General features: G+C 42.3%; 1 protein-coding gene and 1 long non-coding RNA gene across 2 annotated transcripts; one reads left to right on the forward strand and one right to left on the reverse strand.

Moving 5' to 3' along the window:
* Positions 1-51,731: 51,731 nt before the first annotated feature.
* Positions 51,732-120,164, reverse strand: LOC138106726 (solute carrier family 12 member 7-like). Its single transcript, XM_069007867.1, has 26 exons — positions 119,807-120,164; positions 107,098-107,192; positions 104,526-104,648; positions 101,573-101,719; positions 100,783-100,837; positions 97,714-97,844; positions 95,749-95,990; positions 92,909-93,120; positions 88,593-88,760; positions 87,109-87,207; positions 86,398-86,455; positions 82,967-83,141; positions 81,026-81,144; positions 80,261-80,359; positions 78,272-78,391; positions 76,505-76,609; positions 74,218-74,386; positions 71,534-71,729; positions 67,132-67,301; positions 66,850-66,981; positions 64,562-64,669; positions 58,940-59,056; positions 56,551-56,732; positions 55,300-55,314; positions 53,158-53,291; positions 51,732-52,705 (listed from the first exon to the last, which is right to left on the reverse strand). Exons 1-26 carry the CDS (start codon positions 119,910-119,912, stop codon positions 52,614-52,616), a joined length of 3,369 nt encoding a protein of 1,122 aa, XP_068863968.1. The 5' UTR covers positions 119,913-120,164; the 3' UTR covers positions 51,732-52,613.
* LOC138106727 (uncharacterized) lies at positions 119,910-121,557 on the forward strand. Its single transcript, XR_011149084.1, has 2 exons — positions 119,910-119,992; positions 120,156-121,557. It is a non-coding gene; the product is annotated as an uncharacterized lncRNA (long non-coding RNA).
* The last annotated feature ends 339 nt before the right edge of the window (positions 121,558-121,896 follow it).

Genomic DNA, 121,896 nt, shown 5'->3' on the forward strand with positions numbered 1-121,896 from the left:
GCTGTCGGTGGGAATGCAAAGGCCAAGCTCGTGAGCCTTTTGTCCTGGTGCCTTCAGTGTGTGAGCAGTCCCTGGTGCCGGTGTCTTTGGATCCTGACTCTGGGAGAGGGAAGGCTTAGGATGGTACCTAGAGCTGAGAAGGAAAGTGCTGAGAACAGCGTGTGTGCTGCTAGTTTGAGGGGTGCAGGTGAAGTTGTAGGCAGCAAGAGCTTCCTCAAGCTGGCACTGTTTTGAGCTCTGTTTTTGCCAGATGGTTTCAAGTTGGTGGGCAGAATCTGCGAGAGGGAAAAGATTTGTTTAGGCCAAAGAGGTTTGTCTGCCTCTTGGAGTGTGGTGTAAAGAAGAGTGTGCTCTTGGAAGGGGAAGATGAGGGCAATCTTTTTGTCCTGACACCGTTGATTTGTGTGCAGGGCCGTTTGCAAGTTGCCTCTGCCCTTGGGGTGGTTTCGAGCTGCGCCAGGTGCTTGGCCTTCTTTTGCAAGTCGTCAGCGCCATCGTGTGGTTGTTTCGATGAGCGCTGACAGTGCCCGGCAAAAAGCCAAGCGCTTGGCTGGCGCGGCCCCAGTCGTGTGGGAGCAGTTGGTGGAAGAGCTTCGCTGTGCATCCTGCCTCTTGGAGACATAAAAGAATGTGATCCCGGGCGTAGCGGGGAAGCAAGAGGAATCTTTTCACTGTTGGCCGTGCAGTTTCTAAGCGGCAAAAGTAAAGGCAGTTCCAGCACGGCCTCTTTCTTTCAGAACCTTTTCTGGGCCATCATGAACATGCCCAACATGTAACTCGCACCCACTGAACTGCATCAAAGGCCCTGGAGATAGGCACTTTCCTTCAAGCTCTATGTAGCATCCTACCCTCCACCTCTCGCGGATCCCAAAGCCCTTCCAAACATTCAGCAGCAGCACACAAAGAACAAGTGCTAGAACAAGGTGTTGGCATTCATACTCCTTTTAAAGTCCGTAAACTAGGCGAAACATTCCAGTGACCAGCACTTTCCTTCGCAACTATATATAGAGCATCATCACAATCTCTCCAAGTGGGTAAGTCCACCCTTGCAGCACAGAGTTTCCAGCCAAAGTTCGGACTGAGAGATGGGCCAGGTGACAAAGCATTTGTTGACTATCTCTCTTCTCCGGAACACTTGATACTCACAGCGCAATCAAGTCCACACACCTTCAGTGTGGCCAAGTTCAAGCAGCTAGAGCTCACAGAGATGGGAGAGTGAGGACAGAACACGTTCCAAAAGTACCGTGTACTTACAGAAGCATTAAAACTGTGCACAGCAGTCTGCAGCACTGTAGCTTCCTTCTCCGACAGATGTGCCATCCCATTGTTGGCTCTCGCATCCCAGTTGCTAGCTGCTCTCCTGAAGAAAAGAACTAGAAGAAAAAGCCAATCCTGGGCTGCGTCTTCCCCTTGCCTCACGTAATGCCACCTAAACAAACCGTGGCACGCTCGACTTCCCCACTCCTTGGCATAGACTCCTTCGCATGTGTTCTGTGCATCTCGGAACCTAAATGAAAGCGCCAGTGCTTCCAGGGATGGTTGGAAGAAGAGAAAGCAGAAGCACAAGTAAGTAGCAGTCGTTGAACTCCCTCCTTCTCAATGCTATGGTGAATTTGGCAGAGAGGTGAGTGCCACCTACTCTCCTTTCTCAGTTTGTATGCTGCGGACAAGAGCCCAGCGCTCTGCTCCTTCGTTCGGCCTCTTAAGTAACCATGTGGCACATTCATTCTGCCGGAGTCGAGCCGTCGTCCACGACTTCCACAGAGCACATTGCCGGCAGCGAAATGCTCCAGCCGACTGCTTCTGCCGTAACACGCCTGGCCTATGCACTTTCCCTCGCAGCGACGTGCACCAGCACATGGGGTCTTTCCTGTCGTCCAAATGTAAAGGGTCTCAGCTGCGTCTGGCACAGAGAACAGCTTTAGGTCAACAAGCTCAGCCGGAGCTTGCCCTGGACGCGTGGAAAGCTGTAGATTTGCACCACCTTCCGGCGGCAGCCCTCTCTCTTTTACAGCCCGCACAGCGCCGTCAGATCGCGGTGCTCTCTGCACCTTCCTTCTCGGGTCCAAGTAGCACGGCGAACCTTACAGCCTTGCAGGGAGGGAAGACGCGGATAGGCGTCTCGCAAAGAAGAAGGTGCCAGGACGCAAAGATGTTCTGCCTTTCTCCTCCTCCTTGCCCGAATTGCCGTGCTGCGTGGAAAGTCTCGGCCAGCGAAAAGCTAATCCAGCAAGTGTTTCTCTCCTGACGCATTTCGCTGAGCGAGAGCTCCACGGACACTTTCGACGCTGGGAAACGGCAAGACAACGACTGTACGTCGAGCTGAGGGAAATCCGTGCACAGCACACTGTGGCTGCGTTGCAGTGTTCACGCTGAAGAGCGGCAAAGCTCCAAGCCATCGCGGCGCTTCAGTTCTGTCCGGACCACAGAAGGCGAAGAACGAAGCAGCTGGGCACCGGGCTAATGTACTCAGTGGAGCGAATTTCAAATGTCCAGCCAAGAGCTGCTTCACAAGCCGATTCAGCTGAGAATGCTCTGCCTGCTTCACAAAGTAAGGCGCAGCCCTTGCACTCCAGCACACAACCTGGCCAGAAACAGGTTCTTCAGCCTTCAGGGCTGCAACGTCCGTGCAGCTTGAGCACGCCCAGAAGGACGCGTCCAGAAAGAAGGCTTTCTTCTGGGACCCCCCTCCTCCAAGCAGCCTCGAAACTGAGCACAACACACTGCGGCTCGCCGGCTTCCTTCTCAGATAGACGTACCGTCACGCTATGTACACTCTCGCAGCTCCGTCGCCCACTTGCAGCAGCTGCTGCTACCAAAGCAAAAGGCTTCAGAAGTAACAGCCACTGCTGGGCTGCACTTTCGCCTTGCCTCACGTGAAGCAGCAGAAACTGTCCGCTGCACTCGGTATTTCCAGTCTCTGCCGCATCTACCACTTCGTCACCTCTGCATCTCCAAGCACGAAGCTGGGCACGACTCTTTCCAGGGAAAGCTGGAAGAGAAATGGGTAGCAGCACCAGTAGCTGCAAGTTGAACTTTCTGTTTCCAGCTGCTAACGTGAATCCGCAAAGAAGCGAGTGCCAGCCACGCTTCCTCTGGCAGCCTGTGCGATGCGCACAGCAGCTCGGTGCCCTGCCGTCATTCTTATGCTCTTCGTACCACGATGTCGCGCTTTCCTTTCTGCCGGAGTCGAGCCGTCGTCTCACTTGTCGCACAGAGCACTGCGCCGGCAGCCAAACGCTGCAGCCGACTGCTTCTGCCGTAACACGCCTGGCCTATGCACTTTCCCTCGCAGCGACGTACACCAGCACATGGGGTCTTTCCTGTCGTCCAAATGTAAAGGGTCTCAGCTGCGTCTGGCACAGAGAACAGCTTTAGGTCAACAAGCTCAGCCGGAGCTTGCCCTGGACGCGTGGAAAGCTGTAGATTTGCACCACCTTCCGGCGGCAGCCCTCTCTCTTTTACAGCCCGCACAGCGCCGTCAGATCGCGGTGCTCTCTGCACCTTCCTTCTCGGGTCCAAGTAGCACGGCGAACCTTACAGCCTTGCAGGGAGGGAAGACGCGGATAGGCGTCTCGCAAAGAAGAAGGTGCCAGGACGCAAAGATGTTCTGCCTTTCTCCTCCTCCTTGCCCGAATTGCCGTGCTGCGTGGAAAGTCTCGGCCAGCGAAAAGCTAATCCAGCAAGTGTTTCTCTCCTGACGCATTTCGCTGAGCGAGAGCTCCACGGACACTTTCGACGCTGGGAAACGGCAAGACAACGACTGTACGTCGAGCTGAGGGAAATCCGTGCACAGCACACTGTGGCTGCGTTGCAGTGTTCACGCTGAAGAGCGGCAAAGCTCCAAGCCATCGCGGCGCTTCAGTTCTGTCCGGACCACAGAAGGCGAAGAACGAAGCAGCTGGGCACCGGGCTAATGTACTCAGTGGAGCGAATTTCAAATGTCCAGCCAAGAGCTGCTTCACAAGCCGATTCAGCTGAGAATGCTCTGCCTGCTTCACAAAGTAAGGCGCAGCCCTTGCACTCCAGCACACAACCTGGCCAGAAACAGGTTCTTCAGCCTTCAGGGCTGCAACGTCCGTGCAGCTTGAGCACGCCCAGAAGGACGCGTCCAGAAAGAAGGCTTTCTTCTGGGACCCCCCTCCTCCAAGCAGCCTCGAAACTGAGCACAACACACTGCGGCTCGCCGGCTTCCTTCTCAGATAGACGTACCGTCACGCTATGTACACTCTCGCAGCTCCGTCGCCCACTTGCAGCAGCTGCTGCTACCAAAGCAAAAGGCTTCAGAAGTAACAGCCACTGCTGGGCTGCACTTTCGCCTTGCCTCACGTGAAGCAGCAGAAACTGTCCGCTGCACTCGGTATTTCCAGTCTCTGCCGCATCTACCACTCGTCACCTCTGCATCTCCAAGCACGAAGCTGGGCACGACTCTTTCCAGGGAAAGCTGGAAGAGAAATGGGTAGCAGCACCAGTAGCTGCAAGTTGAACTTTCTGTTTCCAGCTGCTAACGTGAATCCGCAAAGAAGCGAGTGCCAGCCACGCTTCCTCTGGCAGCCTGTGCGATGCGCACAGCAGCTCGGTGCCCTGCCGTCATTCTTATGCTCTTCGTACCACGATGTCGCGCTTTCCTTTCTGCCGGAGTCGAGCCGTCGTCTCACTTGTCGCACAGAGCACTGCGCCGGCAGCCAAACGCTGCAGCCGACTGCTTCTGCCGTAACACGCCTGGCCTATGCACTTTCCCTCGCAGCGACGTACACCAGCACATGGGGTCTTTCCTGTCGTCCAAATGTAAAGGGTCTCAGCTGCGTCTGGCACAGAGAACAGCTTTAGGTCAACAAGCTCAGCCGGAGCTTGCCCTGGACGCGTGGAAAGCTGTAGATTTGCACCACCTTCCGGCGGCAGCCCTCTCTCTTTTACAGCCCGCACAGCGCCGTCAGATCGCGGTGCTCTCTGCACCTTCCTTCTCGGGTCCAAGTAGCACGGCGAACCTTACAGCCTTGCAGGGAGGGAAGACGCGGATAGGCGTCTCGCAAAGAAGAAGGTGCCAGGACGCAAAGATGTTCTGCCTTTCTCCTCCTCCTTGCCCGAATTGCCGTGCTGCGTGGAAAGTCTCGGCCAGCGAAAAGCTAATCCAGCAAGTGTTTCTCTCCTGACGCATTTCGCTGAGCGAGAGCTCCACGGACACTTTCGACGCTGGGAAACGGCAAGACAACGACTGTACGTCGAGCTGAGGGAAATCCGTGCACAGCACACTGTGGCTGCGTTGCAGTGTTCACGCTGAAGAGCAGCAAAGCTCCAAGCCATCGCGGCGCTTCAGTTCTGTCCGGACCACAGAAGGCGAAGAACGAAGCAGCTGGGCACCGGGCTAATGTACTCAGTGGAGCGAATTTCAAATGTCCAGCCAAGAGCTGCTTCACAAGCCGATTCAGCTGAGAATGCTCTGCCTGCTTCACAAAGTAAGGCGCAGCCCTTGCACTCCAGCACACAACCTGGCCAGAAACAGGTTCTTCAACCTTCAGGGCTGCAACGTCCGTGCAGCTTGAGCACGCCCAGAAGGACGCGTCCAGAAAGAAGGCTTTCTTCTGGGACCCCCCTCCTCCAAGCAGCCTCGAAACTGAGCACAACACACTGCGGCTCGCCGGCTTCCTTCTCAGATAGACGTACCGTCACGCTATGTACACTCTCGCAGCTCCGTCGCCCACTTGCAGCAGCTGCTGCTACCAAAGCAAAAGGCTTCAGAAGTAACAGCCACTGCTGGGCTGCACTTTCGCCTTGCCTCACGTGAAGCAGCAGAAACTGTCCGTTGCACTCGGTATTTCCAGTCTCTGCCGCATCTACCACTCGTCACCTCTGCATCTCCAAGCACGAAGCTGGGCACGACTCTTTCCAGGGAAAGCTGGAAGAGAAATGGGTAGCAGCACCAGTAGCTGCAAGTTGAACTTTCTGTTTCCAGCTGCTAACGTGAATCCGCAAAGAAGCGAGTGCCAGCCACGCTTCCTCTGGCAGCCTGTGCGATGCGCACAGCAGCTCGGTGCCCTGCCGTCATTCTTATGCTCTTCGTACCACGATGTCGCGCTTTCCTTTCTGCCGGAGTCGAGCCGTCGTCTCACTTGTCGCACAGAGCACTGCGCCGGCAGCCAAACGCTGCAGCCGACTGCTTCTGCCGTAACACGCCTGGCCTATGCACTTTCCCTCGCAGCGACGTACACCAGCACATGGGGTCTTTCCTGTCGTCCAAATGTAAAGGGTCTCAGCTGCGTCTGGCACAGAGAACAGCTTTAGGTCAACAAGCTCAGCCGGAGCTTGCCCTGGACGCGTGGAAAGCTGTAGATTTGCACCACCTTCCGGCGGCAGCCCTCTCTCTTTTACAGCCCGCACAGCGCCGTCAGATCGCGGTGCTCTCTGCACCTTCCTTCTCGGGTCCAAGTAGCACGGCGAACCTTACAGCCTTGCAGGGAGGGAAGACGCGGATAGGCGTCTCGCAAAGAAGAAGGTGCCAGGACGCAAAGATGTTCTGCCTTTCTCCTCCTCCTTGCCCGAATTGCCGTGCTGCGTGGAAAGTCTCGGCCAGCGAAAAGCTAATCCAGCAAGTGTTTCTCTCCTGACGCATTTCGCTGAGCGAGAGCTCCACGGACACTTTCGACGCTGGGAAACGGCAAGACAACGACTGTACGTCGAGCTGAGGGAAATCCGTGCACAGCACACTGTGGCTGCGTTGCAGTGTTCACGCTGAAGAGCAGCAAAGCTCCAAGCCATCGCGGCGCTTCAGTTCTGTCCGGACCACAGAAGGCGAAGAACGAAGCAGCTGGGCACCGGGCTAATGTACTCAGTGGAGCGAATTTCAAATGTCCAGCCAAGAGCTGCTTCACAAGCCGATTCAGCTGAGAATGCTCTGCCTGCTTCACAAAGTAAGGCGCAGCCCTTGCACTCCAGCACACAACCTGGCCAGAAACAGGTTCTTCAACCTTCAGGGCTGCAACGTCCGTGCAGCTTGAGCACGCCCAGAAGGACGCGTCCAGAAAGAAGGCTTTCTTCTGGGACCCCCCTCCTCCAAGCAGCCTCGAAACTGAGCACAACACACTGCGGCTCGCCGGCTTCCTTCTCAGATAGACGTACCGTCACGCTATGTACACTCTCGCAGCTCCGTCGCCCACTTGCAGCAGCTGCTGCTACCAAAGCAAAAGGCTTCAGAAGTAACAGCCACTGCTGGGCTGCACTTTCGCCTTGCCTCACGTGAAGCAGCAGAAACTGTCCGCTGCACTCGGTATTTCCAGTCTCTGCCGCATCTACCACTCGTCACCTCTGCATCTCCAAGCACGAAGCTGGGCACGACTCTTTCCAGGGAAAGCTGGAAGAGAAATGGGTAGCAGCACCAGTAGCTGCAAGTTGAACTTTCTGTTTCCAGCTGCTAACGTGAATCCGCAAAGAAGCGAGTGCCAGCCACGCTTCCTCTGGCAGCCTGTGCGATGCGCACAGCAGCTCGCTGCCCTGCTCAAGCTTGGAGCTTTGCCGCTCTTCAGCGTGAACACTGCAACGCAGCCACAGTGTGCTGTGCACGGATTTCCCTCAGCTCGACGTACAGTCGTTGTCTTGCCGTTTCCCAGCGTCGAAAGTGTCCGTGGAGCTCTCGCTCAGCGAAATGCGTCAGGAGAGAAACACTTGCTGGATTAGCTTTTCGCTGGCCGAGACTTTCCACGCAGCACGGCAATTCGGGCAAGGAGGAGGAGAAAGGCAGAACATCTTTGCGTCCTGGCACCTTCTTCTTTGCGAGACGCCTATCCGCGTCTTCCCTCCCTGCAAGGCTGTAAGGTTCGCCGTGCTACTTGGACCCGAGAAGGAAGGTGCAGAGAGCACCGCGATCTGACGGCGCTGTGCGGGCTGTAAAAGAGAGAGGGCTGCCGCCGGAAGGTGGTGCAAATCTACAGCTTTCCACGCGTCCAGGGCAAGCTCCGGCTGAGCTTGTTGACCTAAAGCTGTTCTCTGTGCCAGACGCAGCTGAGACCCTTTACATTTGGACGACAGGAAAGACCCCATGTGCTGGTGTACGTCGCTGCGAGGGAAAGTGCATAGGCCAGGCGTGTTACGGCAGAAGCAGTCGGCTGCAGCGTTTGGCTGCCGGCGCAGTGCTCTGTGCGACAAGTGAGACGACGGCTCGACTCCGGCAGAAAGGAAAGCGCGACATCGTGGTACGAAGAGCATAAGAATGACGGCAGGGCACCGAGCTGCTGTGCGCATCGCACAGGCTGCCAGAGGAAGCGTGGCTGGCACTCGCTTCTTTGCGGATTCACGTTAGCAGCTGGAAACAGAAAGTTCAACTTGCAGCTACTGGTGCTGCTACCCATTTCTCTTCCAGCTTTCCCTGGAAAGAGTCGTGCCCAGCTTCGTGCTTGGAGATGCAGAGGTGACGAAGTGGTAGATGCGGCAGAGACTGGAAATACCGAGTGCAGCGGACAGTTTCTGCTGCTTCACGTGAGGCAAGGCGAAAGTGCAGCCCAGCAGTGGCTGTTACTTCTGAAGCCTTTTGCTTTGGTAGCAGCAGCTGCTGCAAGTGGGCGACGGAGCTGCGAGAGTGTACATAGCGTGACGGTACGTCTATCTGAGAAGGAAGCCGGCGAGCCGCAGTGTGTTGTGCTCAGTTTCGAGGCTGCTTGGAGGAGGGGGGTCCCAGAAGAAAGCCTTCTTTCTGGACGCGTCCTTCTGGGCGTGCTCAAGCTGCACGGACGTTGCAGCCCTGAAGGCTGAAGAACCTGTTTCTGGCCAGGTTGTGTGCTGGAGTGCAAGGGCTGCGCCTTACTTTGTGAAGCAGGCAGAGCATTCTCAGCTGAATCGGCTTGTGAAGCAGCTCTTGGCTGGACATTTGAAATTCGCTCCACTGAGTACATTAGCCCGGTGCCCAGCTGCTTCGTTCTTCGCCTTCTGTGGTCCGGACAGAACTGAAGCGCCGCGATGGCTTGGAGCTTTGCCGCTCTTCAGCGTGAACACTGCAACGCAGCCACAGTGTGCTGTGCACGGATTTCCCTCAGCTCCACGTACAGTCGTTGTCTTGCCGTTTCCCAGCGTCGAAAGTGTCCGTGGAGCTCTCGCTCAGCGAAATGCGTCAGGAGAGAAACACTTGCTGGATTAGCTTTTCGCTGGCCGAGACTTTCCACGCAGCACGGCAATTCGGGCAAGGAGGAGGAGAAAGGCAGAACATCTTTGCGTCCTGGCACCTTCTTCTTTGCGAGACGCCTATCCGCGTCTTCCCTCCCTGCAAGGCTGTAAGGTTCGCCGTGCTACTTGGACCCGAGAAGGAAGGTGCAGAGAGCACCGCGATCTGACGGCGCTGTGCGGGCTGTAAAAGAGAGAGGGCTGCCGCCGGAAGGTGGTGCAAATCTACAGCTTTCCACGCGTCCAGGGCAAGCTCCGGCTGAGCTTGTTGACCTAAAGCTGTTCTCTGTGCCAGACGCAGCTGAGACCCTTTACATTTGGACGACAGGAAAGACCCCATGTGCTGGTGTACGTCGCTGCGAGGGAAAGTGCATAGGCCAGGCGTGTTACGGCAGAAGCAGTCGGCTGCAGCGTTTGGCTGCCGGCGCAGTGCTCTGTGCGACAAGTGAGACGACGGCTCGACTCCGGCAGAAAGGAAAGCGCGACATCGTGGTACGAAGAGCATAAGAATGACGGCAGGGCACCGAGCTGCTGTGCGCATCGCACAGGCTGCCAGAGGAAGCGTGGCTGGCACTCGCTTCTTTGCGGATTCACGTTAGCAGCTGGAAACAGAAAGTTCAACTTGCAGCTACTGGTGCTGCTACCCATTTCTCTTCCAGCTTTCCCTGGAAAGAGTCGTGCCCAGCTTCGTGCTTGGAGATGCAGAGGTGACGAGTGGTAGATGCGGCAGAGACTGGAAATACCGAGTGCAGCGGACAGTTTCTGCTGCTTCACGTGAGGCAAGGCGAAAGTGCAGCCCAGCAGTGGCTGTTACTTCTGAAGCCTTTTGCTTTGGTAGCAGCAGCTGCTGCAAGTGGGCGACGGAGCTGCGAGAGTGTACATAGCGTGACGGTACGTCTATCTGAGAAGGAAGCCGGCGAGCCGCAGTGTGTTGTGCTCAGTTTCGAGGCTGCTTGGAGGAGGGGGGTCCCAGAAGAAAGCCTTCTTTCTGGACGCGTCCTTCTGGGCGTGCTCAAGCTGCACGGACGTTGCAGCCCTGAAGGCTGAAGAACCTGTTTCTGGCCAGGTTGTGTGCTGGAGTGCAAGGGCTGCGCCTTACTTTGTGAAGCAGGCAGAGCATTCTCAGCTGAATCGGCTTGTGAAGCAGCTCTTGGCTGGACATTTGAAATTCGCTCCACTGAGTACATTAGCCCGGTGCCCAGCTGCTTCGTTCTTCGCCTTCTGTGGTCCGGACAGAACTGAAGCGCCGCGATGGCTTGGAGCTTTGCCGCTCTTCAGCGTGAACACTGCAACGCAGCCACAGTGTGCTGTGCACGGATTTCCCTCAGCTCGACGTACAGTCGTTGTCTTGCCGTTTCCCAGCGTCGAAAGTGTCCGTGGAGCTCTCGCTCAGCGAAATGCGTCAGGAGAGAAACACTTGCTGGATTAGCTTTTCGCTGGCCGAGACTTTCCACGCAGCACGGCAATTCGGGCAAGGAGGAGGAGAAAGGCAGAACATCTTTGCGTCCTGGCACCTTCTTCTTTGCGAGACGCCTATCCGCGTCTTCCCTCCCTGCAAGGCTGTAAGGTTCGCCGTGCTACTTGGACCCGAGAAGGAAGGTGCAGAGAGCACCGCGATCTGACGGCGCTGTGCGGGCTGTAAAAGAGAGAGGGCTGCCGCCGGAAGGTGGTGCAAATCTACAGCTTTCCACGCGTCCAGGGCAAGCTCCGGCTGAGCTTGTTGACCTAAAGCTGTTCTCTGTGCCAGACGCAGCTGAGACCCTTTACATTTGGACGACAGGAAAGACCCCATGTGCTGGTGTACGTCGCTGCGAGGGAAAGTGCATAGGCCAGGCGTGTTACGGCAGAAGCAGTCGGCTGCAGCGTTTGGCTGCCGGCGCAGTGCTCTGTGCGACAAGTGAGACGACGGCTCGACTCCGGCAGAAAGGAAAGCGCGACATCGTGGTACGAAGAGCATAAGAATGACGGCAGGGCACCGAGCTGCTGTGCGCATCGCACAGGCTGCCAGAGGAAGCGTGGCTGGCACTCGCTTCTTTGCGGATTCACGTTAGCAGCTGGAAACAGAAAGTTCAACTTGCAGCTACTGGTGCTGCTACCCATTTCTCTTCCAGCTTTCCCTGGAAAGAGTCGTGCCCAGCTTCGTGCTTGGAGATGCAGAGGTGACGAGTGGTAGATGCGGCAGAGACTGGAAATACCGAGTGCAGCGGACAGTTTCTGCTGCTTCACGTGAGGCAAGGCGAAAGTGCAGCCCAGCAGTGGCTGTTACTTCTGAAGCCTTTTGCTTTGGTAGCAGCAGCTGCTGCAAGTGGGCGACGGAGCTGCGAGAGTGTACATAGCGTGACGGTACGTCTATCTGAGAAGGAAGCCGGCGAGCCGCAGTGTGTTGTGCTCAGTTTCGAGGCTGCTTGGAGGAGGGGGGTCCCAGAAGAAAGCCTTCTTTCTGGACGCGTCCTTCTGGGCGTGCTCAAGCTGCACGGACGTTGCAGCCCTGAAGGCTGAAGAACCTGTTTCTGGCCAGGTTGTGTGCTGGAGTGCAAGGGCTGCGCCTTACTTTGTGAAGCAGGCAGAGCATTCTCAGCTGAATCGGCTTGTGAAGCAGCTCTTGGCTGGACATTTGAAATTCGCTCCACTGAGTACATTAGCCCGGTGCCCAGCTGCTTCGTTCTTCGCCTTCTGTGGTCCGGACAGAACTGAAGCGCCGCGATGGCTTGGAGCTTTGCCGCTCTTCAGCGTGAACACTGCAACGCAGCCACAGTGTGCTGTGCACGGATTTCCCTCAGCTCCACGTACAGTCGTTGTCTTGCCGTTTCCCAGCGTCGAAAGTGTCCGTGGAGCTCTCGCTCAGCGAAATGCGTCAGGAGAGAAACACTTGCTGGATTAGCTTTTCGCTGGCCGAGACTTTCCACGCAGCACGGCAATTCGGGCAAGGAGGAGGAGAAAGGCAGAACATCTTTGCGTCCTGGCACCTTCTTCTTTGCGAGACGCCTATCCGCGTCTTCCCTCCCTGCAAGGCTGTAAGGTTCGCCGTGCTACTTGGACCCGAGAAGGAAGGTGCAGAGAGCACCGCGATCTGACGGCGCTGTGCGGGCTGTAAAAGAGAGAGGGCTGCCGCCGGAAGGTGGTGCAAATCTACAGCTTTCCACGCGTCCAGGGCAAGCTCCGGCTGAGCTTGTTGACCTAAAGCTGTTCTCTGTGCCAGACGCAGCTGAGACCCTTTACATTTGGACGACAGGAAAGACCCCATGTGCTGGTGTACGTCGCTGCGAGGGAAAGTGCATAGGCCAGGCGTGTTACGGCAGAAGCAGTCGGCTGCAGCGTTTGGCTGCCGGCGCAGTGCTCTGTGCGACAAGTGAGACGACGGCTCGACTCCGGCAGAAAGGAAAGCGCGACATCGTGGTACGAAGAGCATAAGAATGACGGCAGGGCACCGAGCTGCTGTGCGCATCGCACAGGCTGCCAGAGGAAGCGTGGCTGGCACTCGCTTCTTTGCGGATTCACGTTAGCAGCTGGAAACAGAAAGTTCAACTTGCAGCTACTGGTGCTGCTACCCATTTCTCTTCCAGCTTTCCCTGGAAAGAGTCGTGCCCAGCTTCGTGCTTGGAGATGCAGAGGTGACGAGTGGTAGATGCGGCAGAGACTGGAAATACCGAGTGCAGCGGACAGTTTCTGCTGCTTCACGTGAGGCAAGGCGAAAGTGCAGCCCAGCAGTGGCTGTTACTTCTGAAGCCTTTTGCTTTGGTAGCAGCAGCTGCTGCAAGTGGGCGACGGAGCTGCGAGAGTGTACATAGCGTGACGGTACGTCTATCTGAGAAGGAAGCCGGCGAGCCGCAGTGTGTTGTGCTCAGTTTCGAGGCTGCTTGGAGGAGGGGGGTCCCAGAAGAAAGCCTTCTTTCTGGACGCGTCCTTCTGGGCGTGCTCAAGCTGCACGGACGTTGCAGCCCTGAAGGCTGAAGAACCTGTTTCTGGCCAGGTTGTGTGCTGGAGTGCAAGGGCTGCGCCTTACTTTGTGAAGCAGGCAGAGCATTCTCAGCTGAATCGGCTTGTGAAGCAGCTCTTGGCTGGACATTTGAAATTCGCTCCACTGAGTACATTAGCCCGGTGCCCAGCTGCTTCGTTCTTCGCCTTCTGTGGTCCGGACAGAACTGAAGCGCCGCGATGGCTTGGAGCTTTGCCGCTCTTCAGCGTGAACACTGCAACGCAGCCACAGTGTGCTGTGCACGGATTTCCCTCAGCTCGACGTACAGTCGTTGTCTTGCCGTTTCCCAGCGTCGAAAGTGTCCGTGGAGCTCTCGCTCAGCGAAATGCGTCAGGAGAGAAACACTTGCTGGATTAGCTTTTCGCTGGCCGAGACTTTCCACGCAGCACGGCAATTCGGGCAAGGAGGAGGAGAAAGGCAGAACATCTTTGCGTCCTGGCACCTTCTTCTTTGCGAGACGCCTATCCGCGTCTTCCCTCCCTGCAAGGCTGTAAGGTTCGCCGTGCTACTTGGACCCGAGAAGGAAGGTGCAGAGAGCACCGCGATCTGACGGCGCTGTGCGGGCTGTAAAAGAGAGAGGGCTGCCGCCGGAAGGTGGTGCAAATCTACAGCTTTCCACGCGTCCAGGGCAAGCTCCGGCTGAGCTTGTTGACCTAAAGCTGTTCTCTGTGCCAGACGCAGCTGAGACCCTTTACATTTGGACGACAGGAAAGACCCCATGTGCTGGTGTACGTCGCTGCGAGGGAAAGTGCATAGGCCAGGCGTGTTACGGCAGAAGCAGTCGGCTGCAGCGTTTGGCTGCCGGCGCAGTGCTCTGTGCGACAAGTGAGACGACGGCTCGACTCCGGCAGAAAGGAAAGCGCGACATCGTGGTACGAAGAGCATAAGAATGACGGCAGGGCACCGAGCTGCTGTGCGCATCGCACAGGCTGCCAGAGGAAGCGTGGCTGGCACTCGCTTCTTTGCGGATTCACGTTAGCAGCTGGAAACAGAAAGTTCAACTTGCAGCTACTGGTGCTGCTACCCATTTCTCTTCCAGCTTTCCCTGGAAAGAGTCGTGCCCAGCTTCGTGCTTGGAGATGCAGAGGTGACGAGTGGTAGATGCGGCAGAGACTGGAAATACCGAGTGCAGCGGACAGTTTCTGCTGCTTCACGTGAGGCAAGGCGAAAGTGCAGCCCAGCAGTGGCTGTTACTTCTGAAGCCTTTTGCTTTGGTAGCAGCAGCTGCTGCAAGTGGGCGACGGAGCTGCGAGAGTGTACATAGCGTGACGGTACGTCTATCTGAGAAGGAAGCCGGCGAGCCGCAGTGTGTTGTGCTCAGTTTCGAGGCTGCTTGGAGGAGGGGGGTCCCAGAAGAAAGCCTTCTTTCTGGACGCGTCCTTCTGGGCGTGCTCAAGCTGCACGGACGTTGCAGCCCTGAAGGCTGAAGAACCTGTTTCTGGCCAGGTTGTGTGCTGGAGTGCAAGGGCTGCGCCTTACTTTGTGAAGCAGGCAGAGCATTCTCAGCTGAATCGGCTTGTGAAGCAGCTCTTGGCTGGACATTTGAAATTCGCTCCACTGAGTACATTAGCCCGGTGCCCAGCTGCTTCGTTCTTCGCCTTCTGTGGTCCGGACAGAACTGAAGCGCCGCGATGGCTTGGAGCTTTGCCGCTCTTCAGCGTGAACACTGCAACGCAGCCACAGTGTGCTGTGCACGGATTTCCCTCAGCTCGACGTACAGTCGTTGTCTTGCCGTTTCCCAGCGTCGAAAGTGTCCGTGGAGCTCTCGCTCAGCGAAATGCGTCAGGAGAGAAACACTTGCTGGATTAGCTTTTCGCTGGCCGAGACTTTCCACGCAGCACGGCAATTCGGGCAAGGAGGAGGAGAAAGGCAGAACATCTTTGCGTCCTGGCACCTTCTTCTTTGCGAGACGCCTATCCGCGTCTTCCCTCCCTGCAAGGCTGTAAGGTTCGCCGTGCTACTTGGACCCGAGAAGGAAGGTGCAGAGAGCACCGCGATCTGACGGCGCTGTGCGGGCTGTAAAAGAGAGAGGGCTGCCGCCGGAAGGTGGTGCAAATCTACAGCTTTCCACGCGTCCAGGGCAAGCTCCGGCTGAGCTTGTTGACCTAAAGCTGTTCTCTGTGCCAGACGCAGCTGAGACCCTTTACATTTGGACGACAGGAAAGACCCCATGTGCTGGTGTACGTCGCTGCGAGGGAAAGTGCATAGGCCAGGCGTGTTACGGCAGAAGCAGTCGGCTGCAGCGTTTGGCTGCCGGCGCAGTGCTCTGTGCGACAAGTGAGACGACGGCTCGACTCCGGCAGAAAGGAAAGCGCGACATCGTGGTACGAAGAGCATAAGAATGACGGCAGGGCACCGAGCTGCTGTGCGCATCGCACAGGCTGCCAGAGGAAGCGTGGCTGGCACTCGCTTCTTTGCGGATTCACGTTAGCAGCTGGAAACAGAAAGTTCAACTTGCAGCTACTGGTGCTGCTACCCATTTCTCTTCCAGCTTTCCCTGGAAAGAGTCGTGCCCAGCTTCGTGCTTGGAGATGCAGAGGTGACGAGTGGTAGATGCGGCAGAGACTGGAAATACCGAGTGCAGCGGACAGTTTCTGCTGCTTCACGTGAGGCAAGGCGAAAGTGCAGCCCAGCAGTGGCTGTTACTTCTGAAGCCTTTTGCTTTGGTAGCAGCAGCTGCTGCAAGTGGGCGACGGAGCTGCGAGAGTGTACATAGCGTGACGGTACGTCTATCTGAGAAGGAAGCCGGCGAGCCGCAGTGTGTTGTGCTCAGTTTCGAGGCTGCTTGGAGGAGGGGGGTCCCAGAAGAAAGCCTTCTTTCTGGACGCGTCCTTCTGGGCGTGCTCAAGCTGCACGGACGTTGCAGCCCTGAAGGCTGAAGAACCTGTTTCTGGCCAGGTTGTGTGCTGGAGTGCAAGGGCTGCGCCTTACTTTGTGAAGCAGGCAGAGCATTCTCAGCTGAATCGGCTTGTGAAGCAGCTCTTGGCTGGACATTTGAAATTCGCTCCACTGAGTACATTAGCCCGGTGCCCAGCTGCTTCGTTCTTCGCCTTCTGTGGTCCGGACAGAACTGAAGCGCCGCGATGGCTTGGAGCTTTGCCGCTCTTCAGCGTGAACACTGCAACGCAGCCACAGTGTGCTGTGCACGGATTTCCCTCAGCTCGACGTACAGTCGTTGTCTTGCCGTTTCCCAGCGTCGAAAGTGTCCGTGGAGCTCTCGCTCAGCGAAATGCGTCAGGAGAGAAACACTTGCTGGATTAGCTTTTCGCTGGCCGAGACTTTCCACGCAGCACGGCAATTCGGGCAAGGAGGAGGAGAAAGGCAGAACATCTTTGCGTCCTGGCACCTTCTTCTTTGCGAGACGCCTATCCGCGTCTTCCCTCCCTGCAAGGCTGTAAGGTTCGCCGTGCTACTTGGACCCGAGAAGGAAGGTGCAGAGAGCACCGCGATCTGACGGCGCTGTGCGGGCTGTAAAAGAGAGAGGGCTGCCGCCGGAAGGTGGTGCAAATCTACAGCTTTCCACGCGTCCAGGGCAAGCTCCGGCTGAGCTAGTTGACCTAAAGCTGTTCTCTGTGCCAGACGCAGCTGAGACCCTTTACATTTGGACGACAGGAAAGACCCCATGTGCTGGTGTACGTCGCTGCGAGGGAAAGTGCATAGGCCAGGCGTGTTACGGCAGAAGCAGTCGGCTGCAGCGTTTGGCTGCCGGCGCAGTGCTCTGTGCGACAAGTGAGACGACGGCTCGACTCCGGCAGAAAGGAAAGCGCGACATCGTGGTACGAAGAGCATAAGAATGACGGCAGGGCACCGAGCTGCTGTGCGCATCGCACAGGCTGCCAGAGGAAGCGTGGCTGGCACTCGCTTCTTTGCGGATTCACGTTAGCAGCTGGAAACAGAAAGTTCAACTTGCAGCTACTGGTGCTGCTACCCATTTCTCTTCCAGCTTTCCCTGGAAAGAGTCGTGCCCAGCTTCGTGCTTGGAGATGCAGAGGTGACGAAGTGGTAGATGCGGCAGAGACTGGAAATACCGAGTGCAGCGGACAGTTTCTGCTGCTTCACGTGAGGCAAGGCGAAAGTGCAGCCCAGCAGTGGCTGTTACTTCTGAAGCCTTTTGCTTTGGTAGCAGCAGCTGCTGCAAGTGGGCGACGGAGCTGCGAGAGTGTACATAGCGTGACGGTACGTCTATCTGAGAAGGAAGCCGGCGAGCCGCAGTGTGTTGTGCTCAGTTTCGAGGCTGCTTGGAGGAGGGGGGTCCCAGAAGAAAGCCTTCTTTCTGGACGCGTCCTTCTGGGCGTGCTCAAGCTGCACGGACGTTGCAGCCCTGAAGGCTGAAGAACCTGTTTCTGGCCAGGTTGTGTGCTGGAGTGCAAGGGCTGCGCCTTACTTTGTGAAGCAGGCAGAGCATTCTCAGCTGAATCGGCTTGTGAAGCAGCTCTTGGCTGGACATTTGAAATTCGCTCCACTGAGTACATTAGCCCGGTGCCCAGCTGCTTCGTTCTTCGCCTTCTGTGGTCCGGACAGAACTGAAGCGCCGCGATGGCTTGGAGCTTTGCCGCTCTTCAGCGTGAACACTGCAACGCAGCCACAGTGTGCTGTGCACGGATTTCCCTCAGCTCGACGTACAGTCGTTGTCTTGCCGTTTCCCAGCGTCGAAAGTGTCCGTGGAGCTCTCGCTCAGCGAAATGCGTCAGGAGAGAAACACTTGCTGGATTAGCTTTTCGCTGGCCGAGACTTTCCACGCAGCACGGCAATTCGGGCAAGGAGGAGGAGAAAGGCAGAACATCTTTGCGTCCTGGCACCTTCTTCTTTGCGAGACGCCTATCCGCGTCTTCCCTCCCTGCAAGGCTGTAAGGTTCGCCGTGCTACTTGGACCCGAGAAGGAAGGTGCAGAGAGCACCGCGATCTGACGGCGCTGTGCGGGCTGTAAAAGAGAGAGGGCTGCCGCCGGAAGGTGGTGCAAATCTACAGCTTTCCACGCGTCCAGGGCAAGCTCCGGCTGAGCTTGTTGACCTAAAGCTGTTCTCTGTGCCAGACGCAGCTGAGACCCTTTACATTTGGACGACAGGAAAGACCCCATGTGCTGGTGTACGTCGCTGCGAGGGAAAGTGCATAGGCCAGGCGTGTTACGGCAGAAGCAGTCGGCTGCAGCGTTTGGCTGCCGGCGCAGTGCTCTGTGCGACAAGTGAGACGACGGCTCGACTCCGGCAGAAAGGAAAGCGCGACATCGTGGTACGAAGAGCATAAGAATGACGGCAGGGCACCGAGCTGCTGTGCGCATCGCACAGGCTGCCAGAGGAAGCGTGGCTGGCACTCGCTTCTTTGCGGATTCACGTTAGCAGCTGGAAACAGAAAGTTCAACTTGCAGCTACTGGTGCTGCTACCCATTTCTCTTCCAGCTTTCCCTGGAAAGAGTCGTGCCCAGCTTCGTGCTTGGAGATGCAGAGGTGACGAGTGGTAGATGCGGCAGAGACTGGAAATACCGAGTGCAGCGGACAGTTTCTGCTGCTTCACGTGAGGCAAGGCGAAAGTGCAGCCCAGCAGTGGCTGTTACTTCTGAAGCCTTTTGCTTTGGTAGCAGCAGCTGCTGCAAGTGGGCGACGGAGCTGCGAGAGTGTACATAGCGTGACGGTACGTCTATCTGAGAAGGAAGCCGGCGAGCCGCAGTGTGTTGTGCTCAGTTTCGAGGCTGCTTGGAGGAGGGGGGTCCCAGAAGAAAGCCTTCTTTCTGGACGCGTCCTTCTGGGCGTGCTCAAGCTGCACGGACGTTGCAGCCCTGAAGGCTGAAGAACCTGTTTCTGGCCAGGTTGTGTGCTGGAGTGCAAGGGCTGCGCCTTACTTTGTGAAGCAGGCAGAGCATTCTCAGCTGAATCGGCTTGTGAAGCAGCTCTTGGCTGGACATTTGAAATTCGCTCCACTGAGTACATTAGCCCGGTGCCCAGCTGCTTCGTTCTTCGCCTTCTGTGGTCCGGACAGAACTGAAGCGCCGCGATGGCTTGGAGCTTTGCCGCTCTTCAGCGTGAACACTGCAACGCAGCCACAGTGTGCTGTGCACGGATTTCCCTCAGCTCGACGTACAGTCGTTGTCTTGCCGTTTCCCAGCGTCGAAAGCGTCCGTGGAGCTCTCGCTCAGCGAAATGCGTCAGGAGAGAAACACTTGCTGGATTAGCTTTTCGCTGGCCGAGACTTTCCACGCAGCACGGCAATTCGGGCAAGGAGGAGGAGAAAGGCAGAACATCTTTGCGTCCTGGCACCTTCTTCTTTGCGAGACGCCTATCCGCGTCTTCCCTCCCTGCAAGGCTGTAAGGTTCGCCGTGCTACTTGGACCCGAGAAGGAAGGTGCAGAGAGCACCGCGATCTGACGGCGCTGTGCGGGCTGTAAAAGAGAGAGGGCTGCCGCCGGAAGGTGGTGCAAATCTACAGCTTTCCACGCGTCCAGGGCAAGCTCCGGCTGAGCTTGTTGACCTAAAGCTGTTCTCTGTGCCAGACGCAGCTGAGACCCTTTACATTTGGACGACAGGAAAGACCCCATGTGCTGGTGTACGTCGCTGCGAGGGAAAGTGCATAGGCCAGGCGTGTTACGGCAGAAGCAGTCGGCTGCAGCGTTTGGCTGCCGGCGCAGTGCTCTGTGCGACAAGTGAGACGACGGCTCGACTCCGGCAGAAAGGAAAGCGCGACATCGTGGTACGAAGAGCATAAGAATGACGGCAGGGCACCGAGCTGCTGTGCGCATCGCACAGGCTGCCAGAGGAAGCGTGGCTGGCACTCGCTTCTTTGCGGATTCACGTTAGCAGCTGGAAACAGAAAGTTCAACTTGCAGCTACTGGTGCTGCTACCCATTTCTCTTCCAGCTTTCCCTGGAAAGAGTCGTGCCCAGCTTCGTGCTTGGAGATGCAGAGGTGACGAGTGGTAGATGCGGCAGAGACTGGAAATACCGAGTGCAGCGGACAGTTTCTGCTGCTTCACGTGAGGCAAGGCGAAAGTGCAGCCCAGCAGTGGCTGTTACTTCTGAAGCCTTTTGCTTTGGTAGCAGCAGCTGCTGCAAGTGGGCGACGGAGCTGCGAGAGTGTACATAGCGTGACGGTACGTCTATCTGAGAAGGAAGCCGGCGAGCCGCAGTGTGTTGTGCTCAGTTTCGAGGCTGCTTGGAGGAGGGGGGTCCCAGAAGAAAGCCTTCTTTCTGGACGCGTCCTTCTGGGCGTGCTCAAGCTGCACGGACGTTGCAGCCCTGAAGGCTGAAGAACCTGTTTCTGGCCAGGTTGTGTGCTGGAGTGCAAGGGCTGCGCCTTACTTTGTGAAGCAGGCAGAGCATTCTCAGCTGAATCGGCTTGTGAAGCAGCTCTTGGCTGGACATTTGAAATTCGCTCCACTGAGTACATTAGCCCGGTGCCCAGCTGCTTCGTTCTTCGCCTTCTGTGGTCCGGACAGAACTGAAGCGCCGCGATGGCTTGGAGCTTTGCCGCTCTTCAGCGTGAACACTGCAACGCAGCCACAGTGTGCTGTGCACGGATTTCCCTCAGCTCCACGTACAGTCGTTGTCTTGCCGTTTCCCAGCGTCGAAAGTGTCCGTGGAGCTCTCGCTCAGCGAAATGCGTCAGGAGAGAAACACTTGCTGGATTAGCTTTTCGCTGGCCGAGACTTTCCACGCAGCACGGCAATTCGGGCAAGGAGGAGGAGAAAGGCAGAACATCTTTGCGTCCTGGCACCTTCTTCTTTGCGAGACGCCTATCCGCGTCTTCCCTCCCTGCAAGGCTGTAAGGTTCGCCGTGCTACTTGGACCCGAGAAGGAAGGTGCAGAGAGCACCGCGATCTGACGGCGCTGTGCGGGCTGTAAAAGAGAGAGGGCTGCCGCCGGAAGGTGGTGCAAATCTACAGCTTTCCACGCGTCCAGGGCAAGCTCCGGCTGAGCTTGTTGACCTAAAGCTGTTCTCTGTGCCAGACGCAGCTGAGACCCTTTACATTTGGACGACAGGAAAGACCCCATGTGCTGGTGTACGTCGCTGCGAGGGAAAGTGCATAGGCCAGGCGTGTTACGGCAGAAGCAGTAGGCTGCAGCATTTCGCTGCCGGCAATGTGCTCTGTGGAAGTCGTGGACGACGGCTCGACTCCGGCAGAATGAATGTGCCACATGGTTACTTAAGAGGCCGAACGAAGGAGCAGAGCGCTGGGCTCTTGTCCGCAGCATACAAACTGAGAAAGGAGAGTAGGTGGCACTCACCTCTGCCAAATTCACCATAGCATTGAGAAGGAGGGAGTTCAACGACTGCTACTTACTTGTGCTTCTGCTTTCTCTTCTTCCAACCACCCCTGGAAGCACTGGCGCTTTCATTTAGGTTCCGAGATGCACAGAACACATGCGAAGGAGTCTATGCCAAGGAGTGGGGAAGTCGAGCGTGCCACGGTTTGTTTAGGTGGCATTACGTGAGGCAAGGGGAAGACGCAGCCCAGGATTGGCTTTTTCTTCTAGTTCTTTTCTTCAGGAGAGCAGCTAGCAACTGGGATGCGAGAGCCAACAATGGGATGGCACATCTGTCGGAGAAGGAAGCTACAGTGCTGCAGACTGCTGTGCACAGTTTTAATGCTTCTGTAAGTACACGGTACTTTTGGAACGTGTTCTGTCCTCACTCTCCCATCTCTGTGAGCTCTAGCTGCTTGAACTTGGCCACACTGAAGGTGTGTGGACTTGATTGCGCTGTGAGTATCAAGTGTTCCGGAGAAGAGAGATAGTCAACAAATGCTTTGTCACCTGGCCCATCTCTCAGTCCGAACTTTGGCTGGAAACTCTGTGCTGCAAGGGTGGACTTACCCACTTGGAGAGATTGTGATGATGCTCTATATATAGTTGCGAAGGAAAGTGCTGGTCACTGGAATGTTTCGCCTAGTTTACGGACTTTAAAAGGAGTATGAATGCCAACACCTTGTTCTAGCACTTGTTCTTTGTGTGCTGCTGCTGAATGTTTGGAAGGGCTTTGGGATCCGCGAGAGGTGGAGGGTAGGATGCTACATAGAGCTTGAAGGAAAGTGCCTATCTCCAGGGCCTTTGATGCAGTTCAGTGGGTGCGAGTTACATGTTGGGCATGTTCATGATGGCCCAGAAAAGGTTCTGAAAGAAAGAGGCCGTGCTGGAACTGCCTTTACTTTTGCCGCTTAGAAACTGCACGGCCAACAGTGAAAAGATTCCTCTTGCTTCCCCGCTACGCCCGGGATCACATTCTTTTATGTCTCCAAGAGGCAGGATGCACAGCGAAGCTCTTCCACCAACTGCTCCCACACGACTGGGGCCGCGCCAGCCAAGCGCTTGGCTTTTTGCCGGGCACTGTCAGCGCTCATCGAAACAACCACACGATGGCGCTGACGACTTGCAAAAGAAGGCCAAGCACCTGGCGCAGCTCGAAACCACCCCAAGGGCAGAGGCAACTTGCAAACGGCCCTGCACACAAATCAACGGTGTCAGGACAAAAAGATTGCCCTCATCTTCCCCTTCCAAGAGCACACTCTTCTTTACACCACACTCCAAGAGGCAGACAAACCTCTTTGGCCTAAACAAATCTTTTCCCTCTCGCAGATTCTGCCCACCAACTTGAAACCATCTGGCAAAAACAGAGCTCAAAACAGTGCCAGCTTGAGGAAGCTCTTGCTGCCTACAACTTCACCTGCACCCCTCAAACTAGCAGCACACACGCTGTTCTCAGCACTTTCCTTCTCAGCTCTAGGTACCATCCTAAGCCTTCCCTCTCCCAGAGTCAGGATCCAAAGACACCGGCACCAGGGACTGCTCACACACTGAAGGCACCAGGACAAAAGGCTCACGAGCTTGGCCTTTGCATTCCCACCGACAGCTCAACAGCTCTAACCCAGAGAGAGCTCTGCCTGTTGGGAAAAGCCTTTAAAATCCCTAAGAGCACCTGATGTGCACATGCAAACCTGCTTTCCTTGCCAAAGAGAGCAACTAAAAGCCCATCTCCAAAGAAACGGCATCCCCTCCTCCAAAATACAACACATCCAGCGACTGATCCACCTCCAGTATTGAGTATGTCCAACAATTGCCCCTACACGCACAGGGGCCAGAAGAGAAATGTCTTGCTGGACTGTTCCTCCCCATGGTACCTTAACATCTGCTCCAGCAACACTGGCACTATGTCCTTGCCTTCCCAAGGAAAGGCACTCTGAGTCTCTTGGCTTTGCCTTGCCTTCAGTACCTTGTCTAGTTCTTCTTAAGCTATCCTTGCTCTGCTTCCTTTGCCTACGTCTGCCTTGCCTCACACTACCTCCAACTTGCTGGCTTTGCTTTGCCCTGCCTACCACTCTTTCCCTTGCCTTCTATGCAGGCAAGGTGCTGCAAACCAAGTGCATGCAATTGTGGGTAAGTCAAGGGAGAGGTAGGCAAGGCCAGGGCAGCGAGGGGAAAGCAAATGGAGTGGTAGGCAAGAGAAGGTCCAGAAGTTAGAGGCAAGGCTGGCCGTGGGAAGGAAAGTCCACTGATGGTTAGGCCAGGCAGAACAAGAAGGGCTCGGCAAGCCAAGGCCCTGGAGGAAAGCAGCAGGCAGGTCAAGGGCGGGGCATGGCCGTGCAAAGGAATGCAAGGCTACAGAGAGCCAGCAGGGCAAGGCAAGGAAACTGTTACGTTGCCAAGGCCAGGCAAGGCAGGTGAGAAGTACATTCAAGGACTGCTGGTACACAAAAGTGGCCCGGACCAAGTGCTCTGTGTGGCCTTGATCCCGCGTGGGTCATCTCTCCTCTGCACCTAAAAGACTTGAGCTACCTGCTTTCCTTTGTATGCAAAAGAACTCTCATTCTGATCCTGGAGCTCAAGGGCAAAATGTGAATTGCCCTTCCAAGATTCAAGACATGCAAGGATTGCTCCCAGACAAAGGCTGCCTATAGAGATGAGTGTGGCAACATGCGTCCTCCCCTGGTCTTCCTCTCATGGGATCCTGAAACACCGGAGATTGCTTGAGAGCGTTGAGATTCCTAGGAGGAGCAGAAAGGGCAGGGCAAGGCCAGGAAATGTCATTGAAAAGGGGTCTTGCATTCCAGGTGGGGGAGAGGTGAGCAAGGTCATGCAAGGCAAGGGAGGGGTTCAAGGGCAAGGCAAGGCAAGTGGTGGCTTTGCGAGGCAAGGCAAAGCAAGGCAATGAGGGTCCTAGAAGGAAAAGGAAAGGTGAGGCCAGGCCTAGATGAATGTGAAAGGAAGTCAGATGGGGGATGGGTGAGATGGTCAATGCAAGGCAGGGGAGAAAAGGCAGGTTGAGGGAAGGCTACAGAGGGGGCAGCAAGGAAATGCAAGGCATGGGGAAGCATGCGAGGAGTGGGTGCTGCCAGCCAGCCTGGATGGCAGGGGCGGGGCCACTGCAAATAGCATGGTGGGGATGTGGAGGGGGGTGTTAGTGTGCGGGGGAGCGTGTGTGCAGCGGAGTGCAGGGTAAGTGCAGGTGTGTGTGTGTGTGAGGTGTGTGTGCATACGGGGGTTTTGTGCCAGGTGCTGTGCCGGGGGGAGCCGTCCCACCACCAAGAAGGTGTGGGAGTGAAAGGAGTAAGATAGATGTGTCTTTACAAAGAGACCGTGGGAATCTGTCCTTAGACAAGGCTAGGAATTTACAGGGAGGGAAGTAACAGAAGAAAGTATTAGTTCTAGAAACTGTTACTAATCAACAGAGACTGTTGCTCAGCCAAGGCCCTACTAAATTCCTGAACCCAGAGCAAGGCAGCAAAGACTTCATAGCATTAGGAATAGCTTCATTTTCTTCCTTTTCCATACCAAAAGGGGGGTGCATATTAGAGGGGAGCATAGAGTAGGCAGTTCCGGAAGTCTGTAATTCCCGAGTACCTCAGAGGGTGCTGTAGCCAGGAACTTAGCATAAAAAGGGGGCTGCATCCCGCAATCACTTGAGAGACTCCATGGCAAAAGCCCCATGGCCTCTCCCTGGAGTTGAAGAATGTTACAGGACGCCTCTGTCTCCTTTTTGGTGGATGAAGAAACTCAGAAAGCAACACTTTTGCCAGAACTCTCCACGATGCCCCCTTTGCTCCCAGTGACTCCATCACTGCCCGGGAAGCTGTCTTTTCTACAAGAGGAGTTTGAGATACAGTTAGAAGTCATGTGGCAGAGAAAAAAGGCAATAATTGGTTTACAAAGGATGGCAAACAAGAGATACCAGAACCTTTGGCCATACCAATATTAAAACAACTCCGTGAAGAGAGTCCTTTCACTTCCTGAGTATTGGCAGAAGCCTTCCTCATGATACATGTTGCTGTGGGTCTTTTTAGACTGGCAAAATGAGCTTCGAAGGTTGCTTGATCTGTGCTAGAGCAAACAGCCAAGTTACAAAGTAACTTGCCAGGGGAGGGAGGCCTTGGGCTGCATGTCCCTTCCAAAGATGCCAGGAGGATTTTCCTGAGATGCCTCAAGTGGGAAGGCTTAATATCTTCCGGTAAGTCAGCTAGCAAGGTGGCCAGAAGCATTTCCAACTGCTTCAGCAAGGACAGGATCAGTTATTAAGGCATTTTTGGAACAAATAATTCCACGATACGGCATTGTAGAAGCAATAGACTCAGATAGGGGAACTCATTTTACAGGAAAGATCCTTCAAGGGGTTTTGGCTTCTTTAGGAATACAATGGAACCTCCATAGGCCCTGGCACCCCCAGAGCTCGGCTCGGGTAGAAAACAATGAAGAGAGAAATAAACACCTTTTGAAGCTGGTAATAGAAACCAAGATGCCATGGGTAGGGCTTTGGCCATTGGCTTTGGCGAGTATGAGGGCCCGACTTAGAAGAGAGATTCAGTTATCTCCTTTGCAGTTGTTGTTATGAATTACCCTGGTAAATCTCAACCTAGTTGGGGGGTAGAGGTAAGTGATGTATATTTAAAACCATCTGTGGCCAGGATGCTGCTTCTTGTGAAACCCCTTCAACAGGAAGCTCAGCTGGCACAAGCCCCGCCTTTGGACTTTGCTGCTTGTAACATCCAACCAGGAGATTGAGTCCTAGTTAAGGAGTAGAAAGAAGCGCCAGTGGCAGTGAAATGGCGTGGCCCATTCCAAGCGTCACTGACGACAGAAACAGCCATCAAGACAGCTGAACACTTGGGTCAAGGTCTCTGAAGCCTCGGAGATTTGGACATCTCAGCTGGAGGAGAAGGCTGGGAGGCTGTAACTGACACTCTGCAAGAGTGGGCCGGAGCAGTAGCCAGTGCTTCGACATCCATGGAAGCCCTGCGTGCCTACCCACAAACCATCTGCTGAAATAGTCTCTGTGGGCATCCCTCCTCTAGAATCTCCACTCACTGGGGGGCTAATACTTGCTGGATTATTTTATGTTAAGTAGTTTCTGTGTCTTCAATTGCCATAGGTGGTGCAGAAGACAATGGGAAAATTAGACTAGCTAATTAGATCACATTATTAAAATATTTTCCTTAATAGTTCTACTTTTATATGGTCAGCTAAGTTTAGGCCAGGAGTGGGAGAATCAATTTGCGGCCTTAGGAGAAGAAGTAGCAAAAGTTTTTAACCTTAGCAATTGCTGGCTCTGTGGAGGGCCAGGAGGATCTGAAGAGTGGCTATGGTTGGCTAGCCCAGCTGAACCTAAGTGGTGGGTCAACACCCGACGTGAGGTCCATAATAGGACGGGATTTTGGGCCAAAGAAGGAAGTCTATGGCTGGCTCTGGATACCCACTCCCTGAAATGCTGTAACTTCTCCTATGCAATAAGCAGCTTTCAAGAGAGCCGCCTGAAGTCCAGACATGCTTCGTGAAACTTTCTCCTATACAGATCAAATAAAAAGAGGAGGGATTAAAAGGAATGAGATGGATGAGTCTTTGCAAACAGACTGTATGAATCTGCCTGTAGACAAGGCTAGGAACTTATGGGTAGTGAAGTAACAGAAGAAACTATTAGTTCTCTAGAACTGTTACTAATCATCAGAGACTGTTGATTAATCAAGGCCGTGTTAAATTCCTGAGCCTAGAAGGCAACAAAGACTTAATAGAATTAGGAATGGTTTCTTTTTCTTTCTTTTTGATGCCAAAAGAGGGGTGCATATTAGAGGCGGGCATAGAGTAGGCAGTTCGGGAAGTCTGTACCTCCCGAATACCTCAGCCAGTGGGAAAAGGAAGAGGGCGTTTTGGCCAGGTACTTGGCATCAAAAGGGGGCTGTATCCCACAACTGTTTGAGAGACCCCATGGGAAAAGCCCCATGGACTCTCCCTGTAGTCGAAGAATGTTGCAGGACTCTTCTGTCTCCTTTTCGGACATAAACCTGAGGCATTGTGGATTAATTTTTCCTAACGGCAGCGACCTGCTGCGTGGTCTCCGTGCGCCTCCCCAGCCCCCCGGGAGGTGTAAAATAGTTCCCGGCGGCTCCCAGCGCACGTTACAGATGGCTGCACAGCCCTGGGGCTGCCTGCGGGCTGCAGAGCCACCTCGCCACCAGCGCGGCCAGGGCCGGGGCCCTTCTCGACAGCAAATAGCTCCGGGAGTGTGTACTACTCCAAAAGCATATTTTGAATCAGTCCAAATGTTGATAGGTTTTCCTTCAGCTGATACTAAGGCTCCAGTTAGGGCTATTATTTCAGCCTTATGAGCTGATGTCCGCACAGGTAACAGATTTGCTTCAATGACAACGTCTGTGCTTGTAATTGCATGGCCAGCAAACGGCTTACCATTCTTGACATAGCTGCTTTCATCAGTGAACCAGTTGTCTGTGTTTTCTAGTGGAGAGTCCTTCAAGTCTGGGAAGCTAAACTGCCTCCATGGTTTCAATGCAGTCATGCTGTACAGGCTCCTCAGCGGCCTTGCCTTGGAGTTAAGCTGCTGGATTGAAGATGTTAGTTACTTGGATACTCACATCCTCTGTTTCTGTTAGGACAGCTTGGTGTTTGAGAAAGTGAGATGGGGTCAACCAGTGATTTCCTTTCTGTGTGAGCACTGCTGACATTGTATGTGAGACAAAAACGGTTATCTGCTGGCCCATTGTGAACTTGAGGGCTTCCTCTATGTTCAGGGTCCCAGCTGCCACTGCACACAGGCAGGCAGACTGTCTTTGGCTGACCACATCCAGCTGCTTGGAGAAATAAGCCACTGGCCTTTTGTACGGTCCTAGCTTCTGTGCCAAAAGTCCCAACACCGGTCCTTGCCTTTCATGTGAAAACAACAGAAAAGATTTAATGACATCCAGTATGCCCAATGTCAGAGCTTGCATTAACTCACGTTTCAGAGTTACAAATGCATTATTAGTCTCTGGTGTCCAGCATAGGTGGGTCCCCTCAGTTTCTTTTAGGGGAGTTTCACAATTAGTCCATAGCTGTAGATCCATAACTTACACTGTCTTGTCATTCCCAGAAAAGTTCTTAGTTTTGGTTTTTTTTATTGTAGTTGTCTGGGGCATCTGACAAATTGTCTCTTTCTTGTTATTTTCCAAGGCTCTCTCTCCTCCTGCCAGTTCATATTTTACTTTTTGGAGGACTAGCTGAGCCTTTTCAGGGGAGAGCCTATATCCACTTAGTCCCAGAACATTTAAAAGACTTACAGCTCATTCTTTGCAGTCTTCATGGGTTCTTGTTGTTATTAGTAGGTCATCAATGTACTGCAGAAGTGTACCTTCCCAGAGTGGCGGTGTCCAGGCTTCCAGTTCTTTAGCTAATGATCTCCAATTCTTGTGGGGCTATTTTTGGAATCCTTGTGGCAATAGGGTCCATGTAAGCTGGCTTTTTTCCCTGTTTTGGGGTTTTTCCCATTCAAAGGCATAAATTTCCTGACTGCTTTCAACTAATGGCAGACAAAAGAAAGCACCTTTTAAATCTAGAACTGAAAACCACACCCAGTCACTTTGTAATTTTGTAAGTAAAGTGCAAAGATTGGCTAGTACAGGATACAGTGTTCTTGATATTGTATTTATCATTCTCAGGTCTTGAGCTAATTGATAATTTCCATTTGGCTTTTGTATTGGTAGAATTGGGGTATTGTAGGGAGACCTAGACTCTCTTAACAACTCTTGATCAATAAATGTGGCAATTACTGGTTTTATTTCTACTGGTGCTTCATGCTTGAGAGGATATTGCTTAACTGACTCTGGTTGTGCCCCTTCCAGGCGTTCAATAATCAGTGGGGAAGCCCATTTTGATTTCTTTGGAATTTCAACATCTCCTACTTGATCTGTTATTTCATTACCTATGGGTATTTCTCCTCTTTCAGCCTTGTTTGTTTGTTTGTTTGTTTTCCTAGGCCTGAGATGATTAAGGAATGGGTTTTCTTTTTATCCAATCTTAGTGGTTTAACTTAAACTTTCAAGTCTTAGTCAGGTATCTTCGGGGAGGCTTCTTTGGTTGTAGCTCCTTTAGACAGTTTTTGTTACATTAATATTTTTACTCTGCTGGATAATTTTATCCATTATGAAGGATTAGTTTTTAGGATACAAATCAACACACAAAACATTTCCATACAAAATGTTCTCATGCAAACATATCTTTACATCAGGGCTATGCTCTGTTTTCTAGGAGACAGATTACAGCACTGTTGTAATGTAATCTTGACACACACTAGAAACTGGGGCTTTACTGTTGGTGGGATTAAAAAGAAATTAATTCTCTTTCAAAATTAGTTCCATTAATCCAAGTAGCCTTTTTTTTTTCTTTGAATTTTAGTGACTAAATTGCCTTCATCACATTCTGCACCCCCGTCTGAGATTGCAGAATGTGCTATAAATAGGTGGAGTGAGGCAAAGATAAAATACCTTCTTAAGACATATGGCATGAGATTGAGCAGCACTTTAGTTTGAGAGCTGGTAGAGGGCTTTTCTGCATTTTATTCATGTCCTATTTGCAGTCTATGGCTGCAAAAACCCCTCCTGGTTTAGGAAGGGGGATTTAATAATTCCTTATGTAGCATTTGCTTGTGTTTTGTCAACATTCTTTAATTCACTAAATAGTAAATAAAAAAAATAGCTGAATTATAATAATTTTGAAGTCTTCTGAGGCAGAACTGGGAAGGTTAGAACATATTTGTATGATTTCAAATATGTATAAATTCTTAAATTACAAATGTTAAGAAACTGACAATGCAGTGGTACGTAGCGCTTAGAAGCAAAGGGGCATGGCCCACGCAAGTTTCGACAGAAGCAGTGCACTGCAGCCCTTCGCTGCTGGGCACAGTGCTTGGGGCGAGAAGCAGATGACCATCCGCCTCCGGGAGAATGAAGGTACAGCGTGTTCGAAAAGGCAAAGAACGAAGCTGCAGAGCGCCAGGCTCGCGTGCTCGTCGTACAGGCTGCAAGGTAAGCGTGGCTGCCACTCTCCTGCCTGCAGAATTCACGTTATAGCCTTGGGAAGGAGGAAGTTCCACGGCAGTTACCCGTGCTGCTGCTGCTGTCCAGTCCTCTTGCAGCTCTCTGTGGAAGCAATTGCACTTCCCTTCAGTCTCCGAGTTTCGGAGAACACGATGGTAGCGTGCAGTGGAGGAGGGAAGAACAGAGTGTACCGGTGAGTCTGGGGGTGCTTACGTGCGGAAGGCGAAGGTGCAGCCCAGCACTGGCTTCTACTTCTCAGGCTGTTCTCCAGGACAGCAGCTGCTGGAGGCTGCCAAGGGAGCTGCGAGAGTGAAAGCAAGGCGGGTGTCTGTCTTAGAAGAAAGTCACGGAGCCACAGTGTGATTTGAGATTTCCGAAGGCTGCTTGGAGAGGCGTGCTTTAGGAAAGCCTTCTGCTTTGACGCCTGCTCCTGGGTGAGCTCTAGCTGCAGGGACTCTGCAATGCTGAACAACTAGGAAAGTGCCTATGTCCATGCTGTGGGATGAAGAGTTACGGCTGTGCCTTCCTTTCTGGAGCAGTGAGAATGCTCTCAGCTGACTCGGATTGTGAACGAGCCCTTGCTGGACTTGGGCAATTCGGTGCACTGCACACGCAAGCCCGGTGCTCTGCGGCTTCATTCTTTGCCTTAAGTAGTCTGGACTGAAGAGAAGCCCAGCGACGGCAGTGAACTTTGCTGCCTTTCCGCATGTATGCTGCACCCACCCACGGTGCACCGTGCACGGTTTCTTTGCTCAGCTCGAGCTACAAGGACACCCTTTCCTTTTCGCTGGACTTCTGCAATTCGGTGCGCTGCACACACAAGCCCGGTGCTCTGCGGCTTCGTTCTTTGCCTTGCTTTGTGTGGACGCAAGAGAAGCCCAGCCACGGCAATCCACTTTGCCGCTTCTCAGCGTGCACACTGCACACAGAGCCACCGTGTGCTGTGCATGGTTTTTCCTCAGCTCAAGGTCCAGGGATAAAGCCTTTTGGTTTCGCAGAGTGCACGCTGTCCGTGTAGCTCTTGCTCAGCGAACTTTGCCCGGGGAGAAGCCCTTGCTTGGAGGAGTCTTTCAAAGTGCAAGACGTTTAACGCAGCAGCCACAGGCTGGGCCACGAGCAGGGGTGGTGAAGAGCATGCTTTTGTGCTGGCACCTTCTTCTGTGCGAGACGTCCATTGGGATCTTTGCTCCTTGCGAGACTTGCAGTGCACGCCGTGGTGCTTGGAGCTGCCGCCAGGACTGGGCAGACAGCACCGCCATCTGACAGCGCTTTGCAGCTTCGTAAAGGAAAGAGGACTGGCCCTGGCAGGTGGTGCAAGGGCAAGTTGCCACGAGTGTTCGGCACGGTTCTCTGTCCGAGACATGTCAGGAAACTTCGGTATAGATAGTGTCAGAAAGTGCGACAGAGTATAGTGTGGTACGATGGACTGTGAAGGAATGTGCAGTGCATCGGCATGTTTCGACAGACACATTTTGTTTTTTCTGACACATTTTTTTTTGTGAAGCGGTGACCATATCAGGCTCTGAGAATATGCCAAGGCATTTGGCTTAGAATCAAAGTTCGTAGATTCAGGGCTTGCTCCAAAGATGAAAAGCTGAGAGGAAAACCCAAGGAGGCTTGTTAGCTAATGCTTTCTGCCTTGGCGTGTTTTGCTTTTCCAAGTGGAAATGTGCCATTTTGCTGTGGTCTTTGCGGCATTGAGATGACGTGTGGTGCAGCAGAAAAGGGAGAATCACCTGCGCGCCTTGCAGAGTCCGTAGGACTTATTGCGTGGATGCAGCTGCTGAATGTTTTAAGCTTTTGGGGATTTGCGAGAGTGAGAGACTGCACTGGTAACTAGAGCTTGAGGGAATGTCGGGGTCCCTCCCCCGCCATGTAGCCCTGGGAAGAGGGGCCCTGAGGGCACAGACACACGGGGTTTCCCTGCCCCTGGTCAGCCTCGTTCCCCAGTGGTTGTTTTGTGTTTCCCTGCGCGGGCAAAAGGAGCTCGGGTCCTGACTGTAGCAGTTCCTCGGCAGAGCCCGGCCATGCGGCTGGGGAAATAAACATCTCTGAAACATCTAGCAAGAATCTGTCCATATATATGTTTCTTTTCCACGGGACTCCTGGTTTGATATAGGCGTGTTGCAGTATCCCCACTGTAACAAGGGAAGGCACTGGTTTCCAGGCTGGGTGAAGCCGCTCAGCAGGTGCCAGGTAAGGCTTGAGCAAGGAAAATCATTCTCAGCTGACAGCACCGCCAGTCCTACGAGAGACTGGTGCTATGCGCTTTCCGTCACAGCTCTACCTACTATGGCCTTTGGGCACTCTGGCAGCCTGAATCTAAACTGAAGAGTTTCCAGCCACGGCTCACACAGAGAAATGGAGAGAGGGAGAGAGAGAGAGTGTGTTCACTGACCTTACTCTCTTCCTGACATTTAAAAACTTCCATTGGCACCACAAAGAGGTGCCACTCACTGTCCTTTTAACAATCTGGAAACCTCACACGTAGTGTGATGGTCTGGACTTTAAAGCACTCAGTTTTTAACCTCAGTCTTGCAGAGGTCCAGCTTGTGGCGCTTTGCTGGAAAGTTTGGAGACAAGAGCACTAGTGCAGTGACCGTTTCTGTGCTGGCGCGTTTCTCTAAGTGAGAGCCAGACGGCCACTTCGGACTGCGTGAGACTGAAAGGGTATTGGGTTCTCATACATAGCCGAGGGGAAAAGTGAAGTGCAGAACTCACCCAGGGTGAGTGCAGAATACAGGCTACGAAGGGCAAGGTGAATGCCGTCGGTGGGCTTCTGTTCTTAGCCCTGTTGCTTGGGAGCAGCTGGCAGTGGTTCTAAGGTTTGGAACTGGTCTCTGCGAGAGTGAAAAAATGGGACGGTCCATACCGCTTGGAAGGAACGTGCCTTCAAACAAAAGGCTGCTGTGAGAAGGGGTAACAGAAGAAGTTCTTCTCTCCTGGAGCCTTTCTCTGTGACACAGGGACACTGTAACCACTGCTGGACTGAAAGTGCAGGAACAGTACAGAGAGCTGACAGACAATGAGCGTGTAGAGCACCATGGTGTGAGTACAGGTCGTGGGCTGCAAGAGGAGTGTGACTGCTACCTGAATGCGGTCCGAATGCAAGGTATCAATTTTATTAGCTTTAAAATTGTGTTTTGAGTTTTTTTTCAAGTATTGTAGAAAGAAAAGGATCTTGTTAAAGCAGTTTTCACTCACTGCAGAAACACAGAGTGTTGCTCCTACTGGGAGAGGGGTCCAAGTTCTCTTATCTCTATATTAGACAGAGTTACCTGGGAGAATCTGTCCTCTTCCAGTGACTGATAGGAAAATGCCAGGTGCTTTGTGCCTTCTGTGTAGCTAGAGCATGCATTTGCCTGTTAACTTGTTCTGAGCAACTGCATAATAATCACATATACAAGTAGGAGTACAAAGCTGTTGGCTTGAGTTTCTGTCAGCTAAAATATTTTACAGCAACACAATAGTTTATAGCAACAAGACAGAAGATGAGATTTAGTTCTGTGCTTATATGGTTTGATGAACAGGTGTTTTAGAAATAAAAAGGAAACAATAAAATTACTTGTGCGTGACTTTAAAGCATGCAAAATGCACAGGACATCACCTAATGTGTCAGGCTCAACAACCATAAACTGACAAGCCATTATGATTTTGAAAGTTTTACAGAAGTTTTAATATTGTATACAAAATCAATGTGTTTCATTTCCTCAATGAAGGAGAGACTCACTGTCTTCAGGAAATGTTACCTTAATCTTAGCAGAAGATAAAATTTATCTGTCAAATTCCTCTTGTATAAATGAAACTGTTCAAATTATACCATTCACTCATATTTAAGACACTAAATTTTGCAAGTAAGAATTTTTTCAGCTGCAAATCATGACCATTTACTGTCCTTACTTGAGACTATACAAGGTGCTTTTTTCTACTGCAGTTGCTGAGCATTTTCAGTTTTGCTAGGTGGACTGTATGACAGTGAGATTATGATGGTACACTCAGCTGAGAAGTGCATAGCTCCAAAGCACTGCCAGAGTTCTAAAATACATGTATGATCACATTCTTTCAATCTCACAGAGAGTAAAAGCTAAACAGAAGAGTGTGCAGGTACAGCTCACAAAGAAATTATTTCAGGACTGTTGACAGTGGCTGGACTACTCTTTTTCCTCACAGCCTGTTATCTACAGAACACACAGCTGCAAATGAGAAGGAAGGCAGAGAACAGGGTGTGTGGTGCAATTCAAGGGGTGTGAGTTAAAAATACAGACAGAATGAGTTTTCTCAGTTGACGTCAATTGTGATGGAGATTTTTACAGGATATTTTTAGGAAGGGCACAAGATCTCTGCGAGATTGAAAGAATATGAAGGTACATAGAGTTTGAAAGGAAAGCTCATTGCCCTGGTGTGCATGGGGCAGTTGCTATCCTCCTCTCTGAATGTAAAATCTAGCAACTGATTTCTCTTTGCTGTGTTTTGTGGAGGGATTGTAATAAAGGCAATGGTTGCTGGGAGTGTGCAAAAAAATGAGGCTGCACACAGCTTTAAAAGAAAAAAGCCTTAGCACTAATATGGGTTTTTACAGGCTGCCTGGAAAAAGGTGATACCCAGCACAATCTTTTTTTGTAATAAGTTCTTATTTTTCTGCAGCAAATGCTGAGCATCTTAAGATTTGCAAGTGGACTCTGTGACAGTGAAAGAATATGATGGTACACTCAGACAGGAATCAAAGTGCATAGCTTCAGTGTGTGCTCTGTAATGGACCACTCTTCTTTCTTCTGCTGCTGATGGGAAGGCAAGAGATAGAACATCCTGTCTCTGAGTCCATGCTGTTACTCCCCTTGCCAGCAGGCAGCTGGGATTCCTCTGCAAAGGTATTTACATACAGAAATCACTTGAGCAGTGTATTGTGGAAGCATAAGCTCCAATGGATGTGATTTAGAACCTGTTATTTTTTGTCAATCATGACAAAGTAAAAACGGCCATTCCTCACTTTATTGAAATTCTCCTAAAATAGTAGTTGGTATGTCCAATTTATATCACAGGAGGACACAGCGGGAAAAAAGTTCACACTAAAAGGAGTACTCCAAACTAGGCAAGTGGGCACAGGCATCTCCCAATTTAATTAAGTATACCCAACACCACTTAGTGGTGAAAGCTGAGTCACCACTGACAGAAATGAGAAATTTGAATACCAGCCTTTTGTAGTTTTTAACCTTCTGAACAAGAACTAGGTCTAGCCTGTTTGTCCTCACTTGCCAAATACCACTGAAGTGCCTTTACTATTAGAAAGTACCTCTACCAAGCAAAAGAAGCCCAAGACGGCTCAATCTCTCGGCTGGCAGAACCAGAGCTGACATAGCTTGGAGCTGCATTTAAACAAATGATTCAGATTATCTGTCTGCCCTCCAGAGAACAGTGATCTCTTGGCTCATTTATATAGACTTGGGCTATAATCAAATGCAACAGATGTAGAAAAATTGAAAACTGACAGCAACTGAAACATAACTATTATTTTTCCTTTTCATCCACCAGTTATAAAACTATTCAACTTGTGCACTTACACAACAGAACACAGTAAGTAAGTAATAAAGTCTTTTATTCAGAACAGATTAATGTGTCTTTCCAAGAGAGTCACAATTTCAACTTAAAAAGTCAGCATTACCAATTCACCTTTCCTGAAGAGGAAATCCTTGTTGTTTATCAAATGTCAACTGCAAAATGTGTAAATAAAATAAACAAACAATCCACGCCAAAACCCACACCACAGAAGCTCTATTTAGATTTACATATTAAAAACCACATCTTCATAGATGACAACTCTATCAGTTTATACTTCAGGTGCTTCTCCTCCAGGAACCAGCTATAAAAGAATAAGACAATTTTACATTAGTGCCATAGATTTGAGCTTTACAAACTCCATACATTCTTGCTTTACAACACTTTAGGAGATGAAGACTAGAGTGGACCACAGAACTGGGTTTTAGATTCAGCATTATCTTCTTATCACAACAGAGGAAGTCAGCCACTTCCAGAGAAGCACATACCAAAAAGAATCTTCAAAATACAGAGGAAGTTTAACAAAACACAAAGGAGATCCTAGGAAACACACATTTTTGTTTTTCTCTTTGCTATTCACTCCAAGGATACAATTATATCTGGAAATACCACAGATAATTTTCAAAACAACAAAGAACACATTTCCTTTCACAAAGAATTTCTCCTACTGCTGATTCTTCCCCAAACTTGCTATACTGAGAAGCTGGTTTCCTCTTTCCAACTTCTGTTGTAAAGCAGGGCCCAAAAACTAAGAGCCTGAACCCTTCTACAGGCAGCAGGCAGTAAGCACAAACTTTTCCAGTGAAGAAAGTAAAGAACTGAACAGAAATACAAAAGAAAAACAATGAATAAGGGAAAAAAAGATAACCATTCCTTTTACTGATACGTTTTTAATAATCAGCTGAACATTTTGAGGCAAAGATTTGCTACTTTTGGGACCAAAGTAAGAAAAAGTCTAATGCAATTTTACCCCACACAAGAAACCGGAACATGCACTATCCTTCATGGATGGGGAACAATAAACAAAGCAGAAAATGGCTCAGAAATTAAGTCAAGATGGCACTTGCTCAGACACACTGTGTAGAGGTACAAGATAGGTAAGAGAACAAAATCATTTGCACAGAGCTGACTTTGACTCAAGACAGTTTTCTTCTGCCCACAAATCAGGAATGCTGTTATTTAGGAAGTCCAGACTTTAAGCCATCTATGCAAACAAGAAAAAAACTACTGTGGTTTTGCTTCTGTGGCATTTAGGAAATTGCAGAATTCAGCAATTGCAAAATTGCAATATTTAATTACTATTTCAGTATTGATCTACATACAGCAGCACATGATAAACTAAAAATCATAATGCTTCTGATTTGGTATAATCAACAGAACTTTAGTTTTTTTATTTTTTCAGAGTATGTAGAGATTCAGCTCTCTGGGTATCACATGGTATCATAATCACCAAATGACTTGACAAGCTTGTAAGCACCCAAACTGCTACAAACACATTTATACATAAGATAACAAATGAAATGTAGATGTATTCCATCTACATACTTATGCAGGCAAACAGCAGTTAGAAGCTGCTGTATGAAGCACCCGAGTGGGTGAGATCAGTGATTCCCTGCACATCTGAAAACCTGAAAAACATTCAATAAAATGAAATTAGGGCTATGCTCCTTTCTTTTTTCCCTTTTTTTTTTTTTTTTTTTTTTTTTTTAACTGTAAAATCTACCAAGTAAGGCAACAAGGTCAGTTTTCAGGATAATTCATAGAATCATATGCCCTGGAAGCTACTTGAAAATAGCTTATGTAACAAAACTGTCTGGAAAGCTCATCTTGAAGTAGTTGAACTCAGTTACTGTTCAATTTACAGGTACAGAAAATGAATGCACAGTCTTTTAACAGTGATGACTTAACTTTGTTATGTTATTTCCATTTAGTAAAATCTTGACTAGCTTTGTTATTCTTCTGCCCTCAGGTGATATTCACTGAAGTAGCATTAGAAAAAGTAAGAACACATAATCAGGTACAAAGATCCCAGTTTGTATTACAGAAGTAAAACAAATCTCTAAGATCACAGCTATTGGAACTAACAAATAAATTAGCCATACTGCAGCATAATCTTGATAAATGGACCACCTGAGTAAAAAAAAGCTTACCTAGCAACTAAAAAGCACTTTTTGTCTCAGTACGCAAACATACAGATTCACCCGCTAAATCCTGGAAATTTCTTGAATACCAGTGGTACACAAAATATGTTTTCAATAGCAACAGGTCTTACCAAGGTAATACTCTTTAAGTCTGCTACCTTTTAAATCTTTGCCTAGACTTTAAGGGAAGTTTCAAAAGCAAACAAACTGCTGGAAAATTCAACACATAACCCATGCAAAATCAAGGCTACAAATTAGGAACCTGATTACACATATAAATCATGCAACAAGTACTCTGTGGCATGGCTGAAGAGATCCCCCTCTGTAATTTATGTCCAAAGCATAAACTATTCAGCTAGTAAGTATTCAAAAAATATAAGTCCACCTTTCTTATAGGTCTTACACAATCATTTTCCTCAGCAAACCAAGCATTAAATAGCATCAAGAGGCAGAAGTAATACTTAAAATTCTGTAACATCTTCTAATACAATATCTGAAAATCCAGTTCCGGGGAAAATAAGGCCCAGCACTTTAAAGTAAAAACATTTAGTTATTTTAGTTTTACACTGCACTGTGAATTTTTCCATAAAATAAAAATATCAGAAAATTACAACTAAGCCATACAAAAAGCTTCTAGCTAATGTACTCAAATATGTCAAAGGCATTTAGTGAATTGAGCCAAAGCATAAAGTGGATGGCTTTAACTCTTTCCATCAAAGGTTACTGACAAAATCATCAGATCCTAGGAGTGTTCCAAAAATTTTTTTATCACTCATCACAATATGAATGCATGAACTCATGCATTTGTCCACAAGCTCTGTAAACAAAACCAAAAGATGCTTTTTATAGAGTGTACCTATTTTTAGAACAAAAACCTTGACATTGTGATGACAAAAAGTAACTCCCACAGTCACGGGTAAAAAAAATAAAATCAAAAAGACACAAAAAGATATATGTTAAGGAAGAAGTTTCTTTGCACACTCTGCTGCTGCTAGTACGTAGACAAATTTCTCGGACAATGATTTTAACATGAAAGGATCATGTACACTTCAGTGAGAGCACTTACTGTTGCCAGTTTGTGGCTAATGACCACATGGCCAAGTACCAGCACTCAGCCCCAGCCATGGCCAAAGCCACCTTCCTGTCCACTGCCCCTGCCCTATGGCAGGGGCCAGGCGAGGAACCTCCCACTGAGCTTCAGCACCGTTCACACCACCCAAAGGTACCCACACACAGCCTCTTTGTTTTTTCTTCCCCCTTCTCTTCCCTGCCCACCAGACACTGAGTGAGTGTGGGAACATCGCGGTGACACTGGTTACCAAGCGGCAGGAGCTGAGAGGTGTTGGTGGTCATGTTGGCCACCATACTATATCCAGTCCCATCCAATTGCTGCGCTCCCCAGCAGGCCTGACAAGCAGTATCAGAGCTGTTGCTCCTCCTCTTCCGCCTCTACCCTCTAGCCCCACCCCTGCCCCACCAATGCCCTCTGCCGGCTCAGTTTTTCTTCCTTTTTTCCTCCCTGTTCTCCTCTAGCCAGTACAACCAGTAGTGGAACAGCCCAGCAGCACCAGTGTTAATCATCCCGTCATGTAAGTCACCGTTTTTGTGATGTGGAAGTATTTTATTCGCTGTATGTCATAGCTATTTCCTGTGTGGATTTCCACCCCCCGGGTTTTCTTATTTGTTCACAAGAGTGCTGTTGCATGAAGGCTCTTTGGAAGCCTTTTTGCACAGACAGCTGGCTTGGAGCTGAAAAAACACTGGCTGTTCAAACATGCTTTGCTTGCTTAATGCTGCAGCATTAAATAAAACTGTTATATCAATTTCTTGTGTCGATGTACATTTTGTAACACGGCAGAATCCAGAAGAATTGAATCTGAATAAACTCAAACTTCAAACCAGGAAGGTGTGGTCATGGAGTTGCTTTTTACATCAGGCAACACTTAGAATGTGACACTTTATTGTGCCATAAGTCGAGTCTCTCCTGATGGGAGAGAATTTGCTGAGAGTCCTTGCAAGGCGCTTAAAAGATAAAACGAGACGTCTTCTGTAGTTTCAATGCTTCTAGATAGTTATTTATTAAGTCTTATCAGAGAAACTGAGCCACTAGCATGACCCAGGTACAGCATGGAAGGAGGAAAAGTAGAAGTGAGAGCAATTATCAAGATTTACACAGCCTTTTAAAGACATTTTAACCAATAGTTACTAAAAACGTACATTATTTTTACTTTCTTACCAGTTATTCAGTAACATGACTAGGAACTGCGAATTTTCTATCCAATCAATCCAAACTACTTTTACTGCAAAAGAAGGAGAAGATTTAGAGAACAACAATCCTCCATTTTGATATTTTTTACTCTTATCTATTTACTACAAAGAGAAGCCCAAAACCTCTATAAATTTTTCACCCTGTGACAATCTTACATAGTAGTCTATAACCTAATTCACACCACTGTGTTTTTCTAGCTGTTGTCTGACTGTTGGTAATTTTTTCCAAGGTTTAAAGCTATACCAGTGGTGTCCAGGGGGGTAAAACCCCTTAAAAATAGGCAGAGAAATATTCTCAGCACCCTGGGTTCCTACAGAATGTATTGACCTCTGTCTTGGGTTGGATGATTAGCAGGTTGAGAGAGTGTCTTGGTTTAAAAGACAGGTGTCTGCCAAGGAAGGTGGGAACCTCCCTTGGAATGGAAAATGTGACCCCTTTCCTCCAAATTATTGTAACTTTGAAATTAAGGGGCTTTCAGGCAAAGATATGGGAAAAGGAATAACAGTTCTTTACTAGTATGTATGTGTATAACAAGGCAAGCAAACAACAACAGTGGCAGCAACAACAAACCAAGAAAACCAGAAACCCCAATAAACAGTCTCTTCCTGTTCTTTAAGCCATTTCCCCTTTGCTATAGTTGCGGCCACAGCTGGCAGGGGCGCTGTTGGCTCCCGTCTGGGCAGGGCAGGTGCGATGATTCCCCTGCAGCTGCAGGGGGTGCTCCGGTGCACGATAGGAGACCACGAGGTTAAATGGCAGCTTGGCTGAGCTGGGAAGTCATGGGTGCCAGTTGGTCATGATTGCAGGGTTACCCTGCAGAGGTGGCCCATAAGGGGTCACCCCACACGTTGGCTCTGGACCCTCTCCCAACAGCTGGAAAACAAAAAACCAACCAACCAACCAAACAAAAAATTAAGCAGACTTGCAGTGCAGGAAAACCACAGCAGACCGGGATCTTGGAGTCCAACACACAGGAGTGGCTGCGGCAATGTATCGTGGGCAGAGGGTTTGGCAAGAGCCGGTTCCAATGTTTCGGCACCACACACGCTGGTTCTGAGCGCTGAGTAGTCAGGTGGCAGGGAAGCAGGCAAACAGCCCCTTCCTCCCCTGAACTCAGAAACCACACTCAGCAAAACCCTGGCCAAAACCTGCGGGGTACCCCCCTCACCTTTTTCTTGCCCCCAGCCAGAGCCATTTCAATGGAATGTTGTGACACCTAGCTACATAATTTTTTCCTAATTGCCCCATTTGTCTCTTAGGCAATACCATCACACCCCCACACCCCCACTCCATTGTCCTTCTTCCAGGTAGCAGATGGGGAAAAAAATCACTGAAAGAAACAAACCCAGAACAGAGAATTAGGATAAAAGGGTTAGAATAGTAAGGGTGATGCTGTTGTGGATGTTTGCTACAGGCCACCTAAGCAGGAAGTGTGTGGCAGCTTGGGGCAGCCTCAAAGTCTCAAGCCCTGGTTCTTGTGGGGGACTTTAACTACTCTGACATCTGCTGGAGAAGCAACATAGACAAGCATGAACAGTTTAGGAGGTTCCTGGAAAGCACTGATAACTTCTTGTCACAAGTAGTGGAGATTCCCAGAAGGAATGGTGTGCTGCTTGACCTTATACTAACCAACAAGGAAGGCCTTGATGACATGAAGTTTGCAGGCAGCCTTTGCTGTAGTGACCATGGGATTGTAGAGTTCAGTACTGAACAAAGTAGCAGGAGAGAGAGCAAGATTATGACCACAGACTTCAGGAGAGCTAACTTTAGCATCTTTAGGGATCTTGGAAGAATTCCATGGGAGCAGCCCCTGCAGGGAAGAAGTATCAAGAGAGCTGATTGATATTCAAGGTTCTCTTTCTTCAGGCTCAATGACAATCCCAGTGAGGAAGAAATCAGTCTAAGGGCACACGAAATCTCTGTGGATGTATAAAGAACTACTGTCATGACTAAAGTACAAGAAAGAAATACACAGGAGATGGAAGGGGGGTCAGGCTACTTGCAGTGGATATAGGGCAATGGTCAGAGTAAGTAGAAATGAGGCTAGAAAGGCCAAGGCCCACCTGGAAGTAAATCTGGCCAAGGATGCCCAGAGTCTTTTTCAAATACATCAATAACAAAAGGAAAACAAAGGATCATGTGGGCCCATTATTTAATGGGAAGGGGACCCTGGTAACAGAGGATGCAGAGAAGGAAGAGGTATTGAATGTTTTCTTTGCATCAATATTCACTGATAAGAGCAGCCCTCAGGAATCTCTGACCCAGGAGACCCAGGGTAAATGAATTTTGGGAGAAGCACCTTCCCTTGGTTAAGGAGGATTGGGTCAGAGAATACCTAAACAAAGTCAACATCCACAAGTCCTTGGGCCCTGACAGGATGCATCCTTGAGCGCTAAGAGAGCTGGTGGACATCATAGCCAGGCTGCTCATGATCATCTTTGAAAGGTCATGACGATTAGGAGAGGTGCCTGTGGACTGGAAACGTTCAGTGATAGCAAATGTCACCCCTGTCTTCAAAAAGGGCCAGAAGGAGGACCCAGGACCAGTCAGCTGACCGGCCAGCCAGCCTTGCCTTGATCCCTGCAAAGGTGATGGAGTGCCTCATTCTGAAGGCCATCTTCATCTATGTGGATGACAAGAAGGTGATCAGGGAGTAGTCAGCATGGGTTCACTAAATGTAAGTCATGTTTGACCAACCTGATGACCTTCTACAATGAAACAACCACCTGGCTGGATGAAAGGAGAGCAGCGGATATTGTCTGCCTCAGTTTCAGCAAGACTTTCAACACTGTGTCTCACAACATCCTCATGGGCAAAGTCAAGAAGTGTGGGTTGGAGTGGACAGTGAGGTGGACTGGGAACTGGTTGAATGGCAAATCCTAGATGGTCATGATCCATTGCACAGTCTGGTTGGAGGCCTGTCACCTAGGGTTCTATACTGGGTCTAGTATTGTTTAACTTGTTCATCAATGACTTGGATGAGGGGGCAGATACCTCCTCAGCAAGTTCGCTGATGATACAAAACTGAGAAGTGGATGACACCTCAAAGGGGTGTGTGGGCCTTCAGAGGGACCTCGACATGTTGGAGAGATGGCAGAGAAGAACCTTCTGAATTTCAACAAGGGCAAATGCAGGGTCCTGCACCTGAGGAGGAATAACCCAAACACTAGTACAGGCTGGGTGCTGACCTGCTGGAAAGCAGCTCTGAGAAAAGGACCTAGGGGTCCTGGTGGACAAAAAACTACCCATGAGCCAGCAGTGTGTCCTTGTGGCCAAGAAGGCCAATGGTGTCCTGGGGTACATTAGGAAGAGCTCTGCCAGGAGGCCGACGGAGGTGATCCTGACCCTCTGCTCAGCCCTGGTGAGCCACATCTGGATTATTGTGTCCAGTTCTGGGCTCCTCAGTACAAAAGAGACATGGAGCTCCTGAAGCTCCATGCAGAGATCTACAAGAATGATTAGGGGACTGAAGCATCTCTCTTAGGAGGAATGTGGTGCTGCCTCCAGAGGTGTAACATACACAGGTATCACAGGGCTGCTAACTCAGTTCTTAAATTTGGTTAGTTGCTAAGTGCTAAGTTGCTGTGCTAAGTTGTTAAGTATCTCCTAACACCTGGACCTTCCCAAGTAAAATGCAGCTTCTGAAATCAGCAGATATTGCTGCCCCACTGGACTCCACACAGGAGTCCTTTGCAGAGCAGAGATGTAATGCTGGATGGACTCACTGCAGGGCTGCTGCCTCTCCCTTGAGCAGAGGGTTTGTGAAGTGATAGCTGGGATAGTTATAATGGCTGCATGAGTCAGCACAGGCAGGACACTGGAACCACCAGAAAACCTCAGATGGAATGCAAAGAGTGAATCCGTTTTTATTACCATCTGGGACATCCCCAAAACAACACCCAGACAAGAGACATCCAGGGATACAGGTACCTCTGAGTTCAGTTCATGCTAGGGGATCACCAACCCTGCTGTTTTCATCTCTTTGTCAGCGATTTGTGCAGGCGTATTTTATTACTGTGCTTTGAGCTTCTCTGGAGCAGGGCAGTAATGTAGATACAAAAATGCTGCTAGCAAGGATTTTCTTGCTATTTTCTAAGTCCATGAGAGACTTCTCTCTCTCACAGAAGAGGTAGCAGAGTATGCAAACAACCAAGCCACCTGCAACCTTGAAAAAGTCTTGTTTATGGTATAGTAGAAAAATATTTTGACAATGGATGTTTTAGGATTTTAGCCAATCACCCCAAGGGGTGGCTGATCCTTTGTCCAATTAGACTATGAAGAAAAAAGTCTGTAAAAGAGTTTGTGAAATAATTAAATGAATAAATCTTGGTGCACAATTCCTGCATGTTGGATCTTCTCTCCTCCTCCTCCCTATGGCTGCGGGACACGGTGATATACCCTAGGGCCCAGGCCTGTGGTAATATAGTAATCTCAATCATGTGCAGCAGAGCACCACTGAATCTACCAAAGGCCTGTGTTATCTAAACAGAGATGTTCTACTTGTCAAATATAGGAAGCTAAAGAAAGATTTGTATGATACACATCTTTTTCTACACCCCAGCTGCATGTCACTGGAGCATGTCTATAATCCTCTACATCAATCTTCCATTATTATCCCACACTGGATCTGAAAATGACTAGCCGTTCCATTACACCAGCGTAAACTATGTCCCCTTGTTTTTCAAAGCTGATGTTATTTCCATGGTGATCTATTGTCACTGTCCTTCCTAGTCTATGGCTCTGGTTACACTTTAGCCTTCCTTTGGGCTGTGGCTGCTGAAGTCACCCAATTTTGCAATCTTGGGAAAGAGTCCAGATCATTGGTTAAAAGTATTAAATGGAACTGACCCCAGGAAGATGAATTATGCCTCTCTGTAGATGACCAAATCTCCACCTTATTCCCAATTCCAGAACTGAGAATATTTGTTTACACTTTTAAAGGCACATCTGTTCTGTGAAGTTGTGATGAAAAGATGATGGTGGTGATCTTTATTTTTCCTTCTCCATCATTTCTAGAATAAATGCTTTCAGTCAGAAATGGTTTCTTTCTGCTTTCTGCTAATGTTTCTGCTGTGTGTTGTGGGAAATTATGCATAGAGCCACTGACTTGTCTTTTTCCATCCTCTGCTTCATTGGACTGAAGGTTTCTCTTGAGCCTGAGATCCATCACACAGCCTCAGTTTTACTTAGAGCTCTTTCTTTGTTGGGATTTTCACAGGCTGAAAGACAACCTTGGTTGTCCTCCTTATTATTTCCATTTTCATTTTGAGCACCAGCTAACCTGCTCCTAAGGAAGCAGAATTATAAGCTTAATGGATGCTTAGTAGAAGTGTAATCCTTTTGTTGTCGTTTTCTGCAGTGCTGTGAGATTATGTGATGAGGTTTATAGAGTCCACAGCATGTCTATTGAAACAAACTGATGTGCTGAATGAGTATTTTTTATACAGGAACACTGCTTCTCTACCTTATCTTGTGAAATTTTCTCTCACAATGTTTCTACCTGAAGGGGGGAGAATAAGGAAGAGAAGTCTCACAGGAGCACGCTTCTGTGAGTCACAGCTCTATTTTTCACACTCAGCAGATTCAAAACTAAAGTTTGTCCTTCCTGCAAGCTTTCTCAGGCTGAAATTGCAGACCTTTCAAGGCTCACTTTCCTTCACTTGATCCTTTTTAGATGCTTCACAGGACATATTATCTTGCAGGCAAATTAGTTTCTCTCTCATCAGAATTGGGTTTGGCCACTGTACACAGAATTTCTCCAAGTACAAAGTCTCTAAGGAGCAAGAGAGCCGATTGTTCTTAATATGCTCAAATACTGACAAGCTTGTGATTTTCCTTCCGCATTTATATGCTTAAAGCTTATGGTTCAGGTCTTGCTGGAGAGGTTTTTTTGTGGAAGAACATAGGCAGAGAAAATATTTGTATCCCAATTTCTCACTAGCTTGACAAGTAAAACCAGTGATTTACAATCAAGCATAATGGGAACGATTTGTAGCAATTCAACGCATTATCAGCATATATCGGTGTGTGGCATCAATGTTAACAGAGATGTTGGGAGGCATAGCAAGAAGAGAGGTGGTTTACATGGTCAGGAAAAGAGATGATGCCTGAAAAGTTCTCTGAAAGGCAGCCTATGCCACACACCACAAGTTTCTCTAACACAGAAAAGAGATGCCTCTTCTTCCTCATGACCTGCCTCTTTTCCTGAGTAAGGAGGTCACTATTTCTTGAGCTTTTACTTCTAGAACGGATCCCTCCCTTTCAGTACCAACTCAGGTCATTCCATGAATCAGCAACAAGTTGTCCCTTCACAGTTTCCTGCCTCAGCTTATGAGCAGCTCTTGCAAGAGCATTGCTGCTGCTGTTCCCTCCAGCTTGAGTCTGTTTACCCTGGATGCAGCTCTGCTGTTTCCAACTGCTACCTTCCGTACAGGCCCTCCACTGGACTTACAAGTACAGCTGTTGTAGGAACCCAGAGTGCAGAGAATATTTCTCTGCCTGTTTTGAAGGGTTTTTACCCCCCTGAACAACACTGTTTTGACCTTCGACCATGGAAAAAATTGCCAACTATTGGACAAGAACTAGAAAATACAGTGGTGTGAATTAGGTGATAGACTACTATGTAAGATTGCCACAGGGTGAAAAACTTAGAGGTTTTGGGCTTCTCTTTGTAGTAAATAGATAAGAGCAAAACCCATCAAAATGGAGGATTGTTGTTGCTCTCTAAACCTTCTTCTTCTACTACTCCATATTCTGCAGTAAAAGTAATTTGGGATGATTGGACAAAAATTCTGCAGTTCCTGGCTGTGTTACTGAATAATTGGTAGAAAAGTGAAAATAATATACATTTTTAGTAACTATTGGTTAAATTATCTTTAAAAAGCTGTGTAAATCTTGATAATTATGCTTTCTCCTGCATTCTCTGCTCTGTGCTCTGGGTCACGCTAGTGACTCTGTTTCTCTGATAAGACTTAATAAACAACTATCTAGCAGCAGTGAAGGCTGAAAGTCTCCGTTTGTCTCTCGAACTAACTCCTGGCAAGGACTTTAAAAACTCTCTCCCATCAGGAGAGATTTGATTTACGGCACGGATCTGTGTCAGCTGTGATGTGAGGTTTGTTTGCACTAACCCAGGAAGTGGGTATAGAGATACATAAAGAGCTAGGAATAAATACAGGCCTATAGGCATACATATAGGTAGTGGTATAGATATGTGTGCATGTTATTTTTTCCCAGTTGTTTCTAAGAGGTGATTATGTTCACTTGGTAACAGAGGGCAGAGGTAGTGGCGTTTTGTACTGTTGTGCCCAATGTGAATAATAGTTTTGGCAAAAAAGAGTTCAGATAGACATAAAATTTTCTTCATTTCAGTGAGGAACACAGCCAGGGCTGTCTACTTCAGCCTACAGCAATATCTCCAAACTGTGTGGTTTTCCCTTTTACCCTGATAGATAATTCCAGAAATAAATCTTACGGGAGAGAGAAAGCCTTTGGCATTCCAAGGATACAAACAAACTTGCTGGAGTGATCTATTGACAATTTCTACACTCAATACATTACCCTTTCCTTTAGCGATATTTAATGGAGTTGGTTTTTTTTCAACTGATCGAAACAATTTTGTCATTTTGCTTGAGTGTTGCCAGGAAAACCCACTCCATGCATCTTAAAGCAAATTGGGATCCAAGCATTTTATTTATCTGTTAACAGCACAAAATTAAGCAGCAATAAGAAAAGTGTGTCATTGAGGATAAACAGTGGTAGTATCACAGGTAAACCCCCAAACTTGACATACACAAATGTTAGTAGACACCAGCAAATTTTTAAACACCCTTTGTAAAAAACGTAAAAGAGCTTTCTGAAGAGCATTCACTTTCCCTTGGCAGCCTTTCAATAGCACCACCAACACTGGTGCTGTACACTTACCTTATCAACTAAAGGTACCATCAGATTCTTGGGGGAGTCCAGCTCCAAAACTGAAAATGGCCAGTAACTCCTCCCACACAAAATGTGCCAGGATAGAGAGCTGTTGATGTTCCTCTGGCAGGGCTTTCCATAGCATAACCAATACTACTGCTATTCACTTCTCTTGCAAACTAAAGGCACCATCACTATCTCTCAGTCTCCACAGTGCCCAGCTGTGAAATTGAAAATATCCAGCAATGGACCCTACACAAAAGGAGCCAGGACAAAAAGCTGTTGCTTTTACCTCCTCCCTGTCACTGTTCAACAGCACCACTAGATAGAGCTATGTCCTTGCCTTGCCAGCTAAAGGTACCATCACACAAACGCATTTCAAATACAACTCCAAAATTGAAAACGTCCAGCACCTGTTCTGACACAAAAGGAGTCAGGACAGAAAGCTGACCCTTATCTTCTCCTGCCAGCCTTTCAACAGAACCACCAACCCGGAGGCTATGTGCTTGTCTTACCAATGAACTGTGCCAGTGCATTCTCTCACTCTCCCCAGAGTCTTTCTCCCATACAGAAAGTGCCAGGGCAGACCTCACCTTGCTCTTGCAGGCTTTCAACAGCACCAATTCCACTGTGGATAGGCAAGTGCATGCCTGCTGCTCTTGCACTATCAAGGCACCACTTATGTCCTGTTTCTCTTGTTCAGTGGAAGTTTAGAGAGGGAGCGAGCACTGCACTACCCTTAGCTCCATTTCCTCAGGGGATCTTGCTTATGCAAAAGAGCCTGTGCTTTAAAAGGACTCCAGGTTTGCTGCACTATCTGGATCTATTGCTTCTCAGCTGTCCCTGCATGCACTTCTCATACATCCCTGGCCAAGAAGCACAGCTGGGCAAGTTTTGAAAAGTACAAGGTGTGCTTGTCATTGACTTGTGTCATACTTTTGAAAATATTCTACAGTACTACATACCTCTTCTACATTTGTGTTTGTTCAATACTGATCCTCATTCTCCACATCCTCACTCTTCAGGAAACAGGGACTGCTTGGCCTGTACTCCTGCTGCTAGTCTTAGTGGCTTTTCTTTGCCAGACCGCAAGGGTATTTTTTCAAGCTAAACTGACGAACACATCAGCCTGCTCCTGCCTACATGTGTGCATTGTGTTAATGCTTGTGAGCATTGGTTCTGAAAAAGATACAGGAAAAAAAAAGAACAAAACCCCCACCATAAAATATAATCCTGTTTCCATTTGCAACCTTTTTTGATTTGTGTCCTTAAAAGAGTTTTTAGAACTGAAAACCCCCTGGTATTTCAGGCAAATAATGGTCTCATTGTTACTCAATGTCATTGAGTTCTGAGGTAAAGAGAGAGGGAAGCTGTTTTGGAATAAACCTACATCAATGGCCTAGTTCAGCTGCTGACCAAACACTGCAACTCGGCACTTGCTCTACCACCTAAGCTTCACCAGCAGTTAACCCTGACTCTTGAGAGAGACCAGCTCCAGGAGTGAGCAGGAGTTAAAGGTGTTTCTAGCTCTAATTTTTGAAGATCCAAAAGCTTCTTGGCAGCCCATTTAGAATCCTAGCATCACAGGAACTCTGAGCTTGCTCTACTACCTAAATCTTATGCCACTGTCCTTTGCATCTCTCAAATTTACAGGACAACCTACTCTATGCTTTAACTTCACAAACTCATTAAGAAATACCACAAAAAGCAAATGACAAAGATGGGCACAATCTCTTTCTCTAGACCATTCTAGCGTGTGAATTTAACTATTCACCACTTAAGTAATGGTATTTCATAGCTTATAACACGTAAGGTTTAATATTGTGCACCTATGACCAAAATCCAAAAGAATTACGTACCCAACAGACAAGTGCACTCATACGTCCTCCTGCATCATGGGTGCATTTACTACCTGACACCAAAAAGCATGAAAGCCTCAGGAGTTCAGCAGCTGTTGGATCTGCAGTCTATGTTTACTGCCATAAGTTAATGGATTTTTACCTAACTTCCTAACATATTTAAAGGCTGCAGGAGACAGCAATTTGCAGGTGAGAACAGGTGCAAAATTGTCCTGTAGCTTTTTCTTATGAGGTCATTAAGAAATATAACAAACTATCACCAGAAATAAGGCCTCAATGGCATTTTGCCCTGACTAGTCTTGCACATGAATTCACCTATCCACCACTTTAAATCATAGTGTTTGATAACTTATAGCCCATAATTCTTAATACTGTGCACCTACAAGCAAATCTCAAAAAAATGAAGCTGACATGGAAGTGTTCGTACATCCTCCTCCATCACAGCATGGGTGGTCCCTGTAACACATAAGGATGTATAAAAGTCTCAGAAGCCCATCTGCTGTTGGATCATTGAAAGCTTCCTTTCTAAGTTGATGTTTTGTACTTTCCAGCTTGAAGGTTTGTTCTCTACCGCTTCCGTAAGTTTATCAAATACCTTCTGTTATGCCCACAGAAACCCCTGTCAGTCTTGCCTTGCACCTAAGGGCACTCATAGAGCCTTTGGTAGGTCCCTGATGGCTCTGAAAGCTTATCTCTAAATTTTTATCATTACTTTTACTATAAGCCATCTACAGTTGTCTATAAATGCCTGCTGATGGCCCTGCACAACAGCCCATGGAGTGCCTTTTAATATGTCCCATGAAAAGCCTACAGCCACCTGGAGTGCAGTAGGGGCATCTGCTGATGTTTTTCTTCTCCTCACTGGTCTGAGAATGCTTTTTAATTCAATTGATCTGCTGTGCAAATCTAGAACCTTCATATGCCTTCTCATCTGTCCACAGGGCCTCCATGTGCCTTTCATTGCACCTAAGAGCCCCTGCAGTGTCTTTGGTGCACCCCCAAGGTACCTCTGAGCGACTATGCATAAACCTATTCCAAACTCAAGGCACACAGCTGCAGTCACACTCAGTGGTATATGGGGGCATTCTGGTGTGCAGCATGCCTTTCCAAGTGCCTTTTGATGTAACCCAGCAGTGTTTTTGAGTCATCAGGAATTCACTGGGTCATCTGATTACCTTTTTGTTCCCTCTGTTCCTGTGCATCAAACCACAGGGACAGGTAATGGCTGTTTTCAGCTTTTGCTGTTTATAGCTTTGTCTTACTTCAGCTGAGAGTGTTATGATAAAAACCCTGGCCTTGAGCCTAGCCAGGTACTTGGGCACTGCATCACTGCTGTTCTAGGCTGAGCAACAGATGTCTTGATTGTATTACAAAGGAATAAGAAAAAGAAAAACCAAAATAAGTGTTTATATGTCTAAATAGACCCATTCTTTTTACAGCAGGACAATCTTCTGATACACTTTAGATCTTAAACAACATTTACAAAGCTAAAGAGTGCCTGAAAGGAACAGAATTATAAAAGAAGCAAAAAGTTTCTATTGAACACCTAAGCTAAACTGTTCAAAAATTTCAAGTGAAAAACACTTAGGAGCTAGTTCAGTTGAGAAAAGCAGATTTTATTTCAAACAGCAGCATACATACAACATTTTCAAAATATACATATCTGAAAACAAGAGACTGCATTTCATTAACCACCTTGCTGTGGTTTATCAACTGTTAAATTATATTTGGAACCGGGTGAAGTTTCTGCACCATCGCCTTCCTATGAGTTGGATGCTCTCATGTTTCATCATTGGTATAATGGTGTAAGATAATGGTTAACTGCCAGTACCTCATAGAAAAGAACCCACACAGCTTGTCTATTTGCTATCACCTGGTGGTTTCAGCTACCTAAGTATTTTAAATACAGAAATATTATTTTTAACAGGTATGGCAAATCATGAACTTCAGGGAAACACTCTATGCATGTCATAGACAAATTTGACTGGCTATATATATATCTCTCTGAAGGAAGGTTCCTGAACCAGGACTAATTCCAACAGAAGCAACACAGCAGCATTTTGGTAAAGAAAGAAGACAACCTTTCCTACAACCCTTCCCTTTTATTATGATGCAGAACAAAGATTAAAATAATCAGAAGTTGCTTATATTTCTATATCTTTAAAAATATGATTGCATTACCAATTTTTTTGTTTTACCACAGCTTAAGAAGTGTCAGAATATGCTACACACACATAAATATCCTAACCCATCCACCATTTATCAATTCCCCATAGAAATATTTTCTACATAAATTTGCTTAAAATATTATTTAAATATAACATCTTACTAGGAAAAAAAGAATACATCATCATAAGATTCAGTTTGCAGGTAATTTTCAACGCACTAGAACACAATGAAGTTGCTCAAATTATAGCAAAAAACTTTGTCTTCTTATGGTGGTGGTGTATGGTGTTTGAAAAACACATGCAAACAGATTAAGAATAAATGGTGATCACTTCACGTCCACTGCCTCGGACTAGGAGAACTCTATCCAGACCTTCTGTCAGAACTTCCAGAAATTCCATGTCTGAAATACCATCTGGTCAAGGAATTTATTCAGAAGAGAAACAAAATAGCTAGTAATCTCTCAAAAAGTCTGACATATAATGCGAAAATAGAGTTCAACAATTTCATCAAAGAGTTTTTATGTGTCACCCTTTACTGTCCCATTACTGGTTATTCAAGTGGAAGTGAGGCCTAACTTGGGGGAAATTCCTAGTTTTTCCCTAGTCACCTACAAAAAAAGATAAAAGTAGGAAATTTTAAAATTAGTTCAAAGTTAAGAAATGCTTTATACCAATAGAAAATCCCCCTCCCTCAGCGCTACCAAGATTTTTTATAACTCTCTTTGTGTCACTTTCTTAAAGGCAGACTTATGCTTACCATACTTACTAATGGTTATCCCAACAGGTAATGGCAGAATCACAAAAATGAAACCCTCAATTTCAAGAAATATGGAATAAATACAGTAGAGGATACAGTTTTCATCCCCTTTTCTGTTTTTAGGAGGTCCAGGCATATTCAGGAGAACTAGCTGAGCATGTTGTGATTTATTAAGCACTACTCCGTTGAGCTTCACAGCAGTGTGCATTCTTCTCACATTTGACTGATTTCTAGCATGCAAAGAAACATTTTTAAGCACTGTCATAATACTTATGTAATTGAATCATATGTTATTTATTTGAAATTACAAGTATGTAAACCAAGCTATTTTCATGGACACTAATATTTGTACATATTCAAAATAAATAAGAAAATTCAATACCTTTGACAAGAACATTTAAGTCTGAAATTCAAGCAGTTCTAAGTAATTTGTCAGAATGCACAAATCTTCCAGTTGTCAATTATCTTTTACCAAGATGAATCAAAACTTTGGTTTCAATAGAAATTAAAGTTCAGACAAGAACCACTAAGAATCCAGTTTGAGTTATATAAAAAAGTAACTGGATTTATACAAGAATTCCCAGACAATGAAATTACAGGTATGCAATGGAAAGATCACAGTATTTATGTTGTACAGTACAAGGTTTTATTCACGCTCCTTTGGAAACATTACAAAATTCTATAAGCCAGTGAAGAAAATTCAGAAACACCACAGAATTTTGAAAAAATTACTAGCTTCTCACACCGTAAGAGTAAGGCAGTAAGCAGTGAACTGAAATTGAGCCTATTCCCTTACATTATCAACATTACCTAATATTTTCCTTGATGCATCTACAAATGTAATTGTTGTAGGTTTGTGCACAGGAAGAAAAAACGGCTAGGATTTAAAAAAAAGTCCTTACTGTAGTATTTCACTTGTATGGTTTAGTTGCTTTTCAGAACAAAATAAAAGAACAGTTTCCTTACAGTTCCTGAGAAACAGCTATCTGTGTAAAGTTAGCCATGGCTGGAAATGAGTCATATGCTACAATGTGACCAAAATATTCAAACTCTAACTTAGTCCATTTATCCAAAAGATCTGCTGCCCAAAAATAGATTTCTTTTTTTTTTTTTTTTTAATAAATAGTTAAAATGCATTTGGCCTGAAATTTAGTGGCCAGTGAAAAACAGCCCTACCAATTCAATTGATTCTCTATACTCTGCCACCCCTAATCTTCCCCCTACAAGAGAATGACATTTCTAAAACTGAGTTTATCAGTCCCTCCTGGGGGATTTTCTATCACGATGCCCATCTATCCTAAGAACCAACTGCACAAGAACCATATATGGAACAAAGGAATGCTTGAAGCTCAGTTTTTTAGAAGCAGAACTGCATTTTGAGATGACCAAACAAGAACTATGAAGAAAGGCAAGATTGTATAATTGAGATGTATAAATATTGAAGCTGAAACATTGTTAAACTAAAAATAACACGCAGGGTGTAACTTTGTGACAGTGGGCAAAAAATTCAGCACTGAAATAAAGGCTTGCATTGTGTAAAATGTGAACTGAGGCTTACTAACATCACTTATCCTTCAAACATTGGTAGAACTGAAATCATACTTAGTAGACAAAGTAAACTTCCCAAATTTTCAAAAGAAGCTCAATTTGTTAAGCAGATAAAATTAAGAAAATGCTGAACTCTAAAAAAAAGCAGAGCAGTCAAGTGAATTTCACTCAAGAGAGGTAGTATCCCATTTTTGTGTGCTGTCATATATGTCTGAACTTATGTTATTTCTACACATGCATGGGTTGGTAGAAGGCAGGCAAGAACTGACTTTTGATGAAACATGAAAGTTCCCTTTGTGAACAAATATTCCTTATTGTGCAAGTAGTTATAGCACAATGAGAGGCTATTCTTCCAGAATAAAAATATATTCAATTTTAAATGTAGTTAATTAGAACACTAAATACTATGCTGGTGCAGAGGAGTACTGTCAATATTTATATTCTTACAGAAACTAAAACACATGTTTTGTGACTTAGCTTGAATAGAAATTTGATAATACTTAAGAGAACATTAACAAGTCACAATGATGAATATTTTTTCAGCACGTGCTATATCACATTATATTAAAAAGGAACAAAAGAATAAATGCATTGCAAATTATGATTTAAAAACATGCATAAAATGTAAAAGATCACAAGAACCAGAGAACCCAGCCTATGTTGTTTAAGTGAAGTGAAATTTAGACTTACAGATTTCCCCATTCTCTATGTGAAAGGGAAGCAAATGCATAGAAAGAAAAAATTATGCCATCAGGTACATTATTAAGTCAACGATATTAATATACTGTACAGGCACACCAAGTTTGAACTGTAATTTCTACCCAACTACACATTGTAGTTTTAAAATAATAATATCTGAAATCAGTGTCTTGCACAATTCTAAAGTAGTGATAAGAACTATTTCAAAGATACTAATTTTAAAAGCCCTTAAAGATTAGAGTATAATGCAGCCCAGGACAATGCTTTAGAGCATGAGCACAATAATTTTTGGAATCTGCAGAAGGCAAACTGTTTCTAAAGAGCTCAAAGCAAATCCACAAACCAACTTAGGATTTTAGGTACTGATTTTAAATATGCTTTCTAACTGCATTGCCTAAAAGTCCTAGATTTAAGATATGTTTTCTTTAGATATTAAGATTTCCCTTGACATCCACAGTTTTGGTTTGGTCATGTGCAGAAAATAATTTAAGCTATTCTTCTAAAATCACAACATGAGGAAACAAACAAACTGATTTCCTTCTGTAATTGTTTTTGTGTCTACTACATTGGTTTGACACAAGGAGTAGCTCTTATCTATCTAAGAAGAAGACATTAGGGAATATTTAAAACAGGAAATATTTAATATAGCAAGACATACATATTTAGACAAGTTTTATATTGCTTTAATTTACAGGATGAGCACTGAATGTCCATTAAAAAGCCAACCAACCAAAAAAAACCCCCAACTCCCCCTCTCTTCCTTTGTTCAATAAAACACCCCCCACACCCAAAAAAACATGCACCCAAAATCAAAAACACAACCTAAGTGTCTTGAAAGACTATCTGCTTCTTTGGTACTCCCTCTAGTACCAAACACAACAAAAATACACTAATTTTTCACACAGAGGGAGAAAGAAGAAGTTATCATTAAGCTTTTTAACATATATGCTTTCTGGTACAATCCAGATGTTGAGTTTACAGCTTGAAGTCTGCTATATTTAAACTTCACTCAAAACATTCTCTTTACAGTCATTCGACCCATAATGTACCCATAGTACATACTATTTTTATAAGGATGCCATTTAAGTGAAGTGCATGAAAAGATTATTTTTGTATTCAAGTTTAAATAAAGCAGAATCACTTAAAAAACAAAACCCAGATAAAACAACCAACTAGAACCCCTCCCCCCATTAAAATAAACACAATGAAATAAAAAGCTCCACATACCACATGCATACTTACGGCTTCATGTTGAAAATATCTTTAAAGCCAGACACATTTGAATCCTTGTTTTTATGCTTTTCCGCTACAAACTTTTCTTTAGTCCAGGTCATTTGCACTTTCTCTGGCATAGCAGCAGCCACACTTGCTTCAACTGCTGGAGCGGAGTGTGAGGCAGTGTTTCTATCATGGATCAGCTGGGCCTGGCCACAAAACAAATAATCACCGCAAGATTCAGTCAAAACTAGCATTTTCAAATTACACATTATTAAAATTTTGAAAAGGAATTTCATAGCAGGAGAACCAAAGAGGTTAAAGAAAAATGCACCTTACTTTGTGAACAAATATGAGACTATTGTGACTTTAGCATGAAGTGAAATTGCTTGTAAAAATGTACTTAATTGTTCATATTTGCAAAACTACATCTTACCTGGAACATTACTTTTGTAATGAACTCAAGTGAATTTCAATTTCACCAGAGAGTACTTTATTAACATCAGGGCATTTTGCCAATGAAAAACTTGAAAGCCAGTACTCTCATTGTTCACGAGTTACATTATTTCACAGATACTGTTGTAAACATTGTCCATTTCCCATGCCTTTAGCTGAACTACCACATGACTCTCATGACGCCAGTATGGGACTGGCTGAATTGAAGGCTAGCTGTAGATTTAAATTATTAAATTAGATTATTTATGCCTGCAAGAGTATAACATAACAAATTATGAATATTACATAACAAATCCAACCAATCTAGCCATGAAGGGGCCTTCTCTTCCCTTTTAACAGTAGAAAGTCAAATCAACTTCAAGAACACAAAAGCGCATGTCGGAAGAATATTGTGTTTTCTATTTTCCATTCCCCTTGCTTCTTTGGAGAAAAGAAAGATTAAATATTTAGCACATTATTTACTTACTTTCCCTCATAATACTTTGTCCATAGACTTCTCTATTTCCATCAAATGCAACACAAATACAGTAACTTAAGACTCTGAAAATTATAAATGAATTGGTATTTGGGGGCAGGATTCTTTTTGTGCTTTGGAGTTTTCTGTTTCGGAGGAGGTATTTATTTTTTTCCTGTGATTGTTTGTTTGTTTGTTTGTTTGCTTTTTGTTTAACAGTTCTGAAAGCTATTCAGAGACTTGTTAAATCATGAGTTGAAGGTCCTGTTCTGTTTGGGAACCCCAATTATTCACGTTAGACATCATCATGGTCCCTCCACATATATGTTGATTAAGAATTTCATGCAGGTCAATAAAAAGCACGAATAAAACCCAAGCAGATGAGAATACTACTTTTGTCTCAGAAAAGCAATTCCTCTAGTGGTTCACAAATTGTAATTGCAGGTGGTTTTAAATGCCTTTGAGCTTCTGTATATTCCCTAAATTATTTCCTAGTCCTTATCCTCCAGGATTCCCAAATTCTTGAGTTAATTTCTGAGGTTCATATAAATATCTCTTAGTCTGATGGTCTTCCTATGTTCACAGATGATTAAACGATGATTCAAGGCCACAAATCAGAAATTCCTATGAATACAATTAATTCTATGACGAGAATGAAAAAAGCTAACAAATACATGCCAATATTATAAATACCATGGAACAATAGCTGATGGACTAAAATTTCAAAGGAACACTGTAAGATGAGTTCAGTTCAACTATACTTCAATGGAAGAAAATTTGCCATGTTTAGAAAGACAGTGAGACCAAGAGAAATTCTGGACCTATAATACACATCTATAAAAATGCAAACACAACAAAAACACATTCTTGTTAGTGCTATTTTGATACCAAATTCAATTCATGAAACACAACACTTTGCTCTCTCACTCCATGATGAAAGGGAAATACAATGGTATACAGCACTTCTACAAACTAGGCTACACATTTTAGATATGAGCAACGCTTCAAGTGCACACTAAACTCATTGATTAAATCAGTCCATTTCCTTTCACTGTCACCATGCAGAAAGCAGTAATGACATATATGGGTTAATAATGGCTTGCAAATAAGCATAGAAATCTCCTTAAAAGACCTAGTATATCAATACAGTCTCTGCGAATCTTCAGTATTTCAACAGAGAAACTATAAAGGAAGTCAATGGTTGGTGAAAACATGAAATATATTTATTAATGTAACACCCTGCTTCTGGCTCTTAAGAAAACAGGAAATCTCAGAAATGTGTTTCTTTTACGGAAAGTAAGTTTGAGAAAGAGAATATAGTTCATGTCGCAGAAGCATCATCTAGAGACAAGAAATACAGGTTAAGATAATGAATGTAGAAAAAATGACTAAAAACTCCTCCATAACAATGAATGATTAAATTGTTCATGTGTAGTTCAGTTTGCAGTAGTGGCACTTCAAATATTGCAATGGAAAATATGTCTAGTCAGCACTATGTCCAACTACCTCTTCCTCTTGGTAATCATTAGTCAGCAGTGCCTGAGCATCTTGGACAACGGACAATGGACTGGAGTAGCTGTTTCTTCTAATTGAGCCTCGAGATTCATCTGTGATGCTCTGAATCTGGGACAAAAATGTTACCAATGACAAAAAAAAGTCTACAGAAAAAAGCAGATATCATATTCTTCTTCATTTCAGTAGATGAGATGTGGTATCAGCTTATAAGGCTCTTTTTAAAATGTTTAGTAGTTAGTTATGAAGTCCCTTTAAAAACATTTGTGAAAACATGAAGCCAGTTGAATCTTTCAGTCTCTATGGGAAGCTCAAATATTCACTTCTTTGTGAGGGTCACGTCCTTTTGTATACGTACATATTCAGGTGAATTTTTTTACTCAATTACAAACAAAAGCATGAAAAAAATTAAAGCATGTGAGAAAGCTACTTTCCAACTCTAAAAACCTAAAACCTTAAAAATCTAATGATTCACAAACTATAATTTTGCTCCTCACATGCATGCACCCAAATTTCTGCCAATGTTACCTAACAGCACAACCCAACACAATTTGGTGGGGAAAGGATTATTACCTTCTCACAGGTCCCATTACCACTGCCTGGCCCAAGAGTCATTACTGAGGGTTAACCAGAGAAAAAAGCCAAAAACCACCAAAAAGGGAAGCAAGAAAGTGAGCGAGGCTCTACATTTTCCTTTCCCTTTGTAGCATGTTGCAATGGGGTCTCCTGCAACATGCATTAGACAGCGAGGCCCGTGGAAAGAAATAGGGAGCGATTCTTGATAGAAGTTTCAGAGATCTTTATTCTCCAGCCACATGGCCGGGGGACTGCCGAAGAGCTGAGCAATCACAGGACAACCAGGGTCCTCCCTGGGCAGGGGAACACAAAATAACCAACGGGGAACAGGATTAGGGTACATGTGACCAGGAGACCCCATGCCTAGGCCATGCCTCTACCCCAGGGTCCCCTCTCCCAGGACCCCATGGCAGGGGGGAGGAACCCCAACAGTAGCGCTATTGACAAAGTCAAATAAATAAATGTTTGCCAGCTAAACTTAAGTTGCCTATCTTATGCTTTGCAGGCACATGTTATATTTACACCCAAACAGAAGCAATTTGACCAAGTTTTCCAAGAAAGTAAACAAAAATCTGATGAGTCCTCGATGCCCTGTTCTACAAGAAAACCCAGAGGGCAAGATCAAATCAGTTCTATTTTTAAAAAGTGACAGAAGAAGGAAGGGTGAGGGTGATTGCTCAGGGACAAAAGCAGGCCTATGAAACAGCAAAAGAACACTGTACAAAACCAAATGCACCTCTTTGAGAAGGTCTTGGCTTCATTTGAAGGCATCCACTTCAGGTTAAAGTGAGGTTAAAGTACTAATCTTTGTGGTAACAGGAAACCAAATTACACTCACCATTCAAAGCTGGAATACCAGGTTATATTTGAATGCCTGGAGACAGACAATAAAAAGAAAAGCAATGCTAATTTGAACTAGAGATACTAATAAATGAAATGTTTTGGAGGTCAGCAAAAACATGAAAAGAATGGCTCAGCTCATTTAAGGAAAGATGATCAGAGTAAGAATGGGCCTGAGTACATCTGATGTACACTGAGTACATCTACTCATCTTGTAGCTCCAGAGGACAAAAATTATCCACATTTTCTTATGAAAATACAAAAGAACAAGGTAGATTTAGATATCCTGATCAGAAACAATACATAGGTATGACTTTTAATCTTGGACAAGTCAGTAAATACTAGGGGTTCTTGGAATTATCAAGGGTTTTACTTCAGACCCTGAAATAAATTCAGTGATATTTTGAATGTCTCCACCAAAATTGTTGGGGTTTTGACACTGACTAGAAGCCAGGCACTCACAAAAAACTATCCACTTATTTTCCTCTGCTATAGCTGAGCAGAGGAGGGGAAATTAAAACAAAAACTTCATGAGTGAGATAAGGATTAGGGGAAAAACTAAGGCAAAACAGGTTCAAAACTCAAACAGTATAAAGAAGACTTATTGTTAACAGAATTAAAAGTAAAAAGTAATGAGAACTAAAATAAACCTTTAAAACACCTTTCCTTCCCAATCCCTCCCTCTTTCACACTGACTGTGCAAGGAGACAAAAACATGGGGTTTTGGTCAGTCTTTGTCACTTCCTAAAAATCTTCCTTCAGTACGCTTAAGGAAAGGAGTTTCCTTCTTCTGCTGTGCCGTGGGATCCTTCCCATGGGGATAGTTCTCTGTGAACTTCTCCAGCATGGTTTTAACATTCACGAATAGCAGCCCATCCGACCTGTTGTAACATGGCTCCCTCCCACGAACGGTGCAGTCTTCCCAATGCTGCACATCGTGGGTCATTTTAGTTCATGGGGTTTAGTCTTTTAAGGATAAGCTGTTCTAGTTTGGAAGCAAGGGCTCTCTATCTCTGGAAGAAAGGGTCTTCTCTCTCTCTTCGAGTTCCTCACTAGATTACAGCTTTTCAGCATCCACGTGCTCCAGCATGAGCACTTTTCCTCATGGGCTGAGCGTGGATCTCTGCATCCCCCCCCCATGCACTTCATGAATTACAGGGAAATAATTTGTTGTATCATAGTCCTCACCACAGCTTGCAGAAGAATCTCAGCTCCTATGCCCGAAGCACTTCCTTCTCCTCCCTCCTTTCACTGACCTCGGTGCTGCCATGTTGGTTCTCCTCACATGTCCTCACTTTTCCTCTTCTCTGACTCAGAAGAAAATTTTTGTCCATAGGTAGTATTGTTCTCAAGTTTTATCAATTGAAAAGTTCTTATTGAGCTTCGCTATGCCAAAAAGGTTGATCTCGACTGTGTTCCATGTCGGGGAATTGTTTGCCATGTTTTTGTCGTTGGCCACGTGGTCCCTGCCGGCACCACATGGGTGGCCCTGGGCACGTTGCTCCTGCCCTCAGGAGGGCTTCGGCCTTGGGAGGGCCCCAGCCGTGCAGCCTCCCCTGGCCCCAGGAGGGCTCTGGCTGCACATTTTTGGCCATGCCACCCCAGCTGCACGGGCATTCCCAGTGCTGGTCACAGCACCTGCCCATTGTCAGAGCCTTCAGCGCTTGGCTCTGTGCCAGACATAGTAGAAGCTTTGAGCAGCTTTCTCCTGCCCACAAAAAACTAGACTGTTTTTTTAAACTAATACACTCAGGTTTTACCCTGCTTGATAAGAAGGAAGAAACTGAAGCTATAACGGTGATGGTAAAGTTCAGATAAAAGTGAGTAATAAAGAAAATTATATGGAGGGAATAGAAAGAAATAAAAACTTCCAAGCAAACAACTCTGAAGTATAGTCCAGATTCCAACCAGCTCAGAGCTGAGGAGAAATTCTTTCATCTCCTCCGCAGTTGATGTGCCATAGACTACAGAGCATTATTCATGTGGAAGTTAAATCCTTCAGAATCTCCAATAGATAAATCACTCAAACTCCACTTGAAAGATACTACTGTTCAATAAAGAAACAGTAAGACTGAATAGGATGTACAGAAAAGTTTGGTTTGTTACTGAAAATATGTTAGGCAGGCTCAAATTGAAAGAAAACTACCATGACATGGATAAGAAAGAGGATTTACAGTATCACATCATTGTAATAATAGCAGGCATCTTTAGGAATCTTTAAAAAATCCTGTGAGGTGGAAAAATGAATAGAGAGAAGAGGAGAAATAAAAGGAAAAAAACCATTAAAACCCCAAACTGCTTGGACTTGTACGATTAACATCAAAAAAGAAAAGCCACAAGAAAAACAATCTAGCTGTTTTACAAATGAGCAATTAAACACAGTAGAGTTCTCTTATTTGCCGTGGGATGGAAATAATTTTTGTGATGGCAAAGCCAGAGAATTCACTACCTTCTACATCACTAAAAAATCTTGATAATACTGAAAGAGTTAGCAGAATATATGAGGGGGTAGAAGCACAAGCCAAAAGGAAAGGACTTATAAGTTACAAATATTCATAAAATTACAGCTGAACGAAGCTTGTTACTAAATATGCAAAATAGTAAGGATAGGGGAGCAGCAAAAACAGCATTTCCATATTGATACTACAGGATTATAGTTTGTTGGCCTAAGTTTCCTTCCAGAAAGAAATCAGTTGATTCATAAAACATTCAAAATAATGCAGAAACTAAAAAAAATATTCAGTGCGATTTGAACAGATTTGTATTATATTGTGTAATATGGTGTATTTGTAAGTTATATGAGGAGTGGCTGAGGGAGGTAGGCTTCTCTAACATGGAGAAAAGGAGGCTCAGGAAGGTCTTTCTCATTCTATTCAACTACCTGGAAGACAGTTGTAGTGAGGTGGGGATTGGTCTCTTTTCCCCAGTAATAAGTAACAGGACAAGAGGAAATGGCCTTAAGTAGTACCAGAGGAAGTTTAGATAGAACATTAGGAAAAATTTCTTCACGGATAGGGTTATCAAGCATTTGAATGGGCTGTCCTGGGAGGTGGCTGAAGTTGAGGTACTGGAGGTATTTAAACAACATGTAGATATGGCACTTAGGGACATGGTTTAGTGGTGGATGTGGCAGTGTTAGGTTAAAGGTCTTTTCCAATCTAAATTATTCTATAATCCTAAAACCAAATCACAATCAAAGCTAATCAGTCCAGTTGTATAATCATGAATCTTATCTACTGATGCCAAGTTTGGAAAGGCTGTGAATATATTCCACACTGATGCTCAAATGTTTTGCTAATTAACACTTGCACTCAACAAGAACCGGAAAACTCTTCAAATCTGTTTAAATAAAAAATTATTTCTTTTCCCACGTAACTTTAACCTTGAAAGTTGTCTTGGGGTGACTTTATGATGTTGTATCCCATATCTCTGCCCTATGCCCAGAAAATAATTTCGTGCCTTTCTATGCCTTTAAACTGAGCCTGAGAGGGGGAAGAGAAAAAAAAAATGAGCAAACTCTTCAAAGCAGTTTACAGTTTGTTTCAAGGACGCAGAGATAGAGACAGTTCTCTGTGTTCAGCTGCGGCAGCAGAGGGAGAGTGGAGGGAAGCACTCTGCTTGCTTTCAGAGCCAGTTTTCAGCCAGTTTTCAGCTACTTTTTCTCCAGAAAGAGAGACAGAGAGTTGAACTTTGCTTTCCTGGGACTTTGGTTTTTTTTCCCCTTCTTTTTTGGACTGTTTCAACATCAGAACACATCGGGACCTTTTCCACAGAAGTGGAGGCCCTAGAGGAGGGGGCCCCACCCTGTCCCAGCTTTGAGGAGGAAGAGAGAGTCTACCTATGGAAGGACTCTGAAATTTTCCCAGGTTTTTTTCTCCACAGTAAGAGGTTTTACTATTTAGCATTATTATCCTCTCTGGTGTGTTTGTTAAATAAATAGTTTTTATCTCTTTCACTTTCTTCGAGGAAAATTAGTTTTTTCCTGAGCCTGGTGGGGGGAGGGGTGGTTGTAACCTGCCTTCTCTCAGAGGATATATTTCCAAATTTGTCCAAACTGGCACACAAGTAAAACTGGTTGTAGAGAAACACAGAATGCAGTTACGAAAGTTCTTAACTAGTTAGAAACTGATAAGAAGCCACAGCCCAAAGATAGTACTTTCAGATTTTTCACAGAACATCTTGTCAAGTCAAAGTTCCTACCTCCCTTTCCCTCTCATTCTTTGATAGCTGCATCTGTTTTAGCATCTGAGATCGCTGTTCCATCATAAGTGTCTTCTCATACGTGAACGCAGAAATATCATTTTCAAACTGCAAAATAAATTGGCATTAGAAACACCAGAAGAAAAGTACTACTTGGAAGAACAACATTTAGACAGTGTATCTCATACCTGTATTCATTCAGTGGTCCTGGATGTTTTCATGGCAATAGAGTAATCCTAAGCATATAATTTATCAATCACTTCTGTCCTCATTCTTAAAACTTAATCTTCGAACAGCAATTTCATACAGTGACCTATCCTACTGTAACAATACTATTGTTGTTTTATCTAAATTTTAGGTACTTGGAACAGACTTTCCACTATTCTGTTCCAACTAGGCTGCCGAAGTGAGAGTTGAAAGCAGTTATTTAAACTGGGCCTGCATTGCCTCCACCTAAGCATGTGTGTACACTTGTTTGCTTAAAAACTGTCCAGAGGCACAAATAACACATTATCCTTGCATCAGTGAGAAATGTCCATAAACAGAAGCCATTAGGAAAAAATTCTGAAATATATTCTCACATTGGCTCAAAACTAAAATGCAACACAAAAATCTACAGCAGTCACCTGTGTTGTCACTGACTTGTAAGGTATCTCTTATCCTCTGGAAGATTCCCAGAATTAAATATTACCCACAGCAGAAAAGAATAAATTGTATTTCTGTAGTGGTTTAACACTAGCCAGCAACCAAGGCTCATGCAGACTCTCACTCACTCCCTCACAAGTGGATTTGGGAGAGAATCAGAGGGATAAAAGCTAGAGAACTCATTAGTTGAGATAAAGACAGTTTAATAGGAAAAGCAAAAACTGTGCACACAAGCAAAGCAAAACAAGGAATTAATTCAATGCTTCCCATGGGCAGGTCCCCATCATGCATAATGGTTACTTGGGAAGACAAACTGCATCACTGCAAACATTCCCCCCTTCCTCCCTCTTCTCCCCACCTTATATATTGAGCATGATGTCATATGGTCTGGAATATCCCTTTAGTCAGTTTGGATCATCTGTCCCAACAGTGTCTCCTCCCAACCTCCCCTAACTTCCTTGTCAGTGTGGCAGTACAAAAAGAAGAAAAGATCTTGGCTCTGTGTAATCCCTGCTCAACAATAACAAAAACATCTCTATATTACCAACCCTGACATTTAATCAAGAACAAATCCAAAACACAGCCCCATACCAGCCACCATGAAAAAAATTAACTCTACCCCAGCTGAAACCAGCACAACTTTCTATACTGTCTTCTGCTCAAAATCCAACCAAGGCTGAGCCTTTTTATGGCACTCTGTGTTCATTCAACTGTACATGCCACAGCTTTTTAGACTTTCATATTTAGTAGTCTAAGCAAAGAATAGTAAATCTTTCACATGTAAATTTTTCCTAAGTAATTAAAACAATTCCTAAAATTGTTTTATGATTGATTAGCATGATAAATCTTTTTAATAAGTTCTGGTGATTCTAGAAACTAGTGGTGGTAGAAGTTTTGAACCAGTTTACTCATCTTCATCCCACTTCAGAATGAGCAGAAGTTTTGGTTGGTTTTTTTTTCCATGCGCCTTACTTTGGGCATTATGCTAGTCACCTTTTAGTGCTGGAAATTACATCCTTAGTTTCCAAAAAAAGTGGACCTAGACAGAGTATAGCTTTAGTCCTTTCCTCTTAAACAGTTTATGACCCATATTTAGAAAAGGAAAAAAGTTACAAAATTCATTTTGTCACTACCTTGACTTGTGAAACTGTAGCTATACTGTCTTGCTGTTCAGTGCTGGCTGAGGCTGGTGATGCCAAAAACAACTCTCATTTGAGACTAGGAATTCCTTATTCCAGAGAGGTATTCTTCCAGCAGTTAGAGACATGGACAAGTTCATCCTGTCCCATACCATCTGTCATAGCTTATTAGATTAAGCACATTCAGCCTTCCATTTCACTGCTTGCTAAAAAGTCAAGCTTTTTCCTTCCTGAATGAACCAGCTCTATGGACTAGTCCTCATAAATAAAGTAAGAATTAACACATCAAACATCTCAAACTCTGCTTGACAAACCCATTAAACTCACCACCATGTACACTAGCATTGTAACACGGTAAGACAACGATGCTTATCTTCTTGTTCTCTGTGGGTCTGGAATCTTTCAATTTCTGTATTTGGGCTAATGTCTCTTTATTTGAAAAAAGCTAAATCTGTTTTCCCAAGTTTAGTCCCAGTATCACCTTAAAAATATTTAGTAACAAACCATTTCAACAACTTCCACTTGAGCATTCAGTCTAAGATGGTATAAGAACATCTGAAGATCCTTCTTCATTTGAATACTATTATCATCCATTTGAGCGACGGTGAAGATACGCATTTTACATTTTCTCCAAACCTACCAAAAAGATACATTATAACAGTTTGTAACACGGTGATTGCTACTACCATGCATAATTTGAACAACGTGAAGGAGTATTGAATTAGATATGCTTAGAACCATTCAGTGCTAGAAAACTAAATCCCAGCCATTTTCTGTTGTCCTTGCCTTGTGCTGTCGAAGGAGAAAAGGCAGCAACATCAGCATACCACCATCATGAACAATCCACCACACATCTATATTTCCTTCAGTAAAACGTTCTTGATTTGTTGGAAATAAGTCAATGTTTTTAGCCACCAAAAGTGCTTGTTGAGCTGCAGTTGTTTCTCGTACAGTATCTGTAAGGGAAAACAAGACATTTAATCAAGAACTCCTAGTTTTCATTTACAGATTTTGCTTTTGTTTATAATTCAAAAGTTTCAACCCTCCCAGATTTTGCTGAGGCAAAAGAGGAATATCCTAGGTGTCTTGGCAAAAGACCTGGGTGTCTTGGTTCCAGCGGTTATTCTACACCACTTCATGCCATTGCTGGAAGCAAGGGGGAGTATTTTCCCAAGAGAAGGGGTTCCTTCTGGTCAAATAAACATGGTGCTGATTCCAAGGTGGAGGGAGTGGTTGGGTGGCACCAGTTCCAAGGCAAAGGGAGTGGTTGTGTGTCGGGGTCTCCTCCCCCCGCCATGTAGCCCTAAGGGGAGACACGGGGGTTCCCTGCCCCTGGTCAGCCTCGTTCCCCATTGGTTGGTTTGTGTTTCCTGCGCGGGCAAGGACCCTTGGTCCCGTGACTGTAACAGTTCCTCGGCAGAGCCCGGCCATGCGGCTGGGGAAATAAACATCTCTCTGAAACATCTATCAAGAATCCGTCTATATATATTTCTTTTCCACAGGACTCCTGGTTTGATATAGGCGTGTTACAGTATCCCCACTGTAACAGTTGTGGTGGCATGGCTGCAATCAGGTGGAGCTCCATGGTGAGCATTTTTGCATGTGCATCATTCTCTCTTTCGTATGCTTTTTGTTATTAACATTGTTGCTGTATCCAGTATCTTGTTCTTAACCTCTTATCTTTACCTTTTGTGCCTCCAATTCTCCTCTCCAACCAGCCACAGGGGAAGAGGAAAAGTGAGCGAGTGGCAGCATGGTTTGGAGTGTGTTAGTGGGAACACTTAACTGGGGAGTACTATTCCTAAACCACAGAAGTCTTTATTTGGTATCTGAGGTAAGGCACAATGGGTTGAGATAACAACAGACTGCCCAGAGCGGGTTGGAAACAAATTTGATCCAGGCATTTTTTATTTTAGGTATAGAGCCACTGGTCACAGTGTTGCATGGTCAGTTTATGTGGGAGTCTTACCTAAGCCTGTATATATTCCTGTGTGCACTCCTCATGATATTTTTCAGAGTAGCAAGAGGGATCAGGATTTCTTTGCTGATGTACCCTGGGATGTCAATTTATGACATGATAACGTCAAGGGTCATTTGGGATGTATCTTGAATGTTGCTCTCCGACTCTTAACCTTGAGCACTACCTTTGCATGTTTATTAATCATACACACTCTGTGGGGAGATCAGGGGAGGATGATTTTCCCCAGCTTTTCACCCCCTTTTCCTGGCCTTTTCCACGCCCTTCAGCCTGTTACATTTTGAGAATCTGAATTCTGTTTAGATGTTAAGGAAATAATATTTTTGGTCGTAAGCCTGCCATGTGTCCTCAGTCTACACCATGTTTAGAGTGAAGGAGTTTTCTAGGGACGTTATTCAGAGATCTGCCCCAAGGGTCATGAGTGACATGGAAGGTGGGAGAAAATGGGCCAGCTTTTGAAGGATTATTGTGCTCCAATGGTTTGGAACGTCACTCCTGAACAACTACAGGACCCTGGTAAAGTGACAGAATACTTGAAGGAAAAATGCTGCAGCAATTCCAGGGAGGTGTGAAGTTTTGCAGCGTGCTGGGCCCTGGCTACTATTTACTGTGCATTCCTTGATACTAGAAAGCAGTCTCAGGGGGAAGAGGAGGAAAGCAGACTGACAGGCACTGTAGCCACTCAAACTGCAGCTGAACCAGAGGAACAACCTGTGCCAGTAGCAGTTGCCCCTATATAGAAAAAGAAATCCAAGACAAAATCAGTTCACTTAGTGAGGTATGAAGAGGAAGGCAGGCCCTCACAAGAGGAGGAACAGGCAGGACCAGAGATAATCACCCAATCCCTATCTCCAGGTGAGCTGTGAGAGCTGCAAAAAAAATTTCAGCCACCAGTTGGGTGAGCCCCTAGTGACTTAGCTGCTCTGATGCTGGGATATTGCTGCTGATGTGCAACTACATGGTAGTGAAGCCAAGCAACTGGGATCCCAGACTTGGGATGCCAGCACTGGCAAGGGGATTGGGAAGAAGACAGAAACGCAGCCTCTGGAGGCAACTGCTGTCAAGCATGAAGGAAAGGTATTTTCACAAGGATGACCTAGCACTGCGCCCAAGCAGGTGGACCACCATGGAGAAAGGTATCCAGTACCTGAGAGAATTAGCTGTGCTGAAGGTAATCCATAGGGATTCAAATAACAAACAGTCCCCTGTAGATCCAGATGAGGCTCATTGTACACAATCCACATGGCAGAAATTTGTACAGTGTATGCCATCATTGTATGCCAACTCATTGGCACTGATGTCAATGAAAGGAGAACAAACAGTGCTTCAGGCAGATATCTGACTCCAACAACATGAAGATCATCTGAAAAAGGGCTACTGGCATTATAACTGGATATTATAAAGGGATTCAAGCTTCTTCAGAAGTGATTGGCACTAAAGTACAGCTCCTCCTGGCATCCTGAATGCCAGTGCTGGACTAGATATTCAAAGGGAGAATCCTTTCCATACATCATGCCACTGACGTTACATGGAGTAAGTGGGTCACGCTGATCACACAGCAAGCTTGAAGAGGAAACCCCAATTACACAGGGATCTTGGAAGTCATCACAAACTAGTCCAAAGTTGAAAATTTCATACTAACATCAGAGGAGGAAAAGATGACACCTGCTGAGGAGGCCCCACCATATAATCAGCTACTGGAAAATGAAAGGTGTTATGTTCTCTTTACTGATAGTCCCTGTCATATTGTAGGAATACATGGAAAATGGAAAGCTGCTCCATGGAGTCCTATGTGCTGAGTCACAGAAGCTATTGAGGGACAAGGTGGATCAAATCAGGTTGTGGAGCTGAATGCCATCCAGCTGGCTTTAAGTAAATGCTCTGTAGCAGTGGCTAGAACTATAGAAAATGACCTACTGGCAGCACAGAGGCAAAGCCACCGGGTCTGCTGAATTGTGCTAAGACATCGCTGCCTGGGTAGAGAAGGTGGCTGTAAAAGCATGCTGTGTAGATGCATACACACCCCAAAGTCATGCTATCAAACAACATCGCAACAACAGACAAGTGCATTGGGCAGCCAAGAATGAAGTCTCTCAGGTGGATGTGGACTGGCAACATAGGCTGAATTATTTCTGGCTCAGTGGGCCCATGGTATCTTAGGTCATCAGGAAAGAGATGCAAGATACTGATGGGCCTGTGATTGAGAAGTGGACTTAACCACGGACAATAAGTATGGACTACTATAGATACACCAGTCGTGAGCTCCTGATGCAGCTTGCAACCAGCCCTCCTGCCCTGGAAGACACCTAGGACAGATAGAACCCACAGTCATGGACTAAATGAACTCAAGAGACATCTTGGAGGAATGGATATTGACTGTGGAAATGATACTTGTTCATGTATATGTATACATATATATATTAGTTGGAAGGTGTAGGATCTGGGCATGACATAAATGGTATAGAATAAGGAGTGGATAATGTTTTGATTCTGGCCAGGACAGGGTTAATTTTTGCAACAGCCAGGAGGGGGCATCAGGTAATTACCCAGAGGTAATTCTATACCACCTCAGGTCATTGCCAGGGTAAGGGAGTCTCTTCCAAGGAGAAGGGGCTTCTGGTTGAATAAGCATGGCACTGGTTCAAAGCCAGAAGGAATGGCTGGCTGGCATGGTTCTGAGCCAGAGGGAGTGGTTGGGGTGGCATGGCTGTGGTTGAGGCAAGCTCCACGGTGGACGTTTTTGCATGTGAATCACTCTCTCTTTTGTATACTTTTTGTTATTAGCGCTGTTGCTCTTACTGTTCATTTTCTTATATCATTGCTTTTTCCAGTAAATTGTTCTTATCTCAACCTGTGATCATTACCTTCTGTGCCTCCAATTTTTCTCTCCAACCCAGCACAAGGGGGGTGGGAAAGAGGAAGAGGGGCAAGCAAGCAGCAGTGTGATTTGGAAAGTCTCAGTGGGAGCACTGAATTGCTGAGTAGCATTCCTAAACCATGACACTGATTATAGTGACCAACCTGGTTAGAAGATGAAAAAGCAATGCCATGGTTGAAGAGGGCTGAGAAAACCCACTCCAGATGAAATCAGATATGGAGAAGTATTCAATTGTCCACCACATGTTCAGTAGCACATTTCCTCCACACAGCAACTACATTAGTTACACAGCTGAATTACAAATGCAAATGAGAAGGTCAATAAACACATACCAACAAAATTTTTCCACGAGAAACGATTTTCTGTCTGCTTCCACGACTGTGGCCATGCCATCAGGACCGTGTTGTGCTTCATCCCTCCTAGACCAGCTGACTGAATCAAATAGGATATTCCATCTCTAAAGTTAGGAGACACCACAATCTGGCAAAATCCTTTAGTCTTTTCTACTCCCATTAAGGCCTTAACATTCTGCAATAGGAAAATTACACACAGGGAAATACAAATCATCAACACTGATAATTAACACCAGACGGAATAACAGCATTAAATAATAGAAAAACTTTATCAACAATGTATAACCAACATGAAGAAATCACTAATTCCAAAAGAGTAAACATGATTCTATGAGAACTAGAGTCCAAATTGCTACCTCCCCAGAAGACACCACACAGTTTTTTCATTATTTTAATTATTCAGCCTTTTATTTCCAAAGAAGAATGAACAAGACATGAGTAAAAACACATAGATAAATAAAGCAACACTGCTTCAGGTAAAGTCAAAACCACTGTCTGACAAAACAACATATGGTTGGAATGATCAGTCCTTTCTTTTGGAATTGGAAGGGTTTGGAAGTGTGATGCCAAGTACTTAAGAAGAAGAGGCTGCCAAAGTTCCTTAAAAACCTTTGACATTAAGAGGCTGATTATTTATCAGCTCCCAAAATGGAAAAACAGATGTGCAGGAGACACTTGGAGGCACTGTCCAATAACGACAAGATAAACAGACCAGATTAAATACACCACACCCCTTTAATTTCAACATGGCTCTCCTCCATTTAAACACTGACAAACATGAAGACACATAACCAGGTAATTTAAAAGAAGCATTCAAACCAATATCAAGCTTGACTAGGGAACATGAGCTTTGGCATTTATTATTTTCTGATTAAATAACTTTGAACTCCTCCATCATTATCAGTGACTCGTGTGGAGATCAACATGTTTCAGAAGGAAGAACTAATATATCAATATTTTGAATTTTACAAAAACCAAAATCTGTCAAAAATCATCAGGAACAGATTGGATCACTGCCTCAGTGTGGCTTCACATCAGAAACTCCATTTAATAGAGAAAAAAGTCTTCAGAGAATTTGCTAGCAAAGCTAACCAGTATGTCTGTGCAAATATCTGTGAGGGTTTATCAGTGTAAATAGATGCTTTTTTTTTAAAGACAGACAGAAGAATCCCTTATTTCCTACAGGTCTCCTAGAAACACTTTCCAGTTTAAATTTTCCAGAATCAATGAGGCCTCCAGATGCTAGAACTTTTACAATTCATCTTCATTTCCATTTTAAAAGCAGTAGTTTCCTGAATCTTAACACCAGGTCTGACTTGCTAGAGAACTCATGGATTAGGCCTTCCTTAAACTCATTAATTTTCCACCTCTCAGAAAAATAGCTAAGTTAGGCCATCTACAGATAACATTTCAAATTCTTGTGGGTAAACAATTTCTGTTTAAAGGGTTTTTTCTGTTTTACTTCATAGGCCTGATTTTGTATTCTTCATCTTGTTTTCTACTCACACCTGATGATAGCAACAGCTTAGTAACAACTACTTTTACAATATAGCATTGCTAGACTTTTCAACTTGTTTTCAAGTTAAATGGTCTCTTAGAACTTTTTCATGTGATGTCAAATAGGTCATCTGTCTTTTTACTTTGTTATTTTAAAACCCACTATGGATAAACCTGAATACCAAGAGAAAAAAAAAGAAAACTGGGAGGAAATGGGCAGTTGGCTATGTTAGCTAGTCCATTTCAAGATTTTAAATGCCCATCTATTTAAGAGATACCATGTCTGAAAAAATCACAGGTGTTTTTACACAGCTTTGAAGACTATTTGGATCAAAATGGTAGACATATCAACTGGTACTCTTTCGAACCACACTGCAGAAATTAACCAATTTGGAAGATACAATGGCAATCAAAACCTACTTTTGGACATTTCAATACAATACAGGAAACATGGTACTTTCTCCAAATGTTTCCCCACTCTAAAAAGATAGGAGTAGGCGAGTTTGCATAGGCCAGTAAATAAAATTATTATTACTAAAGAAACATTGAAATTCAATTCAATTGTGTTTGTAAGCACAGTTGGATATAATTTTAAATTCTATGACAACTTACTATTTTTTCCTACCCATCCTACTTCTTCTGGAGATATGGGATAGATAGAAAGATAAAACAAAGGATCTCAAGAAGGATCTTGTTCACAGTATTCTGGCAAAGTCTGTGCCTAATCCTAATTCTCTTATGTATTGCTAGAAGACTGTAGAAAATCACATCATGAGGATGATATTATGCCAAGCATTTGCATTTATTAGTTAAACATTAATTTTTTTGTTAAATATATTCTGTTTTCTTTATAAGGTAATTTGTTAAAACTTGAGTAGTTTGTTTTTTATTTAATGTAATTTGATTGTAGGCTCTCAATATTAAAGAAAAAGCTAGGAAGTATCAGTATTGCCTCATCCTACTGGAAAATTTTATAAAACATTTTGCTACATACACCAATCCATTCTTTTTTTACAATCATTGATTGCGCTGATAGCAAAAATAGATGTTTTATTCAATATTTTACAACAGTCTGTTCTAATTCAATGTGTGAGTTACCCAGATCCAGATTCAACATTTAAATACTAAGGTAAATTACAAGTATTTGCAAGCTCTCTTTTACATACCTCTTCAGCTTTCTGAGTTTCTGTACATTTATCTAAGTAGATTCCCTGAAGCACAGAACCCACAATAGTCAGTCCTTTACCAGCCTTCAACTGAGAAGTAAAAGAAAGCAATCTTGGGTGTTTCACTAACTGCTCATTATCCAAGTTTAACAAGACCAAAAGTTGAGGTCTGCCAAACAAAGGAAAAAAAAAAGTTAAGTGCACACACACACATTCATCAGGAAGAACTGGAAAATTAAAATTAACAATTAATAAAATGCAGATTAATTGCTTAATTCAATGGAAAACAGTCAACTACTAAGTAGGTAAGCCATAATTTGCAATAGCAACAACAGTTCAGGTACAGAATAACTACATAAGCCACCATAACGTCATTTTGAAAAGCTCTCTTAAAGACCAGCTTTACATAGAAAATTATAAAATCACAGTTATTTTACCCTTCCAATGTCATCTGGTGCAACCTGCTGCTTGAAATGACTAAACACTGAATGCACACCACATTGTTTACTGCTCCAATCAGTTGGATTTGGAAAACCTCTAGAAACAGACATATCTCCTCCGGATCACCTATTCAATGCTTAATTATTTTATCATGTTCTCTCACTCTTCTACCCTAATCTGTTGTAGGGAATCTGACTCCATCTTCTTAGTAACCTTCTTTTAGGTTTTAAATATTTATAAGTCAGTTATAACATCTTTTACGCTCCTCTTCAGCCTCCTCCAAGCAGAATAAGCATAGCTCCCCTCAGCCTCTCCCCAGAGGACATATGCTCTTGTGCTCCAACCATGATCTGTGGTTGTATCTACTGGAGTTTATGTCATTCCTACACCACAGCACCTAAACATGGAAGAAATATTCTAAATGTATTCTAATGAGTGCTCCCAGTATATTTACTTCTCAATGGACTATCTATCCTGCTGCCAATGCTGTCCAGCGTGTCATTGCCAAGACATGCTGCTGGATTTCTATCTACTGGGAACCACAGGTCCTTTTTACTAGAGCAGCTTCTCAGTCTTGTATCACTGCTCTGAATATGCCTGTGCCGGGTACTGAACTTGCAGTTATCCTTCTGGATTTTCATGATGTTCTTAACGACCCATTCCTCTACCTGCGTAGATCCATCCAAAAGGACAGTCAACCCCTTAATCACACCAAAAGTACTTGAAGTTCAGTTTCAACTGCATACTAGATGAGAATGCATTCTATTTCCTTTAATCAATATTCAATCTACTTATTTTTCCCAAACCAACATTTATACATTTCCAATTGCTACGAATTCAAAAGACTGATGAAGAGTTGGATCATACTTCCTACCTCAAGACTAGCACAGTTTAAGTTGTAACAAGATGGTTCGGTTCTAGCAATTACATTGACACAATAGAAAGGTAAGTCATTTGGAACTGAAGCAGTCAAATATTTAACAGGATTGTCAACACTACATTACATTGGTGTCTCTGAGATGCCAAGTTCATCAGTCACAGGACAAATGGTAAAACAATGCCACTATACTGATGGACAACAGAACATTGCATGTGCATGCACTCTGTGATACTATCACTGAGCAGTGACAAGAATTAAAGTATCACATTACATTCATCAGAAATTACAATGTGCAAATGTCTTTCGTTTTTAAATGTTAAGTAATTTTTTATGTTGGCTTTGAGGAGAATTGAGTTTAACAAGTAAAAAAAATATATTGCAAAAATAGTAGTGAACATCTAACGCCATTACAGTAAAACGTGAGATTTTATTTTAATGGTATCTAAGCAATTTAGAAAGTGCTACTATTGAATGAAGCTATATAAAAAGTATACCACAAAAATGAATTTAAACAAATAAAGGGTCCTCTGTAGATTTGTACAATGTATTTCAGAGGGAACATATACAGAAGCAAAAAAAAAAAAAATTGCACCTATGGAAGTACAGTGTTTCTTCTGTAGAGACAGTGAGATTCAAAGATAACGCTTTGTTTGAGTATGAAAAGTCTATAAATAATCAAACATTTCAAATCTTCTGCACTTTTGCAAACCATGTCAACACCATATGGATTTAAGTTCTAGTTAGTTTGCCCATACTTCTAGCAAAGTTGATTAGATGCTGACCACAAGTCACATTCCATTTCAGTAAAATAGTAGTATTGCAACGACATCATTGCCATGCCCAAGTTAAAACATTATTTTAATGGTGAATTTCACTCTGTCTTTACTTCACTGCTTTACTAGAAGTATTCCCAATATATTTACATATTTCAAGAATTATGCGATCCTGAAAAACATAGGACTCTACCTCCAGTTCTTGGTGTGAGGAGGACCGTCTTCAACACGAAGCAAAGCATAGCGAGCTGCATTCAGAGACAATCCTCGGATTCCATCACCCCATTCTTTTTCCGCTCTTCAGGATACAAAAGAGATTCAGTTAACAGGGTCCCACTTATTTATACAAATCAAATACTTTTTCTCATGTGGAGGATAATGGATGTAAAAAATGATCCTTTTTTTTTTGCATGAATGCATGAAAAAACCTTGTCTTGCAGATTTAAATCAAGACTGAAGACTAACCAAGGTGAAGCAGTTTCAGGTCCTTTCAAGGTAATTTTTTCTGTGTTTATAAATATTTACTATGGTCTAGTTTATTCATACTTCAAAAGCATTTTTGTAATGGTGAGAGCTACTTAAGTTGCCTTTTAGCACTAGAATGAATAAGTGAAGGATAGTTAAAAGGAATTATTTTAAAGCAGCAAAATTAGTAAGTGAAACTTGACTTCACATGGATTAGTAACCTATCTTGCCGTCAGCACCACCACTACAGCCTTCTCCACTTTCTTTCCTTCCCAGCTTCTCTCCCAGAAAGTCTGAAGCTCCATCTATTCTCCTGACCACTTTCAATCTCCCTACATTTTCCAGTCCTTTTAATTCCAATATTAGAATATTGGTGATTGAAAGTGGTCAGAAGAATGGATTCTACAATGGCAAGGGGTCCATCTCCCTTGCCCACCCTCCCTCCAATTTTCCCTCATGAATTCTCTCTGAACTTTGCTACCTCTAGCAAAGCATCTCCTTCAACAAGGTAGATGTCCTGGTATGTGCCAACATTTGTAGAACCTATATACGAGTTTGGAATTACACATAATTTTATGTATGCGCCTATATACATACAGGCAAGCAGAACTGCTACCATCTAATCTGACTTCCTCACTAAAATTGGGAAATCAATTTCCTTATCATTACTGCAGTAAATTGAGATGTTAAAATCCAGGAAAGCAACTAATCTGGAAATGGAGATATTAAAAGATGGAGAATCCACAGGGTGGAGCAGTTTATACCGGCTGATCCACTTAAGAGCTGTGCTTAATCACTCATCAAAACAAGTGGCCTAGCTTCAATTTCCTGCTCCAAGATCTTACTATTTTCTTTCAGCATAAGGTATCTTTCCTTAGAAAGGGATAGCATGCACATTTACTGATCACAATTTCCTGTAGTGTTTGTATATGTTGTTTAGTTGGGGAGTTTTTTTGTGTTGTTTGCTGGTTTAGTTTTTTGAAGTTTTTTTTATGAACACAGCATGCTCTTTAAGACTCATCGTTGCTCAGCATGTCCTACAGGTATCTCTTGACAAATGCATACAGTGCAAAGTATGTTGCAATTTAAAGATTAATTCTAGAAAGTAATCAAGTCCACACACCAAAAAAAAGTAGAGTTTGAGCTTCTTCACAAGGTAATAATAATTTACAGTTCTGTAATAGTTGCTGCTTGATATTGAGAGGTAATGTTCATGAAGTGCCAAAAGTTTACACCATCATCTCTGCTCCAATGAGAGTTTCCCAGACTTATTGGTTCTTATTTCTATCAGTTCTGGCCGTTGAAAAGTTTGGAACAGAGCTTCCAGAGAAATTCAAATCTGAAAACTTACAAGCCTTAACAGAGATAGGATCTTACCTTGTTTCAAAGAATATTCTGAACTTTATTACTTCAGTTGTATCTCTTTCATATAAAACAGCTTTTTGCTGAGTGGTAAAGATATTAAATATAGAATAAATAAGATATATGGTCTTACCCTCTATATTCTATGTATTTGTATATACATCCTGCGATTAGCATGGCAATCAAAGCATAGTACCAAGAGCAAATGAACATCAAGGCAAGACATAAACTCATCCCCAGGAATGAAAGAGTCCTAAAAGAAACCATTTTTTTCCATTTTTTTAAATAGGCATGCAAATGTTCTACAAAAATAATTTCTTATATAACTTCCAGAAAGGCCTTTCTTCCTTCAAAGGCTATTTTTTAGCTACTATAAAAGCAAAAATACATTGTCCCAATTTGAGCTTATAAGAAAAAACTGCATTCCAAACCTTTGTGTGACATAAATAATACATCTGAATTAGATATAATAATATATTTATTACATTTGTCAGTGTTGAAACTTTATCAATACCTCCAAGTAAGGTCTGTTTCAAAACATATTATCACTTATTACTGTTGATTTGAATTTATGCTAAAAAAATTCTAACAGTAATAAACAACTTTGTTACTTCCACCAAAATAGTTGATTAGTTTAAATTCAATTTGACTCATCAATTCTATTCCTCACTTCTGTTGTGGTCTGTCTCTCCGGCAATAACACAAGTCAGTAGAATACAGAAAACAGTCTTCTAAAAGTTATAAAGAAAGAATGACTAAGCTGAAAAAATTACAGAAGTATTGCCAGACTTAAGTCTGTATGCCTGGTTTGCCCACACTTATTATCAAGTATAGATGTAAATAATTTCAAAATGGACAGTTTTGTGTATACTTTTAGTCACATACAACCTCCCAAATTCATTTTCACCCAATTTCCAAATTAGAGTTAGCTTTGACTATATCGACAGAGTGTCAATAGACCCAAGTTTGGTTTGGTACCTTTAGTTTGCTTCTTTAGTACATTGAGTTAAATTTTAAACTAAGGGAATGCTTTCTACCAGTTCTGAGCACAGCAGTCTTGTAGTTAGTCTAAATAAATAATAGCCGCTCTTTTATGTCTGAATTAACCTAAGACTCTACTTTCGCTCAAAAAACAAAATGCCATCCCAATTGCAGCTGAACATTCCAACACCTGCTTTGGCTAGAAGTAGTCACACAGTGAATCAGCTGCCTCACGGATGTCTCTGAGAAAAATATAAAAATGAATTGTTGCCAAATGCATGTATCTGGAGGGTTAGGTGTCAAACTAGTATGTAACTACGGAGCAGATTCAACAAGTTTTTTCAAAGCTAAAACTGCAACATTCCATTTTCACTCAACTCTTTGAAAGGAAAAATCATAAGCAGCTCTTACATCCTAAAATCACAGCAGCTTATCTACTAAATGCTCTAGTATTTAAGGTTATATTAGCAGTAAAATTTCTCAATAGAATTACTTTAAATTAAATTATGTACTTTTAACATACAGTTAAAAAAAAAAATAAAGCAGTTTCCCAATCTTAGTTTGAAATGTTTAAACTCTTAACCTATTAAAAAAGACTAGACAAAAACCCCACACTTTCACCTTTTGTGTTATTGATCTTTACTCACTTTTTAAAAGGTTGACTTCAGTTACCAAATGCTATGTCCAAAGTATATTTTAAAACCAGTCATCACATAATCAATGAGCCAACTGATGTATATTGAAAGAGATTTTTTTTCTGTAGAAGTTTTGGGTTTGTATATTTTTTTGCACAACCAAAATCAAAATTGTCCTAACCTTCCTGAACACTTTTACCAGTTCTCCTTAAGTATATACACAATTCAGATTTTATGGTTTTTCATCCCCATTTTCACACAGAAGATCTCTTGGCTTATAAGCAGAATAAAATGTCATCCTGTAACCCCTTTCCAAACCAGCTACACTGATCATGAAAACATGTGGCTAATGTTATTACTATGGTGCTATTCCAAACACATGAAAAAAAATTATGCTCTAACTCATTTAGGTCAGAAAGGAGATTTTGTTTTATTATTGCAATAAAATCAACAATTTAGGGTGTATAGTTAGTTTTAACCCTTTTGAATGAAGAAATATTCCCTACCAGTGGTAATACTTGAAACGAGGTCTCCAGTTGGGAGTTCGCAAAAGTGTCTGAACTGCGCAAGCCAGATTTACAAACATATAGCACATAAGGAAAAACCTGTTAAGAAAGGAAGAGCATTTTCTAATAAGAAATGTACTAGACAAATGTGCTTTAAAATGTAAACAGAATCCAAAAAAGGGAAGAAATGGATCCATTTTCCTGTGCACTGTGTTTACAGTGGCCAAGAGAACACAAGACATACATTAAGATTACTTATAGAATATTAGGCCTCAAAATATGGTATCACATGTATTTTGGAAACAAATGCAGCAAATAACTGACAATCATGGTGTATCATTTTTGGCTGGGACAGAGTTGATTTTCTCTTTCTATAGTAGCTCAGATGGTATCATGTTCTGGACAATGTCAATAAAATAGAATTCTATTCATATTCTAAAATGTTGAATTGTTTTTTCTGTCTCTGTTAGATGCACTTTACTTAAATAGCAGTAATTGTTATTTGAAAATCCAAGTTTTTTTAAAAGTGGAACATACTTTTATTAGCATTCAAGACCTCTGTCATGGAAAAAATTTTTTGGGCCTAGAAATCAGTTCAACCAAAACATTTTGTTGTTTTATATTATCTGTGGGATCAAATAGAAATACAATTTGCTAGAAAACAAAGTCTAACGTATTATTTCAAAAAGAAAAATAATTACCTACTTAATTTAAAAATAAAATACTATTTAACTTAAGAACACAAAACACCACACTCATACTTACATTGAAAGAATTGGTGCTACACTGTCCAATGAGGCTATCAAAATTCCTATTTCACAAATACCAGCAGTGAGGAGCAGAGCCCAAGTTGGTTCTCCATTTGCTTTTCCATGACCAAATATCTATTTCAATTCAAGATTAGGGAAAGCTGTTCATTATACAATTATGAGCCATGGTACAAATCATGAACTAACTTACTTAGTTCTAACTGGAACTAAAAGTAGACATTGGTTACAAAGGAAAATGATGCAATCTATACTGTGAAAAATCAAAACTAAAATTGCAGAACACATATTTCCAATATTAAATATGCTTACTAATGTAAGCAATGACTACATAACATTAAAGTACTATTGCAGCTGTTGTTGAAATATTCTTAAATAAATTAAAAACCATATGGATAAGAAATTTATGCCCAGTAAAAAGTTAATACAGTATTTTTTGTAACACAGAAATGAGGTGTCAATTCAGTCCTTATCAACATAATAACATAAGGAGGACTTGGATAAGACTATGATCCTGCACAGAGCCCTACCCAAAACCATTTTGCATGTGGCAATTTCCTTTGTGGAGAATTCTATCCAGCTATACTGGTGACAGATAGCAAAATGCTTTGCCTGAAGTTCCAGTGGTATTTATTCTCTTCTGTATTTCTCCATTCAATTACAGAAATTAAGTCCTTATTCATTCTCCATACTGTCTTCTGTAGCTTCCTGTCCTCCATCAATTTTCCTACCATTATATTAAAATCCCCCTTTTTTCTACTCATGTTTCAAGTATTTTGGTTTTTTTTCCTTAAATATGTCATACTCTTGCTTCTATAATAATCTCCTTTCATTTCCTTGATTGTCCATGCAGTAGCCATATCACTCCAAAACTGCAAGTGCATCCTCAAGTGTCAAATCCCTCTTTAAATATACTGCTTCTCTTCAATTCCCTTTCTCTCACTTCCCAAACCACAAATCTTTTCCTTTTGATTCTTCACTCCTTTCAAGTCTAACTCTGAAGACATGTAATTATAATGTCACCCTCTCTGTACCAAATTTTTTCTTCAGGCAAAAGTAAATTTTTCTTGTTTCTCTTTCTCTATACTACCCAGCACTTACAACTTATTGCATTATAACCCCTTTGTGTTGACAAATCGAACTCCACCACTACTCAGTCCCTCCACCCTAGCATACTTAGTGTATTTACTTCCCATTACAGATACTGATACTCTTGCAAGTCTTGAGGTAAGCTTTCAAACTCCAAACTTCACCATAGAGATCACAGCTTTACTCTCCAGACACTATTATCTTTCCGAGCCTTATTTACTAATTTTTAATTCAAGTGTTGTTGTTTAGGTTTTGCAGAAGCAGCCAGCAAGAATTCTCTCATCATCTTCTGTTTGCCAGCTCCCTTACTTTGAGAAAAATCTGATTTATTTCTTCTTAAAACATGCACAGAGGTGTTGGAACAAATCTTCATGTTTGGAGTAGTGGGATAGAATTCTACTGTTATATCTTTGCTGACTTCGTTTACCTTACAAAAATGAATAAAAAGTAGGTTTATATCTCCATAATATGAGAAGTATTATGCATTTCCATAGTGAGATTAAATAACTGTTCACAAATACAAGCAGTAAACACAGCGTGGAGTCTAGAATTTCAGTTATTAGTTGCTTCTTAGTTCATTTATTTCCATTTATAGAATACTATATTCTCAGTTTGGAACCACTAACTTTCATGTGTAAGAACAAACATAATTAAATTGCACTGCACAAAAGTACTGAAGCTCAAACTTTGTCCTACAATAGCCTGATCTATTATTCTACACAAATAGAACTGAGTTCCAAATCTTTTCTTCACATTCTACAGGAACAGCAGAAATAATGCCTCATATTTTTTTGTCAAAATAGAAGTCACATTGGAAGTACTGTAACAACAAGAACAAAAGAAATCTCACTTGAATAAACGGTACAATGCCATCTCTTGCAATGGCCTGCAACAGCCGGGGTGCACCAGTGAGACTCTGGAGACCAGCGCCACATGTTGAAAAGAATGAACCAATCACAATAACCCATGGAGAAGGCCAGGCCAGTGTACCAACCACCAGATTTCCATTAACTGCTTCTCCAAACCTTAGGAAAGAACAGGGGAAACAAAAATAATTAAAACAAAACAAAAAAGAATCAGTAAGCATTAAAATAACTTTTAATATAGTTTCAACACCCACATTTCAATGTTTTTGGACAACAGCACTTTTTAACAATAAACACTATGTTACAGTACACACTATAGGATTTCCCAACCAAGCAATCTCTCTTTACCGTGCTGTTTTAAAGACAGTAAAATTGCTTCACATTAAGTGCTGCCTCTAAGCAGTTATGTAGCAATTACCAAATATCTTGGCAAACTTTTCAGAATTAACAGCAATAGCAGGAGTATGTACATATGTATCTTACAGATTCTTGTGACAGCTAGGAACTAGATGGCAGAAATCTGTTCCACTAGTAATACAAGTATACCCTGGGGCATAAGCAGGAGATTCACAAAAAGTATTAGCCCTTCCTTTTAAAAGTGTGACACTGACAGACAACAAGTAAACAGAGAAATTACTAGACACAACGATTTTGAGTTTTCCACATCTTCTGGCTGTTTTGCTACCTGATGCAATTTTTAATTTACTACAGCAAACAAGTGGGTAGAAGTCAGGAAGAGGTGCTTTCATCACAGTCCTGAGTGTCCCATCCAATACTACCGCCACTATTTTTTTTGATACTTAACTTAATGTTAATTTAGGCATGACTTGAATAAACTACAAAAATGTTATTCCTTGCTCACCCCTCCTTCGAATTGACAGTTTTGTTTTAAAAGCAAGTAAGGTTCTTGTAGTTCAATCTTACTGTTGTTAGTAAGCAGCCAAAATTTATTTTAAGGCTATCTCTACCGTATATATATATATATATATATCTCACTATTATGTTTTTCCAATGAGTTCAGGTTTTCCAAAATAAAAGGAAAAGTCTACAGAAATGAAAAAAGATAAAAACTAAGAAAAATTAAGTGCTTTTTATCTTTTCAGACCTGCTATTAAAATAGGGTCAAGAAACACAGCAATAAAGTGAATAAAATAAGTCAGTGTTCAAATTCTTGCTTATGCCCAAGTTTGGATGCATGACTACATATATTTTCAGCAGAGGGGAAACGAAAATGTAAATCACACTCCTCAAAATTATAGGACAAAACCCATAGTGTGCTTCTATATCAAGATTTATATAACTACACATTTATTCTTTGTTCAAATTCTAATGCCTGTTTTTTTAACTAAACACAGGATAGGAATAACTTGAAGAGATGTAAGAAACAGAAAAATGTACAACCTACTTTTTTCCCATTGCAGACATAACAATCATAATGAAAAAAGCCTCAAAACCCAGTTTTTAAACCAGACTAAAAATCCATACACTTTACTATTCTGATGGATTTCAGCCACATAAAAACTGGCAGCAATGTAAATGAAAGTTCATGGATTCAAGGCTCTTGCTGCTATGCAACCTGCTCTAATGATAGATAACAGCTTGGAAAATTCCCTTCCCCTCTGCCCTGTAAATTTAAAAAATGTGAGTTTATAGATATTAGCTCTGCATTAATTTCTTATTTCAGAATTCATTTACTATTTCCTAGGCAGTTTGATTTGACTTTTATATTTACTTTGAAGAAACAATTACCAGGTATTTTCACTGATGCGGCAATATAATTTTAAAGTGAAAATCACAGAATCAAAGAACGAGTAAGGTTGGAAGGGACCACAGTGGGTCACCTGATCCAACCTCTCTGCTCAAGCAGAGTTATGCCAGAGCACATTGCATGGGATTGCATCCAGATAGTTCTGTAATATCTCCAATGAGGGAGACTCCACAAGCTCTCTGGACAATCTGTTTCAGTGCTCAGTCACCCGCACAGTAAAGAAGTTCATCCTTGTATTCACGTGGAACTTCCTGTGCATCAGTTTCTGCCCATTGCTTCTTGTCCTGTTGGCTGGCATCACTGACAAGAGCCCAGGTCCATCTTCTTGGCACCCCTCCTTTACTTACTTAAATACATTGATGAGGTCCCCTCTCAGTTGTGTCTTCGTAAGGCTGAACAGGCCCAGTTCCCTCAGCCTTTCCTCGTAAGAGAGATGCTCCAATTCCTTTATCATCTTCATAGCCCTCCACTGGACCTCCAGGGACTCCATGTCTCTCATGTACTGAGGAGCCCAGAAATGGACACAGCAATCCAAATACTGCCTCACTAGGGCTGAGTAGAGGGGCAGGATCACCTCCCTCGACCTGCTGGCAATGCTCTTCCTCCTAGTGCAACCCAGGATTACACTGGTCTTCTTGGCCACAAGGGCATACTACTGGTCCAGTATAGAACCCTGGGGGACACAGGCCTCCAACTAGACTCTGCCACTGACCATGACCCTCTGGGATTTGCCAGTCAGCCACTTCTCAATCCACCTTACTCTCCACACTTCTTGAGTTTACCTATGAGGATGCTGTGAGAAACAATGTCAAAAGCCTTTCATGGAAGAAACCTGCTGCTTCTTGTATTAGTTTGATTAGAAACCAGCTTTTAACTTCCGGTTTTCCTTCTAGACTAATGAAATAAGTAGTCTCAGCATCAACTTCACCACCTTTTAAACAATACCCCACTGCCACAACCAAAAGCAAACCTGGGCCTCAGTAGAAAAGAGAACCAGACACCAGCAAGAAAACAAATGTGAAACCTGACAAAAATTTCATCTTAACCAACTTCTCCTAATGGAGAAATTGATAAAAATCTGGAGATTTTCTTCATGCTCATATCCATCACATTTATTCCCTTCATCCTTCATATTATGCCTTAAATTTGTCAGGCAATTACATGCTTGAAAATCAAGATGACTCCTGATGTACAACTGAGATTTTAAAACAAAAAATAGTCATATGTCTAGAGGAAATCATGATGGTGCACTGCAGTCTTATAAAGTCCCCTTGTCACATAACTCCCAAATTTTTTAATTGGTCTTCAAAAGCCTATTACTTCTCCCAAAGTAATACCCCCTTATCCCCATGCATCAGTTCTGCAAATACTAATTATGAGTTTCTTTGTCAAGGACATTTTATTAGGCTGGTTCAACTTCAAACATTTATCTTAGGTTCTGCTTCTGCTTCTTGAAGGCATACAGTCTGGTAACCTGACCAGTTTTTGCAGCCATCTCAGTTTAACAGACAAGCTTTCCCTCCAGTTTTAACCTAAGCAAAATAAATATATACCATATGCATATTTCACAGAAGAGCCATTAATAAGTCCTATTAATGTAACTTATGATTATACTCCCTGTAATATTAGAAGTTGAATACGACTTACTTATCTCTTAATATCACACCTTCTATACAGGCACCAAACAACACTATACAGGAGAGATCTGTTACTGAGACTGAAGGAAGATTACTCTCTAAAAAAATCACATAGAAAAAAACCCACCACTTTTCACCTAGGTATGAAATGAAAACATCCACAACAATGAAAGTATGTGTGTGCATTTCCTGGTTGCTTTTTGTTTGTTTTTTTTCGTTCTTCCATGCTACAATTTTTTAGTTTATGTTCTTCATGACTGTATTCGACTCATAGCGATTTGTGAAGTATTGGAAGTAGCCAGTTCATATATCATGCAACAGAACAGGTATTTTCTCATACAAATAAGCAAGTACTTGTGTACATTAGGTTTTTGAAGGACCGACAACTTCAATTGCTGGTTGTTTGGTTTAAGATCTGGTTATACTGAGTATAACAACCACCTGCCAACTGAAACATAATGCTAAAAACTGTTGGATCGCTTGACTAAAACCATCAATTATATATTGGAATTTGAAGCACTAGTAGAATATAGAATACATATATTTGTTAATAAATTTTGACATATTTTAATAATATTTATAAATAATACTGATATTTTAGACAAATATAAAATATTTCTTTTCAGTTTAGATTTCATTCATTTTATACTCAGGGAACTCTAACGACTTTCCGGTAAAAATTCTGTTACACCTACAAAATGTAGACTAGAAAAAAGGATACAAATAAAAGATGTAGTTGAAATAGCCAAAATCGTTCCAGTAGGAATAGATTTCTGAGCATCCTTTAGATCTCCAGATCTGTTTGAACCTGCCATAATACCTTAAAAAGAGACAAAATTTATGTCATAAAAACAATTAGCAATAACTCCCTGTTACTAACTAATAGAATATGAACATCTAATTTTAAGCCAAATTTAACTCAGGGATTACCAATGGAGCAGGCTACAAAAGTATAATATAATCCTTCACAAATAGTCAATTTATAGCTTCATTTTATTCAGAAATCTGTGTTACTACCCACTTGAATAAGCAAATCCTATAAAGGTTAGTAAAAAGACAGATTAAAAAAAAATATTTTTCAAGCATAACCTCAGAATAATTCTTGAAATGAAGGAGTAGCAAAATACTGGGGATGGATGTTATAAATTAATAGGGATTTAGCAATTTTAGCCAGTGTGACCTAAGGCACTGACTTTCTACTAAACAGACCATCAAAATAGCATATGCAAGCAAATCAATAAACTAACAAAAAAAAGCTTAGAAGCAAAAAAGAAAAGAGCAGGCAAGAAAAAGAATGGTTAGAAAAATCACATGTACACATGTATGTGAATCTAAAAAGAGAACAGAAGTACTTTGTAGAACATACTGTCATAGGAGGGAAAGAAACCCATACAATAACTATTTCTGCCATCTCTCCTAGAACTGACCTGACCACTGGAAGCAAAAACATAGAAGCTAATGTCAAGATGCTCCAGTGCAAAAACACTGTCAAACTCCATGGAATGAAACATTAACCATGGGTTCAGATATGATGAAATGTTGGTAAGCATCTGAAGTAAAGAATTGGGAGCAGTGGGGTTCAAACAATGAATACAAAGGGACACTTCCACTTGATAATACTAGCAAACAGTGCTGCAGCTTCTTATTGGAGTTCTGTTCTGTTACTTGATATTACTTCAGCTGGGACTTGAGAAGAAAAACATGTCTGGCTGTTTCAGTCAAGCGTGAGCTGAGGAAAATGAAATACAACTAGTTTAAGCTTGACAAAAAAGTCTACACAGTTAGTGTAGCAAAAAAATATTGGACATTTAAACAAAGCCCAGGCAGTTAACCAGGCAGCTTGAATACCTGCAGAATCATTTGAATATTAAACTGTTCTCATGCCTTTGAAGATTAAAGTATTATAAAGGTATGCATCTTATTTTGAATAAGCATTTAGTAACCCATAAGGATTTTGCCTTCTTTTCAGACATAGAAATGGCCCTTAAACAGATTTCCTGTTTAAGTCCTATAACCTCCAAAAGTCATCAGCCATGACCCATGTCTCCCTAGCACCAGAAGGTTTTAGGTATATAAACTTGGACACAGAAACTAGCAACAGAATGAGTCACCAATAAGATTGGTGAAAATGAAAAATTTTCACATGAAATTTTTTTTTCCAGGTATAAGTACACATTCTCAGGCAAGAAAAATAATTGTATCTACCTGTCACAGATGGGAAATAAATCCCTACAAGCATTGTGAAGTAGGTCATGATGTCTGTAAAAACATAAGGAAGTCCACCCATTTTTGACTCTTCTGATCCAGCAACTGATGGCTGATCTTTTTTCTCAACTATTGATCCTTTTTCTGAATAGGCACTCCAGAGATTATCTACAAGGTCGAGGAAAAAACAAAAATCAGTGTCATCTCTCTGTTTCAGGATATCGACTAGTGAGAATGCAATAATCCTAGGAATCAGATGCCTTTTTCTTACACAAAAATCATTACATTTCCCAGTATGATTAATACCAATAGTAACTGGTGGGCATTCCAGTCCATGCCAGTAAAAATGCAGTAGTGTGAGATGCGTCCTGCAAAATTTTCTCCTCCTTTAAAGGAAAATATAGAATTAAATTCTAATATATTTGTAGAACATACATTTCCATTGCGCAGGCACACAGATGTACTATTGTGAAAAAATAAGGAAACTTACTTCCAGGTTCCAGGAATCTCAGTATATACTAATACTTCTTGTTCTTGTGTTTTGAGGAGCAATATGAAAAAGAAATCCTACTTAACAGTAACTTGAGTTCTTTGAGACCTGCTGTACAGAATAATCCTGGATAACAGTTCAGGATTCAGCTGTTCATGGCTAAAGATTTCCACATGTTGACAAAAGCAGGGTAACCAGACTTCAGAAGATCACTGATAAGCAAAAAAACCCCCAGCAGAATATGGCTCAAATTCCCCAGCAAACTAAGCATATTTGTTTGAAGACTGATAGGTCAAAAAGCCAGAAACTTTTGAGAGCTTACATTTATGGAAACACTGGTTCTGTACCTTGATAAGATTGTGAGAACAGCCCACACTGATTCTTATTTGAAAATGAGATAAGTTGTCCTATCATATGTGAGGAAACAAAGTGGATACTCTCCTGCCCTGTCAAGAAGGCAAAGGATTTTACAGGAAATAAACAATTCCCATGGACTGCCAGCATGATCAAATAGCCAATTTTCAGACATCCTGAATAACTTTAGGGAATTCAAGTACAATATTTTAAGTTTTTATAATAGCAAGAAGTAACCTTGAGTAAAATAGAAGATGGACTTTGAACCATTAGTGGCCAAAGATAGGGTACTCATACCCAGATTTTTAACAAAAATCTTACAATCGGTAAGCATATATGGAAGTGTGCATGAGAAGCAGAAGAGAAAGCAGATCAAAGATTAAAAGCAAGTATCATTTGGTAAAGAATGCTATGTGTATTCAATCAAATGAAGAAGAGTAACAGACTGATCTAGAGATAAAACTGAAGCCTAAGAAGAGTTAATGAAACAAGAGAATTTTAAATTTCAGGAATTTGAGAAGTGACGTAAAATAAGACTAGATCTCCAAATTAGCATCTACCTACCCCCTGTGAAACATAAGAAGAAAGTCCAAAATTAGTTTGTAACTGCCAATCAAGAGCACTTAATCTCTTAATGAGCACTCAACAGCTTGTGTCCTTTATTCAGCATGACATATGGAGTGACAGTGACTTGAGCACTGCGATGCATACAACTTAATTGTGGAACTGTGCATGCCAGCACAAGTGGATAAAATTGGCTTAGATATTTTGTTAAATAGAAACCACTTTCCTATTTCACAGCATGTCACACAGAGCTTTCCTATGCTCATTTTCCCAAAAGTGATAATTCAAGTGGACTTGAAAGTTGGGGTGAGAAAAAAGAATAACTTTCCAGAAAAGTCCAGACATTTGTCCCTTCTAGGACCATTCCTTGATTGCGAAGGCTCCTCTAGCAACATTGAGGATACATACACAAGAACTGGTACAATGTATCAGACCAACATGCTACCATGAAGCAGAACAACGTTGATTAAACCTAGTTGCAGAATTGTATCATTTTTGTTAGAGTTACAGGAGTATTTAGTCAGTCACTCGCAGAATGATTTGTTATTGTTAGGACAACATTCACAGAAGGTATATAAGAGATGAATACTTATTGTATATGAGTGCCCAATAAATGGTGTGGACTTATCACACTTCCTAAGACATGCAGTCACGGCATCTGAATACTCCCAGCCACAGCTCAAGAAACTTTAATTTGCAAAGCCTGCAGCTCCAAAGTCTTCACACAATGTAGAACATATATCAACTGGAAGAAAACTCTCCTTGAGAAATCTGTGCCACTTGAGCTCAAGCGAACACTAGGTATCAGAATGTGTGCTCACACTCAGCAAGTAGAACACCTAGTTTTAGCATTTGGTGTAATTAGGTTAGTGAAATTGTTACAAAGTAGTTCTTGTTCAGAGAAATGTTAATCAGCGAACGGGAGCAGAGCACGCACTTCCAAAAGCAGGGAAAGCAGTACTCAGCCCAAAATCTCCAAGAACACTGAAAGACCTGAGGTTGAGGCGAAATAATATTGATACCCAAGGACAAACAGAAAGCCATTTCTTTCATTTAAAAGTGTTTCAGGGAGACGTAGAAATTAAAGACTCATGAGTAGCACCTGCACAGGAACAGTCAACAGCAACAATAACAGTTGATAGAGGCAATAAACATAGGAATTATCTTTGGGTTCTGACAAAACATAGTAGTTATTCACAGTTTTTCTTGAGTTTTGAAAAACTGGGGAAGCCTCAACTCAGTTTTTGTAAAAGAAAACTGTCAGAACTATTCCAATTCTTTGAGGGAAACATAAATTAAGGCAATCCACTTAGATCAGTCCATCTGTATTTCCCATGTTTTTAAAATATTGCTCACCCAAGGAATCTATAGCAGACATTGGATAAGAGGAAATGTCCTCACATGGATTAAAAAAAAAACAGTTCAAAGACAGAAAGTAACAGGTAAAAGTAAATGGAAATACAGCTTTGTAATGCAGACGAGTCCAGTAAGCTTTTACAAGAACAACCATCAGGATGTAACCAGTGCTATCCAGTATACTCAAACAGCCCGAAAAAAGGAGCTAGGAACAAGATGAGAGCCTGCTGGCAATACTCAGTTATTCAAATTTGTAGAAGGAAACCCAACTGCAAAGAACTTAAAAAAAAACCCGAAGTCAAAACAAAAAAACTGGTTCAGTGGGTAAACATAATGGAATTGATGAAATTCACTATAGGTAAGCAAAAAGCAATGAATACTGGAAAGTGTGTTGCTCACACTGAACTTTCAGCAGATTCCTGGTCTTTAGTGATCTTAGCATTATGTGAGAATAAATTAGCAAAATATACTTATATACAGGATTGCTAGTTCAAAGAAACATTAAACAGTGAATGGAACAAAAGCACATCTTTCCAAAAGGAGAAAAAATTAGTAGTCAGCCTGAAACCTCCAAAAAGTAAAAGCGCAATTTAAATCTCACGGGGTAGCAAAAAATTAGAACATACAGCTGACTTGTGATCTGGGGCAGGACATGCAAAATTATTAATGAAAAATGGTAGCTATGCATATGGTAAATTATAAAATTCAGAGGACAAACTCTAAGCTACATTTCTTGTAACAAGAAAATAATTCCATTTTTCATTGAGAAACCTATTTTTTTTAAAAACAGAAATTTAGATTCAGAGAAGCCTATGTTTCATTTAGCAGCTGTTAATGTACACTTTATATTTGATATTTTAAACTGGAGTACTATGGCAGCCGTGATTGTATAGCGTCCCTATGTAGCATATTTATATAAATCAAACTTTATTTTAAGGGAAAGCAAGGGAGAGATATCAGAGCATCCATTTCATTCCCAGAAACATTATTTGTGTGTGTACAATACAAATTATTACACATTTAAGATGAATCCTATGACTCAATGCAATTGGAATTCCAAGCTGACACAACTGTACAGATCCGTAAAGAGAAAAAAATCTATACATTTAGTAGACTGCTTTTCTTGAATTCAATCACTAACTTGTTGTACACATTGAATAAGCCACAGAACTTCATTCTCATTGCACCACCTATAAACTGGTAACAAGTTCTCCCTCAGAAGAGTTTGAAAACGTTAATGAATAGCTTATTGAAATGTGTGCTTGGCATACACATTTAAAAAAATAGCTGTGATAAACACTTTATTACCTTTTTCATTGAAAGAGATCTTATAAAACTCCAATTACCCCCAAATTAAAGCACTTGATACTAAGATTCTTGATTCTAAAACCAGATGAAAATTTTATAGGAAGAAGCATGCTCAAGATAGCAATCTTTCACACAGATTAGAGGTAAAGAAATAGTGACAGACTAGACCACTATATTACTGACCAGCTATTGGCCAAATTAATAATTTCCAAAAGCTTTTAAATCACTGTGCTTTCCAACTTACCAGTTAGAACTCCACTCATTATTCCTGGAATCCCTTGAATTTCTGTTACATTATTGAGACTAAAGTAGTCATCACATGTAGCATTAAGCAAAGAGCTATCACAGAATAGGCGCCACAAAGGTGTAGTCTTTGTTTCATTATTGCTTTCAGTAAATTTGGCACAGACATCAAAGCTGCGTTTTGACAATGTACGGTTTCCAAGGAGACAGATACTATAAACAAGAAAAATAAAAATCAGTGTTCTTTCAATACAGGGATGTGAATTAAGCCATTTTTTGTCCATTAGACTTCTTCAGAAACCTATTATTTACACTTCCTATCTTAAGGCCTATACTATGTCTACTAAAATAGTATATAGCTTCTATACCTAAAACTATCATCAACGGTCTTTAGAACATGGATCAAATATTTCTACTTTATGGTATTAGCAGCTATTTTGCCTTCTGATTTATTCTTTAGAAAGTACAATCAATTTAAGCAGCTTGACTACTAAATAACAGCAACCATGATGCATTCAGTCCTACAAGAAAGAAGTAAAATTAAGCAATACTTTATAAACTTAATTAAAAGATGAGTCTGATGAAGAAAATATAAAAGTAAGATTAAGCAAGTAAATCATGCCCTTCCTTCTGTAGCAAATAAAAACTTTATATCATCCTCAAAAATATTACAATCTAAAAGGTAGGAAATAAGCCAGGAAGGTTAAACAACAAAATTTAACAGCAGTGATGGGAGTACACATTAAAGAATCATGTATTGGGAAGCAAATTATTTTTTTCAGGAAAGAAAATTAGAAAAGTCAGAACAGTTGTCAAAAGCAAATTCCTACCAGCACAGAATATTAAGGATCTAGGTTTATCTTTTTGCTAAACTACAGAAAAGATGTTTAGGATTCCAGGCTTGTTTAATAATGGAATGATATCTATCTATGAAAACAAAAGAAGGTACATAAAATAAAACATGTGGGTTAGGCAGATACACCAGTGCGGCTTCAAGGTATAGCATCACATGGAAGTTGATCAGATTTAACAGAAAATTGTTGCTAAAGAGATCATCTTGCCACTTGCCTTGCTTATTTTTCTTTTCAATTGCTACTTATTTGATGACTCAATAGCAGCAGGGTCAAATGATGCAAACAATGGAAACTTCCTTCAGTTTGATTCAACTGGGATATCTTGAGGTAAACTATTTTACCACCTATACAATGGACAAACTTATTGGAGGTTAGTGATATCAACCTAACCAACCAGCTAAGTGGAAGCTGCTTTGGTTTTTTTTTTTAACAACCACTATCAGATCAGTCTTACCATTATATAGAACCCCACTTGAGTTTCTCATTTTGAGGCAGACTCTAAACCATTATAGTTCCTGGAAAATAAACTTTTTTTATATTTTTTCCCCCAGTACAATAATATTACAGTAGCAGCTCATGTAAGGTTTCCAGGAACTTGAATAAGTTGGTAATAAGTTTTATATGCTACATATCCACATAAATTCTCTTTTACCTAAACAGGTGACAGAAAGATACTTCCTTTGATTTGATGTGTTTTGTTCCTCTGGAATAAAATATCTTTGATATTAGTTTTGACATAAATTCTACTTATCTTTGTTGCACCTTCTCATCAACATACTTCTAAATATTTAAATTACTAAAACTTTCTCTTTAGATAGATACATATATATTAAATTTCTTTTGCTAGCTTTCACATAACTAATCTATGAGAACTGGCTTAGACTGTATGCTCTCTGTAGAGAACTTCTGTATTCTGAAACAAATAAGAGTTTGAAATATTTAGCCATATGTTACAACGATTTTTTTTTTTAAAGGCTTTGGTGTTGCTTCTATTTCTCTTCCAGTCAGCTACAGGATAATGGCAACTGAAAGTTGCTGTAAGAAACAGAAGTTTTATTCAGGACTATGTCAACATTTTTATCATGCTTATCTTCTCAACAGAAGACTTGGCATTATGTTACAAACCTTCCACAAGTACTGGTCTAATGCTCAATTTGTAATGCAATTACCAACACCTCAAAGTAATATCGAATGTGTAACAATCATACAGCAAAGGATAACTCTTACTATGAAGTACCATGCAAGACTGAAGTTATCAGCCTATTCTGATAATGTCTTAAGCAATATAATTTTGTTTTCTCTTTCAAGATGAAAAGATGCACAAAAATGCAACTCACACAACTGGGTAAAGTAGAATGCAACTAATAACTGGAGTAAAGAAATAACTCTTATTGAGCTAGGAATTATGCACATTGAGGATGTTGAGAAGCAATATGTCATGCATAACAACAATAAAATTTTATTTTATGAACAGGAAAGGCTTTACAAACACAAGTGAATGTAAACACCTCAATGTTTCAATTTTAAGTAGGGAGAAATGGAAGTTTCAAAAATTTCCTCGCAACACAGAAGTTTAAAAGTTTATTTCAAACTATGGTTCATAGCTACAATGCTTTTTTGACCTTTTTATTTTATTCTATAGGTTTTTAGTTTAAATTTTTAGATAAAGCAGTTATATTTACTGTCAGCAAAACCCACCTTCTTGTTCCTTAGGTGTGGATGGAATAAAAGGCAGTAATTTTAAGCACCAAAGAACATTTTCTAGAGTTATCATATCTTACGAAAAATGAGAGAAAGATTCGGATATGTAACTCAGAGTAATAAATGAGCACATCAATATTTAAACTACATAAACCTACCACTGAAGCCAATGTGGTTGTATTTTGAAGCTTAGCTTAAAACATTAAATGGTTGCCGTACCTATTCCCTCCCCATGCTTCTTTTTTTTTTTTTTAAACAACCCACACAACTTGGATATTGCACTTACGGAAAGTCAGGTGGGTCAAAAGCAGTCTTAATAGCTCCAGCATATATGGCAATGATGGAAAGAATCACACAGGCAAGGAAGACCAGTGCAAGTTTGTTGACATACTTCACTCCCACAAAAACTACTATGGCCATCAGAATGATAATACATGTTCCATAGACTCTCATGTTGTTGAGCATAGCCTCTGTTTCTTCACCAACATCTTCCACTTTAAATATAGCGGCACTTGGAGAAATATAGGTCTGCAAGTGATATGGCAAATTATCATACATGTAATAATGAACATTTTATTAAAAAATCATTTACTTGAACTACAAAATCTAACCTTCTACACCAGTTTTGCTTTCACAAATGATTTTAGCCTGAAAATTTGGGCATTTAGAAAGTGTAGAGATAAAAGGAAGGGAAAGGTGAGGGTGAAGAAAAACAAATTTTGAGAATAGGATACAGCTTTTGCTCCAGCTTCTTCCCTCCCATTAAAGAGTTTCCACTCCTTAAATTCATGTGTCTGCCAAATGGGAAAAACCGCTAAGGAATTTGGGGGAAAAGGAAGTAGCACACTACACTACATAACAATAGGCTTGCTAACCTATGACAATCTATATTCCTTCTTCTAGCACCCCTGAAAAAAACCCTCTCTGCTCAGCTAGGGCTTGAACATTAGGGCTTAAGGCAACTCCACTCCTTCAAAAAAACTGCTAAAATGACTATTTTTCAATAATATAATTCCTAAAGGCAGGAAGAAACTTTGAACAGGAGGCTACCATGATACATCTATAAGCAAAATCCAAAACCAGACAATTATTTACCAGAATTTTTAAAAATTAAACTTAAGTTTAGCAAATTAATATTTACTAGAATGCTGAAAAAGATGAGAATTGTCACATCATCATGGAAGAAAAAGAAAGCAAACTGAAAAAATTATTACTGATAGAGTATATATTGTTAGAAAACCCTAGATTGTGATGTTGCAGAAGGTTCAGGCTCTATATGGAGGTACTCCTGAAGATGTTCTTGTGGATTTTGTTGACCTGCTGTTCACAGCCTTTGCCAGGGAAAAACACAGGCAGACAACTGATTTCTGTTTCTCAAAATAATCCATGCCCCAGTGGAGAAAAAAAAAAAGCAATACTCATGCCTTGTGGATATGACAGGGGTCTATTCTGAGGTCTTTGTCAGATATCCCGGGTGGCACTTTACTTCAAATTCTGTAGCTGAAACCTGTACATTTTTATTAACAACACAAACCCAGCATGACTATCTAATAGGGAGAACAGTGCACCAAATTCAATCCACAATTTAACATGTGCTCATGTTGCTACTATAGATCAGATCACACAAACAAGAATGAGTGAAGACTATCTCTAATTCAAATTTTAAAAAGCCTGGATTTGATGACATGGATCATTGTAAGTAACCAGAAAGAATTCTGAAGTATCTCCTGTACATATCTTAAGTTTCTGATATGATGACCAATTATTGGCCCCTCCTGGATGAAGGAAAACCATAGTAGCTGGGCCACAGCATCTTTGCAAATAGATGAAAACTCAAAGCCAGTAGTTTGAAATGAGGAAGTGGGATAGATTATTTTTTCCTCACTGGAGATACGACCTTCATGTTCTTCAGAACTTTTGATTGGGCAGCAGTGAGTTACCCCGGTAATGCTTGCCTGATCTAGGCTTGCAGACTATCATTTGGAAAAACAAGATTTATGCTTGGTTCCTAAATTAAGTAGAATAAATATACATCAAATAGCCTTTAATTTATTTTTGTATTACTGGTAAGAATTTAACTTTCTCAAATAGTCACAAGTAGAGTAAGAATAAATATCAGCATCCTGAAAATGTACTATCAAAACATTAACAATCACCAGACTAGAATGCATTTTAGACCATTTAGAACATTGATCAGCAATATTCCAATGCAGCTCAAATGCATTTAGTCTTAAGAGAAACTAGTACTTACCAATAAAATTTCAATGGTACCAAGAATGTACATTGCTCCTGCAAAGGTTGTGCCCAAGTAGAAACAAAGTCCCACTGCACCACCAAACTCTGGCCCTAAAGATCTTGAAATCATGTAGTAAGAGCCTCCAGCTGTGAATTTAACAAAAAAAAAAAAAAAAAAACAACACACAAAACACCTCCAGGACTTCAGATTAAGGACGGCAATAGAGAACAAAAATTTGAATAATTCAATCAACATAATCAAGATAACCACTGCATGTGCCTCCATTGACGTGCTCATGCCAAGACTGTAGTCAATGTCTATACTAACTAGGCAGTTAGAATGTATGTTTCAAAATTAACATCCCCATGTGCGTTTTCTATGGAACGGAAAATGAAGACCAAAGAAAGAAGAAAAATTCCACAAGCTAAACAAAAACAAATTAGAAAAGGATATACAGGTATAAATAGATGTGAATGAATTTTTAGCTTCTAAACTCAAGCAATTCCCCATCAAACAGTGAATTTCCAAAATAATTGTTTTATGAGACAAGGACAAACTAGAATATTTTCTACTGATATACATTCTTTATTTCATCTGTATATGAAACCATTGCCACTTTCACTACAGATCACATTTTTTTAGTACTATTTAAAAGTGTTAGGTAGGGATTGCTTTTTCTTGTCCACTTATATGCTATTCACTTTGACCCTGAGTTTTTCAATTCTTCTCACTCTTACTTTCCATACATATGCATCATCTTTCTTTAAGCCATAAACTACATCACCACCAACACCCTACTTCCATTGCACTATTTGCCTTTTAATAAGGCTCTAAGCTTCAAGAACTTCCTCTCTTTTTTTAGAATGTCACCCAACTCCCTCAAGGCAAACTCTTCTCTCTGGTTCCCTCTCCATCTACTCTTAAATTCATGATATTTGTCCCACTTGTGACAACTGAGAAGGAAGGAGACAGAGAAAGGAAGGGTTTAATTTTAAATAAACATACATCAGTGTGCAGAGTCTGAAGCTGTTTTGCATAGAATCATTAAGGTTGGAAAAGACCTCCAAGATCATTAAGTACTATCATTAACCTAACACTACCAGGTCCACCACTATACCCTGTCCCTAAGCACCACATCTACTTGTTTTTTTGAACACTTCCAAGGATGGCAATTCCACTATTCGCCTGGGCATCCTGTTCCACAGGCTTCAATGTTTTCAATATGAATGAATGAGAAATTAACAAAGATATTATGATGCATCACCAATTTTTTGCTGAATATAATGCTGTTACATATAAAGGCAAAAGAAAGGATCCTGCTGCTCAGGTCTCCTTTGCATCCTAGGTTCTTATCTGTGCTTTCAGCCTTCTCCATATATGCCAGCACAAGCATCATTTCTCTAAGAAACTGGCACCACCAACAAAACAATGAAAATTAAGACCTGTCTCGTGTAAGAACTGCAGGCTTCAGTCTGTGACAGATGTTAAACAAAACCTTTACAATGAACTTTAAAAATACGAGGGGGAAAAAGAGAAGAACATTTTAGTTATCTGCACACTGATTTGAATAACTCCATTTTATAATAAACCACAAGTATTTTAAACAAAATTGTCTATTGTATTTTCATTTAATATATGGTACTGTATCCATGAAATACAATTATAATACAATTATTCTACATCCTATACAAATTGTATCTTTTAATTTTGCCCAACAACTTCAGTAACAGCTCTGAAAACCCTTGTTGGAGTGAAAGCTCCTCTGGACTCAGCCCCAGAGGGAAGCCAAAGCACAGGGGTTGAATTAAAACCTTTAAATAAGCTGAGATACATGAAGTCACACCAAAGTGAAATAGAAATATAGATTTTTAACTTTTAGTAGAAATACATGCTAAATGCCTTAAACATTAAAAAGCTGTAGCAGAGACCTAAAATATAGTTCTTGCTGCAGCAGTGTTATCTTTTCACAGAATTCTTTACTTTAGACAAAATATAGATAGAATTATACTGTTCACATTTTTTAGAGTGTTCACATAAACAATAAGAACTGATAGAAACTGTATATGTAAATCTGTGTAATACCTATGCAACACTTGTGTAAGACTTACGGTTGTTAGAATTAGACCAGGATAGGTTAAGAAAAGAAAAACTAGAATCGTGTGTTAATCTTATTGGTCAATTAACAAATATAATCCACACTTCTGTAAGAAAAAAATATATGGAGCATATAAGAGCATATAGAAGAAGAAGAAGCTGGTTTTGCCAGCTGTTGCTGCTTGGCTTTATCATATAACCCCCTTTGAACTCTGCCTTCAAGAAAGCTATGAGACTATGAAATAAAGAACTTAGCAGAACAGCAGCCTCCTCTGCTCTCTTACCCTGGTCCGAGAAGGAAGGGTACCCTGTCAAAAGCTCAACAACCCTTACTAAGCTGCAGAAGCTCTGCAAGTGAGGAACTATTTTAAGTTCATTAGGTAAACTGTTCAGAGTTCATACCCATGCCTGAACACCAGAACTATCAAGTAAAGTGTTGAGAAAAGGGTAAGAGCTTCAAGGGCTAACTGATTTTGCATCTAAAAAAAAAATCCTCTTAATTTATGAAGCCGAATAAATTTATCAATCTATCCTGAAAATTTAAGGAGATGGGCAGAACCTAGAATGCTTATACAGAAAAATATTTCCACCATCAGACCAGTTACTATTCTTGCAGAAAACAAGATAACTAACTGCAGTGTTTAGATGGAATGTAGGCAAATTCAGGAGAGAAAAAAGTAGTAGCTGTATTTGTAAAGAAATTTTGTGTGAAGACCAGTCTCCACTAATTCAAATTATAACATCTTATCTTTCATTAAAACAGGATCAAATGATTGATGACAAAGATGTGCTGCAGAATATAACCCCCAGAAGGGCAGATAAAAGATTGCATCTCACATTAAAAAGTTATTTATAAAATCAATTAAAAGAAAATATGCATTTGACACAAAATCATTACTTCTGATATTTGAGAACTATAAGAATTTCTTATCCCAGATTTAAACTTCCATCATTTGACAATTTGCCATTTAAGATAAAATTCTTCATTACCTGGGACTACACCATTTGTTGCTATAGCACTCATTGAAATTGCAGTTAGCATAGTCTGTGGAAAGATGAAATAGAGGAAATTTAAAATACCAGAGTTCTGTAAGGTTTTTTTTGAAAGACTGGGCAAAACAGTAATCAAATTAAACTAATTTTTTTTTTTTTTTAAACTAAGATGTTTAATTTGGGATATCCATGCAACTCAAGTACTCAACTTTTCAGCAGAAGATTTCGTTTACTTAGCTATTTGACACAGTCTTTAAAAAGAACTGGAAGAATACAGACCATTGAGTACACTTAAAACAGTATTTTCATTATTCCAATTAAAAAATAGAGAAAACTGATTGTAACATTGTTATGATGACATCTAGTAGTGGTCTCACATTCTAAAATATTACTTTATGGACCTAATGCTCTGGTTTGATTTGTAGTTTATTGTTCAATTTGTTCTGAAGTAGTAAAAAGGAGAACCGTTCAGATCTCAAAGTAAATAATGAAACATTTGCTAAAGACCAATTTAATAAAACTCATATAATACTTCAAACAAAAGCTTACTTTGATCAACTCAAAAGAATCTCCATACAGGTTAGACTGACATGTGACAGTCACTGCTTAAATATATAACCCATCTCTCTCAATTTAACCATATTGGTTAAATATCAGTACAATTTAACCAATATGATTAAATATGGTTACTTTTCCCTGATACTGATATAGTAGAAGGTATCAGTACTCTTGCAACAGAGGATTTGGCCAAGAGTTTAAAAAAAAAAGTAAAATATGGTTAACTTACACAAGCACAACACATGAACACAATGATGAAAGACTGAAGAACTCCAGCTGTTCCCACAATCCATGTTAAACGCAGGAAAAGGATGACTCCCAAGATGTTTTGCAAACAGGGAAGATACACACCAATAAAAGTGCCCATTTGTGGACCCTGGAAACAAAGTGAGAACATCAATTCCTTTGCACTAAAAAATTTAAATCCATAAGAACTTTATTGCACAAACCCTTATCACAAATGCTCCATGAACAAATGCCAAGTGAAACTGAATGGTAGCTTCAGAGTGTCTAGCTTCACAAATATTCACATGTTATTTATGCAGAAAAATTCCTGAAAAGAGAGAAAACTATTTGTGATAGCAAACTCTCTTGTTCCACAGGAATTAGGATGAAAACTTGATAGGGATAGGGCAGTCCTTTATCTGTTGATTATAACACTTTACAAACTTTCTTCTGAAATACCAGTTACAGGGTAAAGTTGCATGTTAAAGATAAGCTACTGCCATAATCAAAATATCATTTATAGTCTGCAAAATTGCCACACAGCTGGCACAAAAAGTTATATTCAATAGTATTTTCAATTTTTAAAAATGACAGACAAGGTATTAAGACAGAGCAAGAAGTAATGCAGTGTAGATACAAAAATGCTGCTAGCAAGGATTTTCTTGCTATTTTCTAAGTCTGTGAGAGACTTCTCTCTCTCATAGAAGAGGTAGCAGGGTATGTAAACAACCAAGCCACCTGCAACCTTGAAAAATCTTGTTTATAGTATAGTAGGAAAATATTTTGACAATGGATGTTTTAGGATTTTAGCCAATCACCCCAAGGGGTGGCTGATCCTTTGTCCAATTAGACTATGAAGAAAAAAGTCTGTAAAAGAGTTTGTAAAATAATTAAATAAATCAATCTTGCTGCACAATTCCTGCATGTTGGATCTTCTCTCCTCCTCCTCCCTATGGCTGCGGGACACGGTGATATACCCTAGAGCCCAGGCCGGCGGTAATAATGCAGAGCTGACTACAATTTCTTTTTTCAAAAGTTGTAAAACCTGCCACAACATAGTATATGTGTACCTTTTATTTGCTAGTGATCATCATAGGTGAAGACACACACAAAAGAATTCAGGCTTCATCACTAAAGTTTTGGTCTTCAGCATTTATGAAGAGAAATCAGGCTTTGAAATACTCTAGTTAGAATCAACAGTTATACACAGTAGCTTTCCAGATACACAAGGTGGTCTTAAATCACAACTTGGGCTGTGAAAAATGGCAATCAATTTAAATAAATAAGCAAGCATTGATGCTTTAGAAGTTATCAAAATTATTAAGAAAATACTAGGTTTCCAAGTACTTATAAGGAATCATAGAATGTCATTTGGACTATGTTTCTTTATTTTTAGCATCTTGGGCAATACCCATGTGCAACATCAACACTACTGTCTCAATCACACCATTAAAAATGCTGCTCTGACAGGCTGCTACTTAACTACCACAATTTCAGAAATGAAATTAAGACATGTACATAAAAATCGTGTTATCAAGCCACCACATGGCACACAAACAAGATTAAGTGCAAGTGAGGACACAGTGTTTATTTGGATAGTCAGCTCCAGAGGGAGTAATACGGTGCTGCATTGAAAAAAACCTCTACCCAGCAGCTGAATGGACAACAGGGATCACACTAAGGAAAGTGTGAGTAGATCAGTGTTAGTTTTCCCACGTCTGAAGTTTACCTTCAGATGAGATGAAACAAATATAGATCAAGCACAACTAGACAAACAGAAAGAAAGCACACTCATGAACAAATGCAGGATAAGCAAAAAGTTAAACAAACAGCTGGACTTTATTCCTGACTGTCCTGGTATCTGCCCACTGTCCTGGTACTGACTTCCACTCAAAATCTCCCTTCCAGTCAAATGAGTCACCCTTCTTAGCTTATTTTCATATCTGTCTCTTCTGCTCTGTGTTCATTTTCCTTTCACTCATTCTCATGTACTTCTCCTCTTTTCTTCATAGCTCAGCATATAAATTCAGTAGCAGCACCCCTTCTCCTACAAAAAGAGAGATGACTCCCTGCACTGTCCCTTTCCCAGCCTCTACCTTAATTATCTTAGTTTCAGTCACCATGCAGCTCATCATCCCTCCTTGCCTATAAGCTCTTATACTCTATCAGGTCGCATGTTTTGATCCAAGCTTTCTCCTTCCAAAACAGTCCTTGCTCTCAGAGGGATCAATCTAACATGCCACTACAGACTCCAACTGTTGCATACATTCCATTTCTACAGAGGCAGAGATACACAGTTTGGGTATCCAGTAGACAGACAACCCTTGATGAATTCAGTTCACTTCTAGCAAGTGTGTTTAGCAATGTGCCAAACAGAGTATACCCCTTCCCCTCCCCCAAGTATAGTATTTTTGATGTTTGCAACAAAATGTTTTCTTGGAACACATCCACTAAGTTTTAAAAATACTTACTCTGACACTCAAAACCAAGACAGTTACTCAAAAAAACTACTACCATGTTAAGAGATACAAATATGCTTATCGATTTAAGAGTGACCTGCTTCATCTCAAATTCGCCTTAACATAACTACCTAAAAACCTAGGCAGCTAAAATATATTAATAAACCTGCAAAAAGTCCTATTGTATGCTCACTAGAGGTAGGTAACAGGTACTGATGCTCAAACAAGTTCACAAGGAAGAAGAAACTGGGTATAATCCATATTTCAGATCCTAGATTAGCACATGTTTTTCCTAGGGGTTCTACAGCAAAGTCTTGCTAAAATATGCTAACAAGAACATCAAGTTAACACAAGTCCTTCTGCAAATGCTTCAGTTCTAAACATGGTATTACAAATCTTACTCCTGTTTTTAGATATCCACATATTCTATTTTCAGGTTGAAAAATGCTCCTCTTTGTAGTTAGCTTTGTCTCGATAAATTATTACAAGTCTAAATACCTTGACTTCCTTTCGTTTGCTGTCTTCATCTGCTTCATGTTCCACCACTCCTTGAGTCAGATTGGTGTAGTTTGCTAGTTTATTCAGAAGAGACGACACCATGGGGTTACTATCCATTTCTTCCTGTTGGATTTTGAAGAACACTGCATTTATTAAATAGATTTTTTTTAAAGTCATCATTTTATGATACTACTTCAAACACATACTCAACAGGTAGCCCTGATTCAGCCAAATAAAAAAAATTAGCATGACAAAATACCACTCAGCTTTCAACCAACAAGAGTTCTATTCTTTCTAGAAGTTTAACACCACATGGCTGTGTTGCACCATTTCTTTCATATTTCTACACTATCTTACAATATGCAGCTCGAATATAAGGAAAACCTAGAGAAGGACCACTGTTAATTTTAAAAATATATTTTTATCACAATACAGTCTTTAGCAATTGTACTGGTAGGGCTGAGTCATTAGGGTGTTTTTCCAGCATCTTGCTTGTGTTTAAAGAGTGACTTCAAATGATTTCTCAAGCACCAAAATACTTAAGGATCTCTCTAAAGTCTACCACTGCAGGCTTACATATTTTATCTTACACCAGGCATACTACTTCCAAAGTGTTAATGTGTTGAAAATACCCACACATATGCATATCACATATTATTGCACATATGTAATACCACCTGACACAGAAGTCAGCCCATCTTTCTTTAGCCAATTATCTGTCACGAAACAAAAACATGCTAAAACAAATAATAAAATCCAGAAGAATATACAACACAAGAATCCCAAGAAAAATGGATCCAAGGGAATTCAATTAAATACACAAAAACTGAACACTGGAAAGAAGACGAGATCAGGTTTTGGGGGAGGTCCGAGCGCTGGAGAGCTAGCCAGAGTAACGACACATACACCGATACGATTTGAGCATTGTTCTCCCCTTTATTGTTTACCTACACAAGCTTAGATCTACTTTTGCAAAGATTCACACTCAGTCCTTCTAGACGGCCTCTAATCCGCAGGAGAGACAACCAGTGTATTGCCAAGGACTTTCAGGGCTGCCTGCAGCCAGGTGCTTTCCAGGCTTGCTGCAGCCAGGGGCCAGCTCAGGGGTTTTTCCTCAGCAGCCCTGGGTTGTCCAATCTTTCCAGGGGTATCATATGCCCCTGTTCCGCAACGAATCCCTCTACAATCGGGGTGACAAACACAGACAAGAAGTATCTCTGCCTGGGAGATTAGGTAATGATAACAATCATAATAGTCAAACTTCTTTTTAACAATTTATACAACAACTCTAACATCTGAAAACATCAGAAAAACAAGATTGTAAGAAACTTACTCTGAAACATACATAGTTTGAAAAAAGATTCATGACAACACCACCATTGGTGATGAAGTCACTAGAAGGCTTTCAACATGATACTATTAACAGCACTGTCTATAACTTGAGATATGTAAAAGTAATGGTTTTATATCAGCTGAGGATTTAAGGTAAGTCATGATTCAAAATAACAGATTTGGGACAAAAAGCAGCTACGGCCAAATTATCATCACTAAGGAATACAGCAACTAATTTGAACCATGTAAAGTTTTGGGAATGGCTTTATGGAATAGAGCTTGAAGGAGGGAAATTCAGTGACAAAACTTAAATATTGTTCCTGTCAAAAAATACTAAGATATTGCATACACGATAAAAAGACAATCAATGATCGACATTATTTTGATCCTTAGCACAATTTTCTCTAAGACAGCAAAAAATAGTAAATATACATTATTTGGTTCATGCACAAAATGAACTGAAAGATCATGTCCTCTGTGCAAAGACATTTGAAAGGAAGAAGAGAGAAGCATAAGAGAACAAGAAAACATTTACAAGAATGCAACAGCAAGGTGGCTAAACAATACTGGAAGGACCTTGCTTTTGTTAACAGCAAGCATCAGAGCCAGGCCAGTTGATGCTGCTAGAGCAGAACAGCTAAGGTTTTTACTAGAAATACTACTTAATTGCAAAAGTGGCCCTTAAATGTACTAAATTAATATACTTTTTTCACTAATTGATTGTAATAATTCAGTTGATTATAGAGGTATGAAATGTCCATTATAAAGCAGATGTTTACATTAGAAATTGCTATGGTATGCTCTATACTATAATTAGACAATACAAGTAAGTCATGGCTTATAAGTTTGTTTTATAGCTTTGCTGCTTTACGAGAAATCTGTGATTCCCCCATTGAAAAAAATCTTTTGCTAATCTTTTAAAAACTGAATACTGCTTTCTTAAAACAAATAGATTTAACTTCCAGCAACTTCCTCTAACAATGTCTAGATTCTAGCCCAAAAAATTTAAATGCAAGAATTATTTTGTCTTATTATTTCTTCCCACTAATGCACACCAGTATTTACTGTTCTTGCCTATGTATCATTCAAATCCACTGAAATGGAATTTTAGATAGTTTCATAAACTATGAAAAAGTTATTAAAACTCATTTTACCCCCACTAAATTTCAAGACAGAAAGCAAGCAGGTGTTTGCGCGTCTCCATGAAAGGTAAAATATGTTTTTGGAGTATTTAACTCACCTCAAAGAGAGCCATATTCTTTCCTTCATACATATTTCCTCTGTCCAATTCTGCTCTGTTAATAAATGGACTACTTTCCCTGGCAGTCCCATCCCCTAGTGGAAAAGTAACATAATTAAAAACAAGAGAAAGATAAAATGAAATGATACATTATACCATAAAAGGAACAGTCAGAAGACTCTGCTTTAAGAAATGGTTCTAAATAACACCATAGGTGGCTGCAAAACCCACTCTTCATCTCAGACGTGCAGATGTTAAACATTTAAGGAAATTAAGTTTATTTTAACAGTCTAATCTTTGTATAGCATTCTATCTCTTAACTCTTACTTATTATTCTGTAACACATACACTGATTTCTCCTCTACCCTTTCTAGTTTACCTAAAAACACTTGATAATTGCAATAAACTTCACATAAATGTTCTGGGTATACAATAAAATAACCCCCCGCCTGGCTTTTCATTACTTTACTGACTCCCTCAAAAAATCTCCAGTAGTTGAGGCAGGAATTTATGAAAAACAATGCAAAAGAAATTATTTTGTAAAGGTTGTGGGGAGCCTTCCAAGACATGTTATACTTAATCTATTCCTTATTGAAATATAAACTTCATTAACCTGTAGCTCTACTGATCTGCTCTGGCACACATCTCAAAAAATACAGCATTACTTTCACTGCCTTCCAGCCCACAAACTACATAAACTATTATATGCTGATACTATCATAATATTGTCATTTCCAAATAATCTCAAGTCCTTGCTTGTGCCATTTTGCCTGTCTTTTTGCTCTTATATTCACAAATTACAGCAATAGCACCTACCACAGTTTCTTCACTACAGAATTAAAGAACAATAGAAGAACGAGTTGTACTCTTTTTCCCTCTCTCCTCCCTCTGCCCCCTACAGGACATTTCTCTCCACATGAAGTCCCAGAAGAAAGCTCTGGCAAACGTGTACACTAGTCTCAGCACAAAATATTACCTTGGTTGTAAACCAGACAGAAATAGATCTCAGTCCCTCAAAAAGAAGAGGCACTGTGGATTTCCCACCACTGATTTCCTACCACTCTCTACAGTATCACTATACTTGTTGATATATACATGACATAGAAACCACATACTGTCATAAGAGACACAGAAGATAGCAATTGTTCATTAGGACTCTAAAATTAGTTCCCCAGTCCAGAGAAGAAATGGTAATCAATTCACCTGTACAATATATCTCCTTCTATCCATATCCTCCGACTTCCATTTTTCTGTTTCTCTACAGGTTATATTCGGCCTCCCACTGCTTCAAGTCCTACAGCCTGGTTAGGTGCCCCTCCTCCAACAAAGGTTAATGCAAGGCCAGCAGAAGGAGCATTGTGAATGCAAAAGAATCTCCCTCATGAACTAACACCTTGAAATTTTTCACAGTATATGGAACATGTTGGTTTAGCACAAGATTATCTGAGAAACTGACATTTATCCTTTAATGGGCTCCATTGTATTTAGAGAAAGGTTCAGTTAGCTTTTTTACAGACAACAAAAAGCAACTCCATCCTGAAACAAATACATCCTGATTCCTCTTTTCATTTTGCTAAAGCCTGTGAGCACTAGGACTTCTTGCTTAAGACATTGCATTTCCTTTCCAAGATTTTTGGAACACTGTTTTTCTTTTAGCTCCATTCCTTGAAATCACCCCATTGTTTTTGCTGAAGCTTTATAAACCATTCATTAAAAGGTCCATTCCCAAGTTAAAATAAAACTAAGATTGCTCTATGTCAGTCCTGCTGAGGTCACACTTCTATTGACTTTCTCACCAACTGACAGCTGGTACCTGCAATGATTAACTAAATATTAGTATTCCTTTCAGGGTACTTCCAATCCCTTCAGAAAGGATTACTCTTCGAAAAGTGAGCATGGAAATTTCAATTATTGTTTTGCACTCATACAGAATGTAATGTCACTGGAGTTACTCCTTCAGTGGGTATCACCAGACTAATCAAAACACCAAAAGGGTAGCAAAAAAAATAACGTGAATCAGTATTCATAATTCTGACGTTAAAGACTATAGTTTTGTCTAACCAGTTCTGGACATAAAAATCAGTATCTCAGCACTACACAATATTTTAAATTATAGGTAGAAGAATAGTGAAGCTGTCCTTTATATGTTTGTATTTCTAAACAAAGAGTTACTTGGCTTTGCTCCAATAGGAAAAAGCTCAGAGCATGATATCTCTAAGAAACGTGTCTTGTTAAATGCACCTAACAGTCTTCAAATGGAAAAATGCAGAACTTAGGATCTGAAGAATAGGAAACCTTTTTCAGTGTTTCCAACCAATATTCTGCCTATTTCGAAGCTTTCTAACAATAGTCTTCAAAACAGTCTGGTAGTGACAGACTGCAAAAAAGTCCTGTTTCTCTAATACAGCTCTGTTTTTGTATTTGTGGGTATTTGGCACAGCATTTTGATAGGTATTGCTGATCATGTCAAATATTATTTTAGCTTCACTTGAAAGAGAATCAATGCTGAAAAAGTGACCACAAAAGCAAACTGACAAGTACTCTGTCATCTGCAGTTTGTTGACTAATTCTACAATTGTCATAAAATCATTAGAACCATAGAATCATAAAAGCATTAAGGTTGGAAAAGAGCTCTAAGATCAGGTCCAAATTTTGACTGAACACTACCATGCCAACATAACCACAGCACTAAGTGCCACATTCAGTCACTTCTTGAACACCTCCAGGGATGGTGGCTCTACCACCTCCCTGGGCAGTCCGTTCCAATGTTTAACCACCTTTTCAGTACAAAAATTCTTCCTGATGTCCAACCTGAGCCTCCCTGGGTGTAGCTTGAGGCCATTTCCTCTAGCCATATTGCTAGTTGCCTGGGAGAAGAGGCCAACCTCCACCTTGCTACAACTCCTTTCAGGTAGTTAGAGAGTGATACAGTATCCCCAGAGCCTCCTTTTCTTTATGCTGAACAAGCCCAGCTCCCTCAGCCACTTCTCATCAGACTTGTGCTCCAGACCCTTCACGAGTTTCATTGCTCTTCTCTGGACACACTCTCCAACTCAACATCTTTCTTGAAGAGAGGGGCCAAAAAGTGGACACAAAACTCGAGGTGCGGCCTTAACAGTGCCAAGTACAGAGCAACAATCACTTTCCTAGTCCTGCTAGCCACACTATTTTCAATACAGGGCAGGATGCCATTGGCCTTCTTGTCCACCTGGGCACACTGCTGGCCCATATTCATCCAGCTGCTGTCCTGCACTCCAAGGTCCTATTTTGATGGGCCACTGTCAAGTAACCCTTCTCCCAGGAGGTAGAGTTGCATGGGGTTGGTGTGCATGACATGGTACTTTGCCTTATTGAACCTCATACGTGTGCTACAGTGGCTAACCTCCAGTTGTCTGGAACCTCCCCAGTTTATCAGGACTAACAATAATGATAGAAAATGGCTTAGCAAGCTTATCCGCCAGCTCACACAGTACACTCCGGTGGGTCCCATCCAGACCCATAAACTTGTGAGTGTCTAAGTGGCTCAACGGATCACTGACTACTTTTTTCTAGATTAGAGGGGGTCAGTTCTGCTCCCCGTCTCTCTCTACCAGCTCAGGGGGCTGGTTGGTATGAGGAAAACCAATCTTTCTGTTGAAGACTGAGGCAAAGAAGGCACCTCAGACTTCCTCATCCTTGGTTACAATGTTTCCCTTCACATCCAATAAAGGATAGATTTTCCTTGGTCCTCTTTGTTGTTAATACATTTATAAAAACACGTATGAACACCTTTGAGTTTTCATCACTGCTGTCAAAAAAAATCACCTTTATTTCAAATTTTAAAACACCACCTTTTGAAGCATGCTTATTGAATATGTTTAGATATTCAGTGAGCCTTATAAACATGTAAATCAAATTGACATGTATCATATCATTCAGCAGAAAGAACTAGTTTCAGGATCTCAACACACAGACAACATCCATGGTGAAGTTAACCAAACAAACTATCTCAATCTTTAGCTTGTCCCTTCTTCAAAAGAAGATTCAACAAAAAAGAAATTATTCACTAGAAAACCAGAACTAACAGGATTAACACTTTTCACAAATGCTGTAAATCTTGCCCCTCATGCATCAGGTGGACAATAGAAAAAGCTATTTCACTTACTGAGGTAACATGGAACACAACAGGAATAAGTACTTCATTTCACTAGTAAGTCTCAATCCATCTACAGTTTATCTTAACCTGATCCCCTTGAATTCTATGAGGAAGCTTTAAAATGGTCAAATAATTTAGGTTGGAAAAGAACCATTGAGTCAAACTACTCATCTAACACTGCCAAATTCACCACTAAACAATGTCCCTAAGCACCACACCTACACATATTTTAAACACCACCAGGGATGGTGACTCAGCCACTTCCTTGGGCAACCTGTTCCAATGCCTGACAAACAAATCACCTTTCCCTTAGGTTTCTTTGAAATTGAGTCTGTTCAAACTCTTCTCAAGTGTGGAGCTGAGTTAAACATAAAATAAAAATTATAATTTCCAGTGTAGTTTCAGACATGTCTTGCAGCTGCATTTCTTCTGAAAATCAGTGTGTGCAACCAAAGCACTCCAAAAATCTATACTTCTTGTTGCTTGATTTCTGAAAGTAACTCAATTTATGAGGATTTATAGGCAAAAATCTTAAATCTAGACTAGTATCTAATTTTGGACCACAAGAAAGACAAAATAACAACAACAACATAAAACTTCTTTGGGTTTGGTTATGGTATACTTCATCTGTCTTCTGGCACACACAAAAAATTTGTTGGTTGATGTCATACTCCATGTCACCCAGTATAAGCCATCAAAGCCTAAGCTTTAAAAATTATGTTTCTACCCCATACCTGCTTTAAAAATTATTATTACTATTTTTAATCTGATACAGAATGTTCACATAACCTAGCACAACTCTGTGCTTATTGCTGGACCAGTAGACAAACTAAAGCCCTAACTAATGTACCTTTCCTAAAAGCCTGTGCGGTATTTGCTGTGTTGATGGGACAATCAAAAAGCCTTACTCTTGATTTCTACAGATACTCAAGCACTGTGATGGGTATTATATATATTATATAGATATAATATATATATATTATATCTGCATGGAAATTAGCTGCAACAATTACATTTTCTTTTGCAGACAAGACATACAGCTGCAGGAAGAGAAGGTAGGAGATCTGTCTCAAGGTAATAGTCAGTGTGTTCATGCAGATCATCACAATGTGCACACTCCCATACTCTCCAGTCCCCCAAACCCATACAAATTACCACAAACCATCCCAGAGCTGTGCTCGTCTTAAATTTGCTGACAATGTCATCAGATGATTCCTTATTAACACTTCCACACACCAAACAAAACTCAGGTAAAAATTTTTGCATGTCACAATTCAGTCTTGGTCATAGAGGCAAAAGACAGCAATGTGTCCAAATTCATATTCTTCTGAAGTTTCAGAGTAGTGATCCTCAAAAACATCGACAGATAGATTACTTTTAAGGTATGTTAATAGTTCAAAATTTCTAAGCTGATCCAAACTGGCACATTTTATATAGTGCAAAACAGAACCCAGCAATATAGGTTAAACATGCAGAAGCCACCTTTGCCAAAGAGGTGGCCCTCTCATTTGGGGGTTGGACTAGATGATCTCCAGGTGTCCGTTAAAGCCCTAACAACTTTGTAATTCCCCTCTTATGCTTACTACTCACCCATCTGCATCCCCATATCACTCTGTTCCTCACACAAATTGAACTATTTATTATAAATGCTTATGCTGTCACCAGAGACAATCAGCATAGGAATGAGCAATTCCTCGAAGAGAAACAACTTCCTTAGCATTCATGACAATAGCACTAAATTCTCACCTCTGCTTCCTTCCCCACCCCTGAATCACAAGTAGTAGAGTGTGAAAAAAAAAATGTTATAGGTGTCTTGTCATAGAGAAAGTGGCAGAGGAAGGCTAGAGGTAGACAAGGAAACGATCATTTAAGTGATCCTAAATTTCCACCATGATGTCTGTTCAAGAGATTAGGGACAAAAATATTTGACTATCTAATCTGGTCTCCCATCTTTCTGCAGGCTGCAGAATTTCATTTGAGCATTAAGCTCTATAAGTCTGAAAAAAGAATAAGCAGTGTATCTCTTGATGTTTCCAGAACTAAGAATAAAAACCCTATTAATTTATATAAAGATTAAGGTTTTTTAATACTGAAAAAATCTCAGCTTGTTCTGTATTTCTATTTAAATTTGGCTCTTTCAAACTTCTAGCAATAACATCCTAGTAACAGCTTCCAAATGTAACCACTCATAGTATTTTCTCTCTGTGAAGGTAACTATACTCATTCAAGCAATCTCAACCTTTCTATTGAAAAACCAAAAAAGTTAAGTTCCTAAAACTTTTTTCTAACTTTTAAATTATTTTTGTGGAAACATTCTGTACAGGTTTTAAGTTACACAAAAAAAAAAAAAATAAAATTCAAACCTTAAAAATCAAATACAGCCTTCTAACACCAGTCTCAGTCAATGCTATTTACAGAAGTATAATCGTCACCTCTCCACTCCAAGGATCAGGTTGGCCTTCTTTACCACAGCATTAAACCAAGCTCATGCTATTCTATTCCAGTCTGACCCCTAAATCCTTTCCAGATTCACTGCTTCCTCACTGTCCCACACTATGTCTGCCATCATTATTCATATTCAAGTAATGCTTCTAATGCTCCTATTTACTTTTGTATTCAAACACATTTTGTCCAAAAAAGCAAGCACCTTTTTCTCCTGATATGTGGTAAGAGTCTAACATCTATCTGAAAAACAAAAGTAGGTTGCTTTCTTATGATAAAATAATACAGGTAATGTTCAAAGGAGTGAGAATTATCTAAAACTTTTGAACCACATTACTTCAAATAAGATAGGTCAGCTATGACAGTGTATAACTGTTCTCCAAACACGTACATGTGGAAAACTAGAAAGCTTTGATTCCCGCTAGAAATTGTTAATTTTATATGCTGTTATCTAAAGCAGAACTGCAGTTGGAGAATAATCCTTCACAGAAAAGTCCTAACTTTTCATAGTTTGCGAAGGGCAACTCTTAATCACAGTCCATGTACTGGTTCTGGTTAACCACATACAGGTGAAACATAACAATTTTAAATAAAGACTATGGTAGCATTTTCATTCAGATAGTATTTGGTCACATTAAGAACAAACCACTGCAAACTGAGAATATGAAAATAAGATTCTGTTTGCGCAAGAGACAGCAAACACTTAATGTAACAAAACTTTTTAAGGTAAAAATACATCAAGTTTAAAAGTCAGTAAAACTGATGTATATGAGCGTCACATCCAAGAAAGCTACCTGTGGCAAAACCTTTAATTCTATCTTTTCTATCCTGCAAATTTACATCCTGTATCTTCAAGTTTTTGATTAGCAGGCAACTAAAGAGAAGTCATAGAATCTTAAAAATTAAATGTCTTAACACTTCCAATCTAAATCCACATATTGAAGCACTCCTTAGAGCTCTAAAATATAGTCAAGTTTTTAAAAGCCACTACCTTGCTATAAATTCAAATATGGAAAAGGCATCAGTAAACTTGTTTGAACATATCTTGCCTCATTTTTTCTGCTACATGGGTTTAAGAATTCAGTGCAACCTAACTCAAAGTTTCATGTTATTGGGCTCTTTTTAGTAATTAAATGTCTAAACGTAAAATATATTTACTATATCACAAAATTCTTGCAGTATTTTTATTAATGATTAGCACAATTTATGTTATCTATATGCATATCTATATCTATATGATATGCAGAACAAAGTGTATTTAAGCCCCTTGTAAATAAACTCCTTTACATAATGGATAATTCTAATACTACATACATCACCTAAGTTATTAACATAGCTAAATTTTAGCTTTTCTTTACTTAGGCTACTATTATAATCAAGCATAACTTCTAATGAAAACACTGCAAAAACTCTTTATAAAGTCTTTATAATATGGCTGGAAGTATGGGAACCCAATATTTCAGTAAGAGAGATATTAGAACCACAGTATTGTCTTTAAAGAGACTCACTTGGATTTGGCCCGTTTTCTTCATAATGTTGTTCACTCATGGTTAAGGAAAATTAAGTCAGTTCCTCTGCTGATTCTTCACCCATCAAGAATTGAAACAGGAAACTGACAGTTCCTTCCTCTCAGCTTAGTGTAAGACCTCAAATCCTGTTTCTTACTAGCATTGGATTAATCCTGAAACCAGTCATGAAGGTTTCAGGCAGCACGAAGCATGCAGATGACACAAATTACATTATAGTCACAGAATTCTCTGAAGAGAATTAAGCTGAACGATTTTTGTCAGCAATAAACACCCTCCTTAGTGAAATGGGAAGGATCAAGTCACTGAAATACCCCCACATCTTCATCTAATAATAAGTACATTTAAAGTTTTATTTCTATCAAATAAATTCACTTTAAAATATCTCCACTAAACAGATCAGCAGAGATTAGCAACAAGTAGTATTAACCTATTCCAAAGGCCTATCTACTATTAAAAACCCCTCTTTTATGCACCAAGTACATATTAGTACTTAAGCAAGTTAGTTTTTAAACATTGATTTTATGTAGAAATAGTTGCCATTTATTCTACTTAAGGTGTAGCAGATAAACACTTTAAAATATAATCCTAGTAATTCTGTAGGCTCTTTTTAAAAACAAATATTTTTCACTTATAAAGGGTTCTCTTTAAGATTGGCAGCACAATTTGTTCATTCTCTTTCAAATTTAATGTCACTGTTTTCCAGTTTATGCATTCATTTATTACACATTCTATACCAGCCTCAAACAACTTCATACAAAGTGTTTCAATTCTGTTAAGTGGATGTTAGTAATAGGAAGACTAGTTCCTGTGATCAAATACTTGAATGACATCCAAAATCTGCCTTTTGCTGATTGTAACATCTATGTCGCAAGCATGGTCAACTGTGGAAAGGCTATAAAGGTTGAAGGGTTGACTGAAAATATACTAGACATCTCAGTGAGATTAACCTATCTTCCTCCATTGCACATATGTATATACATATATACACACACACATAGCTGTGTCGACTATTCCCTGGTTTTCCAATAAATACCATTTTACAGAAATTCACAGCATCCATGCTTCATTAGTTATATGATTACTTCTTCGTAGATGATCAGGTTTGTCATTGCTATTCCTTGTATTTGAGGGTCTTCAATTTTAAAAGATTTTGCAGGAGTTAGTTCTCACATTAGTTTCTAAATAAGAAACTGCTGTGGCAAGATAAATAATACTATGGGATGCTAAAAATACTAGTATGCCTTGAAACACCTGATACACACAGCTGCTAAGGAACAGAAAGCTGATCAACTTTACAAAGTTTTGACAGGTCTAGCTAGACAGTCACTACAAACATGTGCGAAGAAAACAAAATACCCAACAGAAATCAAACCCAGAATTTCTTATAAAACTTCATACATTGCTGCCTACAGACTCACATTTCCTTCTCTTCTTCAACCATTTACTGACTACCCTTTCTTTGTAGCATATTATAAACACATTAAAAGACACAGGCACATATGCTTTCTGCTACTTTGTGAATATTTGAGTCAGCAGGCTGCACCCTTAACTACGTTGTTCACTTGAAGTACTAGTTTCCATTCTGCCTCCTTATTCTTCTGAAGCACTACTGTGACTAGTGCTATAATCCCATAGCAATTCACAAATGTCTTCCACTCCTTCACATACATGAAAGTGTCATATAATCAGAAAATACAAAGCTACGGAATTTCATATTATGAAGGAGTGCAGATCATAGAGTAGGAACATCCCAGGTTACTCCTTTACCACACAGATGATTATCAGATAAGAATGTGTAAAAGGGGATAAATGCACAAAATTGTGCATTAATTGATAAGTGCTTTGCTAATAAGAATCAAAACTGTTGATCTAATGACAAGACAGCATACAGCTGATTCCCTCCAAAAAATCAGCATTGAGTTTGATAGGGCAGGCTTGTCAGGTTTTTGTGTGTTTGGCAGGTTGGTTTTTTTTTTTTTTTTTAAAAAGGTACTAGTGTAGTCAAGGAAAAACTACTTGGTTTTTAAGACAGACAATCCAATCAAAACTGATTGACATGCTAGATTTCTAAACAACTGGAACAAAATAACATGCTGACCTATATAGGCTGAGTCAAATGGGAAATTCCCATTCTCCTCTTTTTTATTTTCCTCTCTGCTCTCAGCTTTACACACCACTCACCTTGACACAACCCTAGCCATTCTCACTTTTTGCAGCCCTCATTTACCTCAACTCAAAAATATGGGAAGCATGATTTTTACCTCTGCAGCAGTTTAGTTTATTCACCATTTAGCATGCTGAACCAGGCCAGTGAAGCACCTGATGGTCAAATGCAGGAAAAAGGAAGCAAACCCAATGACCCAGAGTAGGACAGGGAAAGAAATTATTTACTTCTTAGTCTTTTTCTCAAGGCTGGACCAGTGAGAAGGGCAAACAGTCCTTCTCTGAGCAGCAGGCTTTTAGATGGGCTTAACTACAGCAGCTTTTAGCTGTACTATTATTTCAGAATTCTTTAGTTTTCAGAAGAATAACTCAAGAACAATTATTTGATTACACAGCATTAACCTAACAATTCCATACAATACCCAAAGCAACAGTAAGTAGAACATCTTTCACTTCCCAAAACTCTCTGTCAAGTATAGAATTTAATCTCTTCCTGAAGCCAGAGCTCTTCGCCTATAATTTACATACAAATTAGTGCCTTCCCTTTTCAGTGTTTTCCTCTCTACTTCCAATTTTACAGACACACGGGAAGAGTCATACATAAATTCATCCACTTGATTGATATAGATCTATAACAGTATTTAAACATATCTTGCAACTGTAACTACTAGTCGCCAAAACACTACCTAATCACATCAATAATTTTTTTTTTTTTATCTCTGGTCTTTAGGGTTGTGATAAACCACTATGAAAATAGCAGTTCCACTCTTCCTCTCATCTTCCCAGGATTTAAAAATGTTCCAAGCCTTTCAGATGCTTTATATATACATATAATCTAACAAATTCTGTCTAACTATGCCTGTATGTATATTCAGTATTTTGAGATTCCATCTGAGTAAACACCATACACCATGCCTCTCTGACTAGCTCTTCTACCAAAAGAAAATTTGTCCAGATTAATGCTGTACTACAGTCATCCATCTAGTACAAGAAACAAACTGTTGCCACAGTTTATATTGTTTTGTTTTTTCTATTTCATTTAGTTTAGAAAAAGAAGAGGCAGTTATTAAAACACTTACTCATCATTAAATATACTAAGAGAAAGGCAACTATATGTAGTATATATCTTTTATGAGTAAGTAAGGTTTAAGAGGAGAAAGCTTTGAAAGAAAATGACCCAACTTTGTCAGCTTGGTGTTTTACTATATTAGCTTCCTAAAATAATGTAAATACATTTAGTTTATCAAATATCTGTTTTTATCTCTTTACATTTACATCCCACATCACACGGTATTAGCCTTTTTTATCTGTCATCGGTACCACAAAAATAAGATGATATTAAGAACTGCCTTTTACAAACCCCCATCTATTCACCTGTGATCATCTAACAAAGTTAACCCCTCTCCCACGCCTTTACAGAAGTATTCATTCTAACAGTGTCCAAATGTGCAAGATATGAACTAGCTCTCGTAGCGCCAGCAGTGATTCACACTCCATACTTGGTATTGCTGCTGCAACACGCTTCAGAAAAAGGAAGTGTTAAGAGCCACAAGAATTACTGATTTCCCAGCAGAGCCTTGCCATCCAAGTGAAAATCACTAATTTCCCCAGCAACACTGGTAGAGAAATACTAGTGCCCCTGCAAAAGGGGCTGTCCTGAGCAGACCCTTACTCAGGATGCCCGAGCTCCACCTCCGACTTGATTCTACTCCCCCAGGAGGCTTCAGGAGCGAGGCCTAGCAAGAAACAAGGCTCGGAACGCGACAGCATCTCGTAGCAAACACCTACTTAACCCTAGACACGATCTCTGATGCAAAAGCACATGGCTGGACAAACACCTGGAGCAAGGCAGGTAAAACTGTACTCTTCTCTACAGTCTGAATCTTTCCTCCTAGCCCTCTCTCTAGTGAGCTCCAACAGCAGCTACCTTTTAAGAGAGCCTAATGGCTGGACTTGATGATCTGATCCTAAAGGTCTCTTCTAACCTAAACGATTGATTCTACGTCTTTTCCGTCTGTTAAACCGCCGTGGGCGGCGCTGCTCCCGCCCGCTCCCCGTCGCAGGCGGGAGGCTGACTGACCGTCCCACACCGCCCCCAGGCAGGCGCCGCGCCCGACCGCGGGTTGCTCCGTTCCCCCGGCCGGAGCCGCCCATAAGTACTTCCTCCTTTCGGCCAGCGGCGCTGGCTAAAGGAAACAAAGAGAAACAAGCTGTCAGCTACCCCAGGCGCCAGACTTTCGCCCTCTCCCGAAGCGCACTTCTCCACCTGGACAGGTAGCCCCGTCATCGCCCGCTGCAGAGAGGCGATGCGGCCCCTCCACAGGAGTCAGGGGCTCTCCGGCGGCCGGCCGGCCCGCCACATGCGGTAGACCCGCTCCTCCGCACACAAAGAGCCGACGCTCTTCAGGCGTTGACCCCCGGCGCTTCCCCACTCTCTCACCAGTGCCCCGGTCCCTCTCGTCGCCTTCATCTTCCTCCTCTCGCTGCTGCCCATCCCGCTCCCCGCCCTGCGCCTCCACCGGCACCACCGTGAAGCTCGTCGGCATGGTGCAGACGGCCCCAGACCCGCTGGCGCCTCCTCCTAGGGCAGCGGGCAGGGTGAGCCGGGCGCTGCCGCCTCCCTCACGTGAGAGCCATTTCCTCACGCAGCGGGGGGGCGGTGGCCGGCACCGCGCCACCCCCCCCTCAGCGCTTGACTGATGGCGCTGCGGCCGTAGCTCCGAAGGGAGGGGCTCGGGCAGGGGCCCGGGCCCTGGGGCATCCTCTCTTTCTCAAACCTTGCCTTACAGTTATCCTTACAGCGCTAAGACCACCAGGCTGCTGCTCCTCTGATCCCGCCAGACAGAAACTGCCTTCCAAAGGAAACTAGAGCCAGGCTGTAGGACCTTAATCCTCCAGATCACTGAACAGATGACAGCATCCAGAAGGCCCAAGGAGATTTATGATCACCTTTTGGACAAGTGGAGGAGAAAGTCCACTGCACGCCTTTGGACTACCAGGAGATTAAGATGGCTCCCAGAAATCTGCTCTCCTGTGCAGCAGACATGGTTTGCAGTGGACAGGTCAAGGTCCTGTGATTCAGGTTGGAGTCACCATTTAAACTCTGACTGGAAGTGAAGCAGATTCAAAGAGTCAGTGGATGAGTAGTGTATCAAATTAGATATTAATGATGTAGCACTAGTGATGAGATACAGCTCTTGTTTACCTCCAACTTCTATCTCAAAGGAGGTTGTAGCATCTCCACTCCAAAAGTAGAGAAAACAGATTTAGAAGCCAAGGGCATTTTTCTTGTCTCCTGCTCTCCTACCTTCTCAACCAAAGTGCTAGAATAAAGCAGAAATGCTATTCATGTCAGTCTGTATCTGTGTCTTTTGGAAGAGGACTCTGGTTGTTTTGTGGGTCCCATACTTCATTGGGATGGAAGATGTGTATGTAACACTACAGTCTATCCCACAGCATAGAGGCCTTCAGAGAAGGGGGTGGGGAAAGTGATTCTGGGCACCAAAGGTGGCAGTGAGATGGCAGATGTGGAAATGGTGGGGCAGGAAGAAAAGGACAGGGAGAGATGCACGGTAAGATTTTGATACTTGGTAATGGGCTTCCCATTCAAACCATGGTGTCACTACAGTAACGCGAATAGTGGCTGCATGAAAAAGAAGTTTCTTCATCCTCCCTCACCCTTCTTCCAAGCTTCTTCTAGCAGATCTCCAATGTTAATGATGTTATCTGCAGAGTTAAGGATGTTTTGGGGCACTTTTAAAGTTCATTTTGTTATGGTACAGACTATTATAAAAATTAATAGTGTGAAGGAATCAGATACAATGATAAATTTGAATAGTAAATGTGATTTTGAAATATATACACAAAATAATAATTTCTTCTTCAAAACAAGAACTGATTTTTGTCCAGGCCAGAGCTAATTTTTTCATGGTGACTGTGAGGGAGCGGAGCATTGAGCTATGTGTGCCTGTCTAGGTTGTTATTCTATCCCTTCACTGTCATCACCGGGGCAAAAACAAGGGATTCTTGTCTGGAGGGTCTGTCCACCACTAGTTTTCATTGTCCCAGGTTTAGTGAGCATATTTGCATGTAAATCACTCTTTCTTTGTACATTTTTGTTATTAGTATTGCTCCTGTTACTCTTCATTTTCTTATCTCCTTGCTGTTTCCAGTAAATTGCTCTTATCTCAACATGCAATCTCTGCCTTTTGTATCTCCCACCAAAGAGGGAGGGGAGCAGCTTGTGGTTTTCTTTTTAATGGGACTACTAAATTGGGAATACCATTCCTAAACCATGACAACAGCATTGTCTTGGTTTTGTACACAAAACTTCAGGAGGAAACACTCCAGAATAAGTGTCTCCTCCTAAGGGAAAAGGGCCTCTCCTTTTCCTCCACCAATAAGACAAGTGGGTCACAGCAAGCGAGAGCGGAAAAAAACACGAACTGTTTATTAACACCAAACAAAACAAGGTAGAACAGGGAAAAAACCATCAAAATACAACAAATTCCCAGAGAGGGAACAAACATG

Source organism: Aphelocoma coerulescens, chromosome 2, assembly GCF_041296385.1.
Source record: "Aphelocoma coerulescens isolate FSJ_1873_10779 chromosome 2, UR_Acoe_1.0, whole genome shotgun sequence".
NCBI classification, from domain to species: domain Eukaryota; kingdom Metazoa; phylum Chordata; class Aves; order Passeriformes; family Corvidae; genus Aphelocoma; species Aphelocoma coerulescens.

What these genes read in the sequence shown, in the direction of transcription:
- LOC138106726 (XM_069007867.1), bottom strand. Translation starts at nt 119,912, where the DNA reads ATGCCGACGAGCTTCACGGTGGTGCCGGTGGAGGCGCAGGGCGGGGAG. An exon ending in GTACCATTGAAATTTTATTG is followed by an intron (nt 95,991 to 97,713) that starts GTAAGTACTAGT and finishes TATCACTTGCAG; the next exon opens with ACCTATATTTCTCCAAGTGC. An exon ending in AAACTCAGAAAGCTGAAGAG is followed by an intron (nt 71,730 to 74,217) that starts GTATGTAAAAGA and finishes TTCCTATTGCAG; the next exon opens with AATGTTAAGGCCTTAATGGG.